General features: G+C 39.7%; 3 protein-coding genes and 1 pseudogene across 13 annotated transcripts; 2 read left to right on the forward strand and 2 right to left on the reverse strand.

Moving 5' to 3' along the window:
* The first annotated feature begins 11,616 nt into the window (after nucleotides 1–11,616).
* On the forward strand, nucleotides 11,617–71,702 carry Sytl4 (synaptotagmin like 4). 3 transcript variants are annotated; one of them, XM_074062511.1, is made up of 18 exons: nucleotides 11,626–11,752; nucleotides 15,334–15,415; nucleotides 41,804–41,982; nucleotides 42,210–42,425; nucleotides 42,554–42,663; nucleotides 42,914–43,016; nucleotides 55,782–55,883; nucleotides 56,374–56,449; nucleotides 56,782–56,872; nucleotides 56,988–57,091; nucleotides 57,663–57,767; nucleotides 58,827–59,005; nucleotides 60,348–60,450; nucleotides 60,959–61,120; nucleotides 65,235–65,343; nucleotides 67,084–67,183; nucleotides 67,906–68,114; nucleotides 70,052–71,702. In XM_074062511.1, exons 3-18 carry the CDS (start codon nucleotides 41,873–41,875, stop codon nucleotides 70,198–70,200), a joined length of 2,028 nt encoding a protein of 675 aa, XP_073918612.1. In that variant the 5' UTR covers nucleotides 11,626–11,752; nucleotides 15,334–15,415; nucleotides 41,804–41,872; the 3' UTR covers nucleotides 70,201–71,702. The 3 variants fall into 3 exon arrangements, with proteins under 3 accessions (XP_020012543.2, XP_073918613.1, XP_073918612.1); XM_020156954.2 differs by lacking the exon at nucleotides 15,334–15,415 and having other exon boundaries at nucleotides 11,617–11,752; XM_074062512.1 differs by lacking the exon at nucleotides 15,334–15,415 and having other exon boundaries at nucleotides 11,617–11,752; nucleotides 56,374–56,440.
* Nucleotides 71,703–74,364: 2,662 nt separating this feature from the next.
* Nucleotides 74,365–97,044, reverse strand: Srpx2 (sushi repeat containing protein X-linked 2). Of its 6 annotated transcripts, none has more exons than XM_074064118.1 (12): nucleotides 96,678–97,043; nucleotides 95,938–95,982; nucleotides 94,828–95,037; nucleotides 90,812–90,892; nucleotides 82,544–82,735; nucleotides 80,318–80,494; nucleotides 79,927–80,053; nucleotides 79,625–79,746; nucleotides 78,254–78,433; nucleotides 77,783–77,916; nucleotides 76,385–76,506; nucleotides 74,365–75,362 (listed from the first exon to the last, which is right to left on the reverse strand). In XM_074064118.1, the coding sequence occupies exons 3-12, from the start codon at nucleotides 94,916–94,918 to the stop codon at nucleotides 75,182–75,184; spliced, it is 1,407 nt and encodes a 468-aa protein (XP_073920219.1). In that variant the 5' UTR covers nucleotides 94,919–95,037; nucleotides 95,938–95,982; nucleotides 96,678–97,043; the 3' UTR covers nucleotides 74,365–75,181. The 6 variants fall into 6 exon arrangements, with proteins under 6 accessions (XP_073920219.1, XP_073920220.1, XP_020012542.2 ...); XM_074064119.1 differs by lacking the exon at nucleotides 95,938–95,982 and adding an exon at nucleotides 96,457–96,508; XM_020156953.2 differs by lacking the exon at nucleotides 95,938–95,982.
* Tspan6 (tetraspanin 6) lies at nucleotides 88,543–120,866 on the forward strand. Of its 4 annotated transcripts, none has more exons than XM_074064124.1 (9): nucleotides 88,543–88,717; nucleotides 114,016–114,126; nucleotides 115,186–115,374; nucleotides 115,685–115,759; nucleotides 116,653–116,751; nucleotides 117,146–117,280; nucleotides 117,612–117,695; nucleotides 118,894–119,000; nucleotides 119,669–120,866. In XM_074064124.1, the coding sequence occupies exons 3-8, from the start codon at nucleotides 115,363–115,365 to the stop codon at nucleotides 118,960–118,962; spliced, it is 474 nt and encodes a 157-aa protein (XP_073920225.1). In that variant the 5' UTR covers nucleotides 88,543–88,717; nucleotides 114,016–114,126; nucleotides 115,186–115,362; the 3' UTR covers nucleotides 118,963–119,000; nucleotides 119,669–120,866. The 4 variants fall into 4 exon arrangements, with proteins under 4 accessions (XP_073920225.1, XP_020035998.1, XP_020035999.1 ...); XM_074064123.1 differs by lacking the exons at nucleotides 88,543–88,717; nucleotides 114,016–114,126 and adding exons at nucleotides 114,170–114,310; nucleotides 114,685–114,701; XM_020180409.2 differs by lacking the exons at nucleotides 88,543–88,717; nucleotides 114,016–114,126 and adding an exon at nucleotides 114,133–114,310.
* On the reverse strand, nucleotides 111,140–112,079 carry LOC109697046 (transmembrane protein 9B pseudogene; annotated as a pseudogene).
* Nucleotides 120,867–144,179: the final 23,313 nt, after the last annotated feature.

The following is a 144,179-nucleotide window of genomic DNA, read 5'->3' on the forward strand; positions in this document are numbered from 1 at the left end:
GGTAGGCATTACTCAAGCTTCAATCAAAGGGTTAATTGGACTCAGAGTGGGTGCCAACCTGCATTTTACATTTTTATTATGTATTTAATTTTTTGCAGTGATGAGGATTAAGCCCAGTGTTTCACATGCTCTAGGCAGGCACTCCACCACTGAGCCAGATCCCCAGCCCCTGCTTTTTCTTAAGTTTCACAGAAACAAAATGTTGAAAGTATTAGAAAATGTATTCTGTTTTGAGAATTAGATTTTGATGTCTTGTGTACTAAATCATCCTAGCATTGTGTAATGGACATTGAATTTAAGTGTCCTTAATTCTTCACTTACTAATAATATGTCCCTAACTTCTCTGAGCCATAGTTTCCTCATCTGTAAAATGGACATAACAAGTGCCTAATTTATTGTGCTATTATGATGATTAAATGAGATTGTTCATGCAAAGTACTTTATACAGTGTTTAACATATTAAAATAGTTTCCATTTCCTTTTCCACTTGTATAGAAGTTTGTCTAGTATGCTTAGCTTGAGTTCAAAATAGTGGCTCTAAAGAGTTCTCTAAATTTAGTTAAAACCTTTGGGCCATTTTAAAAATGGCCATCTCTTCTCTAAGTGAGTATTTCCCCAAATATGGATTTTAGCATACATTCGAATGTGTTTTGTTCATCCAGCAAAACAAGTTAAACTCTAGCCCACAGGAACTTTATCTTTATGACTCCTTTTTCCTCCTCTTCATTATCTTACACTCCAGAAGACAGGACTTGAATTTTCATAGGCAGCTCAGTAATTCAACATTAGAAAAACAACACTAAGAGTACACAGAGCTTGCAGGGTTTGCTTTCCCTAGGGCATGGTTTCTTAGCCTCAGCACTATGTTAAGCTGGAAACTTCTTCGTTGTGGGGGGCTATCCTCTATGCTATAGAAGCACCCTTTGACCTACACACTAGCTGCTAGTAGTAACTCCCCCTTGAGTGTGACAATGAAAAATGTTTCCAGACATTATCAAATGTTCCCTGGGGATGAGGACAACATTGTCCTTGCTTGGGAACCAGTACTCAGAGAAACAAATGAACTATTTATTTCCTTGGCATATATACACCTTGTAGGGGTAGACCAAATTGAATCTTTGGGAGTGGTTGGTAATTTAAAGGGTAAGGTGACTGGTGAGGAAAAAGTTGAAGTAATGTAACAGTTTAAATTTTGAAGGAGAACCTATTTCATATGCCAGGCCTTATGGACACAAAGATTAAGACATAGGTCCTGCTCTCGAAGAGCTCAAACATCAGTGACAGAGACAACTATTTGAAAAAATAATGAAAATACCATGAAGTGAGTGCTATGTCAGAAATAAAGGGTGCTATGGGATAATGGGAGCCCAGAGGAGGGGCACCTATTTTAGAAGGGTGCAGGGAAGGCTTCCCATAAGAGGTTATGTCTGAGCTGAAGGATGAGTTTGGATTAGCTTAGAGAAGATAAAGGGATGTTGGAAGATATAGGAGAGAATGTGGTGTTTAGAAGGAAATGCAAACCATTTAGATTGGCTGGGAGCCAAATGGTCAAGAATAGGGAGTTGTAGCTTTCCTTAGCTAGCTACTATGGTATGGGTATGTGTGTCCTGCAAGGGTTCATGTGTTGGAATCTTGGTCTTCACTATGGCGATGTTAAGAGCAAGTAGAACTTTTAAGAGATGGGGCCTAGTGGGAAGTCATTAGGTCACAGGGGGCATTTCCCTTGAAAGGAATTAATGTAGTTCTCTTGGGATTCTGACTTAGTTCTTCTGTGAGAGTTTTAATAAAAAGAGTAAGCCTGTGTCCTTCCCTCACTCTGGCTTCCTGTCTTGCTCTATACTGTCTCTTTTTCGCACATGCTCTTGCCATTGTGATGCCAAGTGCCATGAAGACTTCACCAGAGCTGAACAAATATTGGCATCATGCCCCTGAGACTTCAGAGCTGTGAGCCAAATAATCATTTTTCTTTATAAAAACACTCAGATTCTTTGTTATAGCAATGGAAAAACTGCCTACTAATTTAACATATATAAGATACTGCCGCTATCAATCTCTATTCCTTTGCTCAAATGTTTTTTTATGAGGGTGGGGGGAACCCCTCATATCCAAACCACAACAGTGAGAAACTTGATTGACTGGTGCTGGTGTAATCTAGCTACCCTACTACTGTGAGATAGATACCCAAATACTGCCTTTTCTTGTGGTGGGCTTTTGTGGTTTGTTCAAAGATTCTCCCCACCCCCAATTCCTCATCATCCCAGTAAGGACCTCTTTCCTATTTTCTGATAGGATCAATGTATGATTTGACTGTCTTCTTTCTTGGCTTTTGTCCATGCAGCTTTCTTGTCATGGTTCTTCATTCTATGCTAGAATTGCCAGCTATACTTAGAAGAAACTATCTGGCCCATAGAAAACATGGTCTGTTGGAAGTCTTGGTCTCTTTCTTTGTCTTGCCATTGTGAATACCTTTAGTCAGCCTTTGTGCTTCAGAATTCTTCAGGTGGAAGTGCAGGTTTCTATTCTATCACCACCCCACCCCCTACCCCAAACACCAGAGAATACATGTGAGGTTCTCCTGAGGATGCTTCTTGCTTGAGTAGTAATATAAGCAGACCTAAATATTTCTGTAATGCACCAAACTTCCATCCTGGGAATCAAAGGCTAGTCTCCTTCCTTTGAAAGGTTTGATTGATACTGTTTTTGCTTGGATTGAGCAAGGGAACCATAGCTGCTTTCTTTTTCTTTTCTTTTTTTTTTTTTTTGATGATACTAGGGTTTACTCAGGACCTTGTGCTTGCTAAGGTAAGCACACTACCACTTGAGTTTTGTCCCCAGGCCTTTTTTGCTTTAGTTATTTTTCAGATAGGATCTTGTAGTTTTTTCCCCTGGCCAGTCTTGATCACCATCCTCCTTCTTATACAACCTGCATAGCTGGGATTACAGACGTGCCACATTGAACTTTTTTTGTTGAGATGGGGAGGTCTTGCTAATTTTTTGTCTGGGCTGGTCTAAAGCACAATTCTCCTGATCTCTGCCTCCTGAGTAGCTGATATTACTAGAGTGAGTCATCGTGCCCATAGTTGCTTTCTACTCCTAAGAGTTCCATTTAAAAATCTTCTTTGTTCTTCCAATTAATCTCTAGAATTATGTCATATAGGCTGGAGTTGAGTGGCAAGGATTAATAATTGAAATACCAGTTTGACTACTTCTTAGCAAGTCCTGTGGGAATCTGTTTAGCATCTCTCTTTAGAATGTAGGATTACTCTTGTGTTCAATTGTGAGGCCTCAGTCAAAACTTTTGGAAAAAGCAGGAAAACTCCCATTGAACATCCTCTTACATATATATGTAGCAACACACACACATAAATATATATCTTGTGTGTGCATATGTGTATATGTATATAAACATATACACATCATATTTGTCTATTTCTGAACAGCAATACAGAGAACTAGTTAAGCATATGGACTCGGAAGCTCTTCTGTCTGGTTTTTAATCCTAAATTAACCATTTAACCTCTCTGCCTCAGTTCCCTTATCTGTAATGATAACAATAGTATCTACATCATAAGACTTTTTTGAGGATTGTGTGTGTGCATGCTGTGCATAGATTAGTACCTTAGAACAGAATTTAGTAGTAATTACTATGTGTGTTTGCTATTAGTTATTATTTTTCTCTGACTTATCATGTAAGTTCCATGTATGCAAAATCTCTTTTTGTTAACTACTGCATTTCTGGTTCCTAAAAAGTGCATATAACAAGCCCTAGTAAGTATCAGTGTTCTCGGACTTCTGAATAAACTAATGTGACATTTAAGCATTCAGCGTTAAAGTGTGGGCAAAAAAAGTGGGGTCTGAGAAGATTAAGAATGATAGCCAGAGAGATAGGTGAAAAGGGGAAGAGGACTCACCCTCAATACAATTCAGTACATTTTTCCTGACTTGAACTCTCCCCTTGAATCAAGCAACAAAGCCTGCTGTTTATGTCTTCAGATACCTTCATGATTATTTCCCTTCCTAAGAATGTCTTTCTCCCTTCCTCCTACCAACCTCCAAAAATAGAGTATATAAAGTCTATACAAAGTAATAGAAAAACAAGCCAATTAAAAGTGACGAAGGATCTGAATAGACATTTCTTCAAAGAAGATATTCTAGTAGATATTAAGCACATGAAGAGATGTTCCAAATTATTAGTTATTAGGGAAATGCAAATCAAAACCACAATGTGATACTACTTCCCCTGACTGGAATGTCTGTAATCAAAAAGACTGATAAGTGTTATTGAGGATGTGGAGAAATTGGAACCTTCATACATTGCTCTTGGGAATGTAAAAGGGGGCAGCCATTTTGGAAAGCAGCGTGATGAGTCCACAAAAAGATTAAACACAGAGTTATGATGTGAACTAGCAATTCTATTCCTAGGTGTGACTACAACTGTTTTTTAAACAAGTGTTCATAAAAACTTCATATACGAATGTTTATGAGAACATTACTCATAATAGGCAAAATTTGGAAATAATACAAATGTCTATCAACTCCTGACTGTATGAACAAAATATAGCTATAGAATATTATTATTTAGCCATAAAAGGGATGAAAAACAGTTTGAGTAATGTCACCAAAAGTGGCAGAGTAGGGAACTCCATGGCTCCATGAGTGGCTGTAATTAACTAGTAGATAAAGCCAAGATTCTTTGACATGACTCGCAAAGCCTTTGGAGTTCTAGCCCCTGTCCGCCTTAAAATTCCTATGTTGAAGTCCTAAGTCCCAGTACCTCAGAATATGTCCTAATTTAGAAATAGAATCATAGCACATGTAATTAGGTAATACAACTTAATTGTAGTGGGCACTAATCTAATATAATTGGTGTCTTTATAAAAGAGGAAATTTGTATACAAAAACATACACACACAAGGAGAACACCATGTGAGGGTGAAAGGCAGAGACCAGGGTAATACTTCTACAAGTCAAGAAATACCAAAGATTGCCAACAGAAGCTAGGAGAGAGGGATGGAACAGACTTTTGTCATGTCCCTCAGGAGGAACCAGCACTGCACATAGCTTGATCTCAGACTTCTAGTCTTTAGAACTGTAAGACAATAAGTTTCTTTTGTCTAAGCCAATCAGTTTGTGGTTCTTTGTTCTGACAAGCCTAAAAAACCAATACACTTTTTCTTACACTTTGTGTTGTAGCAACACTACCTTCTTTGTACTTCTTTTGTACATATCTAGTGTTTTTAGCCTTTTTGCTTTGAGTTATGCTATTCTTCTGCCTGGAATGCCTCTCTACATGTTTTTGGTCTAACTAATTCCTATTCATTCTTTAAGATCACAGAAGCTATTACTTCTTCCAGGGACACTTCAGTGACCATACTCTATCGGTAGTGGCCCTACTAAGTATTCCCACACATCCTAAGTGTCTCCCCAGCTTTGCATTTTCCACATTGTTTTATAATTTTATAGTTATAATTTACCTGCCTATCTCCACCCCACTCAATAAACTGTGAACTCCTGAGGAAAGGGTCACCCAAATCCTAGAGCCTAGCACAGTGTACTCTGCATATAGTAGATGCTCAGTACATACCTCTGAATGAATGGGTTTCTCTTCAGCATTTGTTCCCCTGTCTCCCCACAGCATCTGAAAAAATGCTTTGCTTGTGGCAGGTACTCAAGCACATCTTGACATTCTCAACGTGGAACATCTGTCAGTATACCTGGAGACATTTTTGTTGTCACAACTGGGGAAATGCTACTGGCATTTGGTGGATAGATGCGAGAGACGCTGCTTTACATCCTACAGTGCACAGGACATCCACCCCGCCACTTAGGAGAGAACTATCCTGCCCAAAATGTCCTTAGGAGGGAACTATCCTGCCCAAAATGTCAACAGTGAGGAAGTTAAGAAAGCCAGATGTTGACTGAGAGACTGAATCTACATTTTATACCCTATACTCACAGACTCACTGTAGACTACTAGTGCACTAAATTTGCTTGGTCTGGAAACCTGCATTTTGTTTTGCTGTTACAAAAGTAAACTATCACTAAACATGAGATGATGAGGGAGTGCCCTGCCAACTAGAATGAAACTTTGGCAATTAAAAAGCACTTGATCAAAAGGAGAATAGAAATCATTAGCATTTCTATACACTAATAATGAACAAACTGAAAAAGAATATATGAAAACAATTCCATTTACAATAGCCTCAAAAAAAATCAAATACCTAGGTGTAAACCTAACAAAAGATGTGAAAGACCTCTACAAGGAAAACTATACACTTCTGAAGAAAGAGACTGAGGAAGACTATAGAAAGTGGAGAGATCTCCCATGCTCATGGATTGGTAGAATCAACATAGTAAAAATGTCGATACTCCCCAAAGTAATCTACATGTTTAATGCAATTCCCATCAAAATTCCAATGACATTCATTAAAGAGATTGAAAAATCTACCATTAAATTTATATGGAAACACAAGAGGCCACGAATAGCCAAGGCAATACTCAGTCAAAAGAACAATGCAGGAGGTATCACAATACCTGACTTCAAACTATATTACAAAGCAATAACAATAAAAACAGCATGGTACTGGCACAAAAACAGACATGAAGACCAGTGGAACAGAATAGAAGATCCAGATATGAAGCCACACAACTATAAGCAACTTATCTTTGACAAAGGAGCTAAAAATATACAATGAAGAAATAGCAGCCTCTTCAACAAAAACTGCTGGGAAAACTGGTTAGCAGTCTGCAAAAAACTGAAACTAGATCCATGTATATCACCCTATACCAAGATTAACTCAAAATGGATCAAGGATCTTAATATCAGACCCCAAACTCTTAAGTTGATACAAGAAAGAGTAGGAAATACTCTGGAGTTAGTAGGTATAGGTAAGAACTTTCTCAATGAAACCCCAGCAGCACAGCAACTAAGAGATAGCATAGATAAATGGGACCTCATAAAACTAAAAAGCTTCTGTTCATCAAAAGAAATGGTCTCTAAACTGAAGAGAACACCCACAGAGTGGGAGAAAATATTGGCCAACTATACATCAGACAAAGGACTGATAACCAGAATATACAGGGAACTTAAAAAACTAAATTCTCCCAAAACTAATGAACCAAGAAGAAATGGGCATGTGAACTAAATAGAACTTTCTCAAAAGAAGAAATTCAAATGGCCAGAAAACACATGAAAAAATGCTCACCATCTCTAGCAATAAAGGAAATGCAAATTAAAACCACGCAAGATTCCACCTCACCCCTGTTAGAATAGCCATCATCAGCAACACCACCAACAACAGGTGTTGGCGAGGATGCGGGGAAAAAGGAACCCTCTTACACTGTTGGTGGGAATGTAGACTAGTACAACCACTCTGGAAAAAAATCTGGAGGCTACTTAAAAAGCTGGACATCGATCTACCATTTGATCCAGCAATACCACTCTTGGGGATATATCCAAAAGACTGTGACACAGGTTACTCCAGAGGCACCTGCACAACCATGTTTATTGCGGCACTATTCACAATAGCCAAGTTATGGAAACAGCCAAGATGTCCCACCACTGACGAATGGATTAAGAAAATGTGGTATCTATACACAATGGAATTTTATGCAGCCATGAAGAAGAACGAAATGTTATCATTCGCTGGTAAATGGATGGAATTGGAGAACATCATTCTGAGTGAGGTTAGCCTGGCTCAAAAAACCAAAAATCGTATGTTCTCCCTCATATGTGGACATTAGATCAAGGGCAAACACAACAAGGGGATTGGACTATGAGCACATGATAAAAGCGAGAGCACACAAGGGAGGGATGAGGATAGGTAAGACACCTAAAAAACTAGCTAGCATTTGTTGCCCTTAACACAGAGAAACTAAAGCAGATACCTTAAAGCAACTGAGGCCAATAGGAAAAGGGGAACAGGTACTAGAGAAAAGGTTAGATCAAAAAGAATCAACCTAGAAGGTAACACCCACACACAGGAAATCAATGTGAGTCAATGCCCTGTATAGCTATCCTTATCTCAACCAACAAAAACCCTTGTTCCTTCCTATTATTGCTTATACTCTCTCTACAACAAAATTAGAAATAAGGGCAAAATAGTTTCTGCTGGGTATTGAGGGGGGGGAGAGGGAGGGGGCGGAGTGGGTGGTAAGGGAGGGGGTGGGGGCTGTGGGGAGAAATGAACCAATCCTTGTATGCACATATGAATAATAAAAGAAAAATGAAAAAAAAAAGGAGAATAGATATATAAATTGTAATAATTTTATGCTTTGGAATGCTCTATAGCAGTGAAAAAAGAATGAGTTAGAGCTACATCTATCAACCGGGATAAATCACACAAACATAATGTCTAGTAAGTAAAGCAAATTGCACAAGGCACGTACAGAGTAATAGTATTTATTCCAAGTATTACACATTGTTTAGAGATAGATAACATGTATAGTAAATGAATAGAGACATGCATAGAAATGATCAAGACCAAATCAGAGACAGCGAAAACCTTGAGATGGAGGAGAACACATGAGGGCTTTGATTGTACTGGGAATGCCTTATTTCATAAGTTTAGTAGGGGGCGTATCCTTGTTGTTATATTATTCCTTAAATGCTTTTTTTGAGGCTGTCACTATGTAGCCCAGGCTGACCCTAAACTATTGATCCTCCTGCCTCCACCTCCTGATTGCTGGGATTACAGGCATGTACCAGCATGCGTGGTTTGTTGATGTATTTTTGAAACATTTAAAAATTTTTTAAAAGAGTAATTGCTAAATACAGAGGTATCTTGTCACCTGGAAGTGAGGAAAATCTCCATCTTTTGAAGTTTTCAGGAGCCCAAACTTCCTGAATGCATCAAAATTAAAGAACTCATTGAATCCAATCATTCACTATGGGACAGGTGATTGCATACCATACGTGGAATGATCATTTATAAGTTCTTGTTTATATTTTTGCCTGGGTTTACTTGCATAAGGCCTCTCATAGTACTTAGTATAAGAATTTGAACACAGAACCCTTGTGGCATACAAGTAGGATCAATAGAAGCAGATAGTATTTTACAAAGCATAGAATATATGTAAATAAGGCATTGACTTAGTTTTGGTTTATTGTTGGTGTTTGACTGTGCTTGCAGCTGGGTTAGTGAGACTGTCTTGGAGAAGAGGGATCAGATCCTCACATACTGTCAGTGAGGCGGGCCTTGGAGAGTGAGAAAGTGCCCACAGAGGAAGAAGTAAAGATTTAAATTGTTTCAGGAGAATAAGGGACTTGACTAAATGTCTTCTGTTGTTACTTCTTGCTGAAGATGTTTGTAGCTCCTGCCAAGCACCTCCAGCAAAGGAGTTCCCACTGGCCAGGTTTGCAGGTTTGGGGGTCGATCACATTCAAAGTCCAGGGCTAAGCAGTCCATGTGTCCTGCTGTTCCCCCTCCCCCCACTTCCCACTGAGTTGTCAAAGCTGCCCAGAGCAAAAGGAATACCTTTTGAAGTGGCTTCTTCACACTTTAGGGTGAGGGCAGGGTATTGAAAAGCTGAAATATATGCAAAGAAAACTAGGTTTTCCAGGCTTCCTGTCCTGGGGCGCTGGGTTTTTATTGTTTTGTCTGCTTAAATTAAAGTTATTTTTTTCCTGCTAAAGATTTTTCAAAAATATTTTATATTGTCAAAGCCATATATACTTATTATAAGAAAGTTGAAAAATACAGAAAGTTGGAGGAAAACCAAAATTTCATTTAGTTTTACCACTTACAAATACTCATAATATTTTGCATGTTTCCTTGTAATCTTTTCCTCACACATATCCCATTTCCATTAATTGTGTGATCATCTTTTATTCAGAATGTTGAACTCTACTTTCAATTAATATTATAGTATAAGCATTTCCCTGTCATAAACTATGTATAAATATCAGTTTGACTGGCTATGTTTCACTTGTAGGACTATGCTATAATTCACTTAATCATGGAACCATTCTTTTTCCAGTATTTTATTATTCTAGGTAATACTAGGATGAACATAGTTGAACAAAAACATTGTGTCCATCTCTTTTTCCTTAGGACACATTCAGTCATTCATTAGAAAACTGTTACTCAAGGCCTCCTTGTGCCAAGTATTATGCTAAGTGCCAAGTTTCTGTCTTGAGTGGCACGTTGTCATTTACTGAGAAAGGAAACACTGGAGGAATAGCGGGTTCAACTGTGGATGTGTTGAGTTTGACGTGCCTACAGAATATCCAAGTGGAGATGTCAGGAAGAGCTTGGGCTAGCAGAGTGGCTCAAAGTGGTAGAGCGCCTGCCTAGCAAGCATGATGACTGAGTTCAAACCATAGTACTGCCAAAAAAAAAAAAAAAAAGGAAAGAAAGGAAACAGAGGTCAGTGAAGTTGTCTGGGTAGAATTATAGAATTACAGTTGTGGTCATGTAGATGGTAATTAAAGCCAAGTGAGTGAAAGGGTTCATTTAGGGAGAGAGTATTTTTATCCTCATTCTGAGAATGACTTTCAGAGGTCAGACAGCAGAAGAACCTAAAAAGAAGACCAAGAAGAGGGCAAAGGAGTTGGGAGGAGTCATCAAGGAGAAGGAAATGGTTAAATGTTGAATGTAGGGGAGAGGTCAGGCATGATAGGACTGATAATGCCTTATTTATTTATTTATTGAGAGACTTATTGATGCAGAGGTCATTGGTTGGGTAATTACATACAGCTTCAGTAGTGAAGGAAGCCAGATAGCTGAGGGTTGGGAAATGAATGAGAAGTGAGGGAAGGAAAATTACGAACACACCTGTAAAGCGCATTTTCAATAAATTTACCCATAGAGAGGAGCTGGAGCGGGATCTCTCATGCAGGCAGGGAATACACAGGTTTAATTGGTGATGGCAGATGAGAGATTTGAGCATGCTTAATGGCTGAGTTGAAGAAAGGAGGGAAAGAGAGGAAGGAGAAGATTTGTAATTACTGTGTAGATATAAACATTTTTAAGTCTATTTGCTTGATGCTTTCTAAAAGGGCTTTTAACCAACATATATTCCTACCAGTAATTATGAGAGAGCTTGTTTGGTGGTCACTTTGTCATCATGTTATTGGAAAAAAAAATCCCACCACAGAATCTCATGATTGTTTTAATTTGCTCTTCTTTAATTTCTAGTGAGTTGAATATTTTAACTAATTGTGTTCCTGAGTGTGAATATGTGAATTTAGTCTATGTCCTTTGCTTAAAACGTTTCTAGTTTATACAGGCACTTTGATTTGCCTTATTAAGAATTGAAAGTCAGAGTGAGAATGGTACATGTTTCTTCTTCCCAAAATATAGTTCAGATTCTTTTATTTTCTTAGAAGTAAGTAAAAATTCGACAACTTTTGGCTAAGTTGAACCAAAGAGATAGGTAACTTTACTACTGAGAGAACGATCACAGGTGGAAGTGAGTGGAGGGGGGTGGGGAAGAAGCACTTCTAGTCTTAGGGGCCCCAAGCTCCCTTTCCTAACCCAGGAGGACATTCCACCAGTGCCTTAAGGCTTTAGCTCCCAGAACTCTCCTTCGTGCTAAGTGCCCCACTAAAGGATCCCGGAGCACAGTGCGGCCCCTTTAAGAGTCCAGCTCCTCCCCGCTCCAGGGAAAGTTGCAGCTTTTTCCGCCTCCTGGGAGGGTGAGAAGGGCCGGCTGCCCAGGCAGGGTTGCGGTCTTCCCGAAGCCGGAGACCCTCCCTTGAATCAGGCACTGGGATTTCTAGTCTTTACAGTGCACCTGTTGCAGGTGACAGGTAGGTCCTCAGCCAGCCGCCCCCTCCCTCTCCATCTGGGACTGTTTCTGGGTCCCTGGCCCCTTTTCGCTGCTGAAGTGCCCCCACCCCCATCCCGGGGACCTGCGTCCTTCTCTCCAGCTCCTTCCACTGTCCCTGTCTTTCCTACACCCCAGCTGACCCTCATTCCCTCTGCGGTGTCTGCTTCTCGCCACCGCACCCCCAACGCTTTGACTGGAGTTTGGGCGGTCCCGCCCTGCCACTTTACTTTTTCTCGGGGTTCTTTTGGCTGGTTCCCTCGTCCACCCTTAGCCAACCGCCGCCTTTGTCCCTCTGGGTTCTGCCTTCCCGCTGTCATCCCTGACGCAGAGTGGACGGGCTTTTCCCGCCAGACGGGGCCCCCCTAGAGAGCTGGCCCTGGGGGCCGAACTCCTAGCGGGAATTGTGCCCTGAGAGATGTCCGTGGGCTCCTCTCGCAGCACTCGGCTATGGCGGGGGTGGGGGGGAGTCTGTGCCCCACACTGTCTCCAAACCTCCCATCTCGAAGGCACTTTGGTTTTCCTGGCTGTGGCTGCTTGGTGGCGGGTAAAGCCTGGTGGCTGTTTGGCCCCGTGTCCTGCCTCAGTGGGCTTTCTTTGCGCTTAACCCAGCTGTGTACTCTGAAGCTGACCTGCTTTATCTTGTCGCCCTTCAAGCAGGCTGTGTGGATTTGTTCCTGGAGGAGGGTCTCCAGAGCCCTCAGAAGGGATACAGTCCAATTCTGTCTCCTGTGATGGTTTGTAAAGAGGTAGAAAAGGTATTCCTCCAGCCTGTAACATTGGATAAGACAGGGTTTTGGAGGTGAAATCATTTTGGTCCTTCTTCAGAATGAGAGCACCTAGCATTCCAGAATACCGCTTTTTTGGCAGGGTTTGACCCTAGATGTTGTGAACATTTGTAGCTGAAATTAGTCTTCAGTTCATTCCAGACCTCCTATTTTTAACTGGCTTGCTTTTCGGCTCTTTCGGCGCCCCACCCCCACTACTTGTAAATGGTACCATTAAGGGGTTAATGATCTAAAGTGTTTACTCCCTGGAGAGCAAACAATGTTTAATGCAGAATTGTCCTGATGGAATTTTTATATGTGTGTGTGTGTGTGTGTGTGTTTAAGCACCTACTGGAAATCCTGTTAGAAAAAGCCCACCAACTTACCAACTTGCCTTGCAAGGCTCTTCTTTGGGTAACAGATGAACATTTCTGGTGACACAGTTTCAAGTACTTCAGGTCAGTGAAATGGAGCTTCAAGGCCTGTTCTGGGGAGATTAGTCTGTGTGTGTGTGTAGCATCCTGGTTGATACTCTCTGAGCGTTTCCCATTAAAGGCTGCTGCTAATAATGGTTGGTTGAATCAATTGAGCCAGAAATGGTGATAAGTTGTTTACATAATTATCTCATACAATCCTCAAGATAGCTCTTTGCAGTAGGTGCTACAATTATAACCATGTTCTGTTAAAAAAGGAGATTTTGAGAGGTTAAAATCCTTTGCCCCAAATCACACTGATGGGAGGTAGAGCTTGTTGTTCCTAGCTGGTCACATCACCTCTACTGTCTTAGACGTAGGAATGCTAATATCATGGGTGAAGACTAAGGGATTAAAATGTTCCCTTCTAATCTGAAGCATAAATTTAGGTCTTTAATTTCATCTTAGATGCACTGTAGAGGTTTTGGACCACTTAGCTCACTGATGTCTTACCCACTTAATTTCCAACATGGTCAGTTGCCACATTGACACTGGAAGCACACACCCCTCAATGTATCTGGATGAATGAAACCTTGTGAAGGTAGGAGAGAGTAACCTAGGAGTTTGGGGAGGTGTGCCTAGATTCTAGGGACGTGCATCTAACTCACCTTCCTCTCCTGATGGCTAGGGGGAGAAATGAGCATGTGGTACATGATAAGGATTTCCAACATCCAGGCCAGAGAACATGAGGGTGATGGTGTGCTGTTTTATCACGGGATGAATTGAGCACTTTGGTGGGCTGGGATAATCAGAGAGAAAAGGTCCTCCCCAATCCCTCCTCTGGAATTGTGCTTAAACTGTTCTCCTTTTTCTTCTGGAATACTTTCTACCTGTTCCCCCTCCCCCACCATTAATTCTTACTCATCTCTCAAAATTTAGCTTTAAAGTCAGTTCCTTTGGGATAACCTTATTGAACACACACTTCCTTTCCCCCAGGCAGAATTACTAGTTATCTGGAGTCTTAAAGCACTTTGTTTACATCTTAATAACACTCTTATTTTTCTACCTGGAAACAATGACTGTATCTTAAAACTCCCTTCATCTTAAACACAAGAAATTAACAAACGTTAGTGCTAGGAATTGGTGACACTGTGCCTTCAAGAACTTGAAGTATGGTGTTGGTGGGACAGAACAGAAGAAACCCAGGCACTTGAAATCTCACAGGAGTATATACATAAATGTTACTTTTGTTTTGACACATTTCCTGTTTACCCTACTTAAACTTGTAACCCCTTTGCTGAACATTCTTTATGCCTCTGCCCTATCACATTTTTCTTCTTATTGTTTGTTTCCCCTCCTCTCATAACATAGTCCATGTGGACAAGGATTACTGTCTGTTGTATTCACTGACAGATTCCAGAACCAGAGCAGTGCCTGGTAAGTCACAGGTGCATACTGGTATTTGTTAAATGAATTAATGAATGACTTTACCATTCTAGGAATTGGCACTCTTTTGTACTCTTCTGGGCCTGAAACTAAGTCTGCCCAGTCTGTTAACCTGAAAGTGTAATTTGCCTCAGGCCCAGTTCTCACACAGCTTTCCTTGTCCTGACTTTTGCTTTGAGATTGATTTTCTGGTGACAAATTTGACCTAGTTGGAAGTGCTTCCTCTCCCTGTTTTTTTTTTTTTAAGTGCAGGTCTCTGGGTGGAAACTTCTAAATTTTCAACATGGACTTCTGAAGATGCTATGTTTCTTGGTGCAGTTTAGGGAGGCTGCACTGGGATTATCAGATATCCTGAGGCCTTTCAGGTATTTAGCAAGATCGACAAGAGGCTGGAGAAAGTTACTCTGCAATAGGGAAGTGAACGCTCAAAAGAATAAAAGATGCCACAAGTTAGGGTTCTGGTCTCAAGTTACCCTTAACCTTTTATTATTATTATTATTATTATTATTAGCAGCATAGTATTGTTGTACAGGAGGGACATTGTGACATTTCAATGAGCACTTACAATATATCTTAATTAGATTCACTCCCTTCCTCTTTCTCCTTTATCCCTCCTTCCCCCTTTCTAAGAACAATTTCAATAGGTTTCATTCTATTTTTATGCATGAGTACAATATACTTCTACCATATTTGTCCTCTTTACCCTTTCCTTATGCCCTTTGCCTCCCACTGATCGTCATCCCTAGAAAGGACTGACTTAAGCACAATATATTTCCAGGTAAAAAAACCTTAGCCTTTTAAGTAAAAGTGATTGTGGGATTATGAATTTATGGAAAAACCATGGCTAAGTGCTACTTGTGTAGTACTTGACTAGTTTTATATAGGATTATGCTTTGTGAGGAACCTACTATGTAACAAAAAGATGCTGTTTTGTTTAGATGTGTCTTGAAATGCTCAGAAAGAGAAAACAGCCAGGATCCCTTTAATGACAGACTTGTGGAGTTGGGCCCTGGAAAATTGGTAAATATGTGATTCTCACCACTTAATGTATTCTAACCTCTTTGAAACTCAAGTTTGTACAAAAAACTGCTCGCCCTCTTCTAAATTTATCTCTCCAAAGTTTGAACATTCCAGAGCTTAATCTGGAATTTTTCTCCATCAAGAATCTTTTCTAGAGGTTCTTATTCAGTCTCATAGCTTTAAATAACATCTATGTAGAAAGTCATCACTCGAAATTTATGTCTCTGACCTAGGCCTTCTTCTAGCTACACCCTCATATATTTAGTAACTTAATTGACATATCTATTTTTCTATCAAGCAGGTATCTCAAATATAGCATGGCCAGCACTGAACTCCAGATTTCCCTCACATCCTCAGCCCCTTCCTTCAGCTTTCCTTGTCTCTGTAAAATGGCATCATCATCCATTCAGTTGCTAAAATCAAAAGTTTAGGGTCAGACTTGGTTTCTTTCTTTTCTTACCCCACTTCTGCTTTCAATTCTTGAGGAAATCCTGCTGATGTGATTTTTAAACTATATCATGTAATATGCCACATGCCTCCATCTCTCTCCTATCATCCCAGTCCAAGCCACATAAGACTACCATGAGCATCTGTACACAATGCTTAAGGATATATGTACACAAGTATTTCTTTGGGATAGCTTTCTAGGAAGAGTATTGCTGGGCAAGGGAGATATTAATCAAAGCATAAATAGTCTCAGTTAGCACATGATAAAAGCGAGACCACACAAGTAAGGGGTGAGGATAGGTAAGACACCTAAAAAACTAGCTAGCATTTGTTGCCCTTAACGCAGAGAAACTAAAGCAGATACCTTAAAGCAACTGAGGCCAATAGGAAAAGGGGAACAGGTACTAGAGAAAAGGTTAGATCAAAAAGAATTAACCTAGAAGGTAACACCCACGCACAGGAAATCAATGTGAGTCAATGCCCTGTATAGCTATCCTTATCTCAACCAGCAAAAACCCTTGTTCCTTCCTATTATTGCTTATACTCTCTCTACAACAAAATTAGAAATAAGGGCAAAATAGTTTCTGCTGGGTATTGAGGGGTGGGGGGAGAAGGAGGGGGCGGAGTGGGTGGTAAGGGAGGGGGTGGGGGCAGGGGGGAGAAATGAACCAATCCTTGTATGCACATATGAATAATAAAAGAAAAATGAAAAAAAAAATACAAAAACATGTAGCTATAAAGGCTAAAAACTGGAAAAATAAATACATAAATAGTCTCAGACTACAGAAATAAGTTTTAGTGTTCTATTGCACTGCATGGTGACCATACTTAACAACAATGCATTTTAAAATTGTTTAAAAGAATAGATTTTCAACATTCTCACCACAATAAAAATGCTAAGTTAGTGAGGTGATGGATATTTCAGTTAGCTCGATTGCATTTTTCTACAATGCATATGTAGATAAAACATTACATTATATCCCATAAATTCACACAATTATTATTTGTCACTTGAAAATAAATAAAGGATATATACATTAAAATCTGAATAGCACCCCAGGCAGAATGTCTATCATTAAGAAAACAAACAGCAACAAATGCTAGTGAGGATGTGGAGAAAAAAGAAACTTTATACATTGTTGGCAGGATTGTAAATTAGTCCACTTTTATGGAAGTCAATGTGGGGGTTCCTCAAAAACCTAAAAATAGAACTACTATATGAGCCTGCTGTATGACTCCTGGGTATATATCTGAAGGAATGTAAGTCAGCATACTGTACAGATACCTGCACACCACTCCTCCTCACTCACTCCTCAACACTCACTCCTCCTCACTCACTCCTCAACACTCACTCCTCCTCACTCACTCCTCACTCACTCCTCAACACTCACTCCTGAGGTTGAGCACTATTCACAATAGCCAAACTATGGAATCAGCCCAGGTGCCCGTCAATTGATGAATGGGTAAAGAAAATGTGGTATACATACACAATGGAGAATTTTTTACAATAACAAAGAATTAAATTATGTAATTTGCAGAAAAAAATGGGTGGAACTGGAGCTCATCCTGTTAAGTGAAATAAACTAGACTCAAAGACAAATACTGAATATTTTCTCTCATATGCAGAATCTAGATTTTTGACAAAAGTACATAAAAGTTAGAAGGTGGTATTTGGGAGGAAGGGCACCAATGGGAAGGGGGGAGGGGAAAAGAGGGTAATGGGGGGTAAATATGATCAATGTATATTTTATATATGTGTGTGTGTGTGTGTATGAAAATGTCATGATGAAACACACTAAAAATGTACCCAAAAATCCAGAAAAAAAATTGAATAGGTAAGGCCAAAGTGACATCCAAGAAGGTTTATACTTTCACAATTGAGAGTGCTTTTTCTTCATGCCCTTGCTGAGGATGTACAATCTTTTCCTTTTCCTTCCTTCCCCCCTTCCTCTCTTCCTCCCTTCCTTACTCACTCCCTTACTCCCTCCCTAGTTCCCTTCCTTCCTTTCTTTTTTTTTTCAGTGCTGGGGATCCAACCCAGGCTTTGGCCATGCTAGGCAAACACTCTACCACTGAGCTACACTTCCAACCTGGAACAAACTTTTTAATTTTTGCCAGTCTGAGAGATGAAAAATAGTATCTAACTGTTTAAGTATTTCTCTGATCACTCCTGAGGTTGAGCATCTTTTCATGTGTATTAGATATTTATATTATTTCTGAGACTTGTTCCTTCATATTCTTTGCATATTTTTTCTTTTGAGATACATATTTTATTTGTTTGTAAGAATACCATATTTATCAGGGATATTTTCTCATTGTGTGTTACATAGTGCAAGTTTTTTCTCTAGATTAGTCTGTCATATGTCATAATTTTGCTCATGAAGTATAACTCCCTTGTAATCAGATAAAACACACTATAAAACATTTTAAAAACATGTTTATTAGATTTGACAATTAGGAGGTCAATGACAACATCAGTTCAGGAGGAGAGAAGACAGATCATAAAGAGTTGGGGAGTGAGGACTGAGAAGGACTGAGAAAGAATATGGCACACACATTGAAGAAGCTTGGTTATGACTGCAAGGAGACAGGACACAGGCAATGAGAACAGGTTTTTTGTTGTGCTTTAAATATAGGAGAAAGATGAACCCATTTATGTGTAGATGGCTTAGAGAGTTTGCTGGTGCAAGGTCCCTGAGGAGGCTGGTGGTGGGGGGATGAAATGGGAAAAAAGACTGGCCTTAGAGAAGGTGAGGTAGTGCTCTTACTGAGACAGGAGGGAAAGAAGGCAAGTTGTGGAGAGGGATAGAGCTGTGGAAGGACAGGATTTTGAGGGTGCTCTTCCCTGATGAGTGTTGAAAGGCTGGAGTGGCATTTGAGAAGGATGAAGAAAAGAGCTCTGTAGGAGCACATCATCAAAATTATGCATATAAATATCAAAGTATCATGTTCTTCACTGCAAGTATATACAAGTTTTGTCAATTTTATCTCCATAAAGCTGGAAAAAACCCAAAATCGTCTTAATTTGTCATTGCTTCAAGTCATAAACCCTGTATTCATTCTCTCTAGGAGCACCCATCAGCCTAGGTCTAGTAAAAGGGTGTGGACAATCTAGTTTGAGGATTTTTGTAGATGGCTGTGACAGAAATAGGAGAAGACAGGGGATTGGATGGTGCTGGCAAAAGAAGAGTTGAAGTGATGGATCACTGTGACTTTCATATATGCAAATATCTAAACCACTTTGAACCTGAGTTGTTTTTTAAAAAAACAAAAAAATTTAAAATAAATAAAAAATAAATACATTGTTTGGGTCATTTCTCCACCCTGCCCCCCTCCCCCACCCTTCCCCAAAGTTTGTTTTTTAAAAAAACAAATGGTCACATCACTTTCTTAGAGGTTTTATCAATTTACATTTGCCAAGAAAGTATGAGAGTACCTTTTACATACTCCTTTAAAAAACTGAATATTGTTTTTCTAAAATTTTGCTGAACTGATACGCAACATAAAAAATATTTATTGCCAGTAAGGGTGAATCCTTTTCTTTTTGGTATCTATTGGCCATTGATTTTCCTCCCTTAAGAATTATCTAGAGTTGAGGTACAGTGGCTCTTGCCTGTAATCCCAGCTACTCAGGAAATGGAGATTAAGAATATAACAGTTCAAGGCCAGTTTGGGCAAAAATTAGTGAGACCCCATCTCAACCAATAAGCCATGTTGTGGCTTGTGCCTGTCATCCTAGCTACATGGGAGGCATAAATAAGAGAATCATGCTCTAGGCCACCCCAGGCAAAAATGCAAGACTCTATCTAAAAAACAATTAAGGCAAAAAAGGGATGGTGGAACTGAAATAAGCAGAGGAGAACAGAAGATTATGGGTTAACTCTTACTGGGTCAAGTAATAAAAATATACTCAGATTCCTGGTGGACTGAGGGCATAGCTCACTGGGGACACCAAACTGTGAAAGAAAAAGGTCCAAAGGAGATCAAAAAGGAATGGTCATAGATACTGAGGAAATATACTTTAGGGTCTCCAGAGTTAAGGGAGGAGGGAGACAGGTGGTTAATGGTTTCAGACAGGAAACAAACATCTATTGAAAACACAAAGAGGTAAGTATCCAATGAACAGATACTTCTTTTTTTTTAGTGATGGAACTAGGATTTGAATTCAGGACCTTGGACTTGCTGGGCTGGTTCTGTACCACTTCAGCTATGCCCCCAGCCCTTTTTACTTTGGTTATTTTTAGGTAAGGTCTCATTTTATGTCTAAGCCTGTCTGAACCACAATCAGACAGCTGTGTAGCTGAGATGACAGGTGCATGCCACTGAGCCCAGCCATTGGTTGAGATGGGGTTTCCTGAACTTTTAACCTGGGCTTGCCTCAAATCATGATCCTCCCCATCTCCCACACCCAGGATTATAGACTTGAGATACCATGCCCAGCCACTGACTATTTTTTAATTTAGGGTACTTTGCTATCATTAGAGGCTGATGGAAGTGGGATGGGATAAGTGACAGAGCAAAGTCTTTACAGGGCATCTCATACCACATGGGAGAGGGTCCACAATTATGTGGAGGATGATCACAAATGGATATAAATGAAATTAGGTTGATGCATTTGGCAACACGAACTTGTGTGATGATGTTTATGTATCTCTATAATATAAGAAGCCCAGCCTCTTAGAACAGGAGTTGAGATGAGACAAGGTTTGGGTTGAGGAAGGTTGGAAATAATTATGGAGACCAAGAGAGCAAGCTATGAGCAGGGTAGCGTAGTTGTAGTATCAGGCAGTGTGGAGATGAGCTTGGTAACCAAGAATTCTTGTGGATAATAATCTACCAGACTGTTTCTTTTTTTCTTCACTATATCTTAGGAGTCCCCATGTGGGCATGAAACATCACATCACAATTGGACTCAGGGAGTTATGTTTTTATCAGATATTTGTAATGAAATTATGAATTAATGAGGATATTGACATGAGTACAGTTGAAACAGTAGAATCCAAGATGTCTAGGAAAAGAAATGAAAACGGGGAGGAGCTAACATGGTAAAAATAAAGGGTCTATGGGAGATTGTCCTCCATGAGGTCTAGAATAAGTATGGCACTGGGGGAGGTCCTAGAGTGAATAGGCCAAAAGGATAGGGGGTTAAAGTCAAAGGAGTATTGAATTAATGACATCAAAGGTGGAGAAGTCCTAGATGATAAGCTCTTGGGTGTGGCTGAATGATGCATAGTATTCGTGAGGCCAGCTCATTCATCCAACAAGTATTTATTGTGTGCATATTATGGGCCAAGAAGCACTCTAGGCATTGATGGTACAGAGATGAGCAAGACAAAGTTCTGCCTCCCTTCCCTGGAAAACCCCCACAAAATGCCCTCTCTCACACATCTTAGAATCTGGTAGGAAAGATTGTTCGTTTTTAAATTTTTTAATTGGCACACAATAATTTTAGAGATTATATTATAAAATAAAAGGATATCCTTGTGTAGTTCTATTTAAAACTATTAATAATGCTAAGATCAAGTATTTACATATATCAGAGTAAGAAAATACTTTTAGACATTTTGGGTGTCTTGCTTTATCTTAAGTTCTACTAATAGAATTATGAGAATTCATATCCCCTTAGAACTTTTTAAGGTGCTTTTATGTACTATGTCAGTTTTGAAGCTAACCAAATATATACAAATCTGATGTGAACATTTGAGTGGTTTTAGTTTTTTATACTTTATTTTTAAAATATTAGAACATTGCTTCTGGGTGTCTGGGTGTAGACCAGATGTTGGTAATGCATGTACTAATCTTGCTCTGGGGATTTGAGGTAATGTGTAAAGTAATTATGGGTGAACAGTTTAGAAGGAAAAGAGGGCTTGCAGTAAGTTAATATATTACATTTATTTTACATTATTCCCAAATTTATACCTACTTTTTTGTGCACATATGCTCATATACATATTAAATATGAAAGAAATTAGTATTTAGTTTTATGTGCCTTAATATTTTAATATCATCTACCACGTATATAGCTCAATTTAAGTTCAAATACTGTTTTTTTTATTGGGTTTAAGGTTTCTATGGCCATAACTAAATCACATAATCCCTAAAATTAAAAAAGAAACCAAATGCATGAAATCACAGTTATGTGTGAACATGGACTAGATTAGTCATGAATCACCATTTCTCATTTAAGGGGACTGCGTGGGTGATTTTTAGGTGATGTGGCCTTTAAGAAACAATTAGATACTAGCTAGAGTTCAGTTAGAAATATGTACCATCTGTGACCCTGGCAAGAGAAGAGGGTCATCCCTGTGGGAGTGCTGCTTTATCAAAGCTTATTGACTAAGGAATGATAGTAGGGTTCTATGTGGTGACCAGGCTTATTGCAAAATAACAATATGTTGGCTTTCACCAGACTATTTAAAACGTTTTGTGCATATAAATTACCTGGATTTCACAACTTTTTGTTTTAGAGCTGGGATTAAACCCAGGGCCCTTGGGTGTAATAGGTAAGTGCTCATCCACCAAGCTACATGCCTGTTCTTTTAGTTGGGGACTTTTTTTGTGGTACTAGGTATCAAACCCAGGACCTTGTGTACGCCAGTCAAGTGCTTTACCACTGGGCTACATCCCCAGCCACTGGTTTTGTGAGATAGGGTCTCACTATGTAGCCCAGGCAGGCATTAAACTTGTGAAATTCCTGCTTCTGCCTCTCAAGTGTTAGGATGACAGCTGTATGACACCATGCCTAGCTAGTTGGGGATTTTAGATCATTTTAAACTCTTGGAGTCTTAAGGAAAGGAACTTTAGCATAGAAGATAGTGAACCTGGTTAGTCTTCACCCATCAACCTATGGGGTTCTTGTGGAACTTGACTCATCTGAGAGGAAGCGTCCAGTGTAGACTTTGAAAGGTGGAAAACTAAATGAAATTTAAATTAAATAGATATTTCCTATGTTGCCAGGTGGGGTGTTTGAACCTATGGTCTCGCTTTTATATTTTATACCTCCATGGAACATATTTTTGAAGATCTGCCTTCTAGGCTTAGAGGTGTGTTTTAGATGCCTGGAGTTGCTGAGGAGCAGAAAAAAGTAAACTGTGAAATCATGAAAATAAGACCACATTTCCACATATCCAAAGTAAGCACTCTGCAGAAACAATGTGTAGATTAATATATCCAGCTTCCCTTTAGGACGTTAGAGAAGTATATATTATTTGAAGAATTTCCTCAAACCACTTATGAACAGAACTTCATGATATTGAAAGCTAGCCATGTGAAATCATCCCCACATATGATTCTATTTTTTTTTTTGGTGGTGGTGTTTTGCTTGCTGGGTAAGTACTCTATCACTTGAGCTATACCCTCAGGCCCTCACATATGATTCTAAGAGCTAACAAAAGATATTATAGTTTAGTTACTCCCTACCTCCATATTATGCTCCTGCTATCCTTTAGAAGGGATGTCCTCGATGAGGAATATGGGGCCTTTGCAGTGTGTTCAGGACAGGCCACTGGACTGAGAAAGGAAGCCAGACTGAGGGCCTCTCAAACATTGATGTGTTAGTAGCTGAGGACTTAAGAAAACTACCTCAAGTTCCCAAGGGTAAAATGTCCCTTTTTCCATATATTAGCACACAAAGCAATAATGCCAGAATATGAAGAAAGAGTATGATTTTGGTGGCTAAGACTCAGGAGCCAGACTACCATGTCAAAAAACTAGACTTTGGGGGCCAGGTGCTGTGGCTCACAACTATAATCCTAGCCCCATGGGAGGTGGAGATCAGGAAGATTATGATTCAAGATCAGTCCTGGCCAAAAAGTTAGTGAGGCCCCCATATCAACCAATAGCTGGACATGATGTCACACACCTGTCATTCTAGCTAAGTAGGAATTGTAATTAGAAGGATCACAGCCAGGCCCACCCAGACATAATTGAGAGACTCTATTTGAAAAATAACTAAAAGCAAAAAGGGCTGTGGGCATAGCTCAAGTGATAGAGTGTCTGCCTATGAAGTGGCATAGCTCAGGTGGTAGAGTATCTGCCTATGAAGTGAAAGGCCCAGAGTTCAAACCCCAGTACTGCCAACCACCCCACCAATAGATGGTCCCTTATAGGTGTGTAATCTTGGGCAACTTATTTGCTCAATCTTTGTTTCACTTCCCTCATACCCTAATAAAGTACTTGCCTCATATTGCAGTTGTCAGGGCTAAATAACTCCATGCATGTAAAGTGCTTAGAAAAGTACCTAGCAGATAGTAGGCATTATAGAAGTGTTAGTTACTGTCATCATCATCATTTGATAAGTAGCTTAAAGGGTTTGCCTAAAACTTAGGCAAAATGCCTAAGTGCATGCAAACCCCACTTTTATAGAACCTATTTTGAAAATGATTTTTGGGAGCTACAGCCTTAATGCAAAACATATATCAGAATCTTGTAAATTTTCAAGTTAGTTGTAAATTTCTCACTGTTAAGGAAAAATAAAAGCAGAACTTTGCTATCATAAAACTTTTGAGAATGGATCTAGTGAGGGCAAGCCCTGAGACATGTTGTATGAAACATGGATATGCTCCATGGATGGGCTGGTGGGGGTCTAGACCCCATCTGATAACTGGAAAGCCTCACTTGCCTTTGGTTTTGGAACCTTGACTTTGATTCTTTCATTTTTCTCCACTCCTGTTTTTCTTCTTTTTGATCCTATTTTTTAAAAATTTATGCTTTTTTGTTATGTTTTATGTATCTTTGTAAGTCACTTTAAATCCTGTCTGGAACAGTGTATAAATAAATATCTTTTAAACTGATCATATCTAATTACTGACATTTGCTTAATATTTAAACTTGTCAGCCTACCTCCATGCAGAGAGGTACAGTGACTTTCCATCTGGGCAAGAATACTGATTAGATTTCTCAAATTTCATAGAAAGATGTCAAAATAGCCATATGCTCATATATTTTCCAAAGCATATTGTTAATAATAATTAAGACTAAACAGCCACCAATATTGAATACCAATATTGGCTTGCTGGAGACCAGGCACTATGCTATGCCTTTACTCATGATGCGTAATTGATTCATCACAGCCTTTGGAGTTCTTATTATTGCCATTTTTACAAATGGGGAAAATGAGTCTCAAAGAGGTTAAGTAACTTTTCCAAAGTTCATACAAAAACATTTTTGCTGCAATTTGAACCCAGGCAGCCTGGCCCCAGGTCCACTGCTTTTAAGCACTATTCTGTGCCATACTGCCCTTAATTAGAATTTAGTACATCAGAACTCCAAGTCCTAGTAGAAGAAGCTGTTCCGACGTTATAGAACATTCACAGCTCCTGCAGGTTTTACCTCAGTGTTATGTTTGTAGTACACCCCTTTCTGTCTACTACTGCTGATCTCTACTCTTGGCACGTGTTATGTTCTCCCTGGGTTTATACCACTCCTTCTCAAATCCATATTCAGCTTAACTGTTGGAGTACTTTAACAGCACCTAAAGCTCTTTAGTGGTTTCTTTTGTCAAAGGCTAATCAGCTACATAGGTTTCTGAGCATAGCAAATCAAGATTCCCTATCTCATGTGATATAATTCCCACCTGTCCCTTCCACAGCCTCCATTTACAATTTACCACCCAGGATCACTGCCCTGCTTGCTTGCTTGCTTGCTTTATGCCTTCATGCTTTTTAAGATGCTGTACATACTTCCTGGAAAGCCCCTTTTCTCCTGGTTCACCAACTGTTACACACTAATTTACATTCAGTTCATGTGCTTCTGCTGGATTTCCCTTTCCCCAAATTGGATTAGGTGCCCCACCTTGGTATTCTCATAGTATCTCATGCACATATTTTTTTGCTTACCATGTTTTTAATGATTATCTATTTAAGTATATAATTAAGAAATTATGTCGTTTGCTAGAAAAAAGAACTGGAGATCACGAAATAAGCCAGTCCCACAAAGACAAATATCACATGCTTTCTCTCATTTGTGGAAGTTAGTAGGGAATTAAAAAAAATAAAAGCTAGATCATGAAAACAGAGGTGATACTTACTAGAGAGGTGGAAGAGAAAGAGAAAAGAGGGAGGGGACCAGGATAAGAGGTAGTAATGGAGGGGTGAATATGAACAAAGTACATTGTATGCATGTATGAAAATGCCATAACCAAGCCCCTTACTATATACAATTAATACAAACCAGTAAAAAGGTACAAATGGCTAGTACACACATGAAAAATGCTCAACATCCTTAACCATAAAGGAAATGCAAATCAAAGCTACATTAAGATTCCATCTTGTCCCAGTCAGGAAGGAAAAAAAAACTGAACAAATGCTGGTAAGGATATGTGTATGGGGCCTGAACTATTATATACTGTTGGTAAGAATGTAAGTTAGTCCAGCCACTATGGAAATCATGATGAAGGTTCTTCAAGAAACTAAAAATAGAACTACCATATGATCCTGATACCTGATATATCACTGTCAGGCATAGACCTGAAGGAATCTAAGTTAGAATGCAATAGAGATACCTGCACACTAAATGTTCATTGCAGCACTATTCACAGTAGCCAAGTTATGGAATCAGTCTAGGTGTCCATTAACTGATGAACATATAAAGAAAATGTCATGTATATGAACAGTGGAGTATTTTTCAGCAATAAAGAAGAATAAAATTATGCCATTTGCAGGAAAATGGATAGATCTGGAGATCATCATGTTAAGTGAAACAAACCAGACTCAGAACGACAAATACTGCATGTTTTCTCTCATATGCAGAATCCAGATCTAAAATATATGCAAAAAAAGACATGAATATAAAGTGGGGACTATGGAGGGACAGCTGGAGGGGAACAAGAGAGGGTGATGTGGAGTGGGTAAGATCAAAGTACATTGTATAGATGTATGAAAATGTCATAATGAAACACCTTGTTTTATAAAATAAAATATTCATGGGCTGGTGGAGTGGCTCAAGTGGTAGAGTGTCTACCTAGCAAGTTCAAGACCCTGAATTCAAACCCAGTACCACCAAAAAAAGTACTCATATGTGAAAATAGAAGAATGAAATTTGAAATTGTTAAGAAGGGATTGGGGGAGGAGGGAAGAGAGAGAATGATGGAGGGGTGAATCTAAGATATATTGTAAGCATACATGTAAATATCACAGCGTATCCCATATCCAACTATTATATGCTAAAAAAAAAACAAAAAAGAATCTTTAGGGGGGCAGGTAAATTCATACTATTTAAGGGCAGGAGGAGTTTGGGCAGATGAAAGGAGGGAAGTCCATATCTAAAAAGAACTTTGAAATATTTGAGAATCCAGATTTAGCATCTTTGCAATTTGAACCTACTCTTAAGTTTGTCTGAGTAGCCTAGACTACTCAGAAAATAAATAAAACATATTTATTTTCTTAAACATATTTATTATGATCTTCTGGGACATATGTCACTCTAAAATTAAAGGAGACAGTTGACACAATAACCAATACAGTATCCCAGTATAAACACTGTATTGAATGTAAGCATGTTGTATGTTCACTCAGATATTACCAGTAATATGCTACAGACTGGTGCCTTTGTGCACTAGCTGGATCCAGACAAGGAGATTCTCAAAGCTGTGTATCCCTGAACAATTCCTTCCTCCTTCCTTCCCTGTCCTCTCCCTTCCTCTCCCCTTCTTCCCTCCCTCCCTTCCTCCCTCCATTCCTTCCTTCCTTTCCACCCCATCTCTATTTCCCCTTTCCTTTCTTTTTCTTTTTTCCTTTCTTTTCTTGATAGGGTCTTGCTATGTAGCCCAGGCTTGCTTCAAACTTACTATGTAGCCAAGGATGGCGTTGAACTTGTGATTCTCCTACCTTGGCCTTCCAAGTGTAGAGTGGAAGATTTCTTCCTATGTGAAGTTTTTTCCCCTTTAAATTCTGTAGACTTACCACATACCCTGGATTTTGTCTCACCTTTCCATACTCTAAAGTCAACTGCCTCTTACCTAAGCTTATCAGATAACTATCCACCATGGGTGCTAAATATTGTTAGCCTGTAGGGCTATGCTTCTGTCATGTTTTGGAAACCCACATACATAATAGGTATTAATTGTGACAGTGTTTTAGATTGGTCTGCTTCAGATGATTGTCATTGCCTTGGTAGCAGTTAGTTAATAGAGTTCACTTCAGAATATTCCTTAAGGTAGTATAAATCCTTATTATGCTGTACTACTTGCATCAAGACATTACAGTCATCAGAATGATTTATTCTTTCCCAATCAACATAAATCTTGTGTATATGCAAGCAGAATCATAAAAAATGGCAGTTTGTAAGAATGTTTTCTTCTGAGTAAAGAGTTTCTCAACTTTTTTTGATCACTTACCCTTTTCCTCTGAAATTTTGATCACCCATAAAATATGTATACTTATTTATAAATAAACTTTATTTAGTACTATATATTATACTGGTAGTATACTATATACTGTATATTATACAGTATATATTAATACTAATATGTATAATAGTATATTAGTATACTGTATATTTATATTAATAGTATATTATAAAGCATGTACAAAAGTAGAAATAAAGAAGGATGAAAGATGAACACTTTCAAATTAATTTTAATATTTATATTTTGTTTGGCAGTACTGGGGTTTGAACTCAGAGTCTTACACTTGCTAGGCAGGTACTCTACTACTTGGGCCATACCACCAGCCCTGTTTTGTGTTGGGTATTTTCGAGATAAGATGTTGAGATAGGCTGGCTTGGAACAGTGAACCTCGTAATCTCTGCCTCCTGAATAGCAAGGATTACAGGCATGAGCCACTGGTACCAGGCTTTAATATTTATTAATGGTGTAATAATCTTTGCTCTCATCTTGATGACAGCAGTGATATTAAGTATTCTTTATTTAAACAAATTTTTGGTTTATGGTACAGCTGCTTAAAGATCTGATTCTAACTTGTTTATTTTTATACTTGATTTTAATTACTGATACTTCACAAAACATATAAATCTAAAAATAAAAAAGTACATTGTTGGGTGTACTTAGTAAATAATCATGGTTATAGTTCTAGGAATCAATTATACAAATATTTTGTTCCATCATCCCTGCCCTGAGCGTGCTGTATTTTCCATTTTTAATAAATTGTTCAAAATTTACTAACATCTTCATTTGGAAGAGTTACAAGATGAAGCACACTTTTAGGCAATAAAATCATGTAATAATGGAAATATTTCAATAAAATCATGTAATAATGGAAATATTTCAAACCTATTATATTATTTATTCTGTATTCAAAAAGCCTTGAAGTAAAATATTTTAGTTTCAATTAATTTAAAATCTCTTACAACCTTATATGTATTCTAGGATTGCGAAATTTATGATTATAAGAAGAAAATTTGTCTGGCAGAGTGGCTTAAGTGGTAGAGTGCCTGTCTAGCACGACGCCAGAGTTCAAACCCCAGTACCACCAAAAAAAATAAAAATAAAAAGAAAGTTTATTTACATTTTTATTAGCATATATTAATTGCACAAAAGGGTTTCATTGTGATATTTCCACACTTGTACACAGTATACCTCTATCAAATTCATTTCCTTTGTCCCTTCCCTTCATCCCTTCTCACCCCTTCTTAGAACAATTTCAACAGGTTTCATAGTTTTATTTTTATACGTGGGCATAAAGTACTTTGACCATATTCTCCCTCACTGTGCCTTTTCTTTTCACCTTCTCCTCTCTTGCTGGTACCCATCTGGAAACAGGACCCATTTTGCGAGAACGTGTGATACTCGTCTTTCTTGGTCTGGCTAATTTTGCTTAACATAAATGATCTCTAGTTCCATCCAATTTCCTGCAAACAACATAATTTCATTTTATGGCTGTGTAATACTCCATTGTATATATGTACCACATTTTCTGTATCCATTTATTGATTGATAGGTACCTAGGCTGATGCCATATTTTGGCTATTGTGAATGATGTTGCTATGAACATTGGGTGTACAGGTATCTCAAATGTATGTTGAGTTACATTCCTTCAGATATATCCTTTAGAGTAGTATAGCTGGGTCATATGGTAGTTTTATTTTTAGTTTTTCGAGGAACCTCCATACTGATTTCTACAGTGGTTGTACTAATTTGCTTTCCCAACAACAGTATATAAGGGTTCCTTCTCCCCTACATCATCGCCAGCCTTTGTTATTTGTTTTCTTGATGAAAACCATTCTGGCTGGGGTGAGATGGAATTTCAGTGATGTTTTGGTTATATTTGATCTTTAAAATTAAAAAAGTATGACATATTTGATATATTGTAAGAACTTTTGTAAATGCCGTGATGTACCCCCATCTAGCACAACAATAAAAAATATAAAAAAAAATTAAAAACAGTGTTATAAGGCATAATTGGCATCTAATAACACATTTCAAGTATAAAACTTGATAATTTTTGCCATCTCTCTATGTATCCATGAAATAATTAATTAGAATCAAGATAATGAACATCCCCATAACCTACTGTTATGGTTTGAATATGTTCCCAAAGTTCATATGTTGGAAATCCCCAGTGAAACAGTGTTTCGATGTGGGGCCTAATGGAGGTGTTTTGGTTGTAAGTGTATTGATATTATTGTTTAGGGAGTGGGTTTGTTACAAAATTAATTTTAATCTCTTCCTTCCTTTCTCCCTCTTGCATGCATGCACTTTCTTGCTCTTCCACCTTCTGCCACAGGATGATGTAGCAAGTAGGTCCTTACCAGATGTGGCACCTCAGCCTTGGAATTCCCAGCCTCCCAAAATAAGACAAGTACATCATCTTTATAAATTATCCAATCTCTGGTATTTTGTTATAGCCGCACAAAGTGGACTAAGATACTTCCAAAATTTCCTTGTGCCTTATTGTAATCTTTCCTTGCTGTCCCTTCCTACACCATTGTCACCCCCAATCACTCATCTGTTTTCTGTCACTATGAATTAATTTACATTTTTTAGAGTTTTACATAAATGAAATCATGCAGTATGTGCTCTTTCTTTGCCTGACTTCTTTCTGTCAGCATAATTATTTTGAGATTTATCTGTGTTGCTGTGTGTGTTCTAGTGGCTCATTCCTTTATATTGCTGAGTATTTCATATCTATAGAATAGAATATCCATATAGTAGATATTTGTATATCCATCACTTCTTAATGGACATTTGTGTTATTTCCAGGTTTTGGCTATTATGAACAGCCAATAATGCTATTGTTAACATTCACATGCAAATATTTGCATGGGCGTGTGATTTTAGCTTTTCCTGGTAAATACCTGAAAGTGGAATGCCTGGCTCATATGGAAAATACATGTTTAACTTTTTAACAAACTACTAAGCTGTTTCCTATTGTGGTTGTACCGTTTTATATTCCATGTCTCTTTCATGTCACTATAGTGCATGAGAGCATCAGTTGCTTCAAATTCTGACCAATATTTGGTACATTTTTAATTTGAGCTATTTCAGCAAGTGTGTAGTAATATATCATTGTGGTTTTAGTTTGCATTTTTCTAATGGGATGTTGAGTACCTTTTCCTGTGTTAATTTGCTATTTGCGTATCTTCTTTTTTCATATATTTTGTTCATTTTTAAAATTTGGGGGTTTTCCCTTGTTCCTTCCTATTATTGCTTATACTCTCTCTACAACAAAATTAGAAATAAGGGCAAAATAGTTTCTGCTGGGTATTGAGGGGGTGGGGGGGAGAGGGAGGGTGCGGAGTGGGTGGTAAAGGAGGGGGTGGGGGCAGGGGGGAGAAATGACCCAAGCCTTGTATGCACATGTGAATAATAAAAGAAAAAAAAAAGATTGTGAGGCCACCTATAGTTTTATATTTTAAAGACATGAGTGACTTGCTCCTCAAGAATAAATGAATAGGTATAATGGGCTTAAACACAATAGTAAATAAAGACAACAAATTTTAAGGAAAAATAAATAAAATTTGGGGTTTTTAAATGTAGAATATTGAGCAAAATACAAGTACTTATGAGATATATAATTTGCAAATAATTTCTTTAATATATGACTTATATTTTATTTTCTTATAATTACCTTTTTAATAGCCAGAGTTTAAATTTAATGGAGTTAAATTGATCGAGTTCTGGATCATGTTTCAGGTTTCAGATCAGAAATCTTTGCATTTTTTGCATATGGCTATCTAGTTTTTCTAGTACTGCTTGTTGAAAATGCTGTCATTTCTCCACTGAACTCCCTTGCACCTTTATAAAACAAGTACCTCATAAGGATTTATTTTTGTACTTTCTGTTCTGTTCCATTGGTATATGTCTAGTTTCATGCCAATACCATACTTGCTTATGTACTATGGATTAAAAATAAAAATTGAAATCAGATTAAGTTCCAGTTTTGTTGTACATATGGACATTGTTACTCGTTTTCCTTTAAGAAGTCAATTACACTTTTAAAAGAGACTTGAATAATAAAAATATTTATATTCACATAGTTATCATTGCATGTGATCTTCCTTCTTTTTGTAGGCCCATATTTCTATGTGGTATTGTTTTCCTTCTGCTAAAAGGATTTCCTTTAGCATTTTTTATAGAGCAGGTCTGGTGGTGATTAATTCTTCCAAGTTTTACATGCCTGAGAAAGTCTTTATTTCACTTCTGTTTTTGAATAATATTTCATTGGGTGTGGGTTTTAGGTTGATCAGATTTCTTTTAGATACCTTACAGATGTCATTCCACTGTCTTCATACTTAAATTGTTTTCAATAATAAACTTAACTTTCATCATTATTTTTGTTCATATGTATGTAATGTGTCTTTGTCACCCAGTCTGGCTTTTAAGATTTTCTCATTATTTCTGGGTTTAAGTGATTTAACTATGGTGTGCAATGTGATGTACTTTCGTTTCTTGTACTTTCATTGAGTTTCTTGGATCTGTAAGTTTATTGTGTTTATATCAAATTTAGGTCATTTTTCTTTAAATATTTTTTCAGTGCCCTCACTTTTTTTGATGACTCCGATTATATGTATATTAGACAACTTGAAGTTATCCCACAGCTCATTAAATCTCTGTTCTTTTAAAAAATACTTTCTTCCTGAAGTTCATTTTGGATAATTTCTATTACCATGTCTTCAAGTTCATTAATCTTCTCAACTGCAATGTCTAATATGTTGTTAATGCATCTAGTATATTTTTCATCTCAGATATTGTAGCTTTATCTCCAGGTCTGATTTGAATCTTTGTTTTTTATCTTCCATGTCTCTACTTAAAGTTTTGAACATATGGAATGCAGTTATAATAACTGTTTTAGTGGTTTTGTTAATTCTAATATTTGTTCAGTTGATCATTTTTAATTGACTTTCCCCCTTATTATAGATTATATTGTCCTGTTTTTTGAATGTCTGTTAACTTAGAGTGGGGACCGGATATTGTGAATTTTACCTCGTTGAATTCTGTATTACTGTAAATATTTGTGAGCTCTGTTCTGGAATGTGCTTAAGTTACTTGGAAGCAGATTGATCTTTTCAGAGTTTTCTGTTTAGATCTGGTAGGCAGGGCCAGAGAATTACACAGTCAAGGGATAATTGTTTCCCAATACTGAGGTAAGACCCTTAGAACTCTAGCCAGTACCTTGCAAAGCATGAAGTTTTTCAGTTTGACTGGTGAAAATAGGCACTATCTGAGTGGTAGGCCTGGTTGCATGAGTGCTAGGCCCTGTGCTTTTGAATCCTTTCAGTTAGTTCTTTCCTTGGCCTGTAGTAGTTTCCTCACAGGTATGCCATGCTCATCAGTCCTTTGCTGAATATTCGGCAGAGACCTTGTATAGGTCTCTGAAGAACTCTCTCTATGCAGTTCTATCAGGTACTCTAAGAACTCTAGCCACCAAGGTTTGCTCAGACTCTTAGCTCGGTCTCAACTTGGGAAGCTCAGCAGGCTCTGTGTTCTTCCTATATCATAGTCTGAAAACTCTCTTAAGACAGTAAGCTGAGAAAAATCAAAAGACTCACCTCATTTGTTTCCCACCTCTCAAGATCATAGTCCTGCATTGTCTGGTGTTCAGTATCTTGAAAGCCAGTGTTTCATGTATTTTGTCAATTTGTTATTGATTTAGGCAGGGTAGAAATTACTTGTTATCTCATCCTGTTATAAAATATAATACCCCCAATTATTATGACCAAGTATAATTTGTAGCTCAAGTTTAGTTTTCATGTTTCAAACAGGAAGACACTATCACATTTCTTGTTCAACAGAACTAAATCAGTTCTAGACTACTGTGTTCAGATGCATACAGAATCTGGCATGCAGCAGTATAAATCTCATATCACTAATGAGTTTCTGTGTAAAATATTGTGTCATTTGCTTAACAAGAGGAGTTTAAATCAGGGATTCTTGGTTAAACTAATATCCTCTAGTTTACTTTTTCATGGTCAGTGAAGTATACATTTTAGGTAAACAGAAAAATAATTTTATCATATCACTTTGGTGGGACATAACTGATAATCCATTACAGTTTATATGCAAAACCATCATATAATTTACTACTTATAAGTTTAGAGAAATAATTTAATAACAGTTCAGCCTTTTAGCCCTTGAGCAAGAAACTCTTCTTTTATGTGTAAGATTGACAGTGTAGTTCCTCACCTTTAAAAGAAGGCCTGAATCTTTGAATGATGTCTAAATATTGTTTAACTCGTAATTCATCGATATTCTTTAAAAGAAAATTAATGTCATTTTCCAAGACCCAGTTAAGTTTGAAAGTAGAAATTCACATATATGGACTGAGAAAATATGGGCTAGGGATATAGCTCTGTGTTAGCATGAATGAGGCCCCAGATTCTGTTCCCAGCACCTGAAAGAAAAAAAAGGCTAACACTCAGAGAACATTGTCTGTGTTTGCATTAGTTTAAGCACTTTACATATTTTAAAGCACATTTAATCTTTATAAAATAAACCCAAAGTGTAAGTACAGTTATCTTCATTTTACAAACAAAGAAATTGAGGCACTGAGAGGTTTAGTAACTTGCCCAAGATCTCGTAGCTAGTAAATGGTTAAGTTGGGATTCAAACTCAGACGTTCCACTCTATAGTCCAAACTTTTAACCGCAACACACATACTCTGTCAAGAAAACAAAAAAAAATTTTTGCTTAGCTCCGTTTTAGTTTAGTTTAGTTTAGTTTTCATGGTTTTAAATTTCTTTCTTTTCATTTTGTGGGACTGGGTTAACTCAGGGCTTCACACTTACAAAGCAGGCACTCTACCACTTGAGCCATACCTCCAGTCCATTTTGTCTGGTTATTTTGAAGATGGGGTTGTGAGAACTATTTGCCCAGACCCTCCTTGAACTGTAATCTTCCCAATCTCAGCCTCCTAAGAGGAGGCTAGGATTAGAGGCATAAGCCACTGGCACCTGGTTTTTAAAAAAATTTTTCCAGTATTAGGGTTTCAATTCAGGGCTTCATGCTTGCTAGGCAGGCACTCTAGTGCTTGAACCAGACCTCCAGCTCAAAATTTCTTTTTTTAAAAAATGATTAATAGGCTTGACATTTATTATTATTATTTTTTGCTGCTACTGGGATTTGAACTCATGGCCTCAAGCTTTTTAGGCAGGCACTTTACCACTTGAGCCACTCCACCAGCCTGTGGATTTAGATTTTAAGAACTCATAAAAACAAATCTATTTCTAAGTAAGCATGTTACTAAACACTTACTGAACTCATACTGTATGTCAGGCACTGTGCTAACCTGCTGGACATATGAGGTCCACAAACTGTTCCTACCTTTAAGGAGGTCACATTGATAGAAGTTTCTAGTTTGAGCTCAAATATTACCACTGTCACATTCATAGCCTCTGTTAAGGGCGAGAGAGGAGTGCCAGTGTGCTTAACCAATGTAACATTACAAAATCTGTTGTGTTTTCTTCCCCATGCAGGGATATTACTTGGTGTTTTCCTAATTCTTACCAATTTTTGTTTTTAGAGCACCCAGAAGTAATTTTTAATCTGAAAAGTATTCTAGGCTATTGCTCAAGGCCATACAACTACTAAATAGCAGAGCCAGGATTTGCAGCCAAGTCTGTCTTATACCATCCTACATTATTCTGTGCTTTCCTTTTTTCATTTTAAAAACTGATTGTTAGAATTTGAAGTAATTGAGATAGTTCTTTCCTTCCCTTCTTTAAAGCCAGTTGTGTTAATGTTAATATTAATGTTCATTCATTCTTATTTCTTAATCTGTAGGTTTAGGTTATAGATTAGATATATAGAATTCTACATATGTTCATTAAATCAAACTTATTGCTCAATTTGTACATATAGTACTAATTTCTAATCTGCTTGTATTATCAGTAATTGAGAGACACATTAGCCTCCCATTCTGATGGTAAATTATTTAGTTTCCTCTTTTCTTTGGTAAGTATTTGTATTACAATCCTGATTTTTAGCAATAAATGCATATAATTGCTGATGAAAGAAACCAGCTTTTCTAAAATACTGTTTTGTGGGCATGGGCCCCACAGGATTCTGTATTAAGACATTTCATCCAAGTCTTGATACTTCAGGACTAGCAACAGAACAAATTGTTCATCACAGCTCAGGTCCCGACACTCATGTTATCTGAGCTGTGTGTGGTCTTCTCAGTAGCTAATCCTTTGCCATTGGACAGCATACCTGTGACTGTATGTAAATAAAAAGCCTTAAGTTTTCTTAGGAATTGATTAAATTCTAATATCTATAAATTTGGACTATCTGAATGGTCACAGCTTTCTATAACTTCACATTTGTCTGGTGTTTTTATTCTAACTGTGCCTCTCTTCTTTTTCTGAGTTCTAGTTTTCAAAATGTGATGTACTATTCACTGTAAAAAGATACCACTTAATTTATTGCACATGAAAGCAACTGGAGTTGAACCTTGCACTTGCTAGGCAGGTACACTACCACTTGAGCCAGTCCCCAGCCCCTTTTTCTTTTATATTTTGAATAGGGTCTTGTGTTGGCCAGGCTGGCCTGTGTCACATTTCTCCTATTTATACTTCCTGTGTAGCTGGGGTGACAGATGTGCACTACCACACATAGCTTTTTTATTGGTTGACATGGGGTCTTGCTAACTTTTTGCTTGGGCTGGTCTTGAACTGTGATCCTCCCAATCTCTACCTCCAGAGTAACTATGATTACAAGTATGAGTCACTGTCTGGCTTAAAAGCATTATTTTTATTCTACATTTTTCCCTTTCAAATTTCTGTCCCACAGTATATGGGCAGCAGTGATGGTGGAGGTGAAGCAAAAGGCAGTTTTTTTCTAATATGTTAAGAATGTATTTAGTCCATTATAATATCATCTTTTATCTATGGGTTATTTAGAAGTGTGTTTTAAATTTTCAGATGGTATTAAGATTAAAATTATCCTTTAAAATTGTCTCCTAATTTAATTTTCTTCTAACTTAAAGTCAAAGGACTGTGGTCTGTATGAGAATTAGTTTTGGAAAAATGTCTATTGAGACTTATATCACAGCCTAGTACATGGTCAATTCATGGGGCAAATATTCCATGTGAGCTTGAGAAGAATGTGATTCTCCAGTTGGATTATAGACTTTTTCATATGTTCATTAAGCCAAATTCATTTTGTTGTTTAACTTATTTATGTATTCACTAATTTATCTGCTTGTACTATTAGTAATTGGAAAAACAATTAATTAGGCATGTTAGCCACCCATTTTGATGAACAATTTTTCACTCTACTGTATTTAATCTTCCCTTACATATTTAGAGATGTTTTATTAGTACATGCGGGTGTATTGTCTCTATGTTGCAATCTTCTCTATCCTATATAATGCTTTTATTGTCTTAAAGTTTTACATTTAGGTATTAATATGGCCACCTCAACTTTCTTTTTGTTACCATTTACCTTGTATGTCCTTTTGATATTTTTTATTTTGAATTTTTCCTTGAATTTATGTTTTAGTTATGTCCCTTATAAATGAAATATAGCTGGATTTTTACTTTCTCCAATCTGTTAATGTCTGTCTTTTGAGGGGGTGTGGTTTGAACTCAGAGCCTCATGCCTGCTAGGCAGGAGCTTAGCCATGCCCTTAGCCCTTTTTGCTTCCTTAGTTATTTTTTGGACAGGGTCTCACATCTTTGCCTAGGCTGGCCTGAACCATGATTTTCCTATTTATGCTTTCTGTGTAGCTGGGATGGCGGGTGCATGCCACCATGCTGAGCTTTTGGTTGAGATGGGGGTCTTGCTAATTTTTTCCTTGGCTGGCATTAAGCCATAATTCTCCTGATCTCTCCCTCCTGAGTAGTTGTTATTGCAAGTATGAACTACCATGCCTGACCTTACTCTCTGTATTTTAAAAGGTCAGTTTTGCTTATATTTGTATCTATCTTACCTTTTATTTTTTGTGCTTCTTTTTCTATTCTTTACTTTTTCGCCTTGCCTTTTAATATTTGTTCTTATCCTGATTGCTCCTCCCCATAATTTATTTCGCAAGATACCGTATAAAGTGAGTTGACTTATGTAAGAGGGTTAATGTTGGAAACAGTAGCAACCCGCGATCAAATGTGGTGCTGAGAGTGGCATATGACTTTTCTGAAAGGAGTCAGATTAGCAAGTGATGTTGGGGAGGAAGCAGGGAAATAATGGAGTTCATGGTTGATGGACTTAAAAATGTTTACAAGTATGAGACAAGGATGTCTGACAGGACTAGAGAGAAGGAAAGTGGGAATGTGAGATGAATGAAGTTTTGAAATAGAATCTGAAGGGACTAGATAAGGAAACTTAACTTTTTCAAGTAACAGGATTTATGAGTGAGCATGAGAGTCCAGCTGAGATTCCAGACCAGGAAATGTATACTGTCTGGGTATGGAAACAGACAAGCCAAGCTTGGGATTTTCATGAGTAGTTGTGGCAGAGAGATGTGGGTTGTATCAGTCAGATTTCCATTATTGTAACAATGTACCTGAGATAACTTATAAGTAGAAAAGGTTTATTTGCTCAGAATTTTGGAGGTCTCAGTACATGACTCATTCACCCCATTGCTTTCAGACTGCGGCAACACAGTATGTCATTGTAGGACATGGCAAAGAAAGCCCACAAAAAAGGAAGAGACAGAGATCAGAGTCCCTCAATTTCCTTTGAAGGCATGCACCAATAACCTGAAACCTCCCACTACACCTCACCTCTTAAAGGTTCCACCTGTCCAGGTAGTGCCATGGGCCATGGGCCAAGCATTTAGCACATGGGACTTTGAAGGATTTTTCATATCCAAACTGTAACAAAGATGCATGGATATGTAGGGTACTTGTAAGAGTGGTTGCAATGTTGAGTCATCTAGAGTCCAGGAAAAGTAGGGAAGGAGGACAGAGCAGCATAGGCAAGTGGACCAAAAGAAAATGGAGTGCTTAAGACACTGTGGTTTTAATGATGTTGAAGAACAGGTATAGTGGGGATGAGCTGAGGATTCGTTTTTTTAAATTTTTTTAAGTATAAATTTATTGTACAAAGGGGGTTAATCATGATATTTTTAATTAATTCACTCCAACTGTAGTACTCTTTCATACCCCTTTTGCCTCCCCTCTTTTTTATAGCTTTCAGTAGGTTTTATTATGCTATTTTCTTATATATATAGTAATTTGATCATACTCATCCCAATCACCCTGTCCTTTCCTCCTTCTTCCTCTTCCTGGTTCCCCCCCAAAACCGTCTCCCCCTTTACAATCACTTATTATTAGGTCTAGATTCCACATATGAGTGAAAACATTCGTTATTTGTCTTTCTGAGCTTGACTTATCTTGCTCAACTTGATGATCTCCAGTTCCATCCATTTTTCTGCCAAGTGACATAATTTAATTCTTCTTTATTGCTGAGTAATACTTCATTGTGTATATATACCACATTTTATTTACCCATTCATCAGTGTTTGGGTATCTGGTTTGCTTCCATACTTTTACCATTGTGAGTGGTGCTGCTATAAACATGGGTGTGCAGGTATCTCTCTTATATGCTGGCTTACATTCCTTTGGTTTTTTTTTTTTTGTCATTATTGTTGTGCTAGGTGGAGGTACATTGAAATATTTTCAAAAGTTCTTACAGTGTATCAAATATGTCATACCTGAATTCACCATCTTTGCTGCTCTCTTTCATCGCCCTTCCCCCAAATCCTAGAACAGGGTCATTTAATAGTTCTGTTTTTAGTTTCTTGAGGAACCTTCATACCAGTTTCCATAGTGACTGCACTAACTTACATGCCCACCAATAGTGTGTAATGGTTCCTGTTTCTCCCTCCCCCTCTCCCCCCACTTCCTCTCCAGTATTTGTTGTTTGTTTTCCTGATGATAGCCACTGTGACTGGGGTGAGATACAATCTCAGTGTAGTTTTGATTTGCATTTCCTTTATGCCTGAAGATGTTGAACATTTCTTCATGTTATTTATTGGTCATGTTTACTTATTTGGAGAAATGTCTGTCCAAGTTATTACCCACTTATTAATTGGACTATTTGTTCTTTTGGTGTTTAATTTTGGGGGTCTTTATATATTTTGGATATTAATCCTTTATCAGATGAATAACTTGCAAAGATTTTTTTTCCTATTCCATGGGCTGTTTCTTCATTCTGGTAATTATTTCCTTTGATGTGTAGAAGCTTTATAATTTTATGTAATGCCATTTGTTAATTCTTTTTTTGTGTGTGTTTTATTGGGGTTTGAACTCAGGGCTTTGCACTTCCTAGGCAGGTCCTCCACTGCTTGAGCCACATCTCCGGGCCTTTTTACTCTTACTATTTTGGAAATGGGGTCTCACTTTAGCTTATGCTGACCTGGATGGCTATCCTCCTATTTTAGGCTTCCTGCCTTAGCTGGGATGATAGGCATGTGCCATTAGTCCCAACTCTTTTGTTGTTGAGATGGGACCTCCCAACTTTTTTTTTTCCTGGGCTGGCCTCAAACCGAGATCCTCCTGATTTCAGTCTCCCAAGTAGCTAAAGATTACAGATATGAACCACCGGTGCCTGGCTCCATTTGTTAATTCTTGCTCTTATTTCCTGAGCAATTGAACTCCTATTCAGAAAGCCCTTGCTCATTCCTATATCTTCAAGTTTTGTAAGAAGATTCTTTTTAAGTGTAAACTAAAAGTTTTAATACAGAAATCATTTCTGAGTGAAATGGTTACAATAGCCATTTTCTAACATAAAATAAATGTTTAAAAATAAGGCAAAATCTACCTCTTCTGTAAAACCTTCCCATGCATACAGCTTTCCCCCCCCCATAACTATGTAAGATAGAATTAGCTACTTCCTTCTCTAAGTTCTCACAGTACTTAATTTATAGCCCCTCTAATAGCGTTTCGTACATTGTACTGTGTTCATGTGTGTCTGTCTTCCTTGGTGTTCTGCACTTTGCACAGTACTTGAGAGTGTTACTCAACAAATATTCATGAAATGGGGAGAACAATTCTTGAATTGTAGTGCTAGTGTAACAAGAACCTTGGGAGGTAGAGTAGTTGGTAGAAGTTTTTGAAGCATAGCAGAAAACTGACTCAATTCCGAGAACATGGGAGCTGGTCAGGAATGAAGAAATGACTGGGAGTTGCCATGGAAATTTTTTTCCCCCTCTACTACAGAGACTAACTGCCTGATTATTTGGGTTAGTAGAATTGTGTCATGAGAACATTTAATAATTTCAAAAATAAAAATTGAGTTATTGAAGAACCACTTGGTGGAGGAAATATTTGACTCTGCTGTTCTTATACTCTTTGCAGACTAAGATGGTTATCCTAGATGACCCCAACCCTTTCCAGGGGTCATGAATAATTTCTGGAAAAATATCACGTCCTCTTCATTTTCAGAGCATGATTCAGGTGGGAGTAGGAAAGGCAAATAGGTCAGATTCTTCTACTTTGTCTCTTTATCCTGGATCAAGGGGACAGTAGCCTACAGAAAGGCTCTAGGACTATTGGCCTATTCTGGAACAAGTCATCTATGTGAAATTGGTTATTCTCTCATTTCAGGTAACTTCGTAGCTCTCCTTGTCTGAGCACGTTGAAGAAAGAAGAATAGAAGAAAAAGTAGAATACATCATGTCAGAAATACTAGACCTCTCTTTTCTGTCTGAAGTGGAAAGGGATTTGATCCTCAATGTTCTACAACGAGATGAGGAGCTCAGGAAAGCAGATGAGAAAAGGATTAGGTAAGACTAAAAGAAAAAGTGTGCAGTCCTAGGCCAATAATATCTAGGCTTCTCCTTATGCCTCTCCTCTAACTTTGAGAGGATCTAGTGTACATTGGGTAAGTTGGGCTCTGAGTTTGTTGCTGTTAGAGAACCAAATAGTCTTACTGTCTTTGGTCCTCAGCACATCTCCATCCAGCCTATGCAGATCTTTAATCCATTTATGCTTCCTTTTTGGGTCTTGGCAGACGACTGAAGAACGAGCTACTGGAGATAAAAAGGAAAGGGGCCAAGAGGGGCAGCCAGCACTACAGTGATCGGACCTGTGCTAGGTGCCAGGAGAGTCTGGGCCGTTTGACTCCCAAGACCAACACTTGTTGGGGTTGTAATCACCTAGTGTGTCGAGAGTGCCGCATTCAGGAAAGCAATGGTTCCTGGAGGTGCAAGGTGTGCGCCAAGGAAATGTGAGTGTTGCCTATGGCTTAGTACAGAGATGAGATGAGGCCTGGTTGTGGTGTGAATTTCCTCAGCCTCTGTTAGTTGAATGACAAAAGCCATTCTTTATCTGTCATTTTCTTTTATTCCTTTCCAGAGAGCTGAAGAAAGCAACTGGAGATTGGTTTTATGACCAGAAAGTGAATCGCTTTGCTTACCGCACAGGCAGTGAGATAATTAGGATGTCCCTGCGACGCAAACCTACAGGTATCTCACTTGTCTAGGGGTGGTTTACTGTAGGACTTAACCTCAGTGATAGATCCATTGGTGTGGAATCCTAGTGTTTTCTGAATGGCAGTGTCTTAACTCCATGGGCTCAGGCAGTTTGTGGGAATATAAAAGATTATATTTGTGTCTTTTGCAAGTGTGATGTGTTTTAGGGGATATGCTGCAAAGGGTTGCTTCCCATTCCTGTCCTCACTGCCACCACCCTGCTATGCTTTTGTTTATCTTGAAGTGAATAAAAGAGAGACAGTGGGACAGTCCCTCCTTCATCAAACACAGATGGGTGATATCTGGCCAGGAAGAAAGATCATTCAGGAGCAACAGAAAGAGCCCAGGTGAGAACCAAGTAGTCATTTTTTTAAATGCTACAATGTCCCTTTAATTATTTTATTATTCTTTTTGCTTCTGTTTCTAAAATAATACATGTTCATTGTAGGAAAATTTACAAAGTGCAGAAAAAAATAAAATCAATCCTAATCCTACCCACCCACATGTCAACCTTTTGGCATATTTACTTTGTCTTTCATAGGAAAAATTTTAAGACAAATAAAATTAAAACATACTGGTTGTAAAAATGTTACCAGTATAGGAAACAAAAAAGAAGAAAGCAACATATCACCCAAATCCCTATTACCCAGTTTTCACATTAGGTGAAAATAATTTCAGATATTTTTTATATGTAGAAGGATGACTAGATGTGTAGGATGAAAAATCTTTGTAATACTGCATCATAATAAATTATAATTATTCTGTATAATTTTATTTAAGTAAATGAAAGAATTGCTAATCTTCACAGAAATATATCTCTAATATAAAAGATTCTAGTCATCAGTATCCCTCTAAACTTAAAAAATACTATGAAAACCACTAAGCAGTTAATCACTCTTTAAGTATTTTTGTTAACAGCTTTATGGAGATAAAATTCACATGCTATACAATTTACCCACTTATGATGTACAAAGCAATGGCTTTAGTATATGAATGGAGTTGTGTAGCCATCAACTCAGTTGATTTTAGAACAACTTTATTACCTTAAAAACAAACCCTAAAAAAGAAAAGAAAAGAAAAAAGAAACCTCGTTGTACTAGAGATGTGGCTCAATTGGTCTAGAGCACTTACCTAGCAAGCACAAGGCCCTGAGTACTGCCAAAACAACAACTGAAAATCCCAAACAAACAGAAAGAAAACTCTGTACCTTTAGTTATAATACTGCTCTCCCCACCTCTCTATCCTTTGCCATCTCTAAGCAATTGCTGATCCACTTACTGTCTCTATTTACCTATCCTGGTCATTTAGTATAAATGGAATTATATAGTATGTGGTCCTTTGTGGCTGACTTTTTTTCATTTAACATGATATTTTGAAGGTTTATCCATGTTATAGCATAACCATAAATCCTTTATATATATGATATGTAGCCATAAATCCTTTCTATTACTAAGTAATATTCAATTATATGTATATACCATACATTACCTATTTATGGACATTTGGGTCATTTCCACTATTTTGCTATGAAGAGTTATGCTGCTATGAACATTTCTTATGAGTTTTATCTGAATATATGCTTTCATTTCTCTTAGATAGGTACCTAGGAGTGGACTTAGTGGTTAGTTTCAATATTAAATATTACCAGTGGACTCTGTTGTGAAAGAGGAAGAAATTACCTTTCTTACATTTCTTCTCAATTCTTTTCTCTTGTTCCCACTATTTGTTATTTTTGTTTTGTCAGTTTCCAACATTTCCTTTCCATTATTATTATTTTTTTTGTTTTAGCTTCATTCTTCTTATTCTTTTGGAATCCTTTCCATTATTTAACCATAAATCATCAGCTTTTAAAAACTGTTTGGTTTTCCTAGGAATGGGGGGAGGGAGGATAAAGAAGAATGATGTAGGGGGTGAATTGAACTATGATACATTGTAAGAACTTTTGTAAATGTCACTATGTACCCCCAGTACAACAATAATAAAAAAAGAAAAAGAAAAAAGCCATTTAGTTTTAGTTTCTTACTTAAAAGGATTGTATGCTTACAATCAGGTCTTATACCTTGGCTTCTCTATTCCCACATTCTTTACTTTGATTGATTTCTTGGTTGTCTAGATTTCATCACTAAGAAGTTCCTTCAAGAAGGTCTTGAGATACTTATTACTTTCTTTCATGCTAAGAATATCTGCCAACTACCTTTATACTTGAACAGTTAGTGGAATATTACATTCATGGGTCACATTTTCTTTCTCTCAGAACATTGTAGACATTATTCTGTTATCTTTGGCTACCGAATGTAACTGTGAAGAAGTCTAAAGCCAGCTTGACATTTTCTCCCTTATAGGTAGTCTTGTGTATGTGCTTACACATGTGTACATGTGTATATATAATTACATTTATCTAAAAAATTCCTTTTCTTTTTCTGAAATTTAATAACTTAAGACTATAACTCAAAGGTGATCATTCCGTATCATTTTTTCCTGATATGTGGTATACTTTTGATGACTTCTTTGTTCATTGTTGGAAAATTTTTCTGAACCTATCTCTGAACATGTTTTTTCTGTTTTATTGGTTAAGTTCACCACCTCGGGGATTCTGGATTCCCTTATCCTCTATGTCTATCCTTTGTTACTATATAAGGCAAAAGAGAAAGAGAAAGATGAAAGCAGTTAATCATGATTAGCCCAACTTGTTCTCCATGCTATTAGTTTGGTTTGGGGCCCTTTTCTTTCTTTTTCCCCTCCTTCTCTCCTTTCCCTCTCTTTCTTCCCTTTTGCTATTTTTAGTTTAATAATTTGAATGAATTGTCTTGTTTAGCTTTTCTTTTTTATTTACTCTTATTTTTTCTGTTATTTTCCTGTTTTATCATCTTCTGTTTGAGCTCCTGTGCTTTATCAAATCTATATTCTCATTGGTTCCTGTAGTACAAAGCACTCATAAGAAAACTATTTATTTTTTCGGGTTATATTCTGCTGCAGATTAGGTTCTTTGTCCATTGTGCAGATTGTTTTCATTTCTTCCCATTCCATGGCTGATTAGATATCTGTCAGACTGTTTTATTTTGTTTTACTCCTGATTAATAGGGGAAATTTGGTATGTATTTTTTTTCTATACAGTAGATGTAAGTTATTTTAGACCGGCCTCTTACCTCAATTTCAAACAATTTATCTCTCAAGTACTTTAAGGACTGAATATTGCTTTCTATAGACTAATTCACTGATTAATGACAGAGGTACATTCTGAGAAATGCATTGTTAGACAATTCATGCTGTGCAAGCAACATAGAGTACATTTGTACAAACTAAGATCACTATGAGATCACTAGGTGATGTAATTTTACGGGATCACCATCATATAAGCAGTCCCTCTGATTGAAATATCATTATGTAGTACATAATAATGTTTCTTTTTAAAATTAATTTTATTTTAAAAACCTTTTTAAAATTTCATCTTATAATGTAAATTGTGCATATTTATGGGCTAACCATGTGATGTTTCAATAAATGTTTAATTATGTAACATTTAAATCAGGGTAAACTTATCTATCTCAAATAATTATAACCTCTCTATGGTGAAAATATTAAAAATCTTTTCTTCTAGTTTTAAAAATAAAAAATGCAGATGTTATCATCCATAATTACTCAAATGTACACTAGCACACCAAAAACTGCTTACTTCTATCTAATTATTATGTAGTACTCGTTGATCAGCCTTTCCCCACCCCTCCATTCTCCCTGACCTCTGCTAACTACCAATATACTCTCAAATGTTAGTACAAGATCAATTTTTTTAGATTTAATATATGAGTGAGATAATGTGATAGTTGTCTTACTGTGCCTGGCTTATTTCACTTAACGTAATGATTTCTAACTTCTTTCATGTTGTCACAAATGACAGGATTTCATTCTTTTTTATTACCGAATATATTCCATTATGAATATGTACCACACTTTATCCATTCATCAGTAGGTGGACACTTAGGTTCATTTCATATCTTGGCTGTTGTGAATAATGCTGCAGTAAATATGTAAGTACAGTTGCCTCTTTGACAGACTGATTTCATTTCCTTTGGATATTTATCCAGTAGTGGGATTGCTGGATCATATGATAGTCCTATTTTTAAAAAAATTTTTGAGGAACTTCCATACTGTTTTCCATAGTGGCTGTACTAATTTACATTCCCACCAACAGTATGCAAAGATTTCTTTTCTTCAACATCCTCACCAACACTTTTGTCTTTTTGACATTGGTCATTCTTGCTAGGGTGAGGTGATAATCTCATTGTGCTTTTGATTTGAATTTCCCTCATGATTACTGATGTTGAGCACATTTTTCATGTACTTGTTCACATACCTATTGACCATTTGTATGTCTTCCTTTCAGAAATGTCTACTTAGGTGTGTTGCCTTGTGTGTGTGTGTGTGCGTGTGCGTGCGCGTGCACACTTGAGTTGTTTGAGTTCTTTAAAATTTTTGGTGGTCCTGGGATTTTGAACTCAGGACCTTGTACAGAGCAAAGGAAACAACCAACAGAGCAAAAAGACAACCTACAGAATGAGAGAGGTGCTCTGTCACTTGAGCTATGTCACCAGCCAGCTTGGGGCTGGCCTTGGACCATGATTCTCCTACCTACACACCTCCTGTCTAGGTGGGATTACAGGTGTGCCATCACACCTGGCTTATTTATTGAGATGGAGTCTTGCCAACTTTTTGCCTGGCTAGGCCTCAAGCTGTGATGTTTCTGATCTCTGCCTCCTTAGTAGCTGGAATTACAGGCATGCACTACCATGAGCAGCCCAGAGTTCTGGATATCGATCCTTTGTCAGATGTATAGTTTCAAATATTTCTCTCATTCTGTAAGTTGTCTCTTCACTCTGTTGGTTGTTTCCTTTGCTGCAAAATCTTTTTAGGTCAGTATAATCCCATTTTGTATATTCTTCCTTTTGTTTCAGGGTGTTATCTTAAAAATCTTCACCCATTCTAGTGTCCTGAAGCATTTCCCTTGTGTTTTCTTCTACTAATTTCATAGTTTCAAGTCTTACATTTATGTCTTTAATCCATTTTGAGTTGATTTTTGTAACAGGTGGGAAATAGGAATCAAATTTCATTCTTCTGCATTGTAGATACCAATTTTCCCAGCAACCATTTATTGAAATGACTGCTTCTTGTAACCCTAGAAAAGGAGTGGAAGGCAGTTTGTGGTCCTGATTTTTGGTATCCTGAAGTTCTTTTAAATGCCCTCATCCAGTACTCTCTATGCAAGAATGAATATAGAATTTTTAAACCTATTGAAACCACCATAAGAAGGAACTAAGGTAGAAAGAAGAAAAATCCAAGGGATGAACCAATTCGGGTTATAATACATATATACGTGGAAATGTCACAAGGAAACTTCCTGTGTAGCTACCTTAAACAAAAATGTCATTTTTTTCTTTTACAAAATTAAAGAACAGGAGGGCAGAACAGGTTCTGCCTAGGGGGTTGGTCCTAATGAGGGGGGGAGGAGGTGGGGAAAGGGTGTGAGGGTGTTGGAGGGTGAATATAGCGCAAATACTGTGTACACATGTTTGTAAATGGAAAAATGAGACCTCTCTAAACTGTTCCTGGAATGGGAGGGGCATAAAATGAGAATGCTGGGGGGGTGAATTTAAGTATGACATATTTGATATATTGTAATAACTTTTTGTAAATGTCACAATGTACCCCCACCCTGTGTCCTACCTCCAGGTTAATTTTCAAGCTAATGCCAGTGTAATGAGAGATGAAATGCCCCATCAGTCTTATCTACCTGTATTGGGGTTTCACAGTGGTTCCTGGGACTACATATTTGAGGGACTTTTGTTTTTCTTGACTTACGTTAGGAACGCCTACTCACTTTATTAATCTGTACATTGCTATATTGGAAGATATTAGTTAAGGAGTTTTGCTGAGAAAAATCTTGTTTTCTTATCCATGACTTTTTGAACATTATGACTTGAGGCTTTATACCTTACCTCATTTGGTTGCTGCTGGTGAATTTTAATTGCATGTATGCATGTGTGCTCATGAATGTGAGCGTGCACATTCTGTTTTTCCTCTAACTTTCCCTCAACCAAAGAGAAGTTATTTTGTCACACTTTATATGATTGTTAGAAAACAGAACTGAACATGGTATCATATGCCTCTAATCCCAGCTACTTGGTGGGGAGGAGGAGCTGAAGCAAGAGAATCACAAGTTCAAGGCCAGCCTGGGCAACATAATGGGACCCTGCCCCCAAGAGAAACAATATATAAATATTTAAATGAAGTCCTCCAGTAACCTTGCTGCCGCTGGCCTACTTATTGTTAATGGTCATTAATAGTATCATAATACCTAACTTCAAATTATACTATAGAGACATAATAACAAAAACAGCATGGCACAAAAACAGACACATACACCAATGGAATAGAACAGAAGATCCAGAAATAATCCCAACAGCTACAGCCATTTGATTTTCAACAAAGGTGAAAACCTACATTGGAGAAAAACAGCCTGCCTCTTCAACAAATAGTGTTGGGTCTTCTTCACCTCCTGTACATCTGGGAGATGTTTTTCTTCCCTTCCATTTCTCCTTACTTTATCCTGTTTCACTAAAATAAATCATTGCTAAATTTAACAACAAAGCACAAATAATGCTGGGGAAACTGAATATCTACATGTAGAAGACTGATGCTACACCCCTATTTCTCATTTTGTACAAAAATTAATTCAAAATTAATGAAAGATACAAACTTAGGGCCTGAGACTTTGAAATATAGGGAAGACCCTTGAAGCTATAGGCATAGATAATGCTTTTCTGAATAGGACTCCAATTGCTCAGGAAATAAGAATAAGAATTGACAAATGGGACTGCATCAAATTAAAAAGCTTCTGCCCAGCAAAGGAAACAATTACCAGAATCAAGAGTGAGCCTACAGAATGGAAGATAATTTTTAAAAAATTTTTTTATTAATAGAAGTTCATTGTAGAAGGGGGTTTCATTGTGATATTTATAAAATGCATATAATGTACTTTGATCAAATTCACCCCATCTATGTTACTCTTTCTTAACTACCCTCCATTCTCCCCCCTCCTTTTAAATTTTTTGCTGGATTTCATTGTGCTATTTTCATATCTATCTATCTATGTATGTGTACACGTATATATATATAATACATATATATGTATGTATAATATATATATATAATGTACTTCTGTAATATTCAACCCCATCACCCTCTCCTTTCCCCCTCCTTCCACCCACTGGTTCACTCCCCAAATAGTCCCCTTTCTAGAATCATGTCATACTGTTATTTTACGTCTATTCCATATATGAGTAAAAACGTGGAATGTTTACCTTTCTAAGCTTGGCTTGTCTCACTTAGTATGATATCTCAGAATGGGAGAAAATCTTCACCAGTATTCATTGGATAAATGATTAATATCCAGGATAAATAAGCAGCTCCAAAAATTAAACACCAAAAGAACAATCCAATTAATAAATGAGCAAATGAACAGATAGTTCTCAAAAGAAGTACAAATGACCAATAAATCAATAAATACATGAATAAAGGTTCCATATCCTTAGCATAAAGGAAATATAAATCAAAACTACACTGAGATTCCATCTTACCTCAGTCAGAATGGCAGTCATCAAGAAAACAAACAACAAATGCTGGCAAGGATGCAGGGCCAAAAAGAACCCTTATACACTGTGGGAATATAAACTCATGCAGCTGCTATGGAAACCTGTATAGGAGGTTCTCAAAAATCTAAAAATAGACCTACTATATGATCCTGCTATCCCACTCGGGCATATAGCCTAAGGAATGTAAATCAGCATACTGTAGATATACCTACACACCCGTGTTTATAGTACTGTTCACAACAGCCAAACATGGACACATGTGTCCATCAGCTGATTAGTAGTTAAAGAAAATGTCTTATATATATGCACAATGGAGTAGTATTCAGCTACAAAGAAGAGTGAAATTATGTCATTTGCAAGAAAATGGATGGAACTAGAGATCATTATATTGAATGAAATAAGACAGGTTCAGAAATACAGATATCACATATTCTCTCTCATATGTGTTAGACCTAAAAAGTGGATGACAGGAGTATAAAATGGGGGAATTGTTTGGGAGTGGGAACCAGCAAGAGATAGGAGGATGAAAAGAAGGGTGAAGAGGGAGGTGAATATGATCAAAGTATGTCATATGATGAATGAAAATAGAATAATGAAACTTACCAAAAATTGTTTCTAAAAAGGGAGTAGGGGAGATAAAAAATTACAGAGAGGGCAAATCAAATGTACTTGGCCAAAGTACATTATATGTGTGTATGGAAATACCAAAATGAAACCCCTTTGTATAATTAATATATACTAATAAAAAGTGAAAAAAAATATAAGTTAAAATCACAGTAGGGTACTGTGTGCCCAATAGAATGGCTACAGTTAAAGAGACTCAGCCTTCCAGTTGTTGGTGAAGATGTAGAACAACTGGAACTCTCATTTACTTCTGCTGGAAATATACAATGGTCCAGCCACTTTGGAAACAGTTTTAAGGGGCTAGAGGCATGGCTTAAGTGGTTGGCAAGCAGTTCAAACCCCAAAAGGAAGGAAAGAAGGAAAGAAAGGGGAGGAAGGGAGGGAAAGACAGTTTAGCAGTGTCTTTTTAAAAGTTCAATGTGTACCTGTTTTGTGATTTGGCCATTTAATTCCTAGATGTTTAACTTGAGAGAAGTAAAACCATTCAAAGACTTGCACAGGAGTGTTCCTAGCAGTTTTTGTAATTGCTAAAACCTGGAAATAACCCATATTCACCAACAGGTGACTAGATGAACTATGGATTGTTTATACAATGGAATGTCAAAATAACCGTGCTAAGTCAAAGATATATTTTGAAAGAACGTACTGTATGATTTTGTTTATGTAAAATTCTGGAAAATGCAAACTAATTTTTAGTGACAGAAATCCTGGGCAAGGCAAGAGGGAAGGATTACAAAGTGACATGTGAAAATCTTGGGGAGTGATTTTTATGTTTCTTAACTAAATTATGGTCATGGTTTTGTGAGTCTATACATATATCAGAATTGACCAACTTGCACACTTAAACATGTGTCACTTCCTTATGTCAGGTATAAAACAAGGAGTAAAAGAAAAAATATTGTAGAAAACTGACATAGACATCTTTCCTTGTCGGTGCAAGGATCTACTTCATTCTTTTTTTTAACATTTGTATGGCATTGAATTATGTGTATTACTCTGATTTTATCCACATAGCCTTGGGTGGGTGACTCATCTGTTCCAGGTGATCAGGCCCCCCTTTTCCTTTGTGGATAAAGGATAAAAATGGCTTTTATTTGCTGAACCAGATTAATATACCTGACATCATCAGTCAGAATGTAATTTCTGAAACCTACCGCCTCTGGCTGTCCGTGACCTCTTGTCTCATTGAACTAAGAAAACTCTTGTTTATCCTAAACATTGACTATAAGTGATCTTTTCCATAAAATTATGGAGTCACAGAACTAATTTAATCCAACCCCCTTATTTTTACAGAAAAGAAAGCAGGATAAATGATTTACCTGAGATCATACAGAGAGTTAGAGCCCAGGACTCCCATCTCTTAGTTTATTTTTTACTGCACAGATGTCAAATAATTGCTTTTTTGCCCTAGGGTTGTTTGTATCAGCTCTGGATCAGTACGTATTAATCTTTAGGAAAAAAATACAAGCAAAGAACAGTCTCCATGGGTCATTGTTAAATGGACACTCTAGAGGAATGATTCTACTTAGAATTCATTTTTTCTTTAGAGCAAATAGGGGAAAAGAATAATTTTAAAGTAAAAAGTGAAATCAAGCCCCTTACTGTGTCTTGTATTTAAAGCTAATACATTTCTAAAGGAATGACCGCTGGTTCACCTCTTGTATATCCTAGAATTTCAACTCCTGCTGTTTGTTTTCACAGAACTATCTCAAACATCATGTGACAACTTGGAAAGCTTATTTTTCAGTGGCTGAGACATTATAAATTTTGTTGCCTCATTCTTTGTTCATTTATTAATTTGTTTGATAAATATATATGAATGCCTACTATGTGCCAGGCACTATTTAAGGCACTGGGATATATTGGGAAATATAAAAAGATCCCTTGCCTGTGGACCTGAGATTTGGGAGTAGGGAACATATAAAAGAAATAATCAAGTAAATATATAATACATCAGATATTCACAAGTGTGATGGTGAATATTAAGAGATAGGGAGTGCCAGGAACATGTGTGTACATTTGGTGTTTTTTTAAGGATAGCTAGGGCAAATCTTAGTAATAAGGTGACATTTGAGCAAAGGCATGAAGCAAATGAAGGAGCCAATCTGGAAATTATCTGGAAGAGGAACATTACCAGCAGGAAAAATCAGCACATATAAAAACCCAAAGAGAGTCTGTGTTTGACACTTTTGAGTAATCTGAAACTGAGTGGGGTAGAGGGATGAGAGGAGATGAGGACAGAACTATAAGACTTTGTTGACACTGGTAGGGACTGTCTTTTATTCTGAGTGAGATGGATATCTCAGAATGAGTGGTATGATTTTAGTCTTCTTCTTTTTAAAAATTAAGGCAAAATTAAAAGAAGAGACAGTAAAGAATCTATAAGTTGAACTGACAACTGAACCCAGTGAAAAAACCATCAGCCAGACTAAAGACAGTTCAAATAAATATCCAGTTGCAAACTGGCATAATGGCAGCCCATCAATGAAAACTTGTGAGATACTTTAATAGTAAATATGTATAGATGAAAAATTGCTAATGAAATGTTTTAATATATTTTTTAATAAAGCCACAATTATGGGATATAGATGGGATGAAAATAGTTTCTAAAGTAAAATAAAACCAATAACAAGATAAAATTCACATAACATTAACCATCATTTTAGCAATCTAAAGTGTTTAATAATTCTGTGATTGTTAGTACTTTCAGAATGTTGTGCAACCATCACCACTATCTAATTTCAGAACTTTTTCATCACTCCAAAAGGAAACCTGTACCCCTTAAGTAGCCAACTCCTTTGCCCCCTCAGTCGCTAATATGCTTTCTGTCTTTATGAATTTGCCTATTCTGGACTTTCTGTATAGACTTTTCTTATAAAATGTGGTTATTTGTGCTTGGTTTCTTTCAGTTACCATAATGTTTTCAATATTCATCCATTTTGCAGTATGTATTCAGACCTTCATTCTCTTTTATTGATGGATAATACTCCATTGCATAAATATACAATAGTTTGCTTATCCAGTCATCCATAGATGAACATTTGGGTTGTTTCTACCTTTTGGCTGTTAGGAATAATGCTACTATAAACATTCATGTAAAAGTTTTTGTGTGAACATACATCTTTCAGTTCTCTTTATTTTATACCTATGAGTAGAATTGCTGGGTTCTATGATAATTCTGTGTCTGACTTTAAATTTTTTTGTTGTTGTTAGAGATCTTGCTATCCTGTAAGGTAGGCTCCTTCCTCACCCTCCAGAGTAATGGAGACTAAAGGCATGTACTACTGTACTCATATTGATTTTTTAAAGGCTCATTTGGGCTATTGTGTTGGTAGGTTGTCTAGGAACAAAAGAAGCAGAGATCAGTTCTGAAGCTATTGCAACCATTCAGTTCCTAGATGATGGTGGTTGGGTCCAAGTAATGGCTGTGGAAGGAATGAGAACTAATCAGATTTTAGATAAAGTCAAAAGGATTTTCTGATGGATTTGATTTGGATTGTGAGAGGAAATGAATTAAGGACAATTCTTGGGATTTTTGACCTGAGAAATAAAAGGAGGCAGTTTCCATTTGATGAGATTCAGAGAAGAGCAAGTTTGGAGCAGGATTAAGGCCTTGGTTTTATATTTGCTATGTTTTAAGACATCCAAGTAGGGATGTTGAATAGGCTGGGCATTGGAAAAAATAAGTCTGGAGTTTGAGTAAGAGATAAATTTGAGTTACCAGTTTATAGAGACTATTTAAAGCCATGAAACTAGAAGAGATCATTTAGAGATACTTCTAGATAGAGAAGAGAAGCAGCCCTAGGAAGAAGCCTGGCCACAATCCAAACATTAGAGTTCTGGAACTGGAGGAAGGACCACTGAAGAAGACTGAGAAGGGGTAGCCAGTGAGGTCAGAGGAAACCAGGAGAGTATGGCATCTTGGGAGCCAAAGGAGTTTACTTGACATACTTGAGAAAGAATGAATATTTCCTTTTCCTGCTTCTCTCATTCATTTTTTGAGACAAAGAGCCCAGGAATAGTGGTCTTCCCTTTAAAGACAAAGACTGCTGTTTTGAATGCCCACATTCGTCTTTTACCAAGGTGACTAAGCTGAAAAAGAATTCTGGTCTTCGGAATATTGTCTTCAAGACATACTGCTTATTTCAAGATATACTTAAGCCCTACTGAAAGAATGTATTCAAGAACTCAGTCAACAAATATTTGAGTGCCCACTCTGTGCCTGCCTGTCTTCTAGACAGTGGGAACACAAGTAGTAAAATACGTGATTACTGATCTCATGGAACTTAGTCTAATAGACATGAAACAAATCATTTGTTTAAGTTATTGACCAAGGTAAATAATTTGGTTAAAAGACATAAATAATTACATATGTGATGAATGCTGCCAAGAAAAAAAGGTACTTTGTAAACAAGGTTATTAATCCAGAGAGATTTTGAGGAATTGACATCAGGACAAACCTCAAGAAGTAGATTTAGCCAAGTGAGGAAAAGTAGTCATTGTGAAAGAACATCTCAGGCAGATAAAAGGGGAAGAGGGAGGACTTTGGAGTATTCATGGAACCAAAAGAACTTCATCTTTCTGGAATGTAAAGTGTGAAGAGGAATGGAGGGTGGAAGAAGAGGCTGGAGAAGTGAGCAGAGGCCAGACCATAAGGATTTTCTTGCCATGCGAAGGAGTTTGAATTTAATTACAACAGCAATGGGGAAGTACGGAAGAGTGGCTCTTACATTTATTTTAGGAAAATCACTTGGGCTGCCATTGTAAATGGGTTGGAAAGAGGCCCAATGAGAGGACGGAGAGCTCACTTCTAAAATGTTGGTGCCTGAATTTTTATTCTAGTGTGCCATTTGAAGTCCCAAAGCTGAAAGGAGGGAAGAGTGCACTGGAGGCTGAGAGCGAGAGTCTAGATAGTTACACAGCTGACTCGGATAGCACCTCCAGGTGAGGCTCCCCCATTTCCCTCATCTCTGCTCAACCTGAGCTCCCATTTTGCTTTCTAGCATCAGGATGCAGGTCTCCTATGCCTTGAGTATTCCTGACATCTGTCCTCAAGAAGTTGAACGAAGTCTTTTCGCCGACATCACCAGAAGTCTCTCAGTAGTAATTCTACTGATTTGGCTCTAATTACAGCTTCTTGGAGTGTGTTAACTTCCCCAGGCTTCTGCACACTGTAGGATTTTTCCTAGCTCAACAGCAACTGAAGCTTCTGACCCTTAGGAATGAGGAGGGGGGGGTGAGTGTTTGTGTTTGTGCAGAATTGCTTACCTGATCTGCATTCATTCAACATAAATTAGATGTGAAATGTACCTTCTGGATTTGGCTACTATGTTGACCCAAGCCAGTGACTTTCCTTCCTTGCTAGAGCTTTGAGCTCTGATAGAAGAGGAAGGGGAGGAGGTAACTTAGTGGTAACTTCTAAATCTATCTTCAGGAGAGACTCTCTGGATAAATCTGGCCTCTTCCCAGAATGGAAGAAGATGTCTGCTCCTAAATCTCAGGTAGAAAAGGTAAACTTCAGGTTATTGTTCTCCCTGCTCTTCTTTCTTCCTTCCCTCCCTTCTTTCCTTCCTTCCTTCTTTTTTTATCTCAATCAGAATTTAAATCAGAACATCAATGAAACAAATTTTGCTTCAGATTCATGTTGAGGTGTTTTTTAAGATTTTGGTTGAAATGCTCATGAAAATGCCTTTTCTACTACTTCTAGGCATTTATTCTTTCCTTTAAGTTTGTCATAGTTGAATGGAAATCTGAAGCTTATTCTGTTTAAGGCTATCAGTCCTTATTCACTCCTTCTACCTACCAGACTTTTTTCCATTTCCTTGCCCTTATTCCTTCCTAGGAAGTTCAGCCAGGCAGTCAAAATGCAGTACCGATTGATGAGGCTGAAATGATATTCAAGAAAAACACCAGAAAAACCCTCAGGCCTTCAGGTAGCCAGTTTCCTTTCATGGCATTTTGGGGCTGAAGTTCTGAGTATCTTTGCTGGGCTCTTGGTATAGAGTACAGTGGGTCTCTTTTGACTTGGGTTTTTGGTCTTCCACTCAGAATATACGAAATCTGTGATAGATCTTCGTCCAGAAGATGTGGGGCATGAAAGTGGCTCCTTGGGAGATAGAAGCAAATCTGTCCCAGGCCTCAGTGTGGATATGGTAAGTGCACTTTGTATTTCACTTGGTAATGGTATTAACTTTTTGTATTTAAAGTTATGGCTTTAGTGCCTGATATTCTTAATCAACCAGTCTAATTCTTTAGGATAAGGCAACATGGCTCTTTATTCCCCAAAATTTCTGAAGTAAATTCAGTTCCTGTTTCACTTAAAGGAAAGGACTAGACTTCAGTTTAGTGTATTTGTTTGTTCTTATCCTTAATTTAAAGTGTAGGTTTCTGTCTCTTATCTTCTAACTCATTGCTGGATATCTGGTTGGCAGCTCAAATAATACTTATTTTGATTAAACTATGAAGAGATGGTTGGATTGGGGCAGTCAAATGTGAAAGAGTTATAGCTACTATGAAAAATATTAAACACTCTACCTTATTCTTTTGAGATTTAAGAATGATGGTTGGAGTAGAGCTGGGAATCCAGAAATGGGGAGTCATATAAAAATAAGAGTATGTGCACACATGTTCACATGAAACCTCAGGCTCCCAATAAAGGAAAGATACTAGTCTTTGAAACTTTTCTTATTTTTATTAACTCTGAATCACTATGTATTGTTGTAGGAAGAGGAGGAGGAGGAAGAAGAGGAGGAGGAAGACATTGACCACCTGGTGAAGTTGCATCGCCAAAAACTTGCCAGAAGCAGCATGCAAAGTGGCTCTTCCATGGTAAGTTGTATTAGTTCTATGGTTATAGACATATTAGAACACCAGAAAGGAAATACAAGCTTCCATAGGGCATACTCAGGACCCTGGAAATCATCCTAATCATTCTTCCCTGGTAAAGAGGTGCATTTTTTTTTCCTATCCTTAATTCAGACCATAGGTACTCAGTGTACATCTATATAACTTCCTGAGCCTCTCCCCTGGAGATTCTTTAATTAGGTAATTAGGTCTAGGGACATTCTTTATCACTTTGTGAGAAGTAACCATAACTGCTCTAAAAAAGTTTTCATACCATGAAGTGAGCAAGATCAGAGTTATTCATCATAACCCACACCATATTCCCACATTAAAGAGAGGTAAGTGTTATGACAAGGCCTTTGACCAGGTTAACCGATATCAAGATGTAGGTTAAGAATCAAACAATACCAGTCAGTATCATAAGGTTAAAGGAACGTTTAAGAATCAGGGCCTAGTTCTATCACAAGCATGAAGATTGATGTTTAGGCAAATAGGGTCAGAAATAAGGGTGATTAGAGTTTCATACCACACAGGAAGAGAATATAGAACTCGCACAGCTGAGAGTACCTTTCTACTTCCAGTATTGTATCCCCCGCCCCCATTCTAGACTAATGTCTTTTTTCTGTAAGCCTTGATAGAGATAAAGCAGATAATTAGGGCACCTTGTTTTAATTAGTAACCAACCATACTAGCCAATGTTTCAACATATACAACACATACCACAATTGGACTTAACTATATCATACCTTTTCTCCTTGCCTGCCTTCTGGGGAAAGTGAAAAATTAACAATAAAATGTTTAAAAGGTGGGGAAAAGAGAAGCTAAGAGCCTGGATGAGCCATAAGCTGATTTATTAACCTGAACAATTATGAATGCATTGCTAGCTCTGCCTTCTCCTCTGGGTAAAGGACTGTTGGTAGTACTGGCTCCTTACAGCTGCTTCTGAAACTTGCTCAGTGACTCTGGCATTATCACGATGGAAGATGTAAGCAATATGCGTGTCGGAGTGTGTGTTCTGAGACATTTGTGGTGGTTTATCTTCAGAGTACCATTGGCAGCATGATGAGCATCTATAGTGAAGCTGGTGATTTTGGGAACATCTCTGTGACTGGCAAGATTACCTTTTCCCTCAAGTTTGAGCAGCAAACACAGACTCTGGTCATCCATGTGAAGGAATGCCAGCAGCTGGCCTATGCTGATGAAGCTAAGAAGCGCTCTAACCCGTGAGTGCTTCTGGGACCAAGCAGACCCTGGCATCTGTCTGGGCACTCTTGAACCAAGCTTATCACCTCTAGGGGGAAGGGAGGTATGATATAGGAAAGGGCCCAGGACTGGGAAAAGGCAAGAATGGAATATCTAGGAGGGTTTGGTGTACCTTTTGTCCCCAGTAGTACTGGGTAAACTTGGCTTCACTCTTTCTAGGCAGGCACTCTACTGTGTGGGCCATTCCTCCACCCCTTTTAGTATTGATTGTTTTTGACATAGGGTCTTGCTTTATGTCTGGGCTGGCCTGGACTGTGATCCTCCTATTTGTGCTTCCTTATGCAGCTAGGAATAACAGGTGCATGCTGCCATGCCCACACACTGTTTGACATGGGGTCTTCTGACCTTCCCCCCTTCCCCGGGCTGGCCACAAACTGATCTGCCTGATCTCTTTTTTTTTTCATTTTTCTTTTATTATTCATATGTGCATACAAGGATTGGTTCATTTCTCCCTCCTGCCCCCACCCCCTCCCTTACCACCCACTCCGCCCCCTCCCTCTCCCCCCACCTCAATACCCAGCAGAAACTATTTTGCCCTTATCTCTAATTTTGTTGTAGAGAGAGTATGAGCAATAATAGGAAGGAACAAGGGTTTTTGCTGGTTGAGATAAGGATAGCTATACAGGGCATTGACTCACATTGATTTCCTGTGCGTGGGTGTTACCTTCTAGGTTAATTCTTTTTGATCTAACCTTTTCTCTAGTACCTGTTCCCCTTTTCCTATTGGCCTCAGTTGCTTTAAGGTATCTGCTTTAGTTTCTCTGCGTTAAGGGCAACAAATGCTAGCTAGTTTTTTAGGTGTCTTACCTATCCTCACCCCTCCCTTGTGTGCTCTCGCTTTTATCATGTGCTCATAGTCCAATCCCCTTGTGTATGCCCTTGATCTAATGTCCACATATGAGGGAGAACATACGATTTTTGGTCTTTTGGGCCAGGCTAACCTCACTCAGAATGATGTTCTACAATTCCATCCATTTACCAGCGAATGATAACATTTCGTTCTTCTTCATGGCTGCATAAAATTCCATTGTGTATAGATAGCACATTTTCTTAATCCATTCGTCAGTGCTGGGGCATCTTGGCTGTTTCCATAACTTGGCTATTGTGAATAGTGCCGCAATAAATATGGATGTTCTGCCTGATCTCTGCCTCTCAGGTAGCTAGGCTTGATCCACAGTGTCAGGCCTTGATGTGACATTTTTAACATTGCATTCATCATTGCATATTTATATGCAGAGAGGGGAAGTAAGAAGGAGCTTGAGAAAGGATGGTGAATTACTCAGTACTATCTTTGGATTCTAGCTACGTGAAGACTTATCTTCTGCCTGATAAGTCACGCCAAGGAAAAAGAAAAACCAGCATCAAACGGGACACAATCAATCCACTATATGATGAGATCCTCAAAGTGAGTCTAGACCTTGAGGGGAGAAGAACTTGTTCTGTCTTGTGCCCCAAGCTGCACCTATGCCTCTTTAGCATAGCTGGTCAACATGGTTTTCAGTGAGCCATGTCTGTGTGTGAGGACTCACTATTGGCATTTGTCCACATCTTGACCTCCTAGAGATGAGGAAAAGGTGATTTGGCTTCCTTGGATTGTTGTGAAATTAGAGATTCACATGGCCACAAATCTCATTTTAAAAAGTCTTTGGCAATTATTATGGATGTTCCAGGGCCCTCTCACCCACTCAAGAAAAAATTAATCCATTTTCTAAGTTTGCCCTTGGACCATGGTAGATTTTTGTGAAATGGGGTAAATTGAAGGTTTGAGTGAGGAAACTCAAAGTACTTAAGAATTAAAATAATTTTATATCAAGACTATAGACTTTGGATATAAGTTGCTAAAGGTTTGGAAGAATCTTTTTAGAGAAATTACCACTAACTGATCATCTTGGGCTTCTACTTTTCCTTCACAGTATGAGATCCCAGAATCTCTCCTGGCCCAGAGGACCTTGCAGTTTTCAGTTTGGCATCATGGTCGTTTTGGCAGAAACACTTTCCTTGGAGAGGCAGAAGTCCAGATGGATTCCTGGAAGCTTGAAAAGAAAAAGGATCATTGCCTCCCTTTACATGGAAAGGTAGTCTTCTTTAACAGCTCCTTCCACTGCTTAGAACTGAAGTCAATTTTCTGGTCTGTGCAGAGCAGCTTTGAATGTAGTCTTGTGTAGAGTTCTAGCACACCCTGCTGGCGTTTCTGAGTTTGACAGCAATTTCAGAGCTGTATTTCAAGTGTACATAATCTCGCCTGTGTAAAAGTAGGCAAAGTATGAAGCCACGGTGTTGCTTTGAAACTCTTTCCTATGTGTATAAGATTTGCTTCTTAACCTTCCAGAGTCTGTGTGTAGATATTGTAACTTGTACCTCTTCTCCAAGCTAACCTTCTGGGTGTATACTAAACTGTATTCCTTTTCCAAGCTAACCTTCTTGCTAAAGAACTAGGAAGCAAAGCAATTCATAGAGCTTCAATAGCTGTACTCTTAGTTACTTATCCAGGTCATGGGAATTTTTGGAGATGGTATCCTCAGATAAGAGTGTAGCAGTATGGCATAATTGTGCCTGGCATCTCAGTGCATACCTGGATTGGAATCTTGGTTTTGTTACTTAGGGAAATTACCTAACTTCTGTGAGCCTTAGTTTTCTTTATATAGAAAATGGACGTATAAATAATATTCCTCTTTGCAGAATTATATGTAAAGAACCAGTAAGTGTCCGATACACAATGAATATTCAGTGGGTTGTTGTCATTATGGTTGACATGAAATTGCTGAAACTGAAGACTTAGTCAGCAACTTCTTCTTTATCAGAACTAAAGGAGGGCAAAGTTTTAAGAAAATTTTATACTAGCACTTAAATGTTTAGACAATACATGGTGCAAAGAATATTTTTGGAAAGATAGACAGGAAACTTATAATGGTGGCTGCCTCTAGGAAGGGAGCCTGAGGTAGAAAGAAGATTTAGTTTTCTCTATATACCCTTTTTAAAACTTTGAACTTTTTACCATATTAAGAAAATTAAGCATAAAAGGATTTATATTCATATTGTTCCAAATTAAAACAACATAAAAAGAAAGTAGGTTTCATTCCTTAGAAATAACCACTATTCACAATTTCTAGAAGTTTTGTAGTAAGCAGCACAGATATACATATATGTATTTATATGTTCTTTTTTATGCAGTTAAGTTCATATGAACCTTGTATATGTGTATATGTATATATATTGAATTTTCATTTAACAACTTTTCATGGTCATCTTTCTGTGCCATCACATCTCATTTTAATAGTGTTCTGTTATGTGCCTATATTATAATTTATTTACTATTTCCCCACTAATAGGCACTTTAAATTGTTTACTTTGTTTTTAAAACTATGCAGTAATATATCTTGGTGTTTTTTATGGTTCTGGGTATTGATCCCAGAGCCTTACACAGGCTAGGCAAGTGCTCTACCATTGAGCCATACCTGCAGTCCCTATCTTGGCCTACTTTGGGGGATATAAAGTCAGAGAACTTCGTAGTGGTGGAATTGATGAGTCAAAAGAAATGTATATTGAATAATTTTATAGCTGTGGCCTTCCAAAAAAGTGATGCATTAAATTTGTCCTTTTAAATGTTACTAAAAACATGAAAGCAATTAGTATAAAACTATGTTACTAAAATTGAAATTTTCTTAAGCATTCAGCCTGTAAGTCATTCTCTCAGTGGCTTAAATTTTATGTAATTATATTGGAAGTGTCACTGTAAGCCACCATGAACTACTGCCAATAAAAATATTTTACATAAGTCATAAGAACTGCATTAAAATGGAGATATCTGCTCTTTGCAAATATTTTGAGCCAAAATGAAAATGTGCTGCTGAAACAAATATGCCAGTTTATAGCTAATACTAAGTTTTAGTTTTTAAGAGTACACTAAAGTTAAATCTAGAAATTAATAAATTGTGTAGACATTTTGTAAATAACAAAAGGACCATTTCCATATTACTATATCTCTTTTAACTGGAAACATTCTACATTTGTTGTTTCTGAGATTTCATTTTGCCCCATGCTCCCATTTAGTTTTCTGTTGCTGGCATTCCAATTCTTTTCTCTCCCCTAGCTATTAAACTTTGTTATTCTGGGTGTGTGGCAAATTGATCAAAGCCTGTGGAGATTATGCTTCTTGGCATCCGTATGATCACTGGAGAGGACCTAGCTTAGAGAAGACCCAAAAATACTGGCAGTGAAAGAAACACCTCTAGTCTGCACAGTTTATGCTGTGAAACGCAAAGCAGATAGCCAAAAGAGTGAAGCAGTTCTGCCACCCAAACCAAAGATGATAAACCACGTGCTGTTCATCCCTGACATTCTTCATTCACTCTTACTTCATTCAGTAAATATTTGTAGGGTGCCTACTATATACTATGTACTTTGCTAAGTGTTGGGCATACCAGGATGAATCCTATGCTTTTGGAACTTAGTTCCTAGTGGTAGAGACAGACACTAATTAAAAATAATATAAACAAGGGGTTGGGGTATAGCTCAGTGGCAAAGTATGTGTCTTGCATGCATGAGGCCCCAGTGCAAAAATAAATAATTAAAAATTGTGACATAGTCAAATCTGTGTAACAGTTTCACTGAGCCCTCAAATCTTTACAAACCATCTTTCAAAACGACTTTTTTAATCTTTAGAAGTCATGTAATACACTCCATACAAAAAGATACTATAGATATTAATATCGAATAAGTAGGGAAAGTGCTTTTTTCTTTTCCTATTCTCTCCCCTCTCTATAGGAAACAAGTGTTAGGCTTGTCTGTATCCTTCTGAGTTTGACTATGCAGTGTAATATAATAACTAAAAGCCTGAACTCTGGAACCAGTCTGTCTGAAATTGAATCCTTGCTCTTTTAATTACTAGCTGTATAACCTTGGGAAAGTTACTTAACCTCTCTGTTCTTCTGTTCTATAGCCCATAAAATGAGGATAATAATACCTATTTCATAGGGACTAGACCTTGATGATTAAACAAAATGATATACTTAAAGTACTTAAAACAGTGCCTGGCACATAGTAAGTGCTATGTAAATGATAATGATAATAATCATTATATACATACATATATTCCTGAGAATTTTTCTACGTCTTGCTTTGTTGACTTAACAGTGTATTTTGGATATTTTTCCATTTCAGCAGGTACAGATTCACTGTATTCTTTTTTATGAATAAAAATGAAACCACAGTTTCGGTTTATTTTACCCAGCAGTTTTGATAAACTTCTTGTAGGCATATAATTAAGTATATCTTAAATTCAACCAAGATCTAAAGTGAAAAATGACTTCTAGAAGCAATCAACACATACCAAGATGCAAGATAGGGAGTTGCATCTAGAATCATCCAAACAATTCTTATTTTGTTTTTTGAGGGACTCAGGGCTTCATGCTTGCAAAGCAGGCACTCTACTGCTTGAGCCACCTCCAGTCAATTTTGCTCTGGTTATTTTTTGAAAATGGGAAGTATTTTCCTGGGCTGGCCTTGAACCATGATCATCCTGATTTCGGCCTCCCAAGTAGCTAAGATTACAGGCATGACCTACCTGTGCATGGCTAAAACAGTTTCTGTTTTAACCTGTCAGATTGTCTCAGGATGGCCATCTTCAAATTGTTATCCAAGAGAGGAAAGCCGAATGGCTTGTTTCCTGCAGTAGCACTCCCCCTTTCTGTACTTACACTTGGCCTATCAGAAATAGTTGTCACCTTCAAAGCCTGTGTTTTTTCTGATGACAGCATGCCACATTACCACATAAATATATTGAAATCACTCATTGAATTCTTCCTATAGTGATCAATATTTTGATTGTTTCTACTTTGTGGCTATTACTAACAATGCTGGTAGCAAGATTCTTCATCCTGGTGTAAGTCCTTTATGAGTTTTTGTGACAACCTTATGGGAAGACCTTCGAGGGCATTGGGAATCTAGTAACTGTATCCCAAGGTGGTATAATAGTGGATATTGGAGAAGACTCTACTGGTTCTTCTGCATCTCTTCCTGAAGAAACTGCCTTAGAAACCTGGACTAGGGACCCTGGATTCTGTCCAGATGAGAAGGTCCTTCTTGTGCTATGAAGCTGTTCTTGGGGATGGTTTTCAAGTGCCCTCAGGGAGATGTTCCAACAGTTCCTGAGAGGCCTGGTTTAACCTGTTTGGTTTCCCTATATTTCAGATCAGTGCTGATTCTCCAACTGGCTTGCCATCACACAAAGGCGAGTTGGTGGTTTCATTGAAATACATCCCAACCTCCAAACTTCCTGTTGGAGGTGACCGGAAAAAGAGTAAGTTTTCTTTGGGCCCCTGAATTTAGCTCTTAGTCTTCTGCACAAGGATCTGCGTGAGGCTGGTGCTGGCACTGTTGGAGAGACCAGACTGGGATGCTCCCTGGATATTCCAGGGAAGATTGTTTACTAAGTAAGCATTTTCTGCATTTCTCAACCAGAAGAGAATGTGTGGAATTTGAAATTTTAAAAATTATTTAGGCTATTAAACTGACTTGGTCTTGGTCCAGCTGGGGCAAGCTACTAAGAGGACAAAAGAGAACAGAAACTTTGGGGCTGAGAAGGGTGGCTGGAAGGAGTGGTAGAGTAGTAGGGACAGCAAGTTGAAGGCTAAGGAAGAGTAATTCAACTTCCAGGTACTTTGCTAGTGAGTAGGATATGTAGATGAGGAAGATATATTTGTCCCCTGTTGAAGAGGTTACTTCAGCAAGAAAGATTAACCATGTGCTCAAAGGTCCAAATGTAGAAGTGATGAATTCTGATTACTTTGGGGAGAGCTTTGAAGAATAAGTAATGTGGAAACTAGATTTCAGATTTTTACCAGGCAGAAAAAGAGGGAGGCTGAGGAAAGAAGAGCATTTCCTTCTAGAAGAGGGGACAGGATGAGTACAGGTTTTAAAAAGACCAGCTTACATGGGGCTGTATGTGTGTAGGGGGAGTGAGCCCTTGTTTTAGTGGAGCTGGAGTTATAGTGTGTATTTGTATATGTAGGAGTGGGGCTGGAATTGGAGATGAGGCAGAAGCCCAACTGAAAAAGGCCTTGAATGTAAAGATTCTTCAGCAATGTGAAATCTAAGTTCTTAGAAATATACCTTCAGCAAGATCTAATCAAGAGTATTTGGAATCTCAATGAGGTCCCAAGGAGGGTGTGCAAAATTATAAGAGGCAAGGATAGAACCATAAGGAGTAGCCACATTTTAAAAGATGAAGAGAGGAAGAAATGCCAGTGAAGTAGGTTACCAGGAGAGAGAAATGCCAGGAGAGAACTTCAAGAAGGAGATGGGGGTTGTCAATAGCAGGAGATCAGGCCAGATGAGGATTGAGAAGACATGGCTCATTGGTATTTGATAGGATTGTATTTTCAGTGGATGAGTGGAAGCATAATCCAGATTTCATTAGAAACTAGGCTGAGTGAGTGAGGCCAAGAAGTAGAGGTGGTGAATATGGGCGTTTTCCCCAGGGTACTTGCTGGTGAAAAGACATAGAGAATAAATAGCTTGAAGAAGGGATAAGATTGAAGGGAGGCTTTCTTTTAAATGCATTAAAAGATTATATGAGATTAGCATATGTTTAGACTGAGGGGAGGGTATCCATGGAGAAAGAGATTAAAAGTGGCAGGTGAGGGTTGAAATTGATGTTGCCTGATGGGATCAGAAACTCAAGCAGTTTTTCAATCATTCAGTAAATATCAGGCATCTTTATTTCTCTAAGCTTCAATTGTCTCATCTATAAAATGAGGATGATGGTAGTGTTTATCTTATAGGCTTGTTTTGGGAATTAAATGCTTAAGGCAGTGTCTGGCTATGTATAGCCAGTTTTCAATAAGTACTTACTGCTATTAAGCATCTGCTGCCTACTGCTGGATACTGTGCTAGGAACTGAGGATGCAAGTCAGGCACAGTTCAGTTGTTACAAAGCTTGCTGCTTTCAGGAACAAAGAAAGGAAGTGCTATGTAGATAAAGCTCATGATAAATTTGAAGGTATGGGGGCTCACTTGCTATGCCTGACATCCCTTATAGGTAAAGGTGGGGAAGGGGGAGAACTCCAGGTGTGGATCAAAGAAGCCAAGAACCTGACAGCTGCCAAATCAGGAGGGACTTCAGACAGCTTTGTCAAGGGGTGAGTCCCTGGACCAGAACCAAACTAACCAGCTTCAATACAAGAGTTAACAGAGGAACCCAATTTATCTTTCTCTGTGGATCCTATCCTAGTCCTTCCACCCGCAGCAATTTTGTACCTGCAGCTAGGTAATGGGAAAACCTCCAGAACTACCTTTGTACTGGTTTGAACTCAGTTTGCACAGGGCTGTGGTATTAATTTCCAAACAGGAAGGTGGCATATAGACAGATTCTGACTTATTTTTGACTCCTGTTCCTCATTAGTCCTAGGTCAAAATCTGCATTCCCTGACTGTCTAGCTTTGGGAACTTAGGGCTTTGTTTCCCATAATTTTTAAGTAATGCTAGCTTTTCCAGATTATAGATCACTCACTTACTTAAGCTTCCTAGCAAATCAATGTTTGGCTAAACCTAGAGATACTCCTACTTGTCTTTTGTAGGAACAATGGACCCAAATATTTAAAACTCATTTTTGGTGGTGCATAGACAACAGACTGACTAATAATATATTCATTTTCTCTCCAGGTTAAAGGAAGTGAATGAGGTGAATGATCTAGTGGAGGTAGTGGGAAGTCTGCTTCAGCAGATTCAAAGGAGGAGTGTATGCACTTGGATCTGGGTGTTGACTCTGCTTCCTGGGCTAGGCCTGTGGTAGGGGAAAAGGCAATTTAGGCAGATATTGCCATCTTTTAGTAGGTGCTGATTATTCCCTACCTTCTGCCAGATACCTCCTTCCCATGAGGAACAAGGCCAGTAAGCGTAAAACACCTGTGATGAAGAAGACCCTGAATCCCCACTACAACCACACTTTTGTCTACAATGGTGTAAGGCTGGAAGATCTGCAGCACATGTGCCTGGAACTGACTGTGTGGGACCGGGAGCCCTTGGCCAGCAATGACTTCCTGGGAGGAGTCAGGCTGAGTGTTGGCACTGGTGAGAGTCTCACCCCTATCCTCGTTTGTCTTAAAGTCCCAGTACTTCCGCATGCCACACATAGTTCCTGTACGACAGAACTTTCCTTCTTTCCTTTCAGTTAACATTCAACAAATATTTATTGAGTGCTCATGATGTGCCAGGCCTAGGGAAGGCTGAACTCCCATACTGTTATGTGTACAGAAATGTGACCCTGATAGCTAGGAACTCTATCATCCTCTAACAAAAAAAAATCTGCAAATCTTCCTTTGTATCTGTACCTCTAATTTTGATCTTTTGTCCTGTTACTATGAAAGAAAGGTCCTTGCTAGCAAAGTTCAACCTCTCCAAGTGTTCTGGATCATCCTCTTCCCCCTTTTAATGACCCCACTTCTGTAATCTCCATTTTTCCTGTATGATCAGTTTCATTCTCTTTACTGACTGAATATAAATACAGATATGTTTGGTGTTTCCAATCTCATTAAACAAAAATAAACCTTTCCCGGACCACGTCCCCCCTCTAATTTCTTTAAAAAAATGGTCTCTCCTTCCTCACTTCTCTCAGTCCCACCACTCTGCTGACAGATTGCTCATGCCAAAGTGGTGTTCTCATCGCACTAGACTTCTCAGCACTATTTAATATAGTACATCACTCTTTTTCTTGAAATAATTAGCTTCTAGTCACATTACACTCTGATTCTCTTTGAACCCACTGCTCATTGTTTCCCAATTTTTTTTTGTAGGTTTCTCACTCTATACCCAAACTCTAAATGTTTGTGCTTCTCCGGGCTTAGTTCTCTTCTTTTCTGTCTCTACAGTTTCTGGATTCCCATTGCCTTAAAAATACTCTTATTTACTAATAACTAACACAAAGCATCTCAAGTGATATTTTTAAAAATTTAAGCTAGTTCATGTCATTCCCCTGCTTAAAACCCTTCAGTGACTTCCTGTCCTACTTAGAAAACAATCCAAAGTTCTTATCAAGCCTATAGACCTCCTAGATAATGTGGACTCTGTTCCTTTCTGAGCCTTCTCTTCACTCTCAAGCTTGCTCACTGTGCTCCAACATAATGGCTTTAATTTTGCTTTCTAAATATACCATGCTCATTCCTACCCCTGAATATTTACATTGATTATTCCCTCTGTCTGGAAAGGCTGGCTTCTTGCCATCCTTCAGAGTCTCCTCAGAGTCTCTCAGCTTGGTCTATCCACAGTAGGTCCTGATCCAGGCCCTGTAAGACACCGTCTTCATTTTCTTCCTAACACTGATCTCACTATCTAAAATAGTCTTGTTAATGTGCTTATTTTATTTTCTAACTTTCTATTCAAATATAAGCTGCTTGAAGACAGGGACTTTTTCTGCTTTGTTCACTGTATCTCCAGAACCTAGAAGAATACCTGGCACTAGTAGGCATCCAGTAAATGTTTGTGGAATGAATGAATGTCTAAGAAAATAGGAATGAAGCTAGATACTCCTAACTTTAGGCATGGAGTCTACAGCTAGAGAGAGAGAGTTGTTCAGCTTTTCAAAAAATTATTAAGTGAAGTTGCCAGTAACAGAAAGATAGTAGCTCTGGCATGAGGTATCAGACATCAGTGCTCTGTAACAACCTCTGAAGTCTCTAGTGACTGTGTGTCATTCAGAGTTCCATTTCATCAACCTGAAGTCTCCTGATAGACACAGAAACAGAAATATGTACGCTCTTTGTGGGATCAACAGAGAGCACTTCTCTAATTGCTGTCCCCATCAGCCCATCTCCACTGCACAATTTTTTTGTGGTACTGGGGTTTGAACTGAAGGCCTCACGCTTGCTAGGCAGGTGCTCTACCACTTGAGCCACTCCGCAAGCCTGCTCAATGTTTTCTTATGGGATGACTTCCCTTGCTGTATAACCCATCTTCCCTGGTAGGCTGAGGAGTAGGGCCCCTGTTCAGCCTCCTCTGGTGTTTCTCCTCAGGGATCAGTAATGGGGAAGTGGTGGACTGGATGGACTCGACTGGGGAAGAAGTGAGCCTGTGGCAGAAGATGCGACAGTACCCAGGGTCTTGGGCAGAAGGGACTCTGCAGCTCCGTTCCTCGATGGCCAAGCAGAAGCTGGGTTTATGAGTCATCCATAGGGTCCTCTGCAGGTCCAGCCCTAGCCAGGGCAAGTCAGAGGAAGTCAAGAAACCAAAAGAAAAAATTTCTAATTTAATATGTATGTGTTGGATGTGTGTGTACAAAATGTATTCCTGCAAATCTCATTTTCCTAGCTATGGTAATGCACAGTTGTTCCCCCTTTTAAAGCAGGCTCAAGAATAAGGGTCTCTTCAAAATATTTTTTTGTATATAATCTAGTATATTGTCAGAATACATTCTTTCCTGTACCTTTATGTGGTTTAATCAACTTTAAAAAAATCTTTTAAGACAACTTTTTACCTTTTGTCTTGCTGTCCTTGTTCCTACTTCCCCAGGAAGCCCTGGCAACTTTTGACATTAATTCCAGTCTGTGGTTTGAGGTGTGCCTGATCTGAGTCTCAAGCTCTGGGAAGCAGGGTTGGGCTACTAAAAACAGGGGGATATGGGAGAAAGGTAAGTAGGTCCTGTCCTTCCTCTCCAACTTGTACTTTTAACTCATCTTCTACCTCAATAAATTTCTGCCTTTTAACTTTTCTTTTAAGAAATGTCTACCTTGCTTAGGTATAATGGTTTTTCTTGAAATGCTAAGAAAATTCCCTAGCTCCTTCCAGTTTTAGACACCTTTATTAGATCTTTGGGGAACCCATATAATGGAGTCACTTTAGAAAAGCACTCTAATTAGATAATGGCCTTTTGACTGACTCATGAACATGTCCAGTGAGACCTTCTGGTTGATCCCAGAGGACCCAAGTGATGGAGAGTAAAGTGTTTCACAGTGCATGCTGCATTTTAAATAGATACAGCAGTTGTTGGAGAGAGAACTCATTTCTCTAATAAAAATGAAATGTCTTCACTCTCATGTACCACATCTTTCCACAAGTTTGTGTCTGTCTGGTGTATTTTGTTACACAGACCTCTGTGTCAGCCAGAAGAGACAAGGATTATCTAAACTGGTACAGTGTTCTCTCAGGCTGGGGACTATTAGTGCTCCAAGAAGATGTAGACAGATAATCTCCCAGTTATTCTGACTTCCTGCCTGATAGCTGATGTAGTTGCAGGTTCCATTTTCCTGTTGTACTCTAAATTTTCCCAACATATAACATGGGAGTACTGTGTTGAGGGTTTTCAAAGAGAGTTATAGTGAGCTAATTTTCATTTCTAAGTTACTCACTCTTCCAAACTGACCATTTTATTCTTACAAGTGTATCTATATAAAGGTGTGTGTGGAAGGGGTCTAATACCAGAGAAAAAATCCATTTTAATAGAGCCATCTGCTAGCTGACTCTCCTGTAAGACCACTATATTGAGGGCAGCTACTGTGGTTTCTATTCTATGTGCAAACTGAATGGAGGGATTTTTTTTTTAGATTTATTTGGTGTGGATTGATTCTGCAAGTATAACTTAAGATCCTATGTTGTAAATGTTGTAACTTGCTCTTTTGTTTTCCATCCCAACATGTGTGCTACAATAAAGCTTTCTCATTTGTGTAATGTTTGCATTTGATAGTTCTATAGACTCTTTTGTCTCTGATATCCAACTTACTGTTGCTTTTTTTTTTTTTTTTTTTGCATACTGGGGCTTAAACTCAGGACCTTCACCTTGAGCCACTCTACCAACCCTATTTTTGTGAAGGGTTTTTCAAGATAGGGTCTTGTGGAACTATTTGGCTGGGCTGGCTTCAAACCATAATCCTCCTGATCTCTTGCCTCCTGAATAGCTAGGATTACAGGCATGAGCCACCAGCACCCGGTACTGTTGCGTCTTTTAAATGTGGCTTGAAGTGTAAGGACTAGAGTGAAAAATGCCCTTCCCTAACCATCCTGTTCTGACTTGAAGAAAATTTGCCTTTTCCCACATTGATGCATGACACCTTGTTTGGTATCTAAAAGTGGCATTACTTTTCTCTCTCTCAAGTACTAAGGTAACTAGCCTTTAGCTTTGTAGACCCTCCTTGCTGGAGGGAAGAGAGAGATGTCTACACGGGGAGGTGAGGGAAGACATTCCCTGCTATAAGCACTTCTTTATGGATTCTTCAGTTTTGCTGGGAGGAGGGAGTTGTCTCTCTACTACTTCTGCTACCATTATTTAATTTTGAGAGCTAAATAACACAGATGCTAACTAACCCATCTGTGAAACAAAGCTCTGGGTTTCTAGATAGAGTCCAAGTGGTTCTTGATCTTTTGTGCAAAATGGCATTAATGTATATCAAATGTTTTATACATACACACACACACATATGACTTTATATACTTTCTTAATCTCTTCAACCACATTATGAAGTAGGAAATCTTCCCTTCTTTCAGAAACTCAAACCCACTGTTATGGGATAGATTTGGGATTTGAGTCAAGGTCTGACTTTCCTATACCATGCTGCCTTCTGTGAGAATGATGCGTGTATTATGGGCAAAGAGTCAAAGGAAAGAATAACTCATATCTTCCAAAATACCTTAGAGAAATTGGTTTAATTTACAAAGTAGGACAATCAGAATGGTTTGAATATTACCTAGCCAATTTAGTTATTGTATGGCTTGTGTTTATGTATATATATATATGTGAGGAGGATAGAAGAATGGGAGAAAGGGGATTAAAGTAGAGGAAGAGAGAGAGAGTGAGTTAGGGTCACACTAGCCCCTTAAATCTGGTGTGGGCCTGATTCTGCTCCTGTCTTTTTCCACTGCTTTAGGAGTTAAGATTTCTTGAGTGATAACATACAAAGGACTATAGAGGAGGCTACAATAAAACTTTACCTAAAGAAAGCAAGATTGATTTGCTCAAAATTAAGCAAAACAAAAACTCTTTAGTTATTTTAAGCTTGAGGAGCATTTATATGCAAGAGATAAGCCCTGGTGGGAACTCTGTTCAGGAGTTAGTGAGGCCTCTATGTTATCTTTGGGCCTATGACCTAATAGCATGTCGGGCTTGCCACTTGAAGTGGTAGTGATAAAGACAAGGAAGGGCATTCATCTTTCCTGATGTACAGTCTTTACCTTTGGAACTACAGGACTTGTCAGACCAGAAATTTCCCATACAAACTCACAGTGTTTTGCCTTTTGTCTAGAACTTTCCTTTGGTCTTGCAAAGTTCCTGTACTTCCCTGAAGGGAAGTTGGAGAAAGGGTCCTTTTCCTCCAAGTTCTATCATTTTTTTCCATGTCCCATTTTACCCAGAAACTATTTTTTTATTTTGCATTTTAAAACTGAGATTTCCACTATACCCCCAGTGGAAATAGCTTCTCTATTACTTATAGCTACCTTCATATGTTCTGGGCTCATGATTTATGTCCCATCACTCTGCTTTAAAGAGTGAATTCTCTGGAGTTGAGAGCCTTACATTTTTCTCTTTCCTCCAGGAAACATTCTGAGTCTTGTGTCTGAGAAGGATTATAGAAGATAGAACCTTTCTTCTTCCTTAGGGCTTTCAGCTATCTTTAAATAAGAAGTAGAAAAAGAAGTAGAGGTTGGGTGGCATAATGTTTAAGACTTGACTCTGAAGCCTGGCTGCTGGTGTTTATATTCCAACCCTGCCACTTATTAGCTGTCTGATCTTAGGCAGATTGCCTACTCTTGCTGAGCTTTAATTCCTTCATCTGTGAAAGGGAGCTAATAACAGTACCTGCCTTACATTGTTCTTGTAAAGACTTTAGAGTCAGTCATTGAGTATTTACAAAGGCACCGGGCACCAGTGAGTGCTTCGACATTATTAGCTGTGCCTCCCCACCCAGCCTGCTTTTGGCCCCCTCTAATTTTCCACCAGTGACCCCCTGGGTAAAGCTGAAGGAAAAGGTTGCTAAGTCTTTACTATGACTCTTGGTTCCATGACTGTATAAAAGGAAGGTTCTTAGCAGCAAGGGAAGAATATTTTTGTCTCAAACACACACACACCACGACTGAGTGAGACTGAAGCCAGAACAAAGATCTAGGGCTGGTGGTATAGCTTAGTGGCAGTGCTGAACATGTGCAAGCTGCTGGATTCAATCCTAGGTCAAAAAAAGAAAATAAGGGAAAAAATAAAAAATGAAGGAAAGGAGGAAGAAATAGGGAAGAAAGAAAGGAAGAACGGAAAGAAAAAAAAACAAATGAAAGGAAAGATGAGCTCTGTGCTCATCTCCTAAAAGTGAATATCTGAGGAAGTTAAAACGTGAGGCTGAGTCTGTTTTATTTCCCTATTATCTTTATTGGTGCTTTTGAGGTGCCGGCTCACAGGCAGGGTATGTGTGTGTGTGGGGGGGGGGCGGTTCTCTAATGAAGAGACAGCATTGTCTACCTTTTGTGTAGGGGATTGGAAGCCTCAGTAGCTAGAAGTTCTTGCCCATGAGCCAGCAGGAGGTGGAGAGACTATTCTTACTGGATTTTTTCCCCAAACTCCCTCCCATTGCAGTGTTTTTATAACTCTTGATGAAGCAATGATTCAAACAATATTTTTAGCTCAATGCCCTAGAAGGGGAAATGACAAACAGGTTAAGAATGTTTTGTAGATCTCTGCCACCCTTCTCCCTGCCCCTGATATAATTAACCTGTAAGGAAAATCCATCTGCACTTTCTTAGTGTCTCTGTTGTGATGGTGCTGCCCTCTGCTGTCACCTCAGGGTGGAGGAACCATTTCAAACAGACCAGTAAGTGAATGGATTTAGAATTTACTTATCTGGAAGACTTTGGAAAGTTGGGCAGAGGCCAAGGTTAGGAAAGGAAGATCTTATACCCACAGCCTGCTGCCCATGGCCTGTCCTCAGTCCCTATCTAGCTTCTTAGGCAACTCCAGTACTACCTGAAGCAGACACTTGCTTAGGGAAACTATTACACAGCCCTAAAAGGGTGCCTGGAAATGTCCCAGGATTGGCAAACCTTACCCACCTCAGAGTCCTGTCCTTAGAACTGTGGGAAACCCATTTCCTCCTTTAGTAGGCCTCAGTTTCAGCTAACTGGGAAGGGGGGCCTTATTCCTTTGACCTCAACCATGCCCTGGCTCAAGTTTACTCGCAAACATCCCTTTGCTCCTGGCGCTGGGTCAGCTCTTGATTGCTCAGTAGGTAGTCATCAATGAACGTGAAGATTTCTTCTGGGGTTACAGGTTCCATGTAGCGCTCCCGGTCAATACCCTGCTTGTCAATCAACACCATGTTGAAGTAGGAGCGAGTGAGGTGCTGAATTTGCCTAGAGAGAGCAACCCAGGGAGGTGTGAGACCTTGTTTGGGCATTTGTCCCACAGGGCTCTACTACCTTTTGACCTTTCACAGTTCCGCTGATGGACTAGATCCTTCCTCATCCCTTCCTGTGTCTACCTCTTATCTCAAGCTCTGTTGCTTTTTTCTGCTAGTCTTGCTGCCCCATGTGTCTAGCTCTGGTAAGCTGTCCTTTCCTCACTCCAGCTAGGGCAGCTTATTACCAGGCTGTTCTGCTGTGGACCCCTTTAAGTAGGGCTACTACATACTGATATGCAGGCTTATGAAATAACTCCAGGGAGTACCCATCATAGACACCCTGACATGTATCCACATCATACATGGCAGTCCTGAGGTTGATAAATCCCTCCTGGTTAACTCTTCTATCTGCAAGTCTGTGGTCTTACTTATCTGAGTGTTTCCTACTCTCTCTAACTGGGACTGAGTCTTTCTGTCCCCACTGAGACTGAGCCCTGGAGCAGGTATTGTTTCTAAAGCAGAGCACTTTATACTCAGGGCTTTATTAGCTTTGAGTATAGAGACATTTGAAGGCTGATAATGGATAGAAAATGAGAAAGTCAACTTCTACCACCTATCACCTATAACTTTCTCTTCCCCAAGAGTCAGACAGATGTGATTCAGATTTCAGAGCTTAAAAATGCCTTTTGCTCCTTTGGAGACTGAAGCAGTAAGATGAGGCCATGAGGCAACAGAATTGGAGGTTTATCCCATTGAGTCTGTCTTAGCCCTGCCATTGCTTCAGAGTCACATGAGTTGCCTTTCCCGAGGTGATTTGCACTGGGCCTGGTAATCTGTATTTTAAGCCCCCATTTGATTCTCGTGCTCTGCTGCCGTTAAGAATTACTCTCTGGTCATACCAATGCAGCCATAAGACTTCAAACACAAAAAGTACCCCAAGAGAGTAATGTCTTCTCATGCTGCCACAATCCCTGGTTGCTAGAGTCCTGCCTCTGGCTTCTGCCCATCCCTGCCCTGCAGTCCCCCAGCCTGGACCTGAGCTCCTCAATGATGTTGGCTGACAGCTGTTGCTCCCGGATGCGCCCCACCTCTTGAGGTGGCTGTCCCACAAGCTCGATGATGGTCACATGCCGCAGGTCCAGTCCACAGGTGGATTGCTGGGAGGGGGAGACAACATTTAATGGAACAGCCCTTTGCACTTAAACCTAAGGCTACTTGGCTGATTCCTCCCGGGACCACAGGAGGCAGTGTGGGAAATGAGGGGCTTCTGCAGTGATCCCACAATCACATTATCAACTGATGACACACTATGGGGTCTACACACACTTTGCTCTCTGTCATTCTTGAAGTATTTTCCCCAAAAGTGCTTCCTTCATTCTACTGATGTGTAATGAAACCAGTTACACCGTGTGAGTAGAAAAGAGAAACATAATTAGTTATCTGCAGGAACATAACCTGCTTAATTTTGCACAGGTTTTAAGCTACATAGGTTCTTAATGGATAGCTAATGTGGTACAATAATAATGGCTACTGTTTCTTATTTATTTACACATGCCCGATGCTTGTAGAAATAATCTAATTTGATCCTCATAACATCCCTACCAAGGTAGGCGGTGTGATTCTTATTCTGTAGGGGAGACAGTAACTTGCCCGATTTGGCCTGACAACAAGATGCTGAGCCAAGATTCAAGCTGAGGGTGATGGCCTGCCCTAGTGTGTGCTCTTTACCACTAGGCTAAGTCCCCAGAACCTTTTCTTAGTCTCTAGACCATCTCCACAGTAGTACTTGTGATCTTTTCATTACTCTTTGTTGCCTTCCTCGCACTGGGCAGCACATGCTGTCACTCTACTTTTCCTGGCTATCCTGCCTTGCCCTGCAGGGCCTCTCCTATTACTCAGTTACGAGGGCAAGGTTTGTTTGTTTAAATTTTAGAGACAGGGTTTCCCTATTTAGGCCAGTCTGGTCTTGGTCTTGAGATCCTCTTACCTCAGTCTCCTGAGTGCTGGGATTACAGATGTGCCCTACCACATCCAGCTAGGTCAAGGTTTAAAGAGGCATTGACCACTCCCTGGTAGCCCACCCCCAGTTTCATTTTATTCTCCACCTTTAGTCCTGACCCTCAAAGTCATTGTCCTAACTGACAGGTTCTTGTTCTTTTTCTTGCATCCAGCTCTTCATAGTGTTTCTCCACACTCCCTTCTCAACCTCTGCCCATCCCCCTCAAGTCACATCTACCATTCCAGTGGTCTTACTGCCTTTTCAGTAGCAGTTTTAAACAATGCATTAAAAATGTCTGCGGTAAAGCTGTTCAAATGCTACCCACAGAAAGTATGATGAAGTAGGATTTGTGCTGCAGAGAGCAACTATTTGAGTTGGAAAAGGTCAGGGGGTAATGAAAAGGAGCTCAGTCCTCATCAGGAAATGGGTCTTACCTGCAGCATAGAGATCTGCATTTTATAATACCGGTTGGAGGGATCAGGAGCTGAGATGATGAGGGGTCGCTGTTTCTCATAGAACTGATCCAGAAGGCCAGCAGCTGAGTTGACATTGACATTAATCTTCATACCTAGGACAGATGCAGATGGCCAGTCAGAGTATGCCCTTCTCTTTACCTTGTTAGGGTAACCTAACATCTTGAGGCGTTCCAGTCTTTCAAGATAACTCTTCTGGTTGTTTCTCCCTTCCCTGAGGCTGGGGGTGGGGAAGGGGAGGTGGGGGGTGAGAGATCCTGAAAGAAACTTGAAGATTTGGGGGAATGTTGGCCAATAATACAAACCCATTGCAGAACTTCCCCCCATTCCCCTATCATATACATTACTGTCCGATCCATGTGCCATGGGGGCAATCCTCCAAAGTATCCTTGATCAACATGTGTACTCCACCTATTCCCTGGTTTCACTCACGAGTGCAGATAGGTGGTGATCCTGACCACTGGCGAGTGGACTGGCAGACCCGGGAAGGGGTTCCCTGGCGCTCATAACCACCATCACAGTGATATTCACAGGTGGCGCCATAGTTGTCCCCTGCTGAGGTACAGGTGAGGTAGCCGTGCTGTGGTGGTTTCAGAACTGGGCAGCGTCTCACTGTCGGGGAGGAGCTCAAGTTAGGGGCTATGGTGTCTCATAGGTAGGAAAGGCTAAGAAGGTACCCACTCTGGACTTTCTAGAAAAAGAGACTTGGAATGACTAGAATTGATGGCTTTTCTGTTTCCAATGGCCAGAAATGGAGCTATAATTTTCCTTTCTTAAAGAATCAAATTTGAAATGTAAATCATTATGTATTTTTAGAGTAGAATGTTATGCTGTCATTGAAAATATTTCTAAAGAATTTTTAAAGAACATTAGAAAATTATGTGTGCTTTAATGAGAAATGAAAAGGGTGATCTATGAGTATAGATATAGTATAATTTCAAATATATACATACACACACACACACACACACACACACACACACATATGGTGGTACTGTGGTTTGACCTCTTGGGCTTTATACTTGCTAGGCAGATACTCTACCACTTGATATTTACCCCGATCCCTTTTTGCTTTAGTTATTTTTTGGATAGAGTCATTTTTGCCCCAGGGCTAAACTCAACCTGCACATTCTGGGCCACATATATATTTACTGGTGGGCCTGGTGGATATATATAACAAAATTAATTTTAATAGACATATGTTTATATACTTTAAGCATGCTAATTGCTAACACACAACTAGAGTCAGAGCCAACAATGTATTTCTAAGTATGCATAGAGAAAAGACTGGAAAGCAAATACCAATAGGTAAACAGCAATTTCCCCCTGCATGATGGAGTAATAGATTTTTCCCCTTTAGATATTTATTTTTCAATTGTCCAACAATGAGCACAAATTAATTTTTTGAGAAAAGCTAAACAAAACAATGTGACACAAAGCAAAAAGGAACAAATTTGGCAGCCAACACCATCAGTTTCATTACAGGTGAAGACTGAGAATAAAGACTGATTAGATTTGATAATTTTGAAAGCCAAAAAAGAAATTGAGTATCTTTGTGAATTTTATCTAGACTCAGGAGAATGAGAAAGTCTTGTTAGAGAGCCAAGGTTTCTGTAACATATGTAAGTACATGTAATGTGGGCTTCCTCAATAAGCCTATTTGGTGAACTTGTTTTTTTCCCTCTCACAGTGTATGTTGTGTCTGTTTCAGGCATAGAGAAGAGAGGGTTGTTGTGGGCTTCTAGAAGGTCAGGATAGAGCAGGAATAATGAACAATGTGGAAACTGAAGAATTCTTTCCGACCTTGTACTTTCACAATGAATTTGCAACTGGCCCGGTTGTAGGCACGATCATAGGCAGTATAACGAATCACATGTTCTCCTTCAGGAAAGTGAGAACCAGGCTCAGGGCCCCGAAGTGTCACCCTGCAGGAGACAGAGTAAAAAAGTTACTGAGGAAAAAGATCCTTAGAACTGAGGTCTGAGGCACACCAGCCCTGTAGCCTCAACCTGTGCAGTTTCAGTGTGAGTAGCTTGAGGGACTGAGAAAAGCTGCCAGGGAGGTATAACAGGAGTGGGTGGGTGGCACATGTCACTCAAGCTTACCTGGTGATGGTACCATCAGCAGAATCTTTCACCAAGGGTGGGTCCCAATATACTCGAGCAGTCAGTTTCTCTGGCTCTGCCATCTTCTCACGTGAGTGGGGACAACGGATCTTGGGGGGGTCGATGTCTACCAAAGTCAAAAATCAAGTGCTGATACATGGGTCCCTTGCTTCCCCTGAAGGGAACCCATTGAATCAATACCACAGACCACTGGATTAGGCAAAATGTTGAAGGTTTTCAAGGAAGTCTGACTCCAGGAAAAATGATCATATGCCCCTGGTACCACCCCATAGAGAACAAGAAGGCCTTCTGCAATTAGAATTCTGCATCTTCTGACATGATGCTGAGGTGGTTCTCTAGAGCAGGACAACTGGAAGCAACCAGTATTTACCTACACATACAGGCTCGCCTCCACTCCACTGCCCATCTTCCATGCAAATCCGGCTGCGGTCACCTTCTAGGTGGTAGCCACTGGAACAGCTGTAGTCACAGCGGGAGTCAAGAAGCACCCCGTTTGTGCAAGTGTAGGTGCCACTACTGATGAGTGGCAATGCGTGGCATCTCATCTCTATAAGAGAGCCAAGTGGCAAATTCAGTGGCCTGTGGGGCTATCTGGACATTTACCACAGGGAGAACTATATCAGAGACAGCAAAAAATAAGAAACTCCACCCAAACTGCCCTTACATTTTTGTGAAGGCAATTGCCTTTTCACCCTAATTGTCTTTCTATTTTCATATTATAAAGTACAGTAGCATTCTTGGTAGAGCAGGAGGGGCCTCGAAGAAGTAAATTGCTTGTCTAGGAACATGAACTTCAGAATCAGACGTGGGTTTGAAAGCCATCTCCATCCCTTACTTGTTTTGTGACTTGAAGAAATTGCCTCATCTCTCTGAGTTTCACTGTTTTCATCAGTGAAATGTGAATATCTCACAGGATTGCTATGCAGATTAAAAAAGACGATGTAATATAAACCCCTGGACTTGTGTAGAGCCTCAGTACTTGTTAGTTTTTGTCTCTTGTTCCTCAGATGTTCCTTTGTGAGTATACATTCGGTACTTATACAGACACTTCTCAGCTGAGGCTCACTTACATGCCACAGTAGGTTGAGTTTCTGTTCAGGTGACAGTACAAGTCAGGCCATTACCTGGAGGGCCAAGTGTGGTGATATTTGATAAAGGAAGAATCTGTGTGCTTTAGACACCATGTGTACCAAAGACTGTTACTCATTAATTATTTGTGAGCTTATGCTTGCCAAAAGTCTTGTTTGAGATGCTTGATATTTGAGACAATTAGGCTATACATTCCTTTAGGTTGTCTAAGTTCTAATCTTTCATAAAGTTATAGAGTTAGAACTTTGAGTAAAGCTTCCATATAAACTATGTTCATTTTGCTTATTGGCTGAACTAGACTTAAAGATTATTGCCTGTTTCCCAGTATCTGTTATGTAAAGACCTGTGCAAAAAGTGAGCGTCTTGAAATCAGAGCCAAGAAAAAAAGATTTGTCTCTTCAAATAAATGTTTGCTTAGTGTTATATGACAATGAAAATGATAGGTTCAAAGTGTTTGCCTTTTTGTCTCTTGTGAGGAAGGTCAAAGCTAGATTCAGTGTTCAAATGTAATAATCAATGCATTCTAGGCACCTGGAAATATGTATATCCCTATTCTTTTAACTGTTTTTCATGTTTATTTATAATTAATAGCCCTATGAATTTCAAGTTTTCAGATCAATTCAAATTGATTTCAGAAATGGTAGGGTTTAAGTCCTAGAGCAATATAATGACAGTCACCTGCAGGGGGTTGTGATGACTTCCTTCTTTCTGGATACCAGGCTTCTCTTCTGAACAACATTTTCTTTGACCAACCTCATTTCCCTCTGAATGTTCAGCACTTCTGGATGCAAATGACATTTATGTGCACACATTTGGGTTTCTATCCCATTAGTCTACAAGAAGCCTGAGGGTAGTTGAGGAATTGAGTAAGCTCCAGAAGTGACCAATTCAGAGCCTTGCACACATGGATGTCCTACAAACGGTACTCAGCAATGGTCAGACAAACTACTAAAAGGAGGTGGCTGCGGAGCTTAAATAAAAGGTCAGGATTTGGAAGCTATACATGATTTGGGATGTGTGTGTGTATTAGCATCCTCATATTCTAGTCTCGGGGATTCTTCTTCTTGGCTTTTGGAAGTGAAGCATACCAGATGTTTCATAACCTTCACTGGCAAGGCCTTCTAGGATTGTAGGCCAGGAATTACAGCATTTGACCACAAGTGGGAAAGAGTCTGAGACTACAGATCCTTGGGAGCTCCAGAAAAAAGGCTGTAGCACATATCAGGCCTCAGGGCTAAGCCTCAGCCTCCTACATGCATTCTTGAATTCCCTGAGTCTGAACAGCTGGCTTCAACTTAAACACCCCTATTGCTTGGACAGTAACCACAGGGAGAGAAAATAAACTAGGATGTTATGATGAGGAAATACCCTATTGGGAGATTATGGGAAACTCCAAATTTTCACTTAAAGAAGGGCATAGCAACAACTCATGGTATGTACCCCTCAGTGGGCAACTGGCTGTCTTCTCTTTTACACACACATCAGCATATACGCGCATACAACTTACGCCTGCAGTAGGCAGTTCCAGACCAACGGCGGCTGGGCAGGCATTGTACCGACCTCTGTCCAATCAGACGAAAGCCCCGGTCACAGGAGAGCTCACAACGTGTACCTAGACTGCTGTGGTAATTTCCTCCCCTTGGTGAGTAGCATGTGGCTTCTCCATCTTGGATATTTAATGTATAACACCATCGGGGGACTGTAGCAATAGAAGAAGAGTAAGCTAGAAGTACAGTAATCAATATAGTGTGGTGTTGGAGGGGATGAACCAATTCAGGATACAATGAAAATATACACAGAAATGTCATAATGAAACTCTGTGTAGATATCTTAAACAAAAATGTCTTTTTTCGAAAACAAAGGACAGGAAGGTAAAACAGATTCTGTCTGGTGGTTGGTACCAGTGGGAGGGGGGAGGATATAAGAAAAAGGTGTCGAAGGGTAAACATAGTGGAAATATTATGTACTCACGTATGAAAATGAAAAAATGAGATCCTTTGAAACTATTCTAAGAATGGGTAGCGGGGATAAGGGAGAATGATGGTGGGGTGAATTGAACTAAGGTATATTGTAAGCACTATTGTAAATGCCATAATGTAGCCTCAGTTCAACAATACTATGATAATAAAAAAGACAATGTGGTATTGGTGAAAGGGAAGATACATAAATCAATGGAACAGGATGGAGATCCCAGAAATAGACCCACACAAGTATGCCAAAATGACTTTTGACAAAGGTGCAAGAATGATCCAATGGAGGAAGTACAGCCTTTCAAACAAGTGGTGTAATTGAACTTTCATATCAGAAGAATAAGAAGAGGAGAAAGGAATAGGAAGAAGGAGGAGGAGGAGAAGAAGAAGAAAAGAAACACAATCTAAGTCTCATACCTTATACAAAAAATTAACTCAAAATGGATGTTAGAATTACATGTAAAAAGGAAAAAACACAAAACATTCAGAAAAAATACAGAAGAAAATACCAGGATCCAGGGGTAGGCAAAGAGGTCTTACCTCTTACACTAAAAGTACAATTCATAAAAGAAAATTGATAAATTGGAACTTTTCAAAATTAAGAATGTTTGCTCTGTGACACTATTAAGAGATCAAAGGTGAGGCATAAACAGAGAAAATATTTGCAAACCACATTAAACAAAGGACTAGTATCTAGAATATAGAAAAAATTCTCAATAGTAAACAAAATCAATTTCCTTTAAAATATGGACAAAAGATATGAACAGACATATAACCAAAGAGGATATCCTGATGGTGAGTAAGCACCTGAAAAGATATTCAGCATGAGGCTTCTGTGCCACCTGGCAGAACTCACTGCTTCCCTTGTACTCTTTCTTTCCTTCTCTTTCAATAAAGTTTTGCTACTGTTTTTAAAAATAGGTATTCAGCATGATTAATCATTAGAGAAATTCAAATTAAAATCATAATGAGATACCATTAACATACCCATTAGAATGCCTAAATTTTCTTTTTAAAATTGGAATACCAAGTGCTGGTGAAGATGGAGAGAAAATGGAACTTTCATAGATTGCTAGTAGAAATGCAAAACCAGCTACTTTGGAAAATAGTTTGATAGATTTTATAAAGCTAACACCATGCTTTCTTGTACAGAAAGATAGGCCTACCATATGATTCTGCCATCCCCCTTTAAGGTATTTACCCAAGTGAAATGAAAACCTGGCTCCACTCCCAAGTCCTGTACCCAAATGTTTAAATGGCTCTATTCATAATTGCCAAAAGCTGGAACAACTAAAATGTCTTTCAATGGGTGAATGGTTGAACTAACTGTGGTTTATCCATATAAAAGAATGAAGTGTTGATACATTTAACAACACAGATGAATCTCAAATGTATTTTGGGAAGTGAGAGAAGCCAGATTCAAAAGGATTCCATTTATATGACAAATATACAGGAACACATACAGCAAAATACAGGGACAAAATACAGATCAGTGGTTGCCACATGTCAGTTGTAGAGGTAGGGGATAACTCCAAAGGGGCAGCACATGGCAAGATTTTGAGGATGGAGCAACAGTTCCTGTTCTGTACTGTGGTGGTTGGTTATTTCACTCTATGCATTTATCAAAATGAAAGAATTTTGCTGTGTGTAAATTTAAAATCTTTTTAAAAAATAACACAAAAATATAAATTAGAGAGAGAAATGGAATGTGACATCAAAGACACCTGCTTAGGAATGAAAATCAAACCCATTTTAGTACTGAGCACAAAAGGTTATAGGGCTATTACATCATAAAGCCCTCATAAAGATGCCTTATTGGTGATACAAAATAAGTCACTGTTTAGCTGATTCAGATTTTAAAGGGACACAGAGAAACAAATGGAGGGTCACCTGCCCAAGGATGGTTATACAGCATACACAGATCTGTTCACTTAGGGTTGAGAGCCCCACGTAAACTGATTTGATCCCAAAGCCTAGGGACAAAAGAAGTGGGGAGTTTTGACCAAAGCACATCACATTAGGAGCTAAAGGAACAAAGAAAGGCTAGAGCCTCTAATTCGAGTGCAGCTGGAGAGTGAAGACATGACAGTGAGAAAACTATTCTTCAATAAACCTCGCACTTGGGGCTTCCAGCACTAGCTTCAAGCCAGTAGCAGTGACAGGGCTGCCATCTGGAGACAGGATCTCCAAATTACAGAGAGTCTTAAACACTACAGTTGCAGAGCTCTTGGTTATAAGGCTACAACTTATATCACAAAGACCTTACCCGGGAGTCTGGGACCTCAACAATCTCTTCTATTTCTCTCTCATATTCTGTCAAGCAAAATACACATCTGATTGAAATTGGTAGAAGCAAGAGTGGTAAAGGGAAATATAAAGTTCAGATAAATGCTGAGACAGTAATGGAGGCCCAGCTATTGTCAATAAAGACACATTTGCTGGCCCAGAGGAATCCTGGCATAAGAACAAAATGTTGGAAGGCTGGAGAAGGGTGAACACAAACCAAAGAAGGTACCCTCTGGGAACTATAGTGCCACTGACAGCACTGATAGCATAGTGTTCTAGAATATCTGAAGTAAGACAAGCACTACAATTTACAGAGAAGTAATGATCTCTAGGAGCCCACAAGAACAAGTAATTCCAGACTGACCTCATTTCCTTTTTCAGTAGGGCTACCAGACCGGTAGAACAGGGGAAGCAGTAGTTACATTATGTAGAAGTAAATGAGGCATGTGACAGTGCTTTTCATGTCAGTGATGTGGATGACATGAAGAAATACAGGGGAGGTGACAATATGGTTAAAGACATTCATAACTGGCTGAACAACTGTGCCCAAGGAATGCCAGTGGGAAACTGAAAGTAAGGATGTAATTAAATACTGCATGGGGAAAATGTCTGCTTAGAAATGTGTCCAGGTACTACACTACACACTTTTCTCTTCAGATACATCATCTCCTACAGCTCTCCCAGTAATCATGAGAGGTAAGTAGATGTTTATCCCTCTCTATTTTTCAGAAGAGGAAGTGACTTGCCCAGGGTCCCTCAGCAAGTAAGAGGCAGGATTGGGATTAGAACCAAAGCTTTGTCTGCTCTAAAACCCATGTTCTTTCTAAGCACAAAATTTTCCATTGCAACTGCTGTTTTCAAGTATATATTGACCTTTTTGACTAGGTAATATATCCATGTGGTTCAACCCCCTCAAAGTATAAACTATTACAAGTGAAATGCCTCCCTACCAATCCTACTCCCAGACCCTCTCTCATTTAATGTCCTCTCAAAGAACCAATGTTGACAGTTTCATTATGCTATAATGCAAACTTCTGTATAGCTTATTTTTTCTTCTTTTTTAACATAGAGAGTAGCACAACATACCCACAGTTCCCAGCCCTGCGTTGTCTTTTGTGCTGCTGGGAATTATATCCAGGGCATTGTGCATGCTAGGCAAGTCCCCTATCGCTGAGCTATACCCCCCACCCATGACCAATGTTTTTTTTTTTAAAATAAACTGATGTATTTTAGATATCTTTCCATATCACAATATAGCAAGCATGCAATTAATTTAAATAAAATAGCATTTATAAAAATATTTAGTATGGTGACTGGCACATAATAGGTGTTTGGGGTCAAAGAGTTGGGAGCTGGAGTTTCTTTTTAGGGCATATATAGAAAAGAAAGTGCTGACAACAGGGTTGAAAGGGGCCTTCTCCATGATTATCTTCAGATAATCCAGGCAGTGACTAATTTGCTCAGGGCTATGGCAAGCTGAGTGAAGCAGTTGCCCAGTAGACCGAAGGTACACCTCAGAGAAGGGTTTCTAACTCCAGTCTAGGTTTCAAGATAAGGGAATGACAGAAAGCACAAAATTAACAAAAATGGTACCAAACTACATGGACAGTTTGTTGTAAAATAATGGCATACTTTTTACTTGTTAGCTCTTCTTTTTATCTTTTTTAAAACAATTACATTTTTAATGAAAAAGAAAAAATGAACATGGCTTTGGAGTCAGACAGACCTGGGTTCAAACTCCTGCTGTCATCTCTAATCTCTGTGACTCCAATTTCCCTAGCTTAGTTTCCTGACCTGTAAAATGGGAAATCATAAACCGGTTCCATATGGCTGTGGTGAAAATCAAATGATATTGCATGTGTAAAATATCTAGCATGATGAATGATATTCCCTAAATCAGTATCTAGGTTAGAGCCACCGTCTCATCCGTTGTCAAGCAACAATGTGCTGTGGTTTCCATTTTTGACATGTGGCTGGGACAAAACTGCCATCTGGAGACACTATCTCCAAATTACAGGAAGTTCTTAAACACTACTCTACAGTTGCAGAGCTGATGGTTATGAACTCACAAAGGCCTTAAAAGGGAGGCCGGGACCTCCAGTTGTACTTTTCCTGGCCACTCCTTCCCATTCATCATTGACTTTCATCATAGACCCAGAGACTGAGACTCAAAAACACCTATAAAGACACTAGACCCCAAGGTCGAAGGCTGTTATGTGATTTATAAATGGTTTTATGCTAATTTAAAAATAACCAACGAGGCAGGTTAATATTAATCATAGGGCTGCCAGAGCTTTCAAAAGAGCCTTCTGGATGGGGGTGTAGCTCAGTGGTACAGCACTTGCTTAGCATGCATAAGGTCCCGGGTTCAATCTCCAGCACCACACACACAAAAAAAGTACCTTGTGCATTTCTTGATTTTTACTATCCATGCCTCACATTTACAGCCCCATACAATCCGGCCTCTGCTTCCAAGATGCCAACAGTCAGCATCTACTTTTTACATGGTTCTATGCGAGTAACATACATGACTCCTTTTGTTAAATAGATAACCATTTTTTGAGAGCAATAAACAGTGGACCAAAGAGGCAGCACATAATGAAGGCCAAATGAGTGGTCTAGGCAATAAACATTGATTTCAGAAGATGGACATAGTAGGTACTCAATAAATTCTTAATAAAGGAATGAATGGGTGAGGGAAAGATCTGAGTGGACTAAAGCTGTTTGGGAATGGACAGAGTAGTCCACCCAGGCTGAAGCACAGATTTCATGTGGGGAGAAGGAGTAAGAAATTGTCAGGCTGGGAAGCTACACTGAGGCCAGATTCTGATGGTCATAGCGGGTCACTAGGCTTGAGGAATGGGAAATGTGAGTCAGAGAATCTAGTTTGGAAGCAATTGTCATTTTCCATGTGGGAGGTATTAAGAGTTTTAATGGTGCGGATTAATGAAGAAATGATAGGTCTTGGTGAATGACTGGTGAGTAGTGATGAGGAAATGGGGGTTATTAAAAGGTAATGGGAGCTATTAGAGGTGACATTAAGGTATTTTGAAATCCAAGTCATTAAGAAAATAATAATAGGAAGTAGGACATCAGAAGTAGGAAAGTTAGCTTGAGAAAGATGAAAGAGTTTTGTTTTAGACACCACCAAATAGAAGTGTCTAGCAGCAGTTAGAGATGTAGTCCCAGGAGCTCAAGGGAAAAGTCAGGGTTATCCACATTCAGATTCTAGCCTCATTCTCTCTATTGTCACCACCAGAGAGCCCATCTCCTTTCTTGGCTTCAGCTTTGACCATAATAGTGAAATGTCATGGAGCCCGAAGAAGAGGGGTTAAGAAGAAAGTGGTGTGTTTACTATTGCTGCAGACACTGAAGTTGAAGTCCACGTGATTTGGTCACTGGGAGAGAATGGTGGTCTTCAAAAGGTATTTCAACTTGGAGATTTGGGGGTGGATGGGAAACAGACCACAGGGAGTTTAGGATTTAGTGGGCCCTGGGACAGAGGCAGTGGATGTGGACCACTGGCAGTGAAAAGAGGATAAGTAGAAGGTAGCTAGAAAGGAGCTAGAAGAACCCGAAGCGCTGATCATTTCTCTGTTGAAACTTTTTTCACAAAGGTGACTATTTATCTCCTTCTTACCACATAAAATGTTTGTTCTCTCTTCAATTTGGCCTCTTTACAATACTTAAAATAGTTGATTTCATACCCTTTCCATTTTCCTAAATTCTCTTTTTCGGTGACTTTTGTAATATAATAGACACTACCCTAATATCCTTCCACATGTGTGACCACTAACTCTTCCTTGCTGGCTCCTTCTCTCCTACTCATATCTAAAGATGTCTACTAAAGCTGTGACCTTGGCCCTCTGTTTCCTCAGACAGCTCATTCATGTAAGCATGGACTCACAAACCTCCATCTTTCCTCTTCCAACTGCCTATCTTGCACCTATACCAAACAGTTTACTTTTTAACTTTGTCTTTCTCAGAAGGGTCTTATAATTCTCCAAGGTTTTCAGATTGAATGTTTTTAGACATCAGTATCTTTCTTAGTCTCTTAGTACATCAAATCTGTACCAAGTCTTGCCATAACCTTCTTTGAAACTTCTCGGGGTATGTCCTCTTTTGTGGAGCTAGGAATCATGCCAGGCAAGCATTCTACCACTGAGCAATACCCTCAGCCCCTTGGGTGTACATCCTTACTCTCCATTTCTTTGCCACTACCCTCAAACATCTCTACCATTTCTGTAACTGGTTTCTGGAGAGTATCCCTGACTCAGGCTCTACTTCCAATACCTACTTTCTGAACAGAATAACCAGGTTAATGCTCTGAAATTACAATTTACAGTGTCACTTTCCTGTGCAAAACCATATGATGGTTCCTTTTAACTCCTAGCCCAACAGCTAAAACTTTTTAGTGTGGCTTGTGAAGCATAGAAACAGAGAATCAGAAACAGAAGGGATATGACACATCACCTGGCCATTACACTCTTCCTGCCTCTCATTAGAAGGATCCCTAGGTTATGGAGCCTTTTCAAATTTGATTTCACTCTTTATGTCCAGCTTTATTCTCCACTAGTCCCTCCATATTCCAACTCTTCCAGTCAGGCTACTTTCTTCTTAGCTGCTCTTGGAATGGTTTGTTTCTACTCCATGTCTTTGGCCATCTGCTTTGCCAAATGCCCTCTCCTCCTCTTTCTAGCTCTCAAAATCCTGCTCATCATTCAGGACCTTGCCTAAATGTCATCTTTCATGACCTCTTTTCTGGCTCCATTGTCTTAACTCCTGTTGCATTTACTGCTACCACTTACTTGCCCTACATGTGCTCATTTTTGGGGGACAGTAATGAAGACTGAACACAGGGCCTCCTGCTTGCTAGCCAAGTACTCTATCACTTGAGTCATGTCCCTAGTCCTTTTGCTTTTAGTTTATTTCCAAGTAGGGTCTCATGCTTTTGCCTGAGCTGACTTTGGACAGAGGTCCTTTCACCCATACCTCCAAAGTAGCTGGAATTACAGGCTTGTGCCACTGCACCTGGCTCCCTGCATGTGTTCATTTTATCCTCCCTTTACCCCCAACAGAATGCAAGCCTATCTTAGACTTCATATCACCCACAGGCTTACCCTGCACAAGATTAAGCATAGAGTAGATACTCAGCCAATAGTTAATAACTAATAACAGACGGATAATCTTCAGGTTAGGGAGGCAAAGTCACAAGGCAAATTCATGATTAGAATTACAACACACCTGCCCCTGTCAGGCATGGAAGTGCATACCTGTAATCCCAGCACTTGGGAAGCTGAGGCAGGAGGATTATAAATTTGAGGTCAGTCTGGGCTACATAGCAAGCTGCAGGTCAGCCTGGCAAGACCTTTTCCTCATTAAAAAAAAAAATCATAGCTGCTGATTTACTGCAGTGCATTTTTGGCATATATGAGCTAAGCCTGAGGATGCTTCAAGGAATGGCCTAGGCCTTAGGCTAGAAAAGGGCCTTCATGGGTCTGAGAAACAGTGAGGATTACCTCGGTAGTCTAGGGCAGGGGCCCGTGGGACCTCTTCTGCATATACTTCATTGTAGCTTTCATCTGGATAGTAGCCTGAACCTAGAATAAAGAAAACAATATCAAGATGGTATATTTTATATTGGTTTCTCAATCAAGTCCTTCCCAGCCCCACCCCTTTGTCTTTCCCTAAGGACATGCAGTTCATGGGTGGGGAGCCCATTGACTTGTAAAGCCACAGAACTACCCTGGGTGAATCTCAGCATATCAGGTGCATAGAGAACAAACTCATGGTTGGGGTGGGGCCCACTGATGTCACTAGAAGAGACAAGGAGAAGTCAGAGTGTCCTGTCCCCACCCCCTTCAGGCACAATAAGCAAGTGTTCTACCACTGAGCCACACCCCCAGCGGAAGGCAGAATCCTTTGTATAAATTTCCTATTCCTCTAATCAGGAAGAGCTGCTACTGAGCTAGAGGATACTCCTAATCTACCTCCATCCAGTCAAGTAGTCCAGTGCCTGGTGGAGGCAAGTCTGCAGCTGCCTGGAAGACTAAACAGTATGTTCCACCAGACAGCAGGAAATCGGTCATGAATACAGACTAATTGGAAAACAAGTTGGTCCTTTCCGGAGTGAAGTTTCGGAAACCCTCAGTCCAGCCTCCCTGAGCTCTAATGCACACACAGGAACAGGGCAGCTAGCCCTGCTGGAGTGTGTAGAAAATTCTCCATTTCCAGGAGAGGGTGTGCTTCCAGGACAAGGCTGGATTTTAGTGCTAGAGCCCTTTGGCTTGTATAAACAGACCACAAACTCGTGGCCCTTTCTCTGGGCAGAGGCACAGGGGCCCCTGCACTCAAGGGTGGAGCAGAGGTAAAATGATGAAGCTTCTCCACTCCCCCGTGGGCCCAAGGCTAGGGGTGCGTGAGGGGGCGGTGTTAGGAAACCAGTCCAACTTGGTGAACAAGAGAATGAATCAAACTGAAAGTTTGCCTTATGAAGTCATGTTCTTGTTGGTTTGCCCTCATTCCAAAGGAAAGAGTTCATTTTTTCTTTTTTCTGTTTTGCTCTTTTCCCGTTTCTGTTCTTCTGACTTTCCTTTATTTCTCTGTAGGGCTTAACTTCCTTGCTTTCTTTTCCCACATGGCAGATTTCTTTGTGAGACACAGAATTCTTGTTAGCTGGTTCACTTGAGTATTAGCCACAAAGCCCTACAGCTTCTGTAAACAGGAGGCCAGATGTGTGTGATTCCCCCAAAGTATTAGGTTCCCTCCCCCTCTTGTTACAGCGTTAGCTTGAGAAGAAATGCTCAGCAGGGAGCAAACAGCTGTTTACCGGAAAAGAGAATGGGAGTGTCAGAAGCCTCTGGATGGACAACAATGCCACCAGTAGCGACAGCAATGACTGTTAACATCACTCATCTCCTCCTCGGTGTAAAGCATATGGCATTTCATTATGGCACCGTAACATCTCAGTGGGGTAGGCACTATTAATGCTCTCCACTGTGCAGAGGAGGAAGCGGGCTTGGAGAAATGAAAGGAGTTGCCCAGTCTTCCAGGTACTAAGTAGTAGAGTGGCCATTCCAGCCCAGGTCTGATTGAGCACAATGTACCAACCTAAAATGGTGGCAGAGGAGAGCTTTTTGATAACGTCCATCGGGGAAAAAAAATCTTTCTTGTAATCCATTTTTTTTACTCTTTGTATATAGGCAGGGGTAAGGATCTAAGGCCACCAAGAATTTTACATCGTTTCGGAATTACAGGGGATGTGGGAAAACTGCGAAGACTCAGTGAGATAATTACAGTCTCCACCAGAGTGTGGAGGTAGCTAGATCAGTGCCAAATTTTGTTTGGGCCAGGAATGGACTTGAGTTACCTTACCACTTTAAACCTTTCCATTTGTCTTCTTTGCCTGCCTTTGAGTATTTTATGCATATGATGGATACTGAGGTGGGGCCTAAGAACGAAACTAGAGGGGCACACTCTCTACCTCATTCCTTCTGCTTGTGCCTCTTCAGCACTTGGAGGGAGGGGTCTGGATGAAATTTTTCAGTTTTCCTGGCATCAATCAGTGGTTGGTTCTCATGTGTTGCGTTACTGGGTTCCTCCATCTTCCACAGCCCAGTGAGACCCTCTAAGCACTACCCTTCATAAAGCTATGCTTGGAAATGTAATTGAGAGGTGAAGACTATTTTAAGATCCCCATCAATGCCTGGCTTATGATGACCAATACAGTCTGACTTCCTGGAGTACACAGATATGCCAATGTGCACTTTTAACCCACTCTTTTCCTCATGTATATTCTTGAACTTTCTCAACCTACACTGATTATTCCTGGACCCTTTTTTTTCTGATTAGCTCTGAGTCCACAGTTCACTGCTTTCCTTGTGCCATTCTCACTTGAGAACAAAACCACAAAAGAGAACAAAAACAGACCTGGGTACATAAGGAGTGCTCAGTAAATATTTGTTGAGTGAATGAATGTACAAATGAATGTAGGAAAGCCCAGAAGGTTAGCTAGCAGTGGAGGAGAGAATCATAGGAACTCCTAATATCTCTCATTGTATAGCTTCCTAGGAAGGTTTGCAGGGCTGTCAGAGACCCCACCAGCTTGGGTTCCTCACAAGCAGTGGTGATGCTGGTGCCTCCTTCTCAGATAGCACTTTGGAAACCTCAAATGAATCTAGATTGTTTTTGTTTAACTGCCCTGTCTGTGAAACTTCAACAGCTCAGGCTTTTGTCCTGGGAAGGGTAAAGGCCTTTGCATGCCATGAGGTTTCATACAAGTGTTCAAAATTGGGTTGTGAGCCAGCTAATCTCCTTTCCTTAGTCCTGCAGCCTTTGGCTGGATCTTGGTCTTCTGTTCTTGAACTGAGCTGAATGGGGTGGTTGGGGGGGACAGCTGCATACTTATCTCCTGGAGACTTGGGGTTCCTTTAACCCAAAACATTTTGTGCTCTGCCCAAGGCTTGATTTGAATTTCTTCCTCTGAATATCAGCCCTTGTGCCTTACCCCCTACAAAGCCAGGTTAAGCCAAAGAGGGGAAACAGTTTGCATATTTGTTTGAAAGCTTGATGCAGCTGTTCCAGGCAAACAGAGCTACTGCCAAAGGCCTCCACCAGGAGCAAGGGCATGTGGAAAATTTTAGCTGCAATGACTGTGGTTGTGATGGGAGCAGTTTGTTATTTACTCATCTCTGGATATTTTCCTAACCCCATTGGTTGGGCCTGTCTCATTCCCCCACTCCCTCCAGCCCCTGTGAGGGCAGACACGCAGACCACAGAATATTCTTAGCACATGGAATGCCAGTGAGGCCCCATCAAAAACCTCTGTATGCCAGCTCATTATCCTTTCCTCATCCCTCCCCCTGTCTTTCCCTCTCCTCACTGAGTCCATTCTTATCAGCTCCCTATATGTCTCCAGGGGTGAAGGGTGAGACATTCTTCAGAATGCTTAATCCTTTCTGAAATAAGGAAGAAGCCAAAAGAAACTGGGGAATTCCTGATTAAGAGAATGTGGTCTATATTCAGCTTTGGCAGAAAGGGGCTATACAAATCTCATGAATAAGGTCTGGAAGGGAGCGAAGAAGAGAGGGAAATGTCTGATGGATTCTTGTTGCGTCCAAATAGACTGCCTGTCTCACTTATTTTTTCCAAATGAGATACATAGTCCCAGTACTATTTTTGTGATCTTGACAAGAGTATTTGACTCATAAAATAATTAATAATAAAGATTTAACTCATAAAAGATTCTTAGAAAATGGTTTTTCAGGAAGCTAGGTACAAAAAGCAGGTAAGACAATAGCCTCAAAGGTCATGTTGTCCAAAACCTTTTCCTTTTTCAAGTAGCTCTTGTTAGGGTGCCTCAAAAGCCTCCCTTGGTAGCCTGTTGCAATATTTTGCTGTCTTTATTGTTCTTTAATAATATTTTTCTCTATGTAAAATAAGGATCTCTCATTGTCATCTAACTTTTCCCTCTTCCAAGTCTTGGTGTAAGCCCTGCCCTCCCTAGAAATAGCAGACAACAGTTCCTAGAACTTACCTGCATACCATGTTGGTGTCACTGCTGGAGTTAGGAAGAGCAGCAGAGAGAGAGCTCCTTTGTGACTTAGTTGGCCAGCCATCCTTGACATGGAGGGTTAGGGAGATAATTAGCGGTATGTGGCCAGAAGTTTCAGGGTAAAGGAAAGTGACTTTCAGAAGTCAGCCATCTACAAACTTCCAAAAGTGAAAAGAAAAAGAAACATGGAATCTGTGAGGAAGAAGAAAGATTTTTAAATTAATGACTGCCTGTTATATCATCCCCCCTCATAAAAAGTTTTCCATCTTATAGGATAACAAGACCATTGTTTATGGTCTCTTTTCCTCCCAGGAGGAGGAGGACATTAAACAATCAATCTTCAACTGAGTCTGGTGGGATCAGATGCAAATGTTGCATGGTCCAAGTTATAGGGAGGGGACATTGAAGTACCAAGACCAGGAAAAGGCTAACAAAGTCTCATAGAACCAGGAGGGAATCTGGCACTCTAAAGGCTGCCAGGTAATGATTTTGCCCATTTCCTAACCACTAATCTTGGAAAGCATCAGCATTGATCTGGATATGAATCTAAATCTGGCACCAATTAGCTATGGAGACTTGGACAAATTCTTTAACTTCTCTAAGACTCTGCTTTCTCATCTATAGACTGGGAATGATAGTATCTACCTTATGGAATATATTATTGCCCGCACATAGGGATGCAATCAATATGCATTTATATTAATATTACTGACTTTATACTGGACAGGATAGGATGTTTCCCTTCTCTAGTTCAACTCCCAGGAAGTAACTACTTTGGCTCCATTCCTAGCTTTGGGTTTCAAGGCTTAGTGGTTTGGTAGTGGCTTCTGGCTTTCAAGTCCAGTCTACCCTTCAAGTTTTACCCTGCTGAGCCAGCAGAAAGTCAGAGAGGTTGGGAAGGACCTAGTGAGGTCCATGAGGAGAAGGAGCAGGCTCTAATTGCTCTCTCACTTCCCATCTTATCCCCACTCTAATGGGAATGAGAGCTTTTTGTGGTTCCCAGTGGCCAAGTGTTTCATAAATGGCAGTATTAAAATTTGCTGCCAGTTGGTATAAACTGGTCACTGGACCTTTCAGCAAGCACCCATTCACCTGCATACTTTCAGTGAAATCCCATGCTCACAGGAGAAGTCAGTCCTAGAAATGAAGAAATAAAAAGATGGTAGATTCTGGTCAGAATCCCTGAAGGGATATGGGAAGTCTAAGAAAGGCAAAAATTCATTTTCCAATTCACACTACTTGGTCTCAGAATTTATCTAGAAAGTGGTTATTAAACAGGATGGAGGAAAAAAATGAACGTAATCTAGGGAGGTCAGGAAAGTGGAAAGATATAGAAAGGATGCTAGAAAGAAAAGAATATCAGTCAGACCTGAAAGAGATGGATTAAAGCAGAAAGAAGCAACAAAAAGAGAAAAAAGAGATTAAAATAAGAGCCAGGAAAATTAGCAGTTGGATAATTAATCAGTGACCCGACCCTTCTCCCACATCCAACCTCAATCCAGTTCTTTTGTTCTGGAGCAAAGGTTTTCCTTTTTCAGACCCCATACTCTGAGTCTGTGACCTCTTACCTGCCCACCTCCTTCCCAATTTCAAAGTGAAAACTTGACTCACCGGAGTCAGCCATCTCTCTGCTGTGGGCTGAGAAGGTAGTGGGAACATGTGACTGCAGCCGGGTCATGGCACAAATGAAAACAGCATATGCTCCAATTTCTTAAAAGAACATCTTCCCCCCCTTCCACCTCCAGCCATGTTGTCCAAGTCCTGAGTCTCTTTACCCCTCCACAGCTGTGAAGTAGGACAGTGTAGCCTGAGGGGTTAATTGCAGATCTTACCTGTTTTATGTTTCTTGTGCTCTCTTGCTCTCTCTTCTTTCTTCTTCCTCTCTGCTGCTCTCATCAGTCGGAAAAAACCCTTCTACATTAACATTCCTAGAACGAGTGGCTCCTTGTCTGTCCGGGCCTCCGGGATTCTGTTAACACTGCCCAGATGTTAGGGCGTTTGCATCTGCCAAAAGTTGCCTTAAAGCTATATTATCCCCAAAGCTATATCTGTTCCTCCCTGAGAGAAGGGTTTTAGAGAGATGGGGGAGAAAAGAGAAACAGGATTGGAGGAACTCAGTTTGTCTGCTGCAGAACAGGGGAAGTGTGAATGGCACTGGCCTCAAGCCTGTGAGTATAGTGATGACTAAGAGAGGCTGGAGAAAGGGCTTCCAGAGATGTGTCTCGTTGAAGAACACTACATTTTATGACTCAGCATGACATCAGGATTGAATGAAAAGTAATTTCACAAACTCCAAGGAGAAGGGAAGAATGTATGTGACTTTGACATCCACTGGAGACTTCTCTTGAACTCCAAGTTGCCATACCATATAGTTGTCTTTCCATCCATATGGCACAGTGTCAGACACATTTTCAAACCCACCCATCAATGACCTAACTTTTCTGGACTTCAGTTTCTGATAAGATTGTGTTGTTTACACACACAAAAAATACTATGCACGTGTGTGGGGTGGGGGGAGAGAGAGAGAGGAGAGAGAGAGAGAGAGAGAGAGAGAGAGAGAGAGAGAGAGAGAGAAGATAATTCTACCAAGGTTGTTTTCTTTCTAAAATAACCCCCTCACTGGCTCCCCCCTCAGCACACAGTATAGTCTGAACTCCTTAGCATGGCATGCCATACCCATCACATGCACACTCCACCTGCGTCCTCAGCTTGATTTTGAATATTCATCTTGTGACTCCCCATTCTGCACACACTGAACTTTTTTTTTAAATTAAATCATTTTACTTTTGTGTGCTTTTTCTTTCCCTCTCCAGTTTATTTATTTATTTATTTTTATTTTATTCTTATGTACATACTGTTGGGGTACTTTAACTTGCAGCCCACCTAGCCTAAAAATCAGTTATAACTGGCATGACCCTTGGGTAACCTCATGAAGAGGAAGATAGCCTTGAAACAGGGTTGTAAAACATGGTAAACTGTCAATTAAAAGCTGTAACCTCGGACAGAGCTGTGAGGAATTGCCCACTAGAGCCATGCAAAAGTTCGGGACCGAGATGAAAGGCACCATGCAGAGATAAACACCCATTCCTGCCTTTCCTTGTCTCCACTTGTAAATAAACTTTCCAAAACAGGACTCCCTGCTGTTCTTATCTAAACCTTAGGTTTCTATTCCACTACTAACCCCTAATTTATGGGAGAACACATTCCTTGTAACCCGATAAGTAAGCCTCTGGTGTTTCCCCAGTTCCCAATAAATAATATTACCCCACCACCAGGATGTGGGCAAGATCAGGAAAATGTGACCCCAGGGGCATGAGGAGTTCCTATGTGACAATGATTGATGCTTTAAAGAGTATAAGACCTGCTTAAACTTTGCATTCAGGGTCCTTGTTGAAACCTGCTGCGTCAGGCGGATGCTTGGACCCTAGCTGGCTAGAAATAAGCCTCGCCTTGTGACTTCCTTTGTCTCGAGTGTCCTTTGTCCTCTCAGAAGGTGGCCGGCCTCATACCCTAAGAGCTGGAGGCCCCAGCGAGATCAGCCCCTCCCTGAGAGGAACAAACGGCCTCCGATACCGAGGTTTAATTGGGAAAGACCGCAGAAGGAGGATTGGCCACCTCCATTTGGAGGGACCTGGGGTCCCCATCTGAATTTGGTTGGGAATTCTCGTTGAGTAGAGGAAAGGGTTACAGCCCTGGAGGCTTCACTATTGGAAGTCGTGGGAAACGTCCCCGACAGTCAGGAGCCGCACCAACGTCCTCAGTGGATGCCATTTGGGTGGTCTTTGGGTAAGGATCCTGAATCTGGTGTGAATGGAATTACGCCTCTGAGAGTAGTCTGGTTGACCAGCCGGTACTTGTGTATGTTGGAGAGTCCTGTGCGAATTTGTTTGTCTGCTGGAATTGTCTCTTTTGTTCTTTGTTGTGTCCTTTGTCCATCTCTTCTGATCATCATGGGACAGACCCAGGTAACTCCTAAGACCCTTCTTCTGAGTCATTTTTCAGAAATCCGTGCTAAGGGACACAATTATGGCGTGGAAATTAAGAAAGGTAAGTTTGACGCCCTTTGCTCAGTGGAATGGCCAACCTTTAATGTAGGCTGGCCTCCTCAGGGTACCTTCTCCTTGGACACAACTAAGAAGGTCCGCGATGTCATTAATAAACCTGGTCTTCATGGCCACCCTGATCAATATCCCTACATCCTTATGTGGCAGACCCTCCTTCTTGGCTGCGGCCGTTTATCCATGAGGCACCTACAGACTGGCCCACAATACTGGCCGTGTTGGGGAATGCCCCCACTCCTGTTAATTCCCCTAAGAAGCCTATTCTGCAGGAAGAACCGACTTCCCATCCGTCTTTGATAGACTTAGATTTTGAGGCAAGCCCCCCCTGAACCTCCCCATTCATCAGCCTCCCCATCTGCACCCCCTGCCCCGGTCTCTGGACCAGCGAGGGGACTCAGGCCCTGTAGGCAGTGAGAAGAAATTCCGGAGGAGGAGCCCTCCTCCACTTCCACCACCCCCCCATCCTCCCGGTATGGGCTCTGGGCAGTGCTGGTCCTGATGGGGGATGCGTCTATCAGTATTGGCCCTTTTCAAGTAGTGACCTGTACAACTGGAAAGCCCAGAATCCTCCTTTTTCTGAGGATCCTAGAGGCCTGACCAATATGTTCGAGTCCATTTTGCATACTCACAGTCCTACATGGGATGACTGTCAGCAGCAACTTAAGACTCTATTCACCACTGAGGAACGGGATCGGATTCTCACTGAAGCCAGAAAGAATGTCCCGGTGACAATGGATGACCAACTACCCTGCCAAACCTGATTGATGACCGTTTTCCCTTAAACAGACCCGATTGGGACTATGGGAACGCAGAAGGTAGGGAGCATCTCCGGGTCTACCGCCAGACTCTTATGGCAGGCCTCCGGGTGGCAGCTCGCCGCCCTACCAATCTGGCTAAGGTAAAAACGATAGTGCAGGGGGAGAATGAAAGCCCGGCCACATTCCTTGAGCACCTTTACGATGCATACAGACAGTATACCCCCCCTAGACCCACTAGTGGAGGTGAATCAGTCAGCCTTGATAATGTCCTTCATAAATCAGGCTGCCCCCGATATTAGGAAGAAACTAGATAAGCAGGAAGGACTTCGGGAAATGACTATCTGGGATCTGATGAAAGTAGCTGAAAAAGTTTTTAACACCCGAGAAACCCTGGAAGAGCGAGAGGACAGAATCAGGAAAGAAAATCAGGAACTACAAGAAAGGATTCGGAGGAAGGACAGGGAACAACAGAGTAAGGAAAACAAGAAACAGCAGAAGGAAATGGCTAAAATATTGCTAGCAGGGGTCCAAGGTTTGGCTGGACCGGGCTCTGGACGGACTGGCCCCCCCATCCCCGAAGAGATCAGCCCCGGTTAGGCCAGGGACAGTGTGCTTATTGTAAGGAATATGGACACTGGAAGAGAGAATGTCCCAAGCTCCAGGGTCACTTGAGGCTAAATAGCAGGCCCAACAATGACACCCGGGTCCTGTTAACTGAATTGGACAATGACTAGAGGGGATGGGACTCGGAACCCCTCCCCAAGTCTTGGGTAACCATAGACGAGGGGAAGCCCGTGAGATGCATGGTGGACACAGGGGCTCAATATTCAGTTCTAAATAAACCTACTGGGCCACTGTCTCAGAAAATTAGTCTTGTGCAAGGAGCCACTGGGTCCAAGGCATATCAATGGACTAGCAAGTGTCAGCTGGATTTGGGCCAGCATCAGTTGTCCCATTCCTTTTTGGTCATTCCTGAATGCCCTGCCCCCCTTCTGGGACGCGATCTGCTAACTAAGGTAAGGGCTCACATTCACTTTGAGCCAGATAGAATCAAAGTGATGGATGGACGAGGACAGCCCTTCCAAGTCTTGACTGTGTCTCTCGAGGATGAACATTGCTTTTTCTCCTTGTGGGACCCTCCCCCAAAACCTATTGAGTGGTCCCCTGAAATGACTTATTGGATTCAAACCTTCCCCCAGGCTTGGGCAGAAATAACAGGTGTGGGGCTGGCGAAACATCGAGCACCAATAATAGTAGAAATCAAGGCTTTGGTTCAGCCCATCTGAGTCCATCAGTATCCCATGTCTTCCGAGGCATGGAGGGGGATTGCCCCTCACATTAACCATCTCCTGGAGGCCGGAATATTACAGCCCTGCCGTTCTGCTTGGAACACTCCACTCTTCCCCATTAAGAAACCTGGGGGAAAAGACTATAGGCCAGTCCAAGATTTAAGGGAAATAAATAAGAGGATCGAGGACATCCACCCCACAGACCCCAACCCCTATACCTTGCTGAGCCATTTGCCCCCTTCTCATGTTTGGTATACCACTTTGGACTTGAAAGATGCTTTTTTTAGCATAGCCTCGGCACCCAACAGTCAACACATTTTTGCCTTCGAATGGCATGATGAAAATACGGGAACCCCCGGACAGTTAACATAGACTAGTCTCCCACAGGGTTTCAAAAACTCCCCTACTCTGTTCAATGAGGCTCTTAATCAGGATCTGGACTCATATCACCGGAGCCACTGTTCCATCACACTTTTGCAGTATGTAGATGACTTGCTTCTGGCAGCTGCATCTGAAGCTGAATGCCGGCAAGCCACTGGAGACCTCCTCCAGGAGCTGGGGAAATTGGGCTATCGGGCCAGTGCAAAGAAGGCTCAAATTTGTAGACAAACAGTCACCTACCTGGGGTATGAACTAAAAGAGGGAACCAGATGGTTAATGAATGCTATGAAAGAAACTATTCTCAGACTCCCTGTCCCCACCTCAGCTCGAGAAGTCCGTGAGTTCCTGGGGACGGCGGGCTACTGCTGGCTGTGGATATTGGGGTATGCTGAACTGGCAAAACCCTTATACGAGGCAACTAGAGATAAGGCCCTGTGGGTCTGGAGGCCAGATCAACAGAAGGCCTTTGAGGAGCTCAAGACCGCCCTCCTAAGAGCTCCAGCCCTGGTGCTGCCAGACCCTCTAAAGCCCTTCACCCTTTTTGTAGACGAAAGGAGGGGAATAGCGAAAGGGGTACTAATGCAGTGCCTAGGGCCCTGGAAGTGTCCAGTTGCTTATCTATCCAAAAGGTTGGACCCAGTTGCAGCAGGCTGGCCCCCATGCCTGCGGATCATAGCGGCAGTTGCCCTAATGGTAAAGGATGCAGATAAGCTCACTTTTGGGCAACATCTGAAGGTGGTAACCCCCCATGCAGTAGAGGGGGTCCTAAAGCACCCTCCAGGTAGATGGATGACCAACGCCTGACTGACTCATTACCAAGGGCTCTTGCTGGATGCCCCCCATATCCTCTTCTCCGAACCAGTCTCTCTGAACCCAGCCACCTTGCTGCCAAATCCGGACCTGGAAGCCCCCCTACATGACTGTCAAGAGATCATAGCTGAAATCACCCAAGTGCACCCTGATCTTCAGGACCTAGTCCTACCCAACAGCGAGCTGGTATGGTATACAGATGGGAGTAGCTTCGTCTCAGATGGGGTACATAAGGCGGGGGCAGCGGTGGTGGACCAAGGTGGGAACATAATTTGGAGTGCCCCATTGCCCCCGGGGACCTCAGCCCAGAAGGCTGAACTGATCGTGCTGGCAGAGGCACTCGAGCGGGCTGAGGGAAAACAAGTGACTGTTTATACCGACAGCCACTACGCTTTCGGCTCCGTCCATGTACATGGCGCCATCTACCGGGAAAGGGGTTTCATTACAGCGGAAGGAAAGGAGCTACGTAACCTCCCAGAGATCCAGAGACTACTGATCGCGGTGCAGAAGCCTCAGGCTGTGGCAGTAGTACACGTTCCTGGTCACCAGTCTTCCCAGACTCCAGAAGCTATGGGGAACCGGCAAGCGGACGAAGTGGCCCGAAACGCTGCTTTGGCCTCCACAACCCTAGCGCTGACTTTACCTGTGCCTGAGCTTCCGCGCTTGCCACGGTGACCTGAGTACACCTCGGAAGACAGACAGTGGATCCAAGGTCACCGATGCCTGGAGTCCAACCAGCAAGGCTGGTATCGTGATGACGAAGGGCGACTGATCCTTCCTGAAAAGTTAGGACTGTTTCTCCTCTCCAACCTACATCAAGCCAACCATTTAGGCAAGAAGAAACTACTTGCCCTCCTTGAGTCGGCCTGCCTCCGGTTCCCGCACCAAACAGCCCAGATTCAAAGGATTGTGGACCAATGTGCTGGGTGCCAGGCTATGAAACCCAGCAAAAAGGGACTCCTACATACAGGTACACGGGTACGGGGGAGGGTGCCAGGATGGAGCTGGGAAGTGGATTTTACTGAGATGAAGCCGGGAAGGTATAGGTATAGGTATTTGTTGGTTCTGATAGACACCTTCTTAGGCTGGGTGGAAGCCTTTCCTACAAAATGAGAGACTGCTCAGGTTGTAGCTAAGGTTTTGCTGGAGGAAATCATACCCAGATATGGCATCCCCGAAACTCTAGGCTCTGATAACGGTCCGGCTTTCATCAGTAACGTCCTACAAGGGCTGGCCCGGGCAGTGGGACTAATTGGAAACTGCATTGTGAATATAACCCCCAGAGCTCAGGGCAGGTAGAAAGAATGAATCGGACCCTGAAGGAGACCTTATCTAAATTAGCCATCGAGACTGGCGGAGACTGGGTGGCCCTCCTACCCTATGCCATCTTCCGGGCTAGAAATTCACCATATGTACATGGATTGACACCTTTTGAAATTCTATATGGGGCTCTGCCCCCCATTGTCGTCTGAGCTCTACCGGACCAAGACCCCAGTATGGCCCCAAATTACTTGGCTAGCTTAAAGGCCCTACAGGAGGTCCAACGAGAGATCTGGCCTTTAGTGTGCTCCTTGTATGAGACCAAAGATGCATCAAACCCGGAACATGGCATCGTCCCAGGGGATTGGGTATGGGTAAAGAGACACAGAGCCCGCACTTTAGAAGAAAGATGGAAGGGCCCTTACATAGTCATTCTGGTTACCCCCACTGCTCTTAAGGTTGACGGCGTTGGGCCTTTGGTCCATCACTCCCACGTGCGTCAAGCCAGTCAGCAAGAACAGGAAGAGGCTAGAGAGTGGATAGCATGGCAACACACCAATAATCCATTAAAACTGAAGCTCATCCGGCCCAGGAGACATACAGAGCAACTCTCCACGCGACTTTCAACGCCCCCCTGCAGTGACCTCCGGACCAGGGCAGACCCCAAGGCCCATTAGCCAGCAAGATGATAAAATTCCTCCTGCGCATTCTAAGCCTTCTGTGTCTATGCTGGGTGGGACCTGCCCAGAACCATAATCCCCACCAGCCCTACCACCTCACCTGGGTGGTCATAGATACATCCACAGGGGAGATTCTCACTCAGACCTCCAGGGTGACCCCTCCCAATGTCTGGTTCCCCGATTTAACTTTTGATCTGACAAAACTGGTGGCCCGTGCAGGGACTCTGAAGGATAACTTTTATGTCTGTCCAGGACACCTAAAAGGTAAAAGTAATAGTAAACAGTGTGGGGGGCATCAAATTATTTTTGTGCTTCCTGGTCCTGTGTGTCCACTGGCAACATCTGGTGGCCATCCCCTGAAAAAACAGACCTAATTACTGTGTCTAAGGGCTGTATAACAGAACAAAGAAGCCGCTGGAGGCCCTGCTGTGACCTTGTAAAAATCAAATTTACAGAAAAAGGTAAAGCTGACACTTGATGGATATCAGGCCTCATCTGGGGAATTCGCCGCTATGACCTGATGAGGCTTGGGGCCCAAGACCAGGGAGCCCTATTTACCATCCGGCTCACACAGCAACCAGCCCCTACTCGGGCGATAGGCCCCAATAAAGTACTTAAGCCACCCTATGTGGAGCCGCCTCCCTGACCTCGCACAACCCCGGTCCCTTCCCGACCTCACTCAAATGCTAGTATTACAACTCCAGGACCGCTAGGAACTGGCACTTCCCTGGGAAGGCCCAGCCCCACTACTGGGCCCAGCCCCTTTGGAATTTGGTAAATGTCGCATTCCTAACATTGAACCACACCAGCCCTAATATGACTACCTCCTGCTGGTTGTGCTATGATGTGAGGCCCCCATTCTATGAGGCAATAGGACTAAATGCCACCTACAATGTCTTGACTAGTGAAAACCCCACTCAATGTTCCTGGGGAAATCGTAAGAGAGGTCTGACCATACAACAAGTGAGCAGCCAAGGAACCTGCTTAGGGAAGGTGCCGGCGGGAAAACAGGACCTATGTGCTGTTGTAGATAACAACCCCACCTGGGGCGATGGTATTAAGTGGGTAATTCCAAAAGACAATGGATGGTGGATATGCTCACAGTCTGGGCTCACCCCTTGCCTATTGACTAATGTCTTTAATGGCTCCAAGGAATTCTGTGTCCTAGTGACTGTGCTGCCCCGCATCATCTATCATTCTGAGGAGAGCCTATATTCACACTGGAATACAGGAACAGGTGAAAGAAAAAAGAGACAGCCTATTTCTGCATTAACCATTGCTACCCTACTTAGCCTAGGAGTGGCTGGAGCAGGAACTGGCATAGCTTCCCTGGCTACTCAACATAGCGGGATGTCCTCACTGCATGCAGCCATAGACGAGGATATAGAGAGAATAGAAGCCTCCATTAGTCACCTAGAAAAATCCCTTACCTTCCTATCTGAGGTAGTACTTCAGAACAGATGGGGGCTAGACTTATTGTTCCTTCAGCAGGGGGGAATATGTGCCGCCTTAGGGGAGGAATGTTGTTTCTATGCTGATCATTCAGGAGTAGTTAGGGAGTCTAGTCTAAAGTGAGGGAAGGACTGGCAAAAAGGAAGTGGGAAAGAGAAGCCCAAGAAGGTTGGTTCGAAGCTTGGTTCAATAGGTCCCCCTGGTTTACTACCTTGGTCTCCACCCTGGTGGGTCCCTTGGTTACACTGCTGCTTATCCTAACTTTCGGTCCATGCATTCTGAATAAGCTAGTGACCTTTGTAAAAGATCAAGTTAGTACAATCCAACTCATGGTCCTGAGACAGCAATATGAAGGGCTACCTAGCCCTGAAAATGTTTACGCGTATCATCCAAATAAGCATGATTCCTCATTATGAACATCTAAAGGGGGGAATGTTGGGGTACTTTAACTTGCAGCCCACCTAGCCTAAAAATCAGCTATAACTGGCATGACCCTTGGGTAACCTCGTGGAGAGGAAGATAGCCTTGAAACAGGGTTGTAAAACATGGTAAACTGTCAATTAAAAGCTGTAACCTCAGACAGAGCTGTGAGGAATTGCCCATTAGAGCCATGCAAAAGTTCGGGACCGAGATGAAAGGCACCATGCAGAGATAAGCACCATTCCTGCCTTTCCTTGTCTCCACTTGTAAATAAACTTTCCAAAACAGGACTCCCCTGCTGTTCTTATCTAAACCTTAGGTTTCTATTCCACTACTAACCCCTAATTTATGGGAGAACACATTCCTTGTAACCCGATAAGTAAACCTCTGGTGTTTCTCCAGTTCCCAATAAATAATATTACCCCACCACCAGGATGTGGGCAAGATCAGGAAAATGTGACCCCAGGGGCATGAGGAATTCCTATGTGACAATGATTGATGCTTTAAAGAGTATAAGACCTGCTTAAACTTTGCATTCAGGGTCCTTGTTGAAACCTGCTGTGTCAGGCAGATGCTCGGACCCTAGCTGGCTAGAAATAAACCTCGCCTTGTGACTTCCTTTGTCTTGAGTATCCTTTGTCCTTTCAGAAGGTGGCCGGCCTCATACCCTAACAATACAATGTTTGGGTCATTTGCCCCCCTTCCCCCCACCCCCTCCCTTAACCACCCCACCCCCTCCCTCTCCCCGCCACCCCCTCACTTCCAAGCAGAAACTATTTTGCCCTTATCTCTAATTTTGTTGGAGAGAGAGTATAGGTAATAATAGCTTGTGCACACTGAACTTCTTGCTCTTCCTTTTCTTCTTTTGTGCCTTTGCACAGACACATTTCTTTAGCCCTATATTCCCTTCCTTCCTTTCTTGGCCTGCTGAAGCTCTATCTTCTGAGAAGCTGCCCCAGCTCATCCCAGTCAGAGGTGGTTTACTTTGCCATCCTTTTCTCTCATAGCACACTCTGTACACATCTCTATTATAGGACTTATCACACTTATTGTCATTGTTCTTTATTTGTCTTCGATCCCCTAGTAAGCTATTAGGGCCTAGAGTACAAGGACCTTGTCTGTCTCTTCTCTATATTCCCAGCCCCTAACACAGAGCCTAGTACATGCTAGGATGCGGATCCTGCCTGCATAACGTCTCAATCCCACTTACAGCTGGAAGGAGTGAAACACAGGGATGACAGAGAGAGGTCAAAGAAGAAAGTGAAGGAAGAAGAATATGGAAATCACAGGGAGACAAAAGTAAGGGGATAAGTGAGAGGAGAGGGACAGCATTCCTGGGAAACACTGGGATGCGTAATATGGAATGTTCACCTTAAATGAGTAGGGATAATTTTTTTAAAAGTTTCTGCAGCACCTACTATGTATGGGAAACACTATGTTAGACAATATGGAGATATAAAATGCTTCTCTATGGGGTTTGGTTGTGAAGATAAGACAAAGATTCTGAAAAAATATATACTGTATTTATTAAAGTTCAGTATCTTCAACTTTAAGACTTTTCATATAAAACCCCTTAGCAGTCAATATGGTATTGTTTTGAAAAATATTAGATGTGGAAACTGACCTACCTATCTAAGATCTCAGCATAGCTCAACAAGGGTAGACTAGAAATAAATTTCCTAGAAAACAGAGTTGGAATTGTAAATTTTGATATCATTTATTTCTCACCTGGCACCTGTGGCTCGTGCCTGTAATCCTAACTACTCAGGAGGCAGAGATCAGGAGGATCACAGTTCTAAGCCAGCCCAGGGAAATAGTTTGCTAGACCCTATCTCAAAAACACCCTTCACAAAAAAGGGCTAGTGGAGTGGCTCAAGGTGTAGGCCCTGAGTTCAAACCCCAGTACTCCCCCCCAAGATATTTACTTCTTGCCGGGTATTGGTGGCTCACACCTGCAATCCTAGCTACTCAGGAGACAGAGATCAGGAGGATCACAGTTCCAAACCAGCCCAGGCAAAAATAGATGGTGAGACTTATCTCAAAAATACTCAGCACAAAGCAGGGCTGGTGGATTGACTCAAGTGGTAGAATGCCTGCCTAGCAAGTGTGAAGCCCTGAGTTCAAGCCCTACTACCATTAAAAAAAGTTATTTCATACATTTCTATGTATCCCTGATTATGTATTATGAATTTTGAAGAAGGCAAGATCAGAGATGGAAAGGATTTGTGGAGAATCTAAAAAGAGGATAGAAAAAAGCAAATGAAAAATAGCTATAGAATAGAATTTCAGAGAAGGAATAATGGGAACATACAAGAGATAATAGAGAATAAAAAGATATTCCTATTCTAGAAACTAACTTTTAAACTGACGATAGGCATTAACTGATGAAATTATATGGTATTAGATGGTATAAGAGTTTAAGAAAATAAGTAGGAGGTGATTTTAAATTTCATAATAGGCACTTAGCCAAAGGTAATTGAAGGGATGCCAGAAAAGGGATTAAAAAATGAAAATGTTAAGGTTATTCATGTGAATAAGAGATAAAATATACTGAGTGAAATACTCATTTTTTTAAACTCATTCCTAAAACACACAGTAGGAATGTCTCATGACATTATGTAGCAACTCAACTTACTTTTTCCTGCTTTTATGAATGTGATACTGGAATGACTTGACATTTAGTTTTTTAATTTAATTTAAATAACCAATCATTGAATAACAACTATGAAGTTACCCCTAGAGACCAGCTATGACCTTGATGAGCAGTAAGCTACACAGGGATTGGCTAAGAACCTAATGAACTCGTCAATTGAGCATTATGTGCTAGGGTGCTAAGGAGAGCATAAAAGAGGGTGCAGGGGCCCTGCCACACTCGCTCTTCTATAGTTTCTGAACATCTAGAGAGCAGGATGTAGAATAGGTAAGTAGAAATGCAAAGCAGGTGCTGCAGTAATTGAGTTAAGGTCTGAGTTAATGTAAGTGTGTGGTTGGACTATGAGAACTGATGTTTGAGAAGGTGAGATGTGGAAGGAGGAACATTTCCATTGAGTTGGGGTGAAGGCCTTGTTTTTTGGGGGGAATAATCATATTGGTTTGCTGTGGAGCTGAAAATTCTCATTGGAAGAGCAGTGGGAAATGGGTTGAGATTGTGACGGGAGATTTAGCAGGGGTAGGGGATGGCTGCCACAAGGCAGGTCTGACTTAAAAGTGAGTTCTTGTTTGTCATTTCCCTTTGCCTGATGTGTGCCAAAGAAAACCATTTAAACCTAATCTTGAAGGTTACAGGAAGTTGGTATGGAAGGGACACAAATCCCTACTAAATGTTGAATGTAAAACAAGGGACAACAATACTAAAGGCATTTCCTACATTTTTGGTGTCAAATATGTTTTTGTGCTCAGAAAGGGGGAAAATTAAAAGGCTGAACCAGAAAAATGAACTCTCCATCTTGTTCTTTCTCGGTAAGTGGGTTATTGGAATGAAGGCAAAAGTAAAATTCAACAGAAAACCCTCAAGAGCGAGACAGAACTGGGCCAATCATCCATAGAGCCCCTTGTGCTTCAGGGGCTTTGAAGAGCCCTTGTTTGTGGCTAAATGTCTGAGCAATGGTAGTTTTTGCTTGGGTTGTTCTGAGTCAAGATAGCTGTTTATAAAACAGCAGCCATGTTTCATCTCAAAATGGGTTCTGTTTCTGATGAAGGAAACAGAAGTAGGCCGGGCTTAGTCCCAGGCAAGTTACTTAGCCTCCTTCAACCTGTTTCTTCATCTGTAAAATCAGGGAAGTGGTAGCATCTACCTCATAATAGGGCTTTTGTGATGTATGCATGAGTTGATAGGTATCTAGTCCTCAGCAACAGTGGTTGTACACAGTAGGTGCTCACTATTACAGCCATTATTAATAGAATAAATTTATTTTATATCTTAGAGAAACATTTCTTAAATTGTCATATATGGGATTAGATGTCCTTTCGGCTAGAGTTTGTACCTATACTCAGGCGAGGTTTGAACTTAACTGAAATTCTGAGCTTGGTGGTATGGCAGGAGAACAAGCAGATGCAGCAGGGTGGGAGGCAGTGGTGCAAGGTGTTGTGGTCATAGAAATATTAATTTCCATGTCAGCCTTTGGTTTAATTTGGCACTGACTGTTGTTCAAACAAAGCAGCCTTGTGAGTGGCAGAGGAAGGGAGAGGAGGAAAGTCAACACATTCTTGGAAATAAGATGTGGTTTTTGCTTTAGATATTTTGTTTTTTTTCTTCAGTCACAGAAATATTTCTTTGCTTTCAGCTCACAATGAAAATCCCAGGACAAGGTACCCAAGCTTCAGAGGAAACTTTCGGTTTAAGATAGATGACAAGGAGCCAGCAAGACTTTCTTTCATACTTGTTTTTAGTACAAGAACCCCTCCGATAGGGTCATTTAGCCTAAAAAGAAAGCTTTGCATATACTTAGAGCCACCCTCCCCTTAAGCCTCTCTCCTGTAGCTGTGGTATATGTGTTACTAAAAGTTGAATGTCTGCTATGTTTCCTAATGACTTTGTCCCAAAGTGTTTATAGGAGTATATAATGTATGTAGATACATCATGTATCCATTCTTTCTATATATTTGTGTGTCAGGCCTTTCTAATTTTAGAATAAAAAATTAGTATAAGGCTTGGTAGTACTCTCCAATAGTTGCTCCCTTAGAACTCAGACGTCTGGCTGGATGTTATAGGAACTGGTCCTAGGTCAATATTCAAAGCACAGGGAAGCTCTGTGTGACTAAGTCAGTGGAACTTTCCTGTTTTCTGGTTCTGTGGTATATGTTTAAAGCAAACTCTCAAGCAGAAAAGTTTGGGCAGCCACCTCTCTACCACGAAAACAAGACTTTTTTGCAATAGTGATACAATAAGTGGTCCCTTGTGATGGTAGCTTGTGTAGATGGCGATGAGTTAGGGAATTGGTATTGTTTTCTAATCTCATTCCTCTAGAGATAACATGCACTTATTTGACACTCAGTGTCTGCTCTCAGAGAGTTTACACTTTAGTTGAGAAACCATACCTTAACACATTCTGTGCAGTAACGACACAGACCAATATATTCACATTACATAGGTTCACAATAAATACAGTATTTTTTCTATTAAATTACATATGTAGGTCAAAACATGGAGAGAAAAATACTATATTTTATTTTCACACTTTATTTATTTATTTATTTTACAGGCAGATTTAATTTTATTAGTAAAAGTCACAAGTACGAAAAGACTTATAGGCTGACTTTGAGCTGTGTGCTTTTAAAAATGTCTCCATTGATACATTAACAAGAAAAAATACTATGCATGTTTTTGCTTCCAATTTTGAGTCTTCAGCAAGAGTTGGTGAAATCAACAGGGTATTAAAATAAAACCCAGGAAAACTCGGTTACTTCTTTCCAATTGTCTGCTGTTTTTCTAGTCTCTTTGAATTCCATTCCCAATTAGTTGAGGACTAAGTGCTGGTCAAAGACAGACTTTTGCTGCTCTTGAACTTGAAGTTTCCAGCGCTGCTGAGCATACTCTACCTTGTTCAGAACATTGGCTCGACTCCGGGAGCGGGCCAGCACATCATGGGCATTTGCAAAAGGCTGGTGATCCCCAACATCGTCATCACTCTGTATCAACTGTGAGTGTCCAAAGAGGCGCCTCTTCAGTATGGGCTCAACCAGGGTAAGATCTACCATGTACAGAAGCAGAAGCCCCAAAATAGAGAGATAAATTGTAATACTAACCTTAATTGTGAGCTTCTCTCCTCGTACTTGCACTCACAGCGCAAACAGTATGCCTCTACATCAGGCCCGCGCACAGGCATGGGCTCCACAACATGAAGGCAGTCACAATCTTTTTGGGGTATGTTCTAATTATAAATTTGCCCAGAATTCTCTTTATAGGGAGGACAGACACATTTACATCGGACATCCTCAAAATTCTTGGCGGCGTCTGTCAGCTGCACCAGCAGCAGCACGGAGAACGCCAAGCAGGACAGGTCGAGCATGGAGCAGAGCCGAAGGAGGCATCCATTGCGGCAACCCAGAGGCCGCCCCCAGCCCGGAGCCCAGAGACCTGCTCCTGGTTCGGGACCCGACTCGGGATCCTCCGTCCGCACTTCCCCTTTCACACTTTAAAAGCCATATATAACTTACTAGAGATGGCCAATTTAAAAACTTTAATGCTTTGTCTCTGTATGGATAATGGAATATATACATCTATATTATTGCTGATCGTTCCAGTTCAGATTTCCTACAGGTAACTGTTTTTCCTATATAAGGATATGTTTTTACAGAAAGCTTCACAAAGTATGCATTTTGCACTATAGTGACAATTAAGTCTTCATGCCCAATAATGGTCTCTCTTTTTTCCCTCATTTCTAGAAAGATAAACGCTAGGAATTGAATTTTTTTAATGTCCCTGAGTAAAAAGAGAGACTAGGATGCCTATACCACTTCATTAATTCATTTGTATTTAAATCATTTTTGTAAATGTGTTTTGAATCTGACTGGATAAAAAAGAAATCCCTACCCTGAGGTTCCCATGCACAGTAAATGATCTATTTTAAATTGAGAGCAATCTGAAACGATTATTTGGTCACTATTCAAGCCTAAAAGGTGCCGGAAAGCAGGAAACAGTGAGAATCTGTAATGTCTAAGCTCATTTCTTTTTCTCCATTAATGAAAAGCATAGAATTAACTCACAATATTTATAGCTTGATAAATATGTGCACTTATTCCTGTGTATCAGGTTAAGCTCTTGCACCTACGTCTCTTATGAAATAAAGATTTATCCCTATTTTAAAGATTGAAGTAAGTTTAAATATCTTTGATGGCTCTGCTAATTTGCACGATTCAAGTTTTCTAGTCTTTTTAACTCCCTGGACACTTGTCTGTCTTTGCATCTAACCATTCTTGAAGACAAGCCAAAAAGAAAAAGAGCCTTCATTTTCGTTTTACCATTGTTGAGGAGAATGTGAAGAGGTCTGATTTTTAAATGATTTTTAATTTCACTCTACCATTAAGGTTGATTCAGGGCTTCCTCTGGACATATGGGGAAGGAAACTTTTTGGTAATTGATTCCCATCCGGTAAGCAGTTTAATGGCTTAGGAACAAAACATAGGCTCAAGTTCTAGGAAGTTCAAACAATTGGGAGAATTTCCTTGGGGAGAGGCAGGTATCCCAAAGCCAAGTACCACATGTAGCTTATATAATAGGCAGACAGAATTAGAAAGCCCAGGAATCTCAAGTTTTGTCTTTGCTGTTAGTTGTGTGACCTTAAGTTTTAACCTCTGTGATCAGCTGGTTCTTAATGGGAAAAAAATCATGAGGCTGGAATATACACTGCCTTTCAGTTTTAGCATTTAAATGGCACCACATTTACCTGAATTCGCTGAAGAATCCTCCCTTTTGACAATTTTGCAGGTAGTGGCTGTGCTTACATTCCTCTCGACTGACTTTCCAATTACTTAGTGGATACTAGAGGAGAGGGATAATGGAGTTTTGCAAAGTCCTGAAGGAAATTCTAAAATGCACAATTATCTTTAATTTTGGAATTCTAGGTTTGGAATTCTTTCAACAAGTGATTATTTCCCTCAATCCGTTCATTCTTATGCCCCCCTTCCCATCCACTTCATAAAAACAATGTTCAAAAATCGAAAAGCACAAAACAAGACGGGAAAAAATAAGGCTAATTCACTTAGGTGAATTTCACTTTTCCTTTCATTGCTTGTCTAAATACATCCAGTTGCATGTATTACTTTGCAATCTGCTTTCTTTTGGAAATATATATCTTGTGGGTATTTTCCCATGTAATAACACGTACTTAAGTCGCTTCTAACCTCTTTTTCTTTGTCATTTCTTTCTCCTTTCTAGGGCACTAGGGGCCAGGGAAGCCTAATCTTATACAGTAGTACTGGCGGTGCTGGTGATAGAAACAACGTGGTAAAGTTATAGACAGGACAGAAGGGGGTGGGGGCAGGAAAGATTCTTTAGAAGAGAAAAAATAGAAAAAGATCTGAAATTCCCGATACTAGAATCTTTGCATATTGTTTTCAGTAACTTCAGTAGGGGGCGCTCGGAAGTTGTCGCCACTTTCCGGACAGCCTACCGGACTTTACCCTCTAGATATTGTACGGTGTTTCCGGCTCTTCTCAGTTGCAGACGCTCGTAAGTTTTCGGCAGTTTCCGGGGAAACTCGGGGGCTCCGCGTCTCGTTTGCTGTGTTCTGTCGCTGGGTTCGGTGGTGTAGGGTCTCGGGCTAGTCATGGCGTCCCCATCTCGGAGACTGCAGACTAAACCAGTCATTACTTGTTTCAAGAGCGTTCTCTTGATCTACACTTTCATCTTTTGGGTGAGAGACAGTGACGGTCGCGGATCCCGGGGGTTGGGTGAGGGGTGTGACCCAGAGCGGAGGGAACTCGGGTCCAGAGTGAGGTGGGGTTTAGGCGGGCGTCGCTTCTGGGGCCCCGGCGCTAGCGATGAACGGCTGGGCCCCAAGCCTGGAGCTCGGGCATAGCGTGGACGCTGGGGTCGGGATGCGGGACAAGAGCTGCAGACAGGCTAAACTGGGACCCGTCCCAGGCGTTCGAGTTAGGTGCTGGAGGCGAGGAAGGGAATTATACCTCCACAGCACCCAAGGATGTCCTTGAACCTTTGGAGAGGCAAGGTTTGCCCCTTTGAGGGCTCGCTTGCATAATAGTGTCTTTCTTTTCACTGCTTCATAAGACGGGAGTGTTTCGCAGGTAAGTATGGTATGGCTTCACTCCCGCCAGCCTATCCTTGGGATTGCTTTTGTGTACCCTGCCTTTGTATCTCGTGTTCATCCCTAAATTGGGCATGGGATGGGGGATGGGAGAAGTCTCTGGCACTCTGAAACACTTTTTTTCCCTTCATGAAGGTTTTCTTCCTAAGGCGGGAGTAAAATGGTTAAGAAAATTTTGATCCCCAGGGCAAATATGCCAAGGGGTTGTGCTCACACAGTAAAACAGATGAATTTTAAGAATTTTGATAAGAGTCCACAGCCTACCTTTGTGAGCAGGTCCTCTTCCTGCCCTCTTTCACCCTCCCCTCTTGTCTGCCATGTCTCAGCCACAGCTCCGTGGCCTGATATCAGACTGCTGAATAAATTCTCACACCCATTGTGTCTTAAGTATTTCCTGGTTTGTGATTTGAAGATGCTAGAGTATACTGTGCCTAACTGTTTATATTGTCTGATTTCTCGCATAGATCACTGGTGTAATCCTTCTTGCTGTTGGCATTTGGGGCAAGGTGAGCCTGGAAAATTATTTTTCCCTCTTAAATGAGAAGGCCACCAATGTCCCTTTTGTGCTTATTGGCACTGGCACTGTCATTATTCTTTTGGGCACCTTTGGTTGTTTTGCTACCTGCCGAGCTTCTGCATGGATGCTGAAACTGGTGAGTCCTTGTTTTCCTTAGAATATTCTAGGTTTTCTTAGAAAAGGCTTACATGTTCTAAGCATTGTTTCTTGGAACTGGCTACAACTTTTTTTTTTTTACAATTTTTCTTGTCCTTTATTTATGAGAACTTACTAAGTGCAGCTGCCAATTTCGATTTTCAAAATAGATACTTTGATATTGTTTTCCTTGCCCTTTCCAATAAAAAATATGTTAAACTGGTTGAGCAGAATACTTTTTTCCTTTGGCTTCTTTTACAGCTGTGGTATATCTTATTTATGCTCACTTGGATTTTCTTTTTATCCCACAGTATGCAATGTTTCTGACTCTCATATTTTTGGTGGAACTGGTTGCTGCCATTGTAGGATTTGTTTTCAGACATGAGGTAAGTCTGAATTAGGGAACCTAATATGTTAAAATTTATCTTCTAAGACAAAAATGGATTAATTTATGTAACAGAGTTAGACAACTTTTTTTTGGCATTGTTGGGGTTTGAACTCAGGGCTTCATGCTTGCTAGGCAGGTACTCTACCACTTGAGCCATTCTGCCAACCCATTTTTGTGTTGGGTGTTTTCGAGATAGGATCTCATGAACTGTTTGCCCGGGCTGGCTTTGAACTGTGATTCTCCTGATCTCTGCCTCCTGTGTAGCTAGAATTATAGTTTCAAAATCACAGTTGCTTAGAAATTTGTAGACTGATAATCACCAGAAAAAAGGCATACATAATTACATGAGTGTCCAGTTACAGATAGGAAAATAAAGTACAAAATTGATACCTTCTCTACTTAAGGCATGTATTTTTAAAAGAGTGGATATACTTAATGCAAATCATCAAAAGCTTAAAAATGATATATTAAAAATAATATTGAAATCAAATAAATCTGTGGTTGTTTGGAAGTCATTCAGTGAGTATTTTATAAACTGTTAGTGCAGTTTCCCAAAGTAAGGTTTTTGTAGTTTAATTGTATAGACATTAAACTTGTACAAAGTGGAGAAATATTTGGGGGTTAGGGGTGAAGCAGGCAGTATAGAGCTGCTATTTGGATAAATGTTCTCACAGCACTTTGAACTTGCAGTGGTTTTCATATTGTGTTGTAGTGTTTTACTTAGTTCCCTCAGCTAAACTATGTCCTTTAGAAGACAGGATTAAACCATGGAAGTTAATTATCATACATTAAAGATACAACCATTGGCCAGATGTGAGAATTTATTTGACCTAGAAACCAAAAGATCTTTCTAGAATATTTGTTTATAGACATTGTGTTTCTTTTCTGTAGATTAAGAACAGCTTTAAGAGTAATTATGAAAGGGCTTTGAAGTACTACAACTCTACAGGAGATTATAGAAGTGAAGCCGTAGACAAGATCCAAAGCACGGTAAGTAGTCATAGATGGTGGCTTTTAAGAGGAAACACATTTCTTATTGCTTCTTAGGGAAAGATAGATCCAGGCTACTATATATTGTCCACTTGTTTGGGAAAGAAGTGGCATATCTGTGTTCCCTTCATTCTCCTCATGTGTCCCTGTTCTCGTCCTTACCCACTTACATCGTAGACAAATGTTAGTGCCAACTGTAGCAGGAAATAAGACCAATCCAAAACTGTCACCCTTCATGTTAGAAACAGTTGCAAATCTCTTGAATCAATTGTAAAGATCATTGAGTACAGTAAGTGTTGTTTTGGGCATGAATTGTCATAAAAGATGATGTTAGGTTAAATGTTTGACTACAGCATTGTAATATGGACTATAAATGTTTTGTTGGATTTTTCAGTTGCATTGTTGCGGTGTCACCGATTATAGAGATTGGAAAGATACTAATTATTATTCAGAAGCAGGATTTCCCAAAAGTTGCTGTAAAGTTGAAGATTGTTCTCCACAGAGAGATGCAAATAAAGTAAACAATGAAGTAAGGAGCCCTTTAAATTTTTTTACTTGACAATATTTGAGGACTTAACTGAATACAAAGTTGACTTATTATTTAATTTTTACTCATATCAATACACATAATGTGAAATAGGCAGAGCAGGCAGGACTTTATTTCATACAATTGGCAAGTAACACTTTCAAATGCACAACTCGAAAGGAGGAAATGGTTGGGATTGAGAGCATATAAAAGAGAGTAGATTTCAATAAAAATGACAAAGCTCATCTTTTTTGTGGAGGTGTATGATCAAAGTATTTGTTACCACAAAGGAAAGCACGATTGCTTGTGTTAATGTTTTTACCTCTTCTATTAGGGTTGTTTTATAAAAGTAATGACCATTATAGAGTCAGAAATGGGAGTTGTTGCTGGAATTTCCTTTGGAGTTGCTTGCTTCCAGGTAAGTCCTCTTGTTCCTTGGGAAATGTTTCATCCTTCTTGTAGGTATAGACTGGAAGGTTTTCACTTTTAAGGCTTGAAAGTTTTGCTAAGGAGGCTGGATAAGGAGGGCAGTGTAAAAGAAGTCACATCTTCACGAAACTCTTTAGTTTCCCATCAAGGTACAGAAATACTTTTGTTTTTCTTAATTTTGATTTTGTGATTAACATTTTTTAGGTTTTTTTCTTTAAGAGGGTATATCTTGGGTCTTATGTTTTCCTGCACTGTTTCCACAACTACAGGGCACTCTAAATTTTTATTCCCATTGTCATGGCCAGTCACACCTTGAAACTACAAAAAGCAAGACTTAGAATTTTGTAGTGCTAGGGATCAAACCTAGGGCCTCACAAATGCTAGGTAAGTATTCTGTCACCAAACCACTTCCCCTCCCAGTATGTATATAAGTTCCAGCCTATAAAAGTTTAGATCATATAACCCCATATTCAATATGGCCTCTGATTTTTGCATTGATGCTGTGTTGCAAATTGAGTTGTCTTTCCCAAGTTGTGCTACTCACTGTATCATGGAAACTTTGATTTGTGGCTCTAAATGATTTTTTGGGCATGTTTTTTCTTAAATTCAACATTATAGAAATAAGACTAATGCAATATGTTTTTAAAGTAGTATGCCAAACTATCTAAATATGCACTAATACAATAGCCATTAGCCTGGTAGGAACAGTTCTAATTATTAAATAAAGTTAAAACTTCAGTTGATCTAGCCCCATTTGAAGTGCTCAGTAGCCACATGGGACTAGTGTCTACTGTGTTGGACAGTACGGGTATTCTAGAACATTTATACCATTACAGCACTGCTTTCCAAGAAAATTCCTGCCCTCATAGATGGAGATTTTACCGGATAAGATGCTTATTCTAAGCCATATCTTAATGTTTTGGTAACTGACGGTTTGTCCAAAACTCATGACTCTTGAATTTTCCTTCAGTGTTAGTTGTGAAGTTCTGGGTCACAGTAGTAGTAAAATTTCACTATATTTGAATATGATCTATTGCTTGCATTCTACAATTAAACATAATTGTTTAGAAAAACTCAAGGAAAGAAATTATTGGTGAATCACAAGTAAAAGGAGAATCCATCTATATCTTGAGGTCTTTAAGCTCTTTTGTGTGTGTGTGTTTAATTTTGTTCATATTTTGTTTCAGCTAATTGGAATCTTTCTCGCCTACTGCCTCTCTCGAGCCATTACAAATAACCAGTATGAAATAGTGTAACCAGTATACACACAGGCTTTATCCTCTCCAACTTTAAGGTGTGTTCATTTTGGTCCTCAGTTCTGTTAATGTTGATATTTACTCCAGCCTGTGATGTGGTGTGTGGACTGAGTTTGCTGAGGTCTTGTTCAATAGCATATTCAAATCTTGGTTAGTGCTGAATTGTTAGGTCCCTTTCTACCAGGAATTGCCAGAAAGGAATAACTTAGCTTGTCTATGCACTTTCTCTCCATTAATGCAGTAGAAGAGCCCCTCTGGGTTTACATGTTCATATATACATGTGAACCTAAAGATCTTTCTTTCTCACATATCTTGTGTGTGTGTGTGTGTGTGTGTGTGTGTGTGTGTGTGTGTGTGGCACTGGGGATTGAACCCAGGGTCTTGTAGATGCTAAGCAATTGCTCTGCACACTCTTGAGACACACCACTAGTCATTCACCACACAATCTTAACCAGTGCTTAAGAGCTTAGGAGCCATAAGTTCACCTGACTTAACCAGCAACCAGATTTGGAGGAAATAGTAAAATATTATGAGAACTGTTATTGACTGAATTAATCCCTAGGGCACCCTTTACATTTCATTTGAGCCACTGATTGGGAACACATGGGAAGTTCTTCATTCCTGGGGACGGATTAGAATGTGGGCATACATACAGTTACTGAAGTTTATGGAACAAGTAAATTAACTTTTTTTTCTGTAATTTTAGGTTACTTAGGTGTTCCCTGTGAATTTTAAGATCGCCTGTATGGAGACTGACAAGAGTAGCTACGAATAGGCTGAAAAACTACACCGATAGATTGAAAAACTACACCCTACAGACTGATTAAATCAAGATATTTGTTTACTACATTTTAAGTCCACCTTCTGTCCTATGTATGTTAGATCATTGAAACCCCATATCTCTCAAACACTGGAAAAGCTAGTAAAGTGTAAATGAAATATTGTGTTTCTCTCAACTTTTATTTTTCTCAACATGGGGCCTTTGAAAGTGCTGTGAATTTGCTGTTTTGGTAGTGGTGTTATTGATGAAAATTTAACCCCTCCAAATTTGTTACTGATGCAGTATGATAGAAAATTGACCTCTCTGAACAGGCCTCTTACTGGCCAAGATTATCTGGTTTGATTGTATAATTTGCACCAAGAAGGTTAAATGTCTCATTAGTCTCTGTTCTGCTGACAAGCAGAAAGTCATGTTATATAATTTAATTCCAGGTAGTCATTGGATGGCGCCTCTCATTGCAGTTTCTGGGTGGTGGTAACAGTGTAAGGCTTTGGGTCTAAAGCACCAAGACTAAGTTTCAACACAATTTACATTCTTTGCCTCCAAGCTAAGGGATTTGTACTGATGTTTATACTTTCCCTATGGTTTGGAAGGTTCTGATTTTACTTTAATGGTGTCACAATAATTGTATTTTCCTTAGGATTTTAATGGAACTTCATTAACTTTAGCTAGAATTTCCTTATCAAGTTGATAAGACTTAATTGTCAGTATTATGGTCAATTTTAATAGTCTTAGTTTTGGTTTATGTCCTTGATTAATATTTTACACAATAAATACTGTTTTCCTCTGAAAGAATTGTGTTTAAGTTTTAGAAAATCTACTGGGATGGTTGTTTTCCAGTGAGAAGTAGATTCCCACATTTCTACTTGGAGTACAGTTTTTTCAGTATGAAATCTATGGCTGGGGTCTTGAATCTGTCATTTAAAAAATTAATGTCTCTTTAAAAAGCTATTCCCTTTGATAGGATCACATTTCAGGTTAGTAAATAGCATATGCTTAGCATTCTCCTAGAAATAAGACATTTTTGTGTAGTTTGCATGAAAAAGTTGTATAGGGAAGGATGTAACTTGTGTCTTCAGAATAATAAATTAATGATTATTAAAACTTGGATTGAAATGGGAAATACTTCTTTGGTTTTGAGTCTTTGATACATCTATTAGGGGGCTGGAGGTGTGGTTCAAATGTTATACATCCATTAGTGAAACCTATTTCATCTACGATTGCCACACAGTCCACACAGTCCCTGAATTGGACAAAAAAACTACTAGTTAATTTGTGAAGAGGAAGGGGACCAGCAGTAAGGAGGAAGGGGAACAAGAAAGGGCAATGGGGAGGGTGAATGTGATCAAAGTACAAATACACGTGTATGAAAATGTCATAATGAAGCCCATTATTTTGTACAATTTACACATTGATAAAACCTAGTTAAGTAAGAAAATGAATTTCAGGTACATGTGTTAAAATGCTTGGAGTTAGTTAAAAAGGATATTCTCCATTAGAACACTTGGTAAGAGTAGTTTTTGACACAAGTGATTAGAAAATAATGTTGAAAAATAGTGTTTCTCCAAATGTAGTAAATCATTTCTGGCTATTGGCATAGTGAAGGTAAAGAGGTAAATATTTAAGGATCACCAAAGCAACTTTCAAATAGGCATTTTTCTCTAGGATGGCCTTGAAAAATCTTTTAATATTTTCTTTAGTTTTTTTTTCAAAGGTTTTTCCCTCATCATTAATAGGAAAAAAGCTATATAAAATTAAAATGTGAGAAGTAGAAAAAGAAAAAAAAAACTCAGAACACACTTCTGAATGAGTAGCTTTGTTTCTAAGGTGGGTTTATTTTGGATGGTCAGTTACAAAATCTTACAGCTTTGTGTGTGTGTGTGTGTGTGTGTGTGTGCGCGCGTGTGCGCGCGCGCGCATGCGGGATTATAAACTTTAGTTCTGAAGGTAATGGGTAGCCTGGTTTCAGCTGATCATAACTGGTACAATGAAAGTTCATGTGCCTTTAACACTTTGCTAATTAGAATAGCTGGTTAGTGCTAAAGGATCTGAACATAACATCTGTGCCTTCCTGTGATGTCACCTGGCAACGTGAACAATGGCAGAGGGAGCAAATTTGCTCAGTGGCACTGGCCTGGACTTTGGGCTTCATAACAAAATTCCTTTGCAGTTTTGTTTTTATAAAAATCTAGTGAATTTTGTATTTTCCCCACAATATATCCCATGTTTAAACTTAAAATAATTTTCCATATTTGATGTGCCAAATATATCCTGTGGGCTGTCTTATTTCCAGGCACCAGATTTCTCATTGCAAGGTGGCTTTGAACTGTGCTTTGAGAAGCAGAGATCTGTTAGGTATATTTTCTGAAAATGTGGAAAGCTTGGTAGCTTTCCAGGACCTGTTCCATGTGGGCTGCTGGGTGTATGTTGCAGGGCCATCAAACGTGTGGAAATAAATACCTAATATAAGGTATAAATACCATTTCTGTTTTTCTCAGAGCTCACACAAGATTCTTAGAGACTTGCTGTTTTTAACCTCCTGTCAGAGACTTGCTGTTTTTAACCTTCTGTCAGAATCCAAGTTGGTATTCTGTCAGTGATGTGGCCAAACAAATCTGTTAAATTATGAGATGCAAGGCAATATAAGCATTTTTGTGTGAAACTGAGGAAATTTTGATTCCTTTGGACTATTTTGTGTGGGCTTCTGTGTTTGTAGAAAAAAATCTAACACAAGATATAAATACCATTTCTGTTTTTCCTAGTAGCATTCATAAGATAGTTTTATTTTTTAACTTTTCTGTTCTTCTGGGTTGGCAAATCAAGCCTTCTTAATTGAAAAAAAACAAAAGGCTAATATATCAGAAAAGAATATATAAATTGAAACAGCTACAGGGAAATGAGACTTTCATTTTTTACGTTCTTGGTTTAAAATTTTGCCCAGATTGTTTGGGATCGCCCTTGTGATTTAATTATGGCTTTTCTATTAGGTATCCCTACCCCGTGGAGCTCAGTGGAGTTAGTCGCTGGTAAAAGCACAGTAAATACTAATGGAATAAATGAATGAACGAGTGAGTAATTATAATGACTCTTTAATGTTCTGAGTAAAAGAAGATGTTGATGATGTAACTATCTCATTCTATATAAGCCACCATTTATCTAATAGAAACCACCTGCTCAGTCAGAAACCACTTAACCTCAGAAACCACTGCTTACTTCCTCCTGGTCAAATCACTTTTTGCTTCTCTTGAATTCTTGGCTACATTTGATGCCACTGAAAATTTTTTCTTTGGTTTTTTTTTTCTTTGACCTTGTAATGAATGTCCTGATTTTTCCCAATTATTGATATTTTTAGTTTCCTTCACTGTGAATTTCCTCTTCCTTTTCCAATGTGGCAGCCCCCAAGGCTTGTATTTGGCTTTCTGTTCCTAGGTTAAGCTGACCTTCCTTTGAAGAATTAAATGTAGATGATCAATAGGACTAACCTCCTACACTCACTCAGATTATGCACTTTAGTTGGTCATAGCAGCTTGCTTGCATTTTTCTGACCCTCCAACACCCGAAAGCTTAGTATTCTGAATACTGAAAAATTTAAAATATCCCTCTATAATGTGTGGGCAGTAGTAAGGCACTCATTCGATGTTGACTGAGTTAGCTCCTTCAGCAGGGTGACAGTTTATGGAAATTGGGGAAAATGGGGCAACTGCTGTAAGAGTTTACTATCACTGGCTCTGCTACGTGCAATGATCGGGTGAACATCAGTTCTTTGAGTAAAATTGCCATACTTGATTGGGTGGTGTTCTCATTACCACATTCTCAAAAGATTTTTTTTTTTGGCAGAATCAGGGTTTCACACTTGTTAGACAGGCACTGTACCACTTGAGCCACTCCACCAGCCCTTTTTTGTGTTGGGTATTTTTTGAGATAGGGTCTCACAAAGTATTTGTCCATGCTGGCCTCGAACTGTGATCCTCCTGATATCTGCCTCTCCAGTAGCTAGGATTACATGCGTGAGCTACCAGTGCCAGGCCCACATCTTCAGTTTTTTATTAAAAACTTGAAATGGTGAATTGGAAAGACTTTTCTCTATTGGAACAGAAGTTGCTCATCACCTTTTTGGGGAAAATACAAGCACTTACATAAGTGTAGCAACATCCTCAAAGCAAATCAAACTGATACAGCATGGACATATATAATCAATTCACAAGTGGGTGTGAACAGTGGGTACTACTCAGGATCATCACTGCAAAGTAGAATAATGATATTATGTACACACTTAGGGCAACACACTCAGGGTACAGCATAGGCAATTTTTACTCTGTCCAGGAAGGTCACGTACTTCCTTAGCAGCAAAGTGTCATGTAAGAGAAGGTAGACCATTTGCACAAAGGCTTCTCTTTCTTTTGACTCAGTTTCTTCTCCAGAGGATTGAGAACTAGTGTTTACTATGCACTTACTAATTGCTACAATTGGCTATCCTATGTAGGGAGATGCTACACCCTTGCCAAAAAAAAATGAGGATTAGGTTAAATACTTTGCCCAAGATCATACAGCTAGTATGTGGCAGATCTGGGAATTGCACTTAAGTCTGATTCCGAAGTCCGATTTGCTGGGGATTGAACCCAGGGCTTTGTGTAGAGTTTTAGCACTGAGCCATACCCCTAGCCCTGATTTTGCTGCATCTTAAAAGCAAAGGGAATTATGTGACATAGCCTATAGCTAGAGAAGAAAAGTAAAAAAACATTGTCCTTTCCCAAAAATATCTTTTAATCAGTCTTTATTAAAAATGAAATCTTTTAAAATATGCCCTTGTAATGTGTTACTATCCAATAAATTCACATTAAGAACAAACCCTGCATTCTGAGTGAGGTTAGCCTGGCTCAAAAGACCAAAAATCGTATGTTCTCCCTCATATGTGGACATTAGATCAAGGGCAAACACAACAAGGGGATTGGACTATGAGCACATGATAAAAGCTTTAGCACACAAGGGAGGGGTGAGGATAGGTAAGACACCTAAAAAACTAGCTAGCATTTGTTGCCCTTAACGCAGAGAAACTAAAGCAGATACCTTAAAGCAACTGAGGCCAATAGGAAAAGGGGACCAGGAACTAGAGAAAAGGTTAGATCAAAAAGAATTAACCTAGAAGGTAACACCCACGCACAGGAAATCAATGTGAGTCAATGCCCTGTATAGCTATCCTTATCTCAACCAGCAAAACCCCTTGTTCCTTCCTATTATTGCTTATACTCTCTCTACAACAAAATTAGAGATAAGGGCAAAATAGTTTCTGCTGGGTATTGAGGGGGGGAGCGGGAGGGGGTGGAGTGGGTGGTAAGGGAGGGGGTGGGGGCAGGGGGGAGAAATAAACCAAGCCTTGTATACACATATGAATAATAAAAGAAAAATGAAAAAAAAAAAAGAACAAACCCTGTTGTTATTCCAGGCCCCCACAACATTACTGAACAAAGGAAATGATTACAAAGAGTTGATTGCAGTTTAAACATTCACTCCTCCCATTCTCTTTAAAGCATAGTGTAAAAATGCTTCCTAAAGTTTATAAGTTAATATTTCCTATGTTGGTAAAGATACTCTACAACACTGAGCTGCTTTCATAACACATTCCCATGTGAATGTCTTTATTAAGTTAAAAAAACAAACAAATAAATAAATAAACAAATTTCTGTTGCTCAGACACACATAGGCCAGAGGCAGAGTCACTCTCCCTGAAGGTACAAATCCAAACTCATGTTTTCGTTAAATGAGTTTGTTTGCTTCTGAGCACATGCATGCTGAGAGACTCTATCTCCCTGCAGGACAGCAGCAGTTTCCTAGGCAGCTAGCCCCTCTGGTATGACCCAGGGGGTCCTGGGGATTGGAGCTGCATAACACAGCTCAATGCAGCCCTGAATCCAGCCCAATCACAGTTTCGCCCAAGCAGAGCAAACAACACAGGCCGTTCTTTCATGAAGCCTCTCTCAGTTCCTATCCAGCCCTTCTTGGCCATGACCCAATCTTGAGGCTCCAACACTGGCAGGACGAAATGTAGCAGAAAAAGGTGTCACAGCAATTATTGGTGAACTTTGCCTGAAAACATGCCCCAAAGAATTTGGAAAAGATAAAAAAGAAAGTTCAGGGAAATTAAAAATTAAAAGATAACCAATATCTTCATCTAAAAATAGATGTTTCTTATTCACAAAATGAATGCATGAATTACAAAATGTATAAAATTTCAGAATTCATAGATATGAAGTAAAATGTGAAAGGCTTTCTCTCCTCCACCCTCATTCCCACTCCCTAGAGAGGATCACTGATTAAAGTTTGTTGTGATTCCTTCCCCACATTGCCATATAGTAATATACCTATACATTTTTTTTCCTCCTACAAATAGAAGCCATGGCTAAGGTCACAGACTGTAGAGCCAAACTAACTGGGTTGAGATCCCATCTCTACCAATAACCTGACTGTGTGCTCTGTGGGATGTTGCCTAATATCTCTGTTCCTCATTTAAGAAAGGGGGATAAATAATATCTACTTTATAGGGTTGGTATGGGGATTAAATGAGCTACTATACGACAAGTATGTAAAACACTCTGATACATACTAAATGCTATGTAAGTGTCAGTTCTAATTTTTACAAGGACTTTATTAAAATATATTTTTACATATCATAAAACTGGGGTAGTAATACACATATGCATGGAAACGACAAGGAATCTCCTTGTATAGCTATTCTTATCTCAAACTAGCAAAAACGCCATGTTTTTTCTTATTTTATGTTTTTTCTTCAACAAAATCAGAGAACAAGAGGGTGGAACAGGTTCTGCCCAAGGGAGGGGAGGGTGGAGAGATGGCCCAAATAATGTATACACATGTAAGTAAATGTAAAAACAATAAAATAAAATTTAAAAAATAAAAAATAAAAGTCACTCATTTCAAGTACACAATGATTTTTACTAATGTTACTGAGTGGTACAATCATCACCACAAATCAATTTTAGAACATTTTCACGCCACATAAGATCCGTTACGGTTAGTGTTCCTACCCTCAACCTTATGCAATCATTAATTCATCTTCTCTTTTCTAGACATCGCATATAAATGGAATGGATTTGGTTTCTTGTGTCTGATATCTTTCACTTCATAAAATGTTTTTGAGGTTCATCCATGAGGTAGCATGTGTAGTAATCTGTTCCTTTTTATTTCTGAGTAGTATTTCATTGGGTGAATATACCACATTCTAACCATTTGCTAGTTGATAGACATTTTGATTATTTCCAAATTTTGACAATTATGACTAATGTTGTGAACACGTCCATGCAAGTCTTTTTGCAGACGTATTACATTTATTCCTAAGTATTTTATTGATTTGATGCTATTTTAAATACAATTACATTCTATATTTGATTTGTGGATGTTTCATTGCTTGTATACAGAAATGCAGTTTAACACATTAACATCCTGTGGCCTTGTATTTCTAATATTTTTTGTTTTGTTTTGTGGATGCCTTACAATTTTCTACGTAAACAATTATGTCAATTGCAAACTGAATAGTTGTACTTCTACCTTTCCAAGATAGATGACTTTGATTTCTTTTTCTTGCCTAATTTCCCTGGATAGTACAGTGTTTAATAAAAGTAATGAGAACAGAGCCACATGTGATGGTACATGCCTATAATTCCAGCACTTAAGAGGGTGGAGCAAGAGGATGGTGGATCTGAGGTCAGCGTGGGCTACACAGTGAGACCCTGCCTCAGTGTACCCTCCCCAAAGTCAAAAGCACAAATATCCTTATCTTGTTCCTGATGTTAAGGGGAAATTTTCAGTCCTTTATAATTAATATGATGTTAGCTATGGGCTTTTCATAAATGTCCTTTTATCAGGTTGAAGAAATTCTCTTCTCTTAGTTAAATATTTTTATAAAAGTTTTGTACTATCGAAAGCTTTTTCTGTGTCTTACTGAAATGATCATGTGATTTTTGTCTTTTTATCATATTTAATTGATTATTTGCATTATTACATTGATTGCTTTTCATATGTTGAATTAATTTTGCAGTCCTAGGATGACTCCTACTCAGTCATAATGTATAAGCCTTCCTTCATCTTGCTGGATTTGACTTGCTGGCATTTTGATGATAGTTTTGTGTCTCCATTCAAAAGAGATATTGGTCTGTAGTTTTCCTGTCATATCTTTGGTTTTAGAATCGGGGTAACCATGACCTCATACAATGAATTGTGAAGTGCTCCCTCCCATGGTAAAGGATTGGTACTAATTTTTCTTTACATGTTTGATTGAATTGACTAGTGAAGTCATCTGAACCTGGATTTTTCTTTGTGTAAAGTTTATTGATTCCTAATTCAATCTCTTGTTATAAATCTACACAAATTTTCTATTCTTTTGTAGTTGGGTTTGGTAGTTTATGTTGTAGGTATAACCATTTCATGAAGGTTATCTAATTTGGTTCCATACAATCAGCCATAGTGTTCTCTTATAATGCTTCTGTTTCTTTAAGGTTAGTAGTAATGCCTACCCTTTCATTCATGATTTTACTAATTCAAGTCTTATCTCTTTTTTATTGGTCATCTAGGTAAAAGTTTATTAATTTTATTGAACTTTTCAAAGAACCAACTTTGGTTTTATTGATATTCTTTATTATTTTTCTATTCTCTAAGGCAGTTAGTTCTGAGCTAATCTTTATTATATCCTTCTTCTGCTTCACATTTAATTTACCCTTCATTTTCTAGTTTCTTTAGGTAGAAATTTAGATTATTGATTTGAGATATACTTTTTTGAAATTGCAATAAGGATTTTTTAATTTATTTTTTGGAATATATTAATTATACAATGTGAAGAGTTTAATTGAAAGAATAATAGAGGGGGTGAATATGATCAAACTATATTACAGACATGTATGAAAATATCACACAGATATCCTTTTATTATAGGAATTTAAAAGTATAAATTTCCCATTAAGTGCCACTTTAGTATGTGTTTTTTGGTATATGTTTTTGTTTAATTTAGATGAACATATGTCATGAGCGCTTATTGGTTCAATTGAGTACAGAGAGACAGTACTCAGGAGACTCTTATTTCAGAGAACAGGGTTTTTATTCAAACAAATTCACATGGCACTTTCCTATGGATCCTAATGCCTGGCTCTGTTACCCTAGCCAGACAGGAGTTACTCAGACCTTCCCCCAAGTCTCGCTCACCATGTGAGGTGCGACGTCTTCTCAGCTGATGGGGGGACTAGCTGCGCCCCAGGGGATCCTCACAGCCACCTTCAGTGCAGGTCCAGTGTCACGGTTCACTGGTGACACCCAGTGGTCATTGGGAGAAAGGGCACGCTCACAAGCGGCGGCTTTCTCTACGTCAGGGCCTTGGGACTGACTCTGACAGCGTGGTCTCCGATGGGCAAGAAGGCGAGCAAGGTTTTGGGTTCTGGCCTGAGTTTATATACCCTGTGGTGACCTCACCACTTCTGTTATCTGCACTGTCACCTTAGGGTTGGCTTATTAGCAAATCAGTGGCCACCTTAGGTTTGGCTTATTAGTATATCAGCTGCCACCTTAGGTTTGGCTCATTAGCATATCAGCCTGTCACTCTCTGGGTGGTATCTAAGTCCTAACACACACTAGCTAATACTTCTCACTTCAACAATTTTTCCTACTTTAACGCAATACAATCCTTCAATACAACAACAATCTTATATGTGTTTACCACAACATATTTCATAGTTTCCCTTGAGATTTTATCTTTGAACTATGAGTTTATAGAAATGTATTGTGATATTTCCAAATGCTTGATTTCCCTAATTTTCTTTTTAAAAAATATTTTCTAATATAATACCATTATGGGCATGTAATAGACTTCATGTGATTTCAGTTATTTTAAATTTATTAATATTTGTTTGATGGCCTAGCATAAGTCTACTCTGGACAATGTTCTATGCTAAGTTAATAAATGGATATTATATTGCTGTTAGGCAGAATATTCTATAGAGTTCTGCTAGACTGAATTAGTAGATAATGCCATCATGTTTTCTATTCCTTTGTTTATCTTTTGGCTAGTTTTTATTCCTGTTGTTGAATGTGGGTATTAAAATGTCCAACTATTGTTGGATTATCTATTTCTCCCTTCAATTATCTCAGTTTAAATTTCACATATTCTAATGCTTTTTTGTTAGATCCATATATATTAAAAACTATCCTTTTCTTTTGAACTGATCCATTTATCATTATAAAATGGCTCTTGCAAAGTCTGCTTTGTCTATGGTTAGTATAACTCTTTCAGCCTTCTTTTGGTTTACTATTTGCATATCTTTTTATATATACTGTTTGTGTATTTTTCATCCTTTTACTTTCAACATATTTGAATCACTGAATATAATATGTGTTTCTTATAGAGAATATGTAGTTTTTATCCATTGTGTCAATCTGTCTTTTATTTGGTATGTTTACTACACCTACAGTTTATGTGATTACTGATAAGGAAGGACTGGCTTCTGACATTTTGCTACTTGCTTTCTTCATGTTTTATACTTTTTTGTATATTTTTTCCATTCCTGTCTTCTTTTGGGATAAGTATTTTCTACTGTGCTATTTTAATTACTTTGTTGTTTGTTGTTTTAATTACTTTGTTATTTGTCTCTTATTATACATATATTGAGTTATTTTCTTATTGGTTCCCTAAGGGTTATAATAACCATTTTAAAACACTTTGGTTCAAATTAACACTACCTAAATTTCATTAGTTTACATACTTGCTTCAGTATGACTATATTCCCTCTTCAGTCCTTTCTGCCAGTATTGTCATAGAAATTATATCTTTATATATTATTAGTCCATCAACACAATTTTATGAATATTTATTTCTTTATGCAATCATATTTTACTTTAAATAGGGCAAGAGAAGACAAAAGTTACAAAAATTCATTTATACTGCCTTTTATATTTACCTGTGTAATTTCTTTTATTGGTGTTTATTTCTTTGTGAAGATTTGAGTTACTGCTGAGTCCTTTCATTTCAGACTGAAGAATTTCTTTAAGTATTTCTTGTATGTCAAGTTTGCTAATGAAAAATGCCTTCAGTTTTTATTTATCTGGAAATATGTTAATTTTTCTTTCACTTTTGAAATATAGCTTTGTCAAATATAGAATTCTTGATTGATAATATTTTTGCTTAGAGTATGTTGTCTTAGGTGTCCACTCTGGCTGTTAATCTTACTAAGGATCCCTGTACAGGACGAGATGCTTTTCTCCTTTTGATTTAAAGAATCCTTCAACAATTTTTTGTTATTCTTTTATTTAGTGACTTGTCAGGATTAATTCTTTAAGTTATATTACTTGTAGTGTAAGGCAATATGTCTCTGCTCATTGAGTTATAAAACTAATAATTTGTGATAAGCTATTGAAAGCTGTTAAAAATGTGGGGTGGGAGATAAAATGTAAGAGAGAGTAATGGAAAGGGTTGAACAGACCAAAGTAAAGTATATCCACAGTGGGCATACACTGAGACACCTCTTTGAACATCAACTTAAATATTAATAATGAAAACCAGGACTATAAAATAGGTACAGTGTGTCTGGGGGGGATACTAGTCAGAGGATGATTGAAGGAGATTAAGGAGAGGGTATATGGTGGATGGACTTCATACACTTATTTGAAATAGAGCAAAGAAACCTCTTGAAATTTCTTTAATTGAGGTGGAGAAGGGGTTGAGGGCAAGAGGTGATGGGGATGGGGTGATGTAACTAATATATAATACAAGCCTAATTAGAATTGTCATTATGAACCCCCCCTGTATAATGAATACATCCTAATAAAAATATTTTTTAATTGTGATAAGTTGATAATTTGTCAGACATTTCCTTACATGATTCAAAACAATAATTTTTGTACACTTTGCCAGTGGTGAGGAGGCTCTGTGCCATTTGGGGCACACCTCCAACATTTAAGCAGGCAGTTCACAACTCTGCCTGAGCCTTCCCTCTGGCTTTCACAGAGCCTTAAAGTTTAGCTAGAGATTAGAGATTATTGCTCTCTCAGGTCTTTCTTGGCTATGAACATAATTCTGCACGTGTGTGGAGCCTTCTAGATTCCTAGAAACATATAGCACCCCTTTGAAGCCCACTGTGGATATCTAGATCCACAGTGTCTGGCCGCCCCAGGTAGCTGTCATGTTAAACAATTGTAAGTGATGTTTTTTGACAAATGCACCACAGATGGGGCTTTTTTTTAAGAAGAAAGCTCTGAGTGAGGTCAAATAATGGAAACACCTGATAGGGTATTCCCAGGGAGCTATGATACAGTTCAAATAGTGACAATGTGGTGGGAATGGGAATTTTTGAGGAGCTCCAAACCCAGTCTGCCCCCTCTGGTGGCTGTAAGACTGCAGTTTTTCAGTTTCTGTGATTCTGAATCTTCTGGTTTTCAAGATGACTGTGGAATTGGGTGGGACATGGTATTAGGCAAAGTTAAAAATGCCGTAAAGTACCTAGGCATTGGTGGCTCATACCTATAATCCTAGCAACTCAGGAGGCAGGAATCAGGAGGATTGTAGCTCGAAGCCAGCCTGGGTAAATAGTTTGCTAGATCGTATCTCGAAAATATTCAACAGAAAAATGGCCGGTGGAGTGGCTCAAGTGGTAGAGTGCCTGCCTAGCAAGCATGAGAGCCTGTGTTGAAACCCCATTACTACCAGAAAAGAAATACCATAAAGTATCCTTAGTAGGGTTTTTTAAAAATAATAATAAATCTTCCTCAGAATGCTTTAGGCCTTTGGTTAAATTCCAGATTTCTGAAAAAGCTGATTTTTATAATTTTGTCTATATTTTTGTTGCTTTTATGGAGTAGTGGATTTACAGAGATCCTCACGCTGCTGTTTCAGAAGTTGCACCTTGTTAGCTATTATCTTATAAACCATTTCTCAGCTTGTTTCTCTCTGCACCCTCATTTAGCAATTTGAAGATTTTTGTTAACACTAGGTCATGCAAATCTTATGTAGTGTTCTAGAGTGGAGAGGAAACATAATTTATTTAGCTATGGCTAAATTCAGCTCCCTCTTATAATTTGTTCTGGTGCTCTGATAAACTCTGAATGGAACTTACAGTTGTTTATGGACATTTTAGCTAGCTACTGGTGACCTTTCTCTTTCACAGTTGCACCTAGATAGAATTGCACACCTTTTGGGATCACAAATTGTTTGTAGAAGGCATGAGAAGAGAACTACTATGGCTGTTAGGAAAAATGCCACTCACAAAGAAAGCTCATGAGAAAACTCATGTCCATAGAGCAAAGTTTAATGGCAGGCCCAAACTGCCAGGCTGGCTGGGGAAAAGATGGCGCAGCTCTGAGTCTGAGCAAGCAGTGGCTTTTATAGAAGGGGGAGAGTAAGGAAGTTAGCACATGCACAGTAGTCTCTGGTAGAGGTGGGGCTGTCTTAGAGCCCAGGAATTTGTTTAAGAGCGGGGCTGCCATTTTGGCTGATTCACAAAATGGCGACATTATTGTTCTATCATTCCCCCATTTTTTCTTTAATAATGATGAGGGTAGGGGCTGAGGATCAGGAATTGGGGCAAAGCATCAGTCTCTTTAGCTGCTTCCTGCTGGCAGGAGGGATTGTATGGGGCAGGATCCTCAGGCTCCTGTGTCCCGGTGGGGGCCCTCATAGCAGTCCTCTGGACGGTTTTGGAGAGGTTGATCTCCCTGGAGGTACAACTGGTTAAACTTTTGATTAGCAATAGCAGACATTCAATACGATACAAGGGAGGAAGCTTAAGAATAGGAGAGCAAGAAACATAGGCATTAGGATGGGCATTGGCCAGGAGAACCACTGTGAAATGTTGTTCCCTAGACAATTTCAAGAGTTCTCCAAATCCCTTCTCCGTTTTTCTAATTGTTTCTTGAGAGGTACCACCACTAGGGGAACCCATTGAGCTTGACAGCAGTGGGTGTCATGAGAATGACCAGATGAAGGCTGGTCCATCGAAGTCCCAATGGAGAGGGTAGAAGATCCTTTTTGGAGAACAAGATTCCCTGGTTTAACAGAAATTGTTATAGGGTGGGGCAGGATCTAGTTTGCATGATCTCTGAGAAGTTCCCTGAGAAGGCAGGTAGTCAGCCAGAGGAATAGAGTCTGTTGGAGGCAAGTTTTCTAAGAGAAATGGGTGGCCATACATTATCTAAGACCCAAATAGGAATATTAGGAGGAGCATAAAAAGGTGTCTGCTCAGGGACTGAATACCTAGGGATCTAAATTCTGCAAAATCCTATAACTGCCCAGAAAGCTGTAAGCTGTCTTATGGTATGGGGGTTGGGAAAAGGAAGATTGGGTTGATGCATTTATGACTCAGGGAGTAAGTCTGTCCCTTTAAGGCCACACCTAGGTAGGTGACCTGTGGGAGGCAGGGGCTGAAAGGATTTAAATGTAACACTCTTGGATAAAAGAGAGCTTTAGCTTATTATTTTATATAAATTGATACTTTTAACTTTGTAAATATTTGTACCATATTTAGATAAAGTATAACATAACACTGTTACAAGGTGGTCATTTAAGACACATAAGCAAATATGTAAATGAACTCTGATTTAGTAGTATTTAAAGATTGACAGGATCAGCAGAAAACATAAATAATTTCTTTGGTAAAATCTTTCTCTGTAATGGTTTTTTGTAGATGTTACTCAAAACAGAACAATATTAAGATAACCTTGTTATTTTATAGACATAGAGGATTTGATTTTAGTTTGACATGACCCTAAAAATCTTTTAGGTAACTCTTAGATTATACTCAACTTTAACTTTATTACACACTGAAGCTTTTTATTATACACTTTTAAAACTTACTTAGACCTTTATATAACATACTAAACCCTTTGATGGCTTGTCTTTATCCCTCCTATTTGAAACAATCTTTAGGATAAACCCTTCTTTACAAAATCCTTTCTCCAAAAACATTTCTTTTTCCTTTAACTTCTCAAAAGATACATTTACTACCTATCTATATCCTTTCCAGTTGCTTACTTTGTAACTTGTATTTTAAAATTAACTTTTATAAGAATTTTAAATTTATTATGGGGGCTGGAGCAACTAATTAGAAGCCCTTGGTTTTTTAAAGGAATTTATGATAGGCATAAGGCCTCATTGTCCCAGCTTGAGGGGATATTGTTTTGGGTGTGGAAATTGTGAGGGATTTTGAGCTTTATTTGAATAGGGAGGGCCGTCCTGGCTCACCCTACACTCATCTCGTCAGTCCACACTGTGGAATCTATTTGTTCCTGGAGGGGGCAGCAGAGATAGCTGCTTGGGGGAGGAGAATTTGAGCTTTTGATTGAGATAGTAAATCCCATCCCAGCAGGGACACTGGAGTTTTAGGTACTATGAGGAAAGAGTGACAGAAGAGGAGGTCTCCCCAAGAGCAGGTCAGAGGCCAGGTAAACTAGCGCTCTAGGGGTTTGCCAGATTTGCCTCAAATGATAACTTTTGTCATTGGACCGGAGACTATGAGAAAAAGGTAAAACAGAGAAATGGGCTCCACTGTCTAGGAGGAAAATGACCTTTCACTTTTCTACCATTATGACTACCTGAGGCTCTTCAATATCGATATTAATAAGTGGAGCATGGACAGGAGGCCAGGACCCATCAATCCATAGGAGGTGGCACCTCACCTTCTATCTGGTGATGGGGGCACTTAGACCTAACTCCAGTGGTTACCCTTGCAGAGAGGGCAGGGTCCCGGTTGGGGGCGGGGCTGTCTCCTGGGCTGTCCCCCCTTAAGCATTCTCTGCAGAAGTGCCCCTCCTGTCCACCATGGTAGCAAGTTTAGGATGCAGGCCCCAGTCAGGTGGCATCAATGAGGCCATGGTGTCTCTTATCTTTTTCACTCCTGTTAGAAAGGTCCCAGACATACAGACATAGCCATAAATACAGACATGGCTAGCTGTATTACTTAGTTCAATGACTTTTTCCCTTTAGTCACATTCTGAGTTTTTTATGAGTATCTGGGGCTGACTGTTAGAAATTTATCTTTGAGGAGAACCTCTCTCACCTGTGACTCTGAGTCCATCATGGTATGCTTTCTGATAGCCTCCTTAAGATGCTGTAGAAAGGTAGGGGGATTCTCTTTTTTTAGGGTGTTGCTGTAAAGCAAAGTTGTTATTTTACATTGGCACCTGACACTCTGGAGAGCAGGTCTCTGAACTGTTCTGGGCCTCAGTTTCCTCACTTGAAGAATGAAGGATCTGGTCTAGGTTAAACTACGTTTTTCCACTATGAGATGGCTGAAGTGACATTAATGCCACTTATCTTCCTTACCATTTTTTTTTGATTTAGTAATGCTGGGGAATTGAACCCAAGGCTTTGTACATACTGGGCAGACATTTTCTCATTGAGCTATGTCTTTATCCCCAAATATATATATATATATTTTCCTTTTATAGAAAAGGTCTAATTAGAGTATGGTATTGTAACTTAAGGAACCCTGTGAAGGCCACTTCTCTTGGTCACCCAAGGCATACTGAGGCCAGGCATCAGTACAAAGCTTTTAACATTTACAAGCCAGAAGACTGGAAGGTGCAGCTCCCATCTAGAAAGAACAAAACATTAGGATCCTGTCTTTTAGCTAATAGCAGGCAGCCTCTTTAATAAAGGCTACCTTTTTAACAAAGAAATAAGTCATTTGTAAAGTTAAAGAAGGGCATTCAGAGGGCATTTCAGGCCAATAACAGTACCATATGGGACAACTAGTGTTAATATTTGGAGGGAAAAATTTATGTTGAGGACAAAAGTATAGAAAATTCTAAATGAGAACTTCAGAGACCACAGTAATGTCTATTTTGTTATTTCTGGAACTATAACCTTGAGCTAACAATTGACTTACAAGGGCTGGGTCTGATGCCCTGAGGTGTGAGGTGGGGCTAGGAGCAGGACTTGTGCAAGGCGCCACTCCCTCCACACACACCTGGGACAAATGACCCTGACTGCCTAGGCCTGATCCTGTGGCCTGTCACCCATCCCCCCCTTCCTGTGTACTCTGTGCACGTTTATTCTAGGGGAAGTGGTGGCGGGCTGCAGCCATCGCCACGAGTGGCTGGCAGCCCAGGATGTGTTGGGTCCTTTCTGTGGATTTTCTTAGCTATGGCAGGTGTTTTTGCTGTGTCCAGGAGCCGGCATCCTGTGCATGAGTGTGCCTGTTTGCTTTCCCTCCTCCCCTTGTGGGGGCAGAGTTACAGCATCAGCATGGCAGCTGCAGTTTTTTGTAAGCACCTTTTGTAAAGCAGCTGACTTAAAGTTACTTTAGACTGAGAAGCTTGGCAAATTAGTTGGAATAACTTAAGTCATAAGGTACCATGCTACAAGTTTTTCATGGGAGGCAGGGTCCCAGTAAGCCCAGGGAGGGGAAGGCAGACAGAGACAAAGGACACATGGTGAGACCATGGAGGAAGCAGAAAAGGTGTGCTGACATCTTAGGTAAGGGAGGGGAAGGCAGAGCCTGGAGGCATGACACATGCCTATGGGATTATCCATCACCTGTGTCTCTAGGTTTCTCCATTGACTGGTATTGGCATGCTTTCAGCAAAACGAAACCTCCACTCTCCGGTCACTGTCTCAGGAAAAAAGGGACATTAGATGAGGGGGAGGGGGAAGAGAAGCAGTCGTCAGATGACATAATTAAACAGGACTCCACCAGTGTAGCATGAGGTGTACCCGAACAAATCCGGTGCTTGGTCTCAGCCCACAGGAAGGGAGCATGAGCTCTCCCAGAGCTGGAATCACCTTGAGGCCAGAGTTGGCAAGGAGTGGCTAGCTTAACTCCATGAAGGGGAAAGTTTTTCAGGAAGATAGGAGGAGATAGGTATGGTAAGCAGTGCAAAAAGTCTGTTTACATGGAGAAGGAGGAGGTTTGGGAGAGGAATTGGTTGATTTAGAAACTGGTTTACAGGCTAATAGAATCTGTGCAGGGGAACAGAAAGTACAGAGGGAGGGTTTGATGTAGAGATTGGGAAAGGATTGGACATAGCAAAGTTCCTTCCATTTACCAGCATGCTCACAGAGATGTATAAATCCCTTAAAATGTTGGGATTGAAAGTGCCATTAAGTGGCCATTTGGAGGCATTGTCTAATGGGTATTGGTTCCAGGCCTGATTACAGAGAAAAATGAGCTTTTGTGGCTTAAGATTAGGCATTAGGTGGAGGGGCCCAAGGTTGGCCAGGAGACATCCCAGTGGGGAGTCAAGGAATTTGGGACGGTCCAACTCCCATGGTGAAGGCCTGACCTGCGGAGAGATACAGCAGTAGTCCCCGAAATATCAAGTCCTCAGGAGAGAGAGAAATGTGGAACACAACCCCCAGAGGGAATGTCTTCACCACAGGGATGTCCACAGTCTCTAGTGGGGAACCCAGTTCCCAGGACTAGAGCAAGCTGCGTCCTTGCACTAGGGTTTTCGAGGAAATGACAGAGAGAGACCACAGCTCATTGTGCGAGGAGGACTCACCAAGGGAGAGAGGACCTTGAGGGAAGATTGGCTGGTGGTAGATGGTGGTTGGAGGCACGCTGGGGTGAAGGAACTTCCCTGTGAGCTAGTGAGAAAGTGGCGTTTTTTAGGATTGGGAGTCCTGGTAAAGCAGCTCAGATCCTGGAGGAAGGAAATGGGAATTGAGAGAGAGAGAGCGGGATGGGGTGGGGGAGGCCGGGAGAGCAAGGTCAGTGCCAGGATCCCGGGTTTTGGCACCAAATGTTAGGAAAAACGCTGCTCACAAAGAACACTCACGAGAAAAGTCTCATGTCCATAGAGCAAAGTCTAATGGCAGGCCCAAAATGCTGGGCTGGCCAGGGAAAAGATGGCGCAACCCCGAGTCTGGGCAAGCAGTGGCTTTTATAGAAGGGGGAGGGTAAGGAAGTTAGCGCATGTGCAGTAGTCTCTGGTAGGGGTGGGGCTGTCTTAGAATGTGGGAATTTGTTTAAGGGTGGGGCTGCCATTTTGGCTGATTCACAAAATGGCGACATTATTGTTCTATCAATGTCAAGGTTGCTTTAAAAATATTCTATGTGGGAAATACAGGGAAGAAAATAGTGATGTTTAAAGGGAGATTAAGAAAGACGAGGAAGAAGTTCGAGGTTAGCAGTTCAAGATCTGATATACCTAAATGCCAGGTAAAGTTCAGAGAGAGATTTATTATGACAACTGTAAAGAAAACATCTCCCTTGTCTAAGCTAATGTCTTCAATTATGTTTATTATCTTTAGGGCACTAGTATGGCTTCTAAAAACCCTGCCAAGTTTGCTTAATACAAAGCTAGGTCTTTTGTATCTTCTGTATATGGGCATTCCCAGGCTATGGATATTATCTTACTTAAAGCAGGCCACTATGCAAAGGTATTGAATGGGGAGCACATAGGAATTGGAAGGGATACCTTGGAGTATGAGCAGAGGTCTGACTATTCTACCACCGTGGACTCCTTAGTGACCTTGGCAGATTTCCAAATCTATTAAGTAAGGCAGTGATTAGCAGGGAACACAAAAAGCATTATAAAAGCATTGTACGGGTTCTTACCATGATCATACATTATTCAGGGAAACTGAACTTGATCGAGTAAGCCTTTGATAAAGAACTATGCTTTTCAATCTTTTTTCTTCTCACAAAATTTTTTTTTACCTCAGCGAGTTTAGTAAAAATCATAATCACCAGGAAAAAAGCAACTATTTTCCCTTTGAAATGTAGATAGCAAGTATAGCATGGTGGTTAAGAACCATGGTCCGTCCATGGAGGCAGACTTCCTGCTCTGGCATCCTGTGTCTGCCACTTTTTAGGGTGTGTGACCTTGAGGAATGTCTTAGTTTCTTCATTTATAAGATAGGAATGATAATTGTTCTTACCTCATCCATAGCATTGCTATAAGCTTTAAAGTACTATTCAAAAATATTTAGTACTGGATCAATAGCAAGCACTCAATAAATGTTAGCTATTATTGTCATTATTATTACTTAAATTGCCCTCCCTTGCTCAGACACCAAACAGGAGCCAGTAAGACAGGTGGAGGCAGACAGCTGGCAAATGTGAGAGCAAACAAGGCAGAGACTTTCCTCCAATCCCACTCAGGAAGGAGATCATAGTTCCAATGATGGTGTGCTGACACAGTAGTCACTAATTGTTCTGACTCTACTATCAGGATGCTTTATAAAATATAATAATGTTATTCAAAATATACCCTGGGCTACTTGCATCAGAAACACTAGGGGAGGAAGAATTGATAAGATTGCACATTCTAGAGCTTCGTCTCAAAGTTGCAGAATCACAATTCCTGGACCACGGACTTAAGACTACAACTTGAGAACCACTGGACTAGGGTATATTTAGATAGGGTTTGGCCAGAACACAGGAAGCAGCCAGTAACACTGACAATGATGTCAAATGGTACTAGTAAATGAATCCATATTAAACTTGATTTTGGAGCTGCTCTGACCTCACTTGCTTCTGCTCTCAAGCTAATAAATAATATTGTTTGTGATTTTTCAATCAGCAGCAAGATATCCTGTTTCTGGGAAAGGTATAGTAGTTTTTAATTCTTAATTCTATAAGGTTTCACCAAGTAAATTTTTGGTACTGACTGTAGCTCTGAATTTTACCAGTAGGGAGCACAGTCAGTCTATTGATCTTAAGCTTTGTATAACAAAGAAGTCTGAGATGGTCTTTTCTCTCTTTTAGTATGGAAATGCTATCCTCCTGGGTGGATGCTAAGAATGAGGGCTACTTCTTTGTGGGGCAGGAATGTGACCCTCCGGGGTGATCACTCATTTTTTCAAAGATGACATAGAATGAAACCCATCTATGACTTTTACATATGAAAAATATGATCTTCTAGACAGGCCACTCCATGAAATGAAATAGAGCACGTCTTTCCTGTTTAATGTGAGCTCCAATTGAACACTTTGGGATAGGGTATGAAAAGGAGAGATATGTGTAAGAAGAATTCTGAGATGTTCAATTGCTCTATATTTGAAAACACTGGGCTTTGGCATACGTAATTAGACACCTAGAGGGAAACGCTTGAATGCCTGATGAAAAGATTAAATTTAACTGTTCTGTCATTAGAGGTTTTTTTCTTTTCTCAGCTCCAAAGATCACTTAATTATCATCTAAAAAGAAATCTTGATGGACACCAGTTTGGGGACTGTGAGAAAGAGCTAAAACATGGATCTGCTTTCCTACTCCCCAAAACCAAAACATCTGGGACTACAATTGTAATGCCCTCAAATGAAAACCTGTCTCAGTGTTTTCTGTACAACTTTTCCTAAACTCAAAGAGAATGACTGGTTCATTAATAAGATGTGGACACTGGGAAAAACAAGTTTTAGAAAAAGAAATTGGATTGAATATCAAGATAAACAGAATTTTTGTGAAGCAATCTCTCAGTAATTGAAGCAGGCTTCATTCTTAAGATGCCTAAATGTAATACTGGTTCAAAACACTGGGGAATGCTGGTTAATGTTTATTGAGTGTCCACAATGAATGTGCGGCAGGGAATCAGTTTGTGTTAGTTGGCCTGAAGATTGAACAAGTTTCAAACTAATAAATTTTTTTCTTTATTTTTTCTCTGGTGACCTAAATAGCCATCGTAGTTTCTCTGAATATAAAGGTTTATGCTCTTGGGATTGGTCTATAAATTGGTTACAGCCTTTTATATCTCCAAAGCCATATTCATTGGGATGACTGATGGGATTCACTGATAGTACAAAAGATGAAGATTTAAAAAAATAAATGTGGATTATTGGTTACTTGAAAGAAAAGAGAAATTTCCCTGGGTGACATTAAAGTGAAACTTGTTTTTTCTGGCCTCAGGCTCTCACATCTGCTCTGTGCGATGTGTTATGAAATTTACTCCGCTCTTCTACACACATTTTGAAACCTCACAATGGAGAGCATGAACATTCTCTAGTCAGTTTAACTCTGTCAAAACAAAGCCTCTTTCATGAATCATATCATTCTAAAAAGGTCTAACTCCAAAATCCAATTAGAATTTTTGAAAAGTAAAACCTGACCCCATTTTTTTCAAAATACTGTTCTATTTTGATTCAGGAGCAAGGATGGCTATTTGAAAGATTTTTAGTATTACTTTTAGTACCACTTCCCCTATTGTTGGTAAAAATTAAAAACAAACACCTTGCAAAAGATAATGGTAAATGGAATTGTTCACTTTGTGATATGCTATCTTTTAGTATAATCTGTAAATCATAGTAATCCAATATCAGTGTATTAATCTAGACATGTGGGATGACATGCAGCAAAACTGTGAAGTCAGCAAAATTGTTTTTGGTTCTCTTCCTCCCCTCTAACTTTCCTTGTGTAGTGCGTTCACTTCACAGAGTCTGTGTTTGTTTTTCCATGAGTATTTTTGGCTCCCTTTTAGTTTCATTCTTCAGAGAAAAAGTTAATATCAGCCCAGGTTGGGTCCCATGAGAATGGGTCTTAATTTGTTCATATTTTATTACCTTTTAAGTAGAATAATTGTTTTTAGCAGATATTTTGAAATACTTCTTAATAGTAAGGATTCTGGATCCTGTTTACTATACATTGGCAAGCCTCAGTTATCTCCTCTAGTATGTCTTCTCACTGGCTTCCTCACTTAACAGAATCTTGGTTTTATTTGAAGTGATAATGAACCAGAACAAGACTATTACCAGTCTTCTTTGAAGCTATATATGATCATACAATTACATTCAGGCCTATGATATGTAAGTAGAAGGCTCCATAAAAGATAGGTGTGGCCTTATCCTGTCCAGCTTCTTTCTGTTGCCAATCTGGAATGTGGATATAATGACTACAACAATAGCTACCTTAGGTCATTAGATGACCTTGAAGATGAAAACCTCATCTTGGGGATGGTGGAACAGAAGGATAGGTACAGGTGAATTGATTAGACAACCTGGACTGCCTAATTGTATAAATTGCATTTTTTAAATTTCCTGTTATATGCTGCTGAACTTGAAACTAAGGATACAATAAAACAAATACCTTTGGGAAATCAGGCTCTGCAGATCTCTCACAATAATTGTAGACTGATTCTGAGATTCTTACACTGTTGTGTAAGAGGCAACGCCCAACCTGAAGAAGGGATTTGAGTGGACACAGTGAATTTGTGAGTCAGCATGCCACATGGACTCCTTTGTAAAACAAACAAGTTCAAATACCTGTGCTCTGTTTCATCACACTGCTGCTTTTTACTCTCTGCTTCAGCAACCCCTCTGTGCTAGGGCCTGTACCCTAAATCCCTTGCTCTTGACAGACTTCTTGCTTTTGACTCACTGATGGCTGATATGGGTATAAGCATATAGTAGCCGACATCTCTGTAAGACCAGAAGAAATACCACAGTCAGTGAAAAATTCAGAATGGCAAATGATAACATCAATAAGGAAAAGATGTATGTGAGCAACATATCATCACCATCAGATAAGAGATCATCTTAGCACTGTGGGGGTGCTGGGTTCTTCTGGTTTTTGTTGCTGTTTATTTGTTTGCTGTTTATTGGTTGAGGGATTTATTGTATCCTGGTCTGTTTCCCCTAGTTAAATCTGCCTATCCTTCTGAGCCTTTTAGTAGGGGCAATAAGCATGAGTATGAAGTAAATGAATAGAAGAAAATATAGATAAGTGGAACTGAATGCCAAAACAGTAAGTAGACAAGTGACTTCTTAATGGGGTATAAATATCAGAATTGAATATTGATCTAAATATGTTATTGTTGCAGCCATTGGGTAAGTAGCTTTCATACAAATTGATTTAAGATACCCTAGGAGACTTTGCAGCAGGACTTTGGAAAGCCAGGGACAATAATTTTTGTGTGTACGTTCATACCCGGTTTTTAATATGGAGTCACTTTTCTTTTTTCTTTTTTGTTAGGGAACAGCATGTTGTCAGCAAAATTAAGCCCCAGAATGAAACTTCTTCAAAAAAGGAAAGCCAAAATGAAATCATTTTTTAAGGGTATAAATAAAATAGATCCACGCATTTCCTGACTGCCTGAATGAGAAGGCCCATATTTATCTCAGTAAGCTTTCAGCGTTAGACTTTAGGAGCCAAAGTGACAGTTTTGGACTCAGCCAGACAGTGAGCCTTATATATAAAGACTCAAAATAGATTTCCTTTGCCCCTAGTCCTGCCAAACAGCCATTTTAGGTGTGCAGGAAGGTGCTGAGCACACTAATGCATAGTGTCCTTATGCTGAGTGGGGGCAATGGATGACTGTGTCTCACCTGACTTTTCTTGATTGGAATTTAGATCCCCAAAGACTCTGAAAGGTAAAATATTATTTCTTATAATTTCACAGCAGATACACTTTTTGCTTTTTTTTTCCTTTTATACATAGAATCATTGAAAATTGAGATGAAAATGCAAAAGCCTGCCTTTGTATGATGGAAACAGACCCCATCAATGCTTTTGATCAT

This window comes from Castor canadensis, chromosome X, assembly GCF_047511655.1.
Source record: "Castor canadensis chromosome X, mCasCan1.hap1v2, whole genome shotgun sequence".
Taxonomy (NCBI): Eukaryota; Metazoa; Chordata; class Mammalia; order Rodentia; family Castoridae; genus Castor; species Castor canadensis.

Excerpts from the sequence above, each read along its gene's own strand:
- Srpx2 (XM_020156953.2), bottom strand. The coding sequence starts at position 94,918 with ATGTCAAGGATGGCTGGCCAACTAAGTCACAAAGGAGCTCTCTCTCTG. Across the intron at positions 90,893-94,827 it reads GACACCAACATGGTATGCAG|GTTCAGGCTACTATCCAGAT; the intron begins GTAAGTTCTAGG and ends TCTTTATTCTAG. Across the intron at positions 77,917-78,253 it reads ATCACCACCTATCTGCACTC|GTATGAAGATTAATGTCAAT; the intron begins GTGAGTGAAACC and ends CATCTGTCCTAG.
- Sytl4 (XM_020156954.2), top strand. The coding sequence starts at position 41,873 with ATGTCAGAAATACTAGACCTCTCTTTTCTGTCTGAAGTGGAAAGGGAT. Across the intron at positions 42,426-42,553 it reads AAGGTGTGCGCCAAGGAAAT|AGAGCTGAAGAAAGCAACTG; the intron begins GTGAGTGTTGCC and ends ATTCCTTTCCAG. Across the intron at positions 68,115-70,051 it reads CAGGCTGAGTGTTGGCACTG|GGATCAGTAATGGGGAAGTG; the intron begins GTGAGAGTCTCA and ends GTTTCTCCTCAG.
- Tspan6 (XM_020180409.2), top strand. The coding sequence starts at position 114,224 with ATGGCGTCCCCATCTCGGAGACTGCAGACTAAACCAGTCATTACTTGT. Across the intron at positions 115,760-116,652 it reads GATTTGTTTTCAGACATGAG|ATTAAGAACAGCTTTAAGAG; the intron begins GTAAGTCTGAAT and ends TCTTTTCTGTAG. Across the intron at positions 117,696-118,893 it reads TTGGAGTTGCTTGCTTCCAG|CTAATTGGAATCTTTCTCGC; the intron begins GTAAGTCCTCTT and ends ATTTTGTTTCAG.